General features: G+C 42.4%; 3 protein-coding genes across 4 annotated transcripts; 2 read left to right on the top strand and 1 right to left on the bottom strand.

The window, feature by feature from the left end:
* Positions 1 to 19,432: 19,432 nt before the first annotated feature.
* Positions 19,433 to 84,022, top strand: LOC142034559 (plasminogen-like). Of its 2 annotated transcripts, none has more exons than XM_075036074.1 (19): positions 19,433 to 19,552; positions 61,261 to 61,396; positions 63,454 to 63,560; positions 68,012 to 68,126; positions 68,979 to 69,118; positions 69,713 to 69,833; positions 69,956 to 70,074; positions 70,963 to 71,125; positions 71,712 to 71,842; positions 72,590 to 72,755; positions 73,481 to 73,647; positions 74,557 to 74,705; positions 76,189 to 76,282; positions 77,788 to 77,908; positions 78,653 to 78,727; positions 79,101 to 79,241; positions 80,384 to 80,490; positions 81,367 to 81,512; positions 82,697 to 84,022. In XM_075036074.1, the coding sequence occupies exons 1-19, from the start codon at positions 19,504 to 19,506 to the stop codon at positions 82,856 to 82,858; spliced, it is 2,409 nt and encodes an 802-aa protein (XP_074892175.1). In that variant the 5' UTR covers positions 19,433 to 19,503; the 3' UTR covers positions 82,859 to 84,022. The 2 variants fall into 2 exon arrangements, with proteins under 2 accessions (XP_074892175.1, XP_074892174.1); XM_075036073.1 differs by lacking the exon at positions 19,433 to 19,552 and adding an exon at positions 57,850 to 57,960.
* LOC142034560 (plasminogen-like) lies at positions 31,503 to 48,547 on the top strand. The gene is made up of 14 exons (XM_075036075.1): positions 31,503 to 31,621; positions 31,745 to 31,863; positions 33,341 to 33,503; positions 34,397 to 34,527; positions 35,384 to 35,543; positions 37,044 to 37,234; positions 38,233 to 38,381; positions 39,094 to 39,187; positions 41,113 to 41,230; positions 42,295 to 42,369; positions 42,923 to 43,063; positions 45,224 to 45,330; positions 47,181 to 47,326; positions 48,337 to 48,547. Exons 1-14 carry the CDS (start codon positions 31,509 to 31,511, stop codon positions 48,493 to 48,495), a joined length of 1,866 nt encoding a protein of 621 aa, XP_074892176.1. The 5' UTR covers positions 31,503 to 31,508; the 3' UTR covers positions 48,496 to 48,547.
* A 2,829-nt stretch (positions 84,023 to 86,851) lies between the features above and the next one.
* On the bottom strand, positions 86,852 to 120,564 carry SLC22A3 (solute carrier family 22 member 3). The gene is made up of 11 exons (XM_075036076.1): positions 119,881 to 120,564; positions 108,108 to 108,211; positions 106,000 to 106,154; positions 102,904 to 103,069; positions 101,782 to 101,899; positions 93,739 to 93,836; positions 93,388 to 93,602; positions 90,056 to 90,164; positions 89,699 to 89,811; positions 88,181 to 88,280; positions 86,852 to 87,422 (listed from the first exon to the last, which is right to left on the bottom strand). The coding sequence occupies exons 1-11, from the start codon at positions 120,292 to 120,294 to the stop codon at positions 87,365 to 87,367; spliced, it is 1,650 nt and encodes a 549-aa protein (XP_074892177.1). The 5' UTR covers positions 120,295 to 120,564; the 3' UTR covers positions 86,852 to 87,364.
* Between the last annotated feature and the right edge of the window lie 9,569 nt (positions 120,565 to 130,133).

Below are 130,133 nucleotides of genomic sequence, written 5' to 3'. Positions count from 1 at the left end.
AACATTCCTGTGACTGCTTGCTAAGCTGTCTGATTTTTCTAACTCACTTTTACCTATTTCCTGAAGGCTGCAGTGTTTTTTTATTTTTTAAATTTAAACACATAAATGAAATTAAGGGACTGATTTCTGCTGTTCATTACAGATGCTGTTATGTCAACACAGTCTTCAAGTCCAGAGGCATGCTATCGAGAGAGAGAGGCTTGGATTACCATGGAACAGTTTCTTTTACTGTCATGGGAAAGAAATACCAAGCCTGGAACTTAGTGATGCCACATCATCACAACAGAACAGCAAGGGATTTCCCAAATGTGTATGTTAGTTTTGCACTTTGTGTTATGTTAGCTAGTTGCTCTTGCTTTCCATGCAGTTGCCTTACAGTACTTAAAAGTAGAAGGGAATGTCCTTGACAAAAAAAAATGTGTCCAAACACTATAAATGCCCCTTTAGTAATTTTTTCACAAAACTCAAATTGTGGACTAAATGTAAATGAAGAGCGTCCCTTTAAATGGCCCTTAAAAATTTTAAGAGTTGTCATTACTCTTCAAGAACATATTGAAGAACAGCCATTCAGACATATGGCAAAATAGCTGTCTGCTTTCCAAAACTGTCTCTTTATAAATATTTGAGAGAGCTGCAATAGCCTTTAAAGTGCTTTAGAGAGTAATAGATGGAAAAATTGAAGAGCTTGACATTTATATCAGTGGCCTGGACTGTGTTTTATATGGCAAAGCAATCACAATGGCTAGCAAGCCTACCCTTAGTTGTAAACTGGAATGGAAATGATAAGACTAATACAGTTAATTTAACTGACTCCTGTAATTTTCAGCTTTCTCGTTTGTCATTTTTCCCCAAATCCTTCCAGTGTATCGTTACTTCTTCCCACATAGATCTCTGTTCAAACCTGCCAACAGCTCATCTCTTATTTTCTGTTCCATCCCAAATCACACTTTTTTGATCAACAATTTTTTTATGTGTGAAAGGTTTCTGTCTGTGAAACTGTTGGAGATTTTACCACTCTTCTGATTCAAGATGGAGAAATTAATTGAGATCTTAAAAATTCTCGGGGAGAGGAAGACCATTCCCCTCACTGTCCCATCCATCCTTCACTGTGAAAACACTTATGTGGGCAAGTGCTCACTAAATTCAGTAGAACTATTGCTAGATATGAATCCCTGCTCAAATTCACATGCATATGCGTTCATAGGTCCTTGGACTTAAAAATTATAAGGGACTCATCTGTTGTTTTCTCAATTTCTGACAATGAAAAAGAAAATATTTTTAATTTTATGGTAAGCTCCTACTTATGAAAGATATGGTTCGGTTCAAATGTGAATTTAAAAAAAAAGGATATTTTCTGCAGTTGCATATATGTTCTAATGAATGTCAGTAAAGAGAAATACTACATCATCAGGCATTACTTAGCCCATCAGAACATTTGTACAGCCTGTGGTTAAGACTCTGCAAACATTGCTAGGTTTTATCAAGAATGAAATGGACAGTTACATTTCTTGCTGGGAAAGTCCCTAGACTCTGTCAGCCCCCAAACTATGTCTTGGCACTATGTGAGACCATGTTAGCCAGCATGGGCCAGAATTATGCCAGGGAATGTGCTAAAAGCTTGCACCATCACAGGATAGTGTGTAAGCCCAGGCTCTGGTCATGTTTAGTTTACTCATATAGACATATTTTTTGTCCCTTCTTCAACAGACAAAGGACATTTTGACACTGAAATCATTACCAGGCAGGCTGGAAGGACTAGGAACACTGCAAGAACGTTCCAGCATTGGCATGAGTTGAGGACAAGGAAAAGACCGTATGTATTTACCCAGGGAGTTAGTAGTACATCCAGCTCTGGGCATGGACACAGATTACCCACTGAGATGGGTTGTAGATGTAGTTGCTGAGGTAAAGACAGTCTTTTGTGGGTACTGCTGAATCAGCAAGAGAAAGTATGATCCTGGCACTGTGGCAGGTCACACTAAAGGTCTGGCAAGAGTGGCAGATGACTTAGGATTGGGGAGTGCACTAGGGCAGTGGAGATGTCACAAGGCACAACCACAGCTTAATAAAATGAAAGCAAATTCAGAGACAAACAGAAACCCTTGCCCTTCCTCGAGTTCACAGGAGCAAAACTCTCAATGAAGGGGAAGGGGAAGAGGAAGGTAAAATTCACTGAAAAAGGACAACACGGCTAACAAAACATTCCCTTTGAGTTCTTCAATAGAAAAAAACTCTCAGACTTAGTCTTTGTTATGCACATGTATTTATGTGCATAATTATTTATGATTGTCCACCTAGCCAATACACTGCACTACTGACAAGTAGGAGGGAACACAGACTGTGCTGTGGTCATCGTTGCCCTTTGGAGGATGCATCCCCCTGCCTATCAAATGCACTTATCTTCAGCACTTGTCTCAGACTCTGAAGAAACTTGTAGAAAGTGGATTGGACTGTAGTGTGAGTAGATGGTGAGATAGCAAATGCACAAAAAATAATTTAGGAAAGATTTAGGTCCAATTGCCAGCTAATATAGTGAACTGAGATAAAATTCAAAGTTTCATACATATGTCTAACTTAATACTACCTTTCTAATATAAACAGCGAGTATACTTCCCTCACAATGAACTCCTCTGTCCTTCAGCTCTGTAGTACGAAGTTCTTCATCCTAACCCACGGGCTATGCTTATCTTTTTCTATTCTTATTCCAAGCCTGTAGAAAGTATATTGCTCTTAGAAGTTTATTTTTCTAGTTCTTTGGTCTTGTCAATATATCCAATGATTTCCTGTATTATTGTTTGTATCTGTATTTCAAGTTTCTGCTTGATTCTCTAAGCAAATCAAAATTCTCTGTTAGTCTTTGTAGTTCAGTTCTTCAATTATTACTCAGGTGATATATGCTCCATCATCCATCTAAAATGTAAGAGCTGAAAGGTATGCACCATGCCTTGTCCTTCCTTTTCTAGCACTTGAACTACATGACTGGACACCACATTATGCCATTCTTTTTTCTGTTAACCTATCAGGAAGACAGGCTGTAGAAAAGGACTACCCCATTACAACTGTTGACTCCTAAATGATGTAAAAGATCTGTCCAAAAACTAATTAGCCATTGCTAACCAAAAATAACCCCAGAGAAATGATGAGGACTCAGGAGCCAGCATCCCTTATGCCCCACCAGTGATCCTGCGCAGACCACTTGGATGCATAGAGCTCCAGCACCAAGACATGCTTGTGTGCATGCAGGTGTAGGAGAGTGAGCAAGTGAAGTTTATAGGAGAATGAGTTTGAATGGGTAAAATCAACTCCTTTAGGCATTTTGTAAATGAAAACAGCTTCTCCTTCTGTGAGTTTTGTTACATTGATCTCCTGCAGTGCAGATTACAATGCAGTGCAACAATGGCTGCAGACAAGCTCGTGTCAGCACCTGTGCTGCTGCAGAGGACTCACTAACTCCTGTTGAGCACTGCACTAGTGCTGCTGCACCACCTCAGGAGAGGAGCCAGTATCTTCTCTGGATTTCAGTAAACATGAAATATAATACATGAACATACTATCTCAAGCTCAGGAGTGTCTGTGCCAGATGCTGTTATGGCTAATTGCTTTAGCTGCTGTATCTTGCTGATGTGGCTACCCTGCTTTTTACTCCAGAGCAGGGTTCAAAGCTCTCTTGGGTGAATCGCTTACCTGGCAGAGACAGGCAGAGGGAGGATGTGGACGATTGTAAGTGAAGAAAAGCAGTCTGACTCATTGCATGCTGTTTGCAGAAATAATCCCTCACATTGTTCTATAAAAATATGAAAAGTAATGAAATGAAATGAAATGAAGAATGAAATTACATTAAATAAAAGACCAGTCTTAGCTCCTGGCTGCCTCCAGAACTTTTATGCCTTTATAGCTTACAGATTTATGATAATTATGTAATAGATAGGGAGAAGTCTTCCCTAGCCAAAGTTCAGGTTATGCTATTTACTTGCCCTTGTACAGCTATGTTGATATATTCACTCCACTTCTGTGCCTCCTTTTTGCACATTTCTGATTACTAATGTACTATCACATTTACATTCTTTCTTCTTCAGGGAGACAGTGAAGAGAGAACCTTTAGTTTGCCTTGTCCAAGCCAGTTTTGTCTAATATGGACTCACCTCTTGGGGTCTTGGTTGTGCCCTGCCTAAGAAACTTTCTATCTTTGTCAGAGTTTCTAGTTACACTTCTTGGATTAAGAATACCACAGAAGCCAACTGATCTTGGCAATGGACTGCCCTCTCCTGGAAAGCAGTATGCATATTCAAAATATGAGATTCCAAGTGCTACACTAAAATTTTTATTAAATTTTAAGAATAAAAAATAAGTCTCATCCATTATAAATAACTGTAAACTAACACTGATAATTAGCCAAACTGATGGCTTGTTCCCCTCTTTCAGTTTGCTCTATATTTCAGTGCATTCTACAATAAAAACAGGTGAAGCACCCATTCAAAACATCCCGTTTTCTGTGTAGCTGAATCTCACACCTATTTCTAGCTCTCATAGAGGTTGTATTGATCTGGGTCTTTTGTGTTCTCAGCATTTTCACTGACATCCCACATTATTAATGGCCATACTTTCAGTTTTCTCTCAGGGCCTCCTATAGGTCATGAAGACATCAAGCTGAATTTTGGGAGACAGAGATTCTCCATAGGCAGACTTTGGACTGTAAATGCCTTTCAGACAGCAGTATGTGGCTCTGGTAGTCTCCATGCTCTGGAACTTACCTAACAGCCATCACAGCAATTGCCAAGCATGAGGATTATTTTCTCCTCCAGATGCTATGGAGGCAGAAGAGCCAGCAAAGAACCCTTCTATTTTAGAGGTTTCTCCTACTTGACAATCGGCATGAGGCAGGATTTCTGCCCGTCTGGTTTGGTGGAAATGGAAGAGACTTTTTCTTCGTTTTTGTGTATGGCAAATTCAGAACTGTTACTGAGCCTCAGCACTGGAGTACACATGGTGCAGTAACCTATCAAACAGCCAGCTCAAAAACTTCTCCATTGGACAGGTTGATACAAGTCTCCAGAGCTCTTCAGCATTGTTGTTGACAACCAATTACAGTGCAAAGTAAAAATGACATCAGAACCTTAGTACCCACCTTGTCTCAGTGTGTAAACATCAGAGGTAGGATTTAACTGCCCCAAAAATAGATTGCTAGAGTCATTTAGAAATATTCAGATTCTCGAGACATGTGGATGGAGCTGGCAGGGATGTTACCGAATATGAAGGAGATCCAGCCCTTTCTGAAGTGGCAACTGTAGTCCCCAGAGGATTCTAGGGAGTCTAAAATGGTCTTAGATGTGTTGCTTAAACAAGTCCCAGCCTAGCTGTAATTCTTCTGCCCTATTTGTAAAGAATTTATATCACAGTGAGGCTAATTAAGGTTTTTCCCATTAGTTATTAACAGACATAGATCTGTTTTACTGCTCCATGATAATTTAAGACATGTAACGGAGGAAAAGAAAACAAAAAAGCTGTAATCATTTGAGTCTTTGCCATGCCTTATAACACTAAACTAAAGAACCATCAGATCTCAGTATAGCTATTTTAATTTTGCACTGGCACATTCATCCTTCAGTAGCCCATTCCAACATGGTCATCCCTGCATCCAAACAATACCATTTCTCCCAGAATGTATCAGAAATAACATTGCTTTTATTTCTGACAATATAATGAAGTGCCATCTTTAAGAAAAAGACTGACGAGCTGTCTAGAAATGTCAATACAGCCAAAAAATCATCTGCAGTCATAGCCCCAGGAATAATTTTCACCATGTGTTTAAATAACAAGCACCCTGGACTAGATTCAAATATCCATTGCACAAGACTTTCATCATCCTGCTCTTCTCCTTGGAGAGCAGAGAATAGATAGAAACCATTTTTAAGGACTTCAAACTGTTTGAGCTGTGAATTTTGCTGCCTGTGGTTTGATCATGTTAATTTACTTTTTTTAAAGATGCATGCTTTGTTCATTTCCCTGCAGAGTCAGCACGGATATTAAAGGCCAGCCTGACTCTTATTTTTCCTCTACAGCATCTATTTTGTAAAGTCCAATGGTAAAATCTTTATTGCTTACAATGACACGTATTGCAGGCACAGCACTGTTTCATCCCAGTCCTAAAGCCAGTTTGGCTGTATACTATTATCAGTTAAAATGTTGATGTCTTTTATCCCAAGTCCTCACTTGCTAATTTTGCTGGTTCAGTAGAGCTGAGAAAGCTTTTGAGCAGTACTCCACTTATTTCCCACATTGAATATTCTGTACAGATGGAAAAGAGCAGTTGAATAGCTATTCCCTAAAAATATGTGTAGAAGTTATTAGATTTCTTACAATAAATGCACACTTGTACAGTAGGAGAATAATGGCATAGGACAGGTACTAATACTGAGTAAGTTTTCTAACAAAATAAAACCCTAACAGTCATTACCATGCCCATTATCTTGGCAAGAGCTAAGCAGATGATACGTGTCAGAGAGGACATTACTGCAACAGTTCATTTTCTAACTGAACAACAAAACTTGTAGTTTTTATTGTTAAAGTATCTACTTTATACATATATTTATATGCAATATGCATTACTAGATACACCCAGTAGACTCTGGCTATTTTATTTGATTGGATAATACTGTACTTTCATCACTCATATTATTAGAAGAGTAACAGTAGTCCAGCATGAATTTTGCAAGTGTCTTGACTTCATTGTCTCTTAAAGACCCAAGGCTAAAACATCTCTATTACTTGACTTACAAAGCTTCCAAACCCAATGCATTAAGACATTACAAAATTAATTGTCCATATCACTCCCCTAAAAAGATCACCCCTTTTTCATCTTAATCACTATGCACTTATTGTCTATGGTTTCACTTGTGCTGTGCTTAATAATCTTACATGTACGTAATAGAAATTGATAAAATTTTTAACTAGGTCTTTCAAAAACCTGATTTCTTTCTATGTTGATTCTATCTGCCATTTTTGCTAGAAGACTTAATCTAAATAACAAAGACTAGCAGTGTGTAGATATTGTTCCTTTTTTCTTGTCATATGAAAAACCTATAAAATGTAGAGAGAGAGAAAAAAAAACCCTCAAATAAACAAAAATTACATTGAAAACCAGAAGTATTTGACAAAGGATGATTTACTTACCCAGGCAGTTTTTGGCATCAGTTTACACAGTTCAGTAGAGAACTAGAGTGATTTAAGATTACTAATCTGATTTGGTTTTATGTAAATTTTTTTCATTCTATTTTGCCTTTAGGGACAGTGGACTAAATTATATAATAGCCTACAAATTTCTCTGTTATATACTAGTTTAGAAGGCACAGGCTGCATAACACTATAGTTTTTCATCGTCTGTAGGAGGCAGAAATATTTGACGTCAGGTGTTACATTAAGGATTTTATACCTGCCTCATAACCCCTTTCTCCATGGTAGGGGTAAGGATACTATAGCATCAGTAACTAGTTTTATTAATTATTTCATTGTGTTGCTGTATTGTCAATCTCACCCTTGCCTGCGAACTAAGTTTTCTGGTTTATCTTGGTTTGAAATGTGAAATATGCAAATATTTTGATAAAGATTATTAAAAGTTGCTGGTGGCTTTTAATATAGTTAAACTTAAAAAAACCTCCATTACTGTACTGTTTTCTTTATAGCAGCTATTGTATGTAAGTCACAAAATTGTTGAAAATACTGGTTTGCTTTTAGACGTAAATTTTCTAGCTTTAGCCTCTTTCAACCAGATGTTCTTGTTTAGAAAAGTTTGGATTAAATCCAGTCTGCAGTTTGGTGTTCTGTGTGTGAGATCACTTCCATTAGGAAGAAAAGAATAATCTGTTACAAATTCTGTTTTTCTTAGACAATGAATGAAAAAAAATAATTTAAACCAACATTGAAATACTTCTAGATGATGTGTAATTCCAGGATCACAACAACAGTGTTGGTCTCTGTAGATTTATTATAAAATTGAATTGGTTAGGTAGATCAAATTTTAGTATTCTGAGTAAGCCTATACAAAAAGACTTGCTTCAAAGTAAATAATTGGCTCTCACAGTGTGTGTGAACCAACCCGCTCTATCTCCCCACTGTGTATCTCCTGATTCTCCTGCTACCACCTTTATTGGCCCAGACTACCACATTTATCAGCCCAGCTGGCATGGCTGGAAAAATTAGATGAGCTTTTAGGAAAAAAGAAGAGCTTTTGTGCACAAAAACTTCTCTGATTTTTCCAACTATATTAGTTGATCTAACAGAAATTACTAACTCTACCTATAAATCTTGTCTTGCCCATGTCCTTAGACCACCATCACAGCAATAACAAGCAAACAAAAAGCCTTTTCCACCTTTATGTGCATGGAGTGGAACTCTGTTCCAAAAGATTCTCAGTCCACAAAATTATTTCCATCTCTTCAGAAGATAACTGAACTGATAGACTTTTCCACCTTAATTGTTCTGCTGTAGTTAAACTGACAAAAATACCCAAAAGTAGATGTAGTTATGGAAGAGTTCATACTAATGCAGATTCTGGTTGTGCCCTCCTGCACTTCTATGTATGTTTTTTACTCCTATATCTGTATCTTTATGAGGGGTTTTACTGATGTGGCTTTGCTAGCTAAGCTTTCTTGAGGACATCTAGTCATAGCTTACCTGTGACTTTTTGCTTAAGATGCACATAGATGAATTGCTATTCTGACCACTAAAAGTGGGTCCCCTAAAAGTGGATAAAAAAGCCCAATCTTTGCTCAGTGGGAGGAACAATTTGTTGAACAAGCCACACAGTTGATTTGTTGAATTTTAAATAGTTTTCCAGTCCAGCTGCATGCTCTATTTGCCAAGCATATTATCATAGCAATAACAAATATCCTTGACTATAAACAAAAGCCTGGATACTGCTTTAGTAGTAACCCTCTTTCCTCCTTTCTTTTTAGCAGTAGGTAAGGTCATTGAATGAAAAGATGTTTTTAAAACATAAATAATAGTTTATCTCCCTGTATAAAGAGTAATTAAAGCTAATATGCTTTCTGGAAGGATTCCCACGATAGACAGGTAAATCCATTTCTAGCTCACTAGATCAAGTGAGCTTGTTTTGCTTTGTTAATGTGAAGTTCAGGTGCACAATAGGAATTGCATTTGTACAATGTCTCTGAACATCAAGGTCTCTTTCCCAAGGTACGTAGAATGCATTTAATTCGCAAATGTAGGGCTAAACCTTAAAAAGGCATTTGCAAGCCCCCAAATCTGCAGGTTTTGGAGATGATTAAGGGGCCACACTGTAGAGCTCCTGCTTTCTTTATCGTTGCCTGAGTGCTCTGTCCCTGGGTTTGCTCCCACGCATGGAGCTATAAGCTCTTCAGAAGGGATAGGCGAGGAAGGAGAGGTGGTTGGGTGGCTCTCTATGTTAGGGAGTGTTTTGATTGTACAGGGCTACACAATTGTGATGACAAGGTTGAGTGCTTATGGGTAAGGATGAGAGGGAAGGCCAACAAGGCAGATATTGTGCTGGGAGTCTGTTATAGACCACCCAACCAGGTTGAAGAGACAGACAGGGACTTCGACTTTCCAGACGTCTCCTGGAAATACAACCCGGCAGAGAGCAAGCAGTCTAGGAGGTTCCTGGAGTGTGTGGAAGATAACTTTCTGACACAGCTGGTACGTGAGCTCTTCTGTCAGGTGGCTGGTGATAGGATGAGAGGAAATGGCCTCAAGTTGCGGCAGGGGAGGTTTATATTGGATATTAGGAAAAATATCTTTACTGAAAGGGTTGTCAGGCATTGGAACAGGCTGCTGAGGGAAGTGGTTGAGTCACCACCCCTGGAGGTATTCAAAAAGCGCGTAGACAAGGCACTTCAGGACATGGTTTAGTGGGCATGGTTGATGGCTGGACTCAATGATCTTGAAGGTCTTTTCCAACCTAAATGATTCTATGATTCTATGGAGGCATGATTGTGGGGAGAGAGGAAAGGGACATTTTCTGTAACTGGCCAAAGGGATGTTTTCTGCAACTGTCCTACCTTTAGGTAGACAGGTGTCTCCTCCCTCTCACCCCAGGCAACCAATTTAGATGCTTTTTTATACAAATACCTCCTCCTAGTGTCTCTAGCCAAGAAGCAGCAGAGCTAAAGATTGTATTGTTTCAGTCTCCTCCAGGAAAAAAGCATAACGTCTCAAGAAGGAAATCTGCATAACCTGACAGTCTGAAACTCCAGAAGCAGGAGAAAGGCCAGAGGAGAACCTGGGTGGCAGCTGAACAGAGGACAGAGGATCATGGTGCTGAGAAGCTATTTGCTAACTCACCAGGGAAGAACGTAGCATGACCTCACATCAGAAAAGGGAGGAGAATAAAAATAGTTCATTACAGCATGAGTTGGCCAGTATGTCCTAATATAAAGGCCAGTAGCTTCTGCTTGTAGCAATTCAATGTCAAGTTGTTTCCAAGGAAAATAAAACTGTTATTAAAAGGGACTTTATCCAAAAGCACGCATTATAAAGTGCTTTTAGAGGTGGAACAGTTTCAGCTCTTGTGATTTCCTAAAAACACGTCCTTTACAGGAAAGAGAGTAATAGGTTGGTTTTTTTGGTTTTTTTTTTGTTGTTGGGGGGTTTTTTTGGTTTGTTTTTTTTTGTTGTTAGAAAGCCCAGTTGCCAACAATATGAACTAAGATTTGCTGAAAAGAAGGAACTGAGGATGCCTGAGATCATTTTAGGCTTAATGTTACAACTGGTCAAACGATATATGGTTTTCATTTTACTGGACAAAACTAGCTCCTACCTGTGTTCTGAGCTGACTGCTGACAGTTCATTTAAATTAAATGTATGCAGTCATCAGAATTGTTTGGCATTTATTTAATGCTAGTGAATTTCAGTCACCAACAAGTGACCTGTGACAGGATATGCAGCTGATCACTGCCACGTCTATTGGGGGAAAAGAGAGGTTTGGGTGGGAAATGTTCCCCTCAGATGAGAAGGAACAAGATTCCCCTCAAAGAGAGGCCCAGTTTAGGAGAGAAAAGTAGATTTCAACATAATACCTGAGAAATATGGAAGAAACAAGGTGAATGTAGGGCTAAATAGTCCATACATTGTGCATGTAAGATATTGTCCAGCATTATAACTTGTGGTGTTCTTATGTACAGTTTTGACATTTACTTTAAACTCAGTAAAACATGTACTAATAGATGTCATAGCACATTATTATCTCTTTGCTCAGTGAAATGCCTCCATGAAATGAGTAAGTTCTTTCCGAGGGCTGCAAGAGGCGATTGTGCCGCTGCTCCTTGTGCCAGTCCAGCTCCCAGCCCTGCACCGTGCAGGAAAACTCACAGTGGACATAAGTATGGGAAAAAATCAGGAAAAATGTTCTTATTGCTGCTACATTTGTGCATCTGTGGGTGCAAAGATAAGAGGCAGTCAAGTGTCCTGAAGTTTCAGTTTCTCTGCTGAAAGAAACTGCTTTTGCAGATTTTTCTCTACAGAAATGCCTCTGACCTTGGACTCTTCCTCACAGTGCTGGATGCCAGCTTGGTCTGGAGAGAGCAGGAAGGGGTTTAAGAGACATAAAACTAAACGGGCTTATTCTGTACACATGGCGTTGATAACAAAAGAAACTATGTGTGCAGAGGAGAGGGACTTCTTAGTTATGGCCTAGGTGCAAGACAGGGAAATAAGCTCCTGTTACCTCAGTTCCCTGGCCTGTAGCTGCCAGGGCCCTGATGGCACGGCCAGCCCCGACTGTCCCTGGCCGGCCCCCCGGGGCTCCCCCACGGCCCAGGACCCCACGTCAGCCCCGGGGCCGTCAGCCCCTGCCCCAGCGATGCTGCAGCAGGGCCGGTCTCCGGCTCCCCACAGCCCTGCCCGGCCATGGGCCCCGCCGAGCCGGGCCCACGTTCAGGCCCGGCCTCGGCCTGTCGCCATCCCCACGGAGGTGCCCGATGCCCGGGGCTGGGGCTGCCCCGCTGCCCCTGGCTGTCCTGCTCCCGGCTGGGGGTGGGATGGGCCCTGGCTGCCAGGGCCTGCCCCACCAGACCCATGGGGAGTTTCTTAGGGAGCCAAACGGTTTTCTCCATGGTCCTTGCCATCAGGAAAGGGTCTGCGCCTTCCTGTTTGAGGCCTTGCTCATACCTTGGTTGTCCCCAGGCAGCGATTCCCCCGGTGGGGAGGGTGACGAGTCAGAGCCTGTGCAGGAGCTGGTGCCCAAGAAGTGTCTGTCTCGTTCAGGTGGGGCAGGGGGGGTGACCAGCTCAGCTCTCCGGCAAAGCATCCTCCCGGCCAGCTGAGCAGAGACGCTTCAGGACCTGTCGCACGCTACGTTCAACCCAGCAGTACTTAGCTGTCTCCAGCCCTGCCTGAGCATGTTTCACAGCAGGAGTAGGATAGACCCCCTCATGTGAAGTCATCCTGAGACAGGCTTTTTACTGAACTAAATTTCTGGAAGAGAGCCCTTAGCCTAAGGTTTACCATCTGCCAAGAGGGTATTTATCATCTAACGTGTCAGAGAACCGGCAGGTCTAGCTTTGTCTGCAGCTACGACAAAGGTAATCTAGGACCACTTGTAGGAATAGGAAAAAATATGAACAATGTGGGAAACAGCAGGGACGTAGCCCTTCTTGCACTGGCTGTGTGCAAGCTTTGCTGGGATAAGGAGGAGCCTGGCTGGTACAATTGGAGCGCAACTGGAGGGGTAGAGTCTGGGGCCGCATGGCACAGGGGTAGCTGTAAGACTGCGGCTCAGTAGAGGGCTATGAGACTCAGCTGTTGTCTCAATAATGCCAGCTCAGATATTTGTTCTCAAACAGCTTTTTGAGCCAGTAGTTATATGAATATGAATTAATATGTATTAGTTATACGTGGTTTACTTGAGGTGTTCTGCATGTAGTTTAAACTTAATATTGCATCCAGCTGTCTGAATGCATTTCAAAAAAGCCTGCTGTTATATTTGTTATGTAAACATAATCCATCCACACAGAGAAACTACTAGGAACTATTAGGCTGACTACCCTGGGTTATTTTTTACAACTCTGCTATTCTACTTGATGCCTTGCTAATTTCTCACATACTGTAAGATGTGAAAGAACTATACTACAGCAAAAAGCTTTAAGTTAGACATCAGGAAAGCCTTAACTGTAAGGATAATTGTTAGCTGCTTTCCTGAGGAGGGTGTGGAGTTGCCATCCTGGGAGGTTTTTAATCTGTGATTGTTCAAGCAGAAGTCAGGAAGGACGTGGTAGAGTTGATTCTGTTTGAGGGAAGGGAGATGGACTAGGTGGCTTCTGGGGACCCATTTCCAGCCCTTCAATCGCTGTAGTAAAGGGCACAAATTCACACTTTGGGTATATGCAGTACATTTCAAAATAAAGTTTCAATTGTTTGTATTCACATGCAGGAGGAGAAAATATGGGACCAAACAATTGCAGGAGGAAATGAGCTCTAGGCCTGTGCCTCAAACCTTCCTCAAAGGCAGCAAGCTATAGAGATGTTCAGTTTTGGAAGCAGTTAGGTCTAGGCAACCAACTGTTTTTGACTATTAACAAGGACATAATTCCTCTGAGCATGCTCCATCAGAGTGCTCTGTCCTTCAGGTGAGTCTTGGTCATATACCAACATGTGCAGGTCATACAGACTAAAATGAGTATCAGTCTCTTATTTAGCAAGGTCATTTAGGTCAAGATGTTTTTCTGAAGCATTTTATTATCTGATAATTCATTATCTGGCTATTCCAAATAAAGACTTTCAGCAGTGCTGGGAGCACGCTGGTAACACCCGTGGTGCTGGCACTAGAGAAGCTAGTTGGATGAGAGCCTGAGGTGAGAGAGCAGCCACTGGGTGGGAGCCAGAACCCCAGTTTGGTGGGTGCCAGAAGGACACAAACTCTCCCTCACCAGCTGCGGGAGAACTGGCAGAGGCCAGGATATCAGGCCTAAACAAGTCTGACTTGCATGTATTTCTCGACATAGCTGGGGGGCACTCCAGCTGAAAACAACTGAACTGTCAAGGTGAGGCAACTCCAGAAGTTGCAGTTATGTTGTGAAAAGCAGGGGCAAACCAACTGTGCTCAGTGTGCCCACCTCAGGGGGAGCTGTCACTTGAATGAAATGATGTTGCTTGTAGGTTCATACTGGAGACATTTTGAGAAAGGAGATTTCTGAGTGTTCCCAGGGTGGTTTGGAGAAGAAGACATTTTTCTTCTTTCTCTGAAGAGTTATTCTGCTCAACAAGTCTTTCTGGGGCAAGGATTCAGTGTGCTGTACTCTTCCCAAAGGAAACCAAAATGCTCCAAGAGATGACCTACAGCACTCAACTGCAGCCTACCAACCAAGCAGAGCATGTAGATATAACCAAGGTGGTTAATGGGGAGAGTGGCTGTGGGAATTTGAGTACATAAAGCTGTGGAGTCCTGGAAATGCAACATTTCCTCTTTTCATGTCTATGAGCTGTGAAAGGAGATCAGTGGAGAAGGAAGGCAGAATGTACAAAAGCCATACTGCAGAGGAAAGAGAAGGATTACCGCCAATAGCTTGTGTAGAGTTGCAGTACAGCTGTTTTGACAAATTATTTAGGTGTCACAAATCTAATTCACAGAATTAGAAGAAAAAGACAACAAAAAGGATTGTCTAATTCAACCATCATGGCGTAGGAACATATATAGACTCAAGATGTGTCAGACATTTATCAAACCTCTTCTTGAAACTTCCAGTCATGAAGATCCCACAACCCCCATAGGCAAAATTCCAGTGCTTCACTCACCTTCATGTGAAAGAGATTTTTTTCTAATCTTGATTTTAAATCTCTTTTGTATATTTAAATCCATACTGCTTGCCTTATCCTCCATGTTTATGGTGAACAGACTACTTTTCTTTGCAGTAATCATATATATATGCACACACATACATACATACATTTGTTATAATAGACATATTTATGTATCTATATTTGAAGATTTTTCTTGTGTATTCCTCTAGTAATACAATCTCTAGCCAAAACAACCCACTCTTATTCTGTCTTCTTTCCTCTGACCCACCCCACACAGCTTCCCAGCAAGTTCTGTCTGATTTGCAGTTCTTTAACTTGGGAGGAGTAAGATGTTTCTCTGTCAGTCAGCCTCATTTGATTTTTCAGGTGGATGGATGAGACCTCAAGTCAGTATTATTTATAAGATTTCAATACTTAGCTATAGATTTTGAACCATACCTGCCTCACAGCCTGGTAAAAGGATTATGCTTATCACTTATGCTGTCTTTTCCTTTTGACTCCAAAATAAGTCTGAATTTCCTAACCTCACAGTAGAGAGGCAGTGAAGTATTTGCTGCCTCTGTTTTATAAATAGGAAACTTGCTGCAGTGTTTTGTCCAGGCAACACTGCCAATGTGGCAGGTGTTAACATGCAGGTGCCTCAGAGACAGTCCTGAGCTTCTGGTACAAGTTAAGCAGCTCCAGGTGGGGAAGGCACAAGCTTCTTGCTGCCTTCTCATCTCCTTTCTCACAGACACTCCCTCTGCTAGTAAGAAACACAAGCAATAAGCTGTTGCACGTGAAGCCAAGAGCTCACGTGCACCTATTTCTGAAGTGGGCAGGGCCAATGTGGATTTCTGACCATGCCACTGCCTTGGCCATGCCATTTTATTTTTTCACCCCTTGCCTGCTACCAGAGTAATCTCTTCAGGGTTGAGAAAGTATATCTCTCTTGAGCACCTAGTGCTTGGGCTCTGATTTCAGGTGGAGGCTCTGATATTAATAATAATCATCATCACCATCAGTAGCATCCTCTGGAAAAAAAGTAAGTATTCATGAGAACAAGCAAACTATCAGTAATGGAGCCCCCCAAAAATGAGGTACCAAAATTTATAAAAATGGCTTTCATGTGTTGCTGATGAATGGAGCTAGGTCCTGCTCTGTGCTCAGTGTATCTGAACAGTGCCCTAATAGTCTACCTGATTCAGGTTTGTGTCAATGGACAAAATCCACCATGAAGCAGGAAACCTTTAGAGAGTTAGAGGACACTGTGTTCATTCCTCTTGGAAACCAGCTTGGGGTCGGGAATTCTGTGACTAAGCATGGAAAAGTAGGAAACTGAAAAATAAACAAATTGGCCAACCAGTACAAAATCTGTGCCCTCTGCTCACTATCCACTCCATTACTTCTGGTGGCTAATCTCTCACTTGCTACTCCTGTCAATGTGTCTTTACCAGGAAAGGAAAATTAGGGATTAGAGAAAGTACAAAGTACTTTAAAAACTGGTTCTTCGGAACATATTTGCATCTGATGAGGAAACGATAATTTATATTTCACAGAGCTTGTGATTTACATTATTTGGTTCAGGAAATTATAGAGAGATGGGTTTCAGAGGAATTTTTCTGTTATTATTTACTCGCAGAAGGAACTGTCCTTGATGAGGGATATTTGATTTCTTACTCACTTGTTTGGAGATGTGTTCATTTTCTTTTCTATTCCTAGATTTGTTTTCCTCCCAAGAGTCTTTAAGTTGATTTTAATAATTAAAAATTATACAAGGCCTGTCTAAAAGCCCTCTGAAGTCAGCAGAAATATTTATATTCCATGGACAGAATTTACTGAATCAGTGGCTGGAAGTATGTCCTTGATTAACTGACAAGTCTCCTGTTCATCACTTAAAGAAAATACATACTCCAAGCCAGTGCAGCAGAGCTGTGTGATGTTCCCTAGTGAAGGTGTAGAATGAGCAAGCATGTACAAATCTCTCTTTCTCCAAGCTGAAATGAAAGTTTTTTATAATTTGACAGCTGACATTCAATTTTTTTGTCTTCATTACTGTGCAGCTGTATACCTATGTTTTTCCAAATTAATTTAAGAATATCAGTTTGAGTTCACAACTCCTTTATTTGTTCTATCCATATTCATTTTCCTTTTCAAGGGAGTTGTTTCTTCTCCATCTCATTTTTCTAATTGAGATGAAATCTGCACTATGCTGTCACAAAATTTGGTTTGGGTTTTTTTGTTGTTGTTCCAGATAGGTGCCTCTATTTTCCCCTGTGTCATAACCTTTATTATGTTTTTCAGTATCTTACAGTGATAATGTTACACTTGGCTTTTTTCCCTCACTCTTTCTCATTCTATTTTTTCTCTGTATTTCACGCTGGCATGCTGTCTTTCCTACATGAAATATCACTTTGAGAAAGTAGAGCTTTAGAAATTAACCTAGAAATAGAAGAAATGAAAACAAACCTATTAATATTACATAAATTCAAACCAATCAACTCTAAGCCTCTTGTATTGTGGTGGGAAGGAAAAGGGAGAACTGGAAAGAAAAGCAAAGCATATTTGCATAAGACAAATTTCCTTATAAGCTAGTGCTGTGATATGAACAACAAAATAATACATCCCTCAGAATTTTTTCAAGCTTATGGACAAACATCTCCTGCCAATGTATAATGAGTGCTTACAGACGGCTTTGCTTATGCTGGGCGTTTACTGTCACCTACTTTGTCGAAAAAGTATCATCTGCTGCACCCTTCTGGACATTACAAGGACAGCACATTCTCCAGAAAATCCCACACAAAATCAGGTAGGATTACAGCGTAGTTTTCAGGAGCAAAGATGTGGCTTCCATTGTTTCTAATAGAAAACGGGCATAAAAATCTCTCTGCTATTGCTTGGTCAAAGATTTAAATAAGATCCAAGAGAAAAGACTTTTCCATGCTATTTACTAGCAGATCTAGAGTGGCTTCAGGCTTCTGCACCTATAGTCTATGACATTCGGTATCTGAGGGCACAGCAAGTAATGCTGTCAGTGGCAGAACAGTAGAGGCTTGGCTCCACATAGTTCACATCCCTGTTTATCGTGTCCTCCTGCATCTCTTGGTAACCCCACTTTTCTCCTGTATCAAACTGGAATATCTTCAGGTCCTCCATGCCCTTCTCACTCCCACATGGTCCCCTAATCCTGCTTCTTCCCATTCATGTCCCCATGATCTCTCTGTGAGGTACTCCTGGCTTCCAGTAGGACAGCCTGTCTCTTCCACGTCCATCTGTATGAGGCGGATGTTCTCCGGATTCACCTATGCATGTGCTGACATGCTGGGTGAAGGGTACAGACCTGCTGACTGGCAAAGCAGAAATGCATGGTGTTTGCTTCCACCATAAGTGTCCTTATGGAGAATAAACTTTGTTTTCTTTTCTCTGTCTGATCACTGATTTTCTGAAGCCTTGTAGGAACATTGGAGTTCAATCCCTCTGCCAGGTCTGGTGGAGATTGGATAATATGCTCAAAAAGTGAATGTGGAGATAGGGATGTGGATGAACTGTGGATGTGATGGTACATGGACACAGATGACCACGAAACAGTTACCAAGACCAACCATCTGTCTTCCTACTGGTGTGACTTCTGCCCATCCTGACTGCAGGCTACACACTGGCTCCCTACTGAGAACCCTCTGCAGTGCCTCAGAGCTGAGGCAGAAAGGCCAGTTCCCCACCAGCCTAGGGTGCATTTCCCACCTGTGCACTGGAGCCAACTACATTTTGACCACTGCTTTTACCCCAGGTGACTCATCTAGTCATCAGTGCTCACAGGGATGTGGCTGCTATGCGTGGACTTTCCAGAAACATCATTCTCCCAGCACAGAGGAGAATATGTGGGATTCCCACCTTGCTCCTAACTGTTGTTCTCTGTCCCGCCAACCCCAGCTGAAGGCTCTATGAACTTGCCAGGCAAACCAGCTGAAATTCCTGAGGGCACTGTGGCTAGGAATGCCTAGCTTGCCTTAGCTGAGCCCCATGGGGGTGATGGAGGTGGTGTTGCTGTAATGCTTGGGGCACTCCACATGCACCCTGAGGTCTGGGCAGACCTGAGATATCAGAAACTTTGCCTGGAGGGACAAAGACACATTATACACTGAACTGAGGTGAACACTGCCTCCCAAGTCATGAACAAAAAAAAAACCAACCCAGAAATGGGAAACAGTTGAGGGAAGGAAGGTTCTTTCTCCCAGAAAGGACACTGGAGACTGTTGAAAGAAATTCTGATACAGAGTTAGCATTAACAGGGTCTGGTTTTGGGGACTGGCTTACACAAAAGCATAAATCAGAATCAGTTCCAACATAAGCAGTGCAACTCTGTGACTAAAAACACAGTTAGGACCCAAAGCTGAATATACAGGGCTGTGCAGAATTAGATTGTGCCTGGGTTCCCATACGTTCCACTACCATGATCCCCATCTTTACCTTAGCAAAGTGAGGCCAAGCAATCTGAGAGCAAAACATGCCCCACAAAACAAGAGAGTGCCTTCACATTTCCCAGCATCCAGTGCAAGTGATTGAGTCTGATTTGGTAATCCATCCAATTCAAGGTTGTTTGAGTGGCCACACCACGGCAAAGGGGGTCACAGCATGGGAGAATGATTAACTCAACCTACCTGCCTTGTTTGTTTGATGCCACCTCACTTCAGTGCGAGTCAATAAAACTTTGTGCACCGACACACACAACTTCCAGCACCCGCCAGCTGGGCCAAAATGGGGATTAGCAAAGGCGCCTTTCTCTTTCTTTTCTTGCTCAGCTCAGGTAAGAGTCCTTTGCCTTCCACTTGCCTAGGTGAGATGGGGGCCAAATGCTTGCAAGCTCCGTTTGGTGAAGGGAGGTCCCCAAATCCCTGTGTCGCCACTCACCTGGACGATGACGGATTTGGGGCTTGCTGGCCAACGAGAATTGCTGTTGAACAAAGCAAGAGCTGTGGTTGTTCCAGTGTTGTGTTCGTTAGAGACTCCAGAAAAGCAACAGCCTTGGTGTCTGCGTGGGGAACAAATGGCTCCCTGCAGCCATGCCCCATGGCCAGAAATGGGGGCACCCTTGGAAAGCAGCCCCAAAGCCTGCTACAAAACCCATAGCTGTCAGTGAGAGGGCTATCTCTGGTTTCAGCAGGCTTTCAATCAAATGGTAAAGCTGTTTTTACTGCAAAGCATTGCTATGCAGAGTGATCCTGATTTTCATCCTTTATGATAGAAATTTTAAAGTTTTTAAATGAAATATTTAAAACAAAATTAAAAATGAAAAAGCTCCTTTATATTCCAGCAATTTCACATTTTCTGTTGACAAACACTTACAAGAAAATATTCTCCCTTGTTTTCCTGGGGGCACAAGGTAGAAATTTAATCTTCAGTAACCTGGATCAACATTTCCAGGAATATGTCTAGAAATTTTTTTTTACAACTCCAAAAGAAGATAGGTGTTCCACTGGAGGTAATATATGAACTTCAATCTCGTCTACAAATGCTGTAAATAAATATTCCACATGTAGTATACATTTCAATCAGATTTCAATCAGATACCATATTCTCTAGTACTTTAACATTTCATGGCCCTTAAATGACTTTTAAAAAGTACTGATAAAAACATATCAGTACATTTTGTATGATTTTCTAATAGCTCAAACCTTTAATATGATAGAGTAACAGGGACATATGATTGTTTGATTGTGCTGGGTTATAAAAGACAGGTGATAAAGTTATTTTTATTTGCTCATTGTTATCAGCTCTAACTCACTTGCTCCAAAGTGATGGTCCACAAAACAGCCTTAATACCAATTTTTATGTCCTCTGGATTAGCACTGGTCAAGTCTGGAAAGATACATATGTAAAAGAAGAAATTGGTTTGCTCACATATATTTGAATATTCTGTTCAATTATCATGTGTCATGTCTGGGTTTACAAAGACTTGGACTTTATCCAGAATAATACATTCTCTGCTGAATTGATGGTTGAACTCGATGATCTGGAAGGTCTTTTCCAACCTAAATGATTCTATGATTCAATGATTTTTAAATCTATTGTATTCTTTCTTAAGTTTACACTTTGCAGTGTTTTTCAGGCAACTACCATCACATCTTCTTTTCTGTTATCTAAGCCTCTGCCAATCTGTGCTGCCTTTTAGCTTATGCATGTCATCCAAAATCTCATGTGTTTATTCTTAAACTGACTGAAATAAATCTTTTTTTTTATGATCACTGAAAAAGAATGGTATCCAAAGTAGAGCTCTTTGGACAAACATATAGTTTTAAGATGAGCCAATAAAGTTTGGAAAGTAAAATTTTCCTATTCTTGTCCCCTGCAATTCTGGAAGTGGCCTCAGTTGGCTTAGGAAAAAGGTCAGGAGAGGAAACACTTGTTTGCTGAGTCCATCAGGAGAAATTGGTATGCTGTTGGTGCTCCATATAGTCCTACTGTAACAGTAAGATTAGATATGGGAGGCCTCAGTGTCAGGGATTTCTTAAGACATGCGATTTTATAGCATTGAGCCCACTCTGCAAACAGTCACAGAAGATTGCCCTCAGGCAATTCATCATCTCACTTTCATTAGTGGCGCAAATACCTTTTATTTTATATGAATATGTGTCATGTGGAGGTAGGTGATGAATTACCTATATGTCATGGGAGTTAATTACACTGGAGTGATGTTGCAGTGAATTGAGCCTAATATGGGTGTTTGCATAAAAGAAAGGTTCATAACGTTTATGAATTTTGTGTGTCTGTCAATAGCTTGAAAAGTGAAATAATTAAACCATATCACTCCTGTAACTTTGTAACCTGACACTGGATGTGAAGATAAACTTTTGTAGAAATTAGGAACAGAAACATAGAATCTTTATAGCCATAAAAGGAAAAAATCAATTAGAAGGCAAACTCCATTGTGAGCAACAACATTTTGGAGCTAAGTGTTAAATGTATTAGCAGGTATATCATATACATCCATCCTAGTTATGACTAGGATAGAGTGAATTTTCTTCCTAGTAGCTGGTATAGTGCTGTGTTTTGCATTTAGGATGAGAATAATGTTGATAACACACTGATGTTTTAGTTGTTGCTAAGCAGTGTTTACACTGAATCAAGGACTTCTCAGCTTCTCATACTGCCCTGCCAGCAAGTAGGCTGGGAGGCACAAGAAGCTGGGAGGGGACACAGCCAGGACAGCTGACCCAAACTGGCCAAAGGGATATTCCATATCATATGACATGCTCAGTATATAAACTAGGGGAAAGCTGGCCAGGGGCTGCTGCTCAGAACTGTCTGGCCATCGGTCAGCGGGTGGTGAGCAATTGCATTGTGCATCACTTGTTTTGTATGATCTAATTCTTTTATTATTATTATTATTATTATTATTATTCCGTCCTTTTCTGTCCTATCAAACTGTCTTTACCTCAACCCACAAATTTTACTTTTTTTTTCCGATTCTCTCCCCCATCCTCCTGAGGGGTCAGTGAGTGAATGGCTGTGTGGTGTTTAGCTGCCTGCTGGGTTAAACCATGACACCATCTTATGCACATGTGGCTTTCAGATATAATACCACTAATTGATTTACTCATTTAAAATCTTGGGTTAATTTGTTGCAACAGAGATGTAGCCTCACAGATTTATTAGTAAGTCTGCTAAACCCATTACAACAAAAATAATGGTGGCCATTGTAAAAGATTATATAGTCATTTTATGATTGAGGGGTCTTGCTCCAGGGCAAGACATCTTAGGACACACAATTATTCAGTGACCAGTAAAACTGCAGTGATTGCACCATCCACATGGGAGGTCATAAACTCACATCCTCCTGATTCACGCTTCTCCAAAACTTCAATATTGATAACACTTCCCTTTATCTTTCTCTGACTGGTGTTTGTTTGACACCATTTAGTCCCTCTCTCTGGTCCCTCTCACTCTTGTTTCACATTTCTTGTTCTCAGTTTCAAACCCACACATAAGTCCATTCAGAGCTCCTTCCCTACATCTCTCTTCTGCTGTTTTTTTCCTATGACATGTTCCAGTCATACAGCTGTGATTGTGTCAGGAGACAGAAATTTCCTCAGAGTTTATCATCTTTTTACCCAGAATTACACAAAATAAATGGTGCCTCACCTGTCAATGCTACATGGAAAATGAGACTCAAAGTCACAGATCTTCTTAGCTGCATCATTGTCATTTTTAATGTCTGATTCCTTTCCTTCCCTTGTAGTGAAAGGAGATATTCTGGATGACTATTTAAGAACAGATGGTGTTTGGATACTTACTCGAAATAAACAGTTTTACAAGACAAATAATGAAAAAGAATGTGCAGAGAAATGTGAAGCAGAAAGAAATTTTAATTGCAGGTAATTTCTGTTGAATCTTAAAACCATGTCATTGTGGGTGTCTGCATATCAACGATATTTTCCTGTTGTTGCTCAGAACCAACATCCCCATGCTGCTGCAGCTCTGCCTACAGCAACATCTTCCATGACTGTGCCTTTAGCTTGTGGCTTATCTCCACCCATAAATTACCATAAGGTCAATCCAAAGGGTGGATTTACAATGTATTACTCATTCTGCAGTAAATGCTCAAGTTTACTCTTACCCAATGTTACGTGGAGACCTGCTTATGTCTCTTTAGCTGGATGCTGCCCTGTTTCACAAAAGGAGAGTGAGCTATTTCTAAATCATTGTAGGGAAAGGCGGTAACCTGAGCAGCTAGGATGCTGTTGATAACATTTTGCCAATGCAGTAACAAGCTTCCCACACAGTAACTTATTCATGTAGTTATACATCCTGAAAAAGTCAGCCACTTCAGAGCAGTAGAAAACGTCAGTATCTTACTCAGTGTCTCAGATACTGAGTGCAGTATCTAAAAGATATAAGTGGATACAAGAAAGTGCTAGTAAAGTAATAATTTACAGACAAATAATTACAAGTTGAACAATTTGAATTGAATTAAAAATATTGCTTCCTGTGTCAATATTGCTTCCTTTCAATTTCAACAGGGCCTTCCTATTCACCAGGAAAAAGCTACAGTGTTTAACACTGGCTGAAAATGCCAGAATGACAGTGACGTTCAACAGCACGGATGCAGTTCTTTATGAGAAGAAAAGTATGTATATAGTAAGATGCTACACATTTACATGTTAAGCCTATTTTAACCGCATCCTTGCATTCTCTGCTGCAGTGCTGGAGCAAACCGTTGCAAGTGGTGACAGTTTCAGTGAGGTGGGCCTGCACCCGTTATGAACTGGGCTGAAGCTGCCTGAGAATTTCACATATAGCATCAAGGCTCCTTATATCTGAACTTTTATTTCAGTCTGTTAGTTATGTATTACTGGGACCAGGCAGAATAAGCATACTCCAAAGCAAAAATCATACATTTCTCTGCCCTTTTAAGTAATTGCAGTCCTCTGCTTTGTGGAGCTAGTGGACTCCTTGATCATACAAATTTTCAAGACTACAGGATTATCTACTTCTGTGTAACCACTTCTCTAATTTTCTGTATAATAATTTGGTCAGGAATTATTTGACTGAAATATTGTATTGACTTATAACTTTAAAAAAAATGATAACCAAATGTTCATGTTTTGTAAGCTGTTTTGTTTATGCTTAATTCTTGTTTTATGCCAGGCTTAGATAAGTGGCTTAGTTTTAAGATTATTTGTGGAATTAATTAATTAATGCTTTTCTAAGTTTTGAACAGATGCTATATAGCTGGAAAAATAAATAGATTTTTTTAACTAGGCTATCTTCATAAGTTTTGTGGGAACATACATAAGGCAGTCACAAACACTAACTTCAGTGAGTCTTCCATGAAAAAGAAAGCTCCTATTACTAACTGATGTGTAAGATCAATAGTGAATATATCTTGCTAGAACATTTAAGTTTGTTTGAAAAGACAATTCTTTTCAGTGTCTTTACAATTCTGAAGCATTTGAAAGATATACAGAAAACTGAAACTGCATGAATAATCATGGGGCAGATCCCCTTTGCCATATCAAAGTTTTAAAGAGAAAGCAGTTCACATCCAAATTCCCAGTTAATATAAACTGATACAATTCTGATAAATTCATTAATGTCTGCTGGAGATCTGGCCCAAACATAACAAAAAGCTAGAATGTTAACATTTAAACAGCTGTATCCTAATTCTTCTGCTACTAGACTGGATAATAGGTTGCCAGGTTCAGGGCACCAAGAGCAACTGGGTTTGTAACAGATATCTTCAGTAAGTACTAGCTTAACCTCTAGCTGATTATCAGCCAGTTACATTTTGTTCTTATGGTGCAATATGTGTTCCCTGGTGTCTTCTTTCTATGCTAATCACAAGTGGATTTTCTCACCACTTTTCCTGACCTTGCAGTTTATGTTTAGCTCGGACATATTACTAAAGCCTTAAAAGCTAGAATTTGAAGTGTACTGCTTGATTCTTGAGTGTTATTATGGTCAGATTCCTTCTTGTTTTAAAGGGCAAAACCACTGTTGCAGTTGTTTTGATCAAAAGACTTTAGCTCTACAGTCATGTCCCCCCTTGTCCCAGTAACAGACCTCACAAGACTAAAGCCTATGGAGACTTCTTCTCCACTTTTATTTTTCACATGTTCCTCATAGACCACTGATGTGTGAGTCACCACTACAGAAAAATACTGGAGCAGGTTCAGCCAGATCAATTCTGGCACAAGTGAAATATCTGTAGAAATATGGGTGTAGCCAATGCCTCAACATTTTAAATGTGATTTTTTTTTTACTGAAGTCAAAAGTGATTGGAATTTTCCTTTGAGGTTAGAACAGGATAAAGGAGGACTAAGTGCTCTGTAAATTCCTCTGGATATGTTGAAAGCAAATAGACACATGCACAAGTCATTAACTATTAAGTTGAAATTAGCCCAAGTGAATAAATAATTCTCATTGACCCTAATTATTTGCTGTCATAGAAAACCAGACAATAACTCAGGCTTAAATTGGTACAAATCAAGACAATATCCCTAACTTCATTAGGGCCCTTGTACATTGCTTGCTGTTGCCCAAGTTCTTCCAAACTTCTGAAACATCTGAAGAGACACATCTGATGCTCATGTCAGTAGAAAAAGACTGGATTTTATACCCAGGAGCCTTGGCCTCTCAGGAAAAAGAGAGAGCACTGCTTGGCTTCTCTTCTTTCTTGCCCACCTCCTCCAAAGCTATTGCCTGGAAGACAAGCCTGGTGCCTCCAGCCTCCATGTTCACCTTCCTGACCACATGTAATCTAGAAATTTAGTCAGAGCCTTCAGCTCTGCTGCTTGTGCCCCCACTGAAGCCACCTTTTCCTGCAGAAAAAAAAAGGCCTAGCTTGGCACCCTCTCATGCTTCAGGATGGATTTTTCTTGTTTATTATTTAGCCTTAACAGAAACTGTAGGGTGAGATATGGGTCTGCTCCCCTCTCTTGTAAGCGGAGCTTTTCCTTCCTGGCCATGACCAGGACTGAAGGAAATTGTCACCCCATGAGTCCACTGCAGGAGGAGACACTGTGTCTGGTTCCTCACACCCAGCGACCAGCTCATCGGCCCTGTAGGTGCCTGTCATGGCAGTGGGTCTCCCATGAATGGAGGCACTTGTCCAGGTGTCAGGCCCAGGACAGAGACATGGTTACCTGCTGTCCTTCTGCAGGGTGAAACTCAGTGTCCCACCTAGGCACGGCAGGCAGCCACCTCTCTGGCCTTCGCTGCCATCACCGTGTGGGCTGTCAGAGCAGACGCAGTCATCCGCAGCCCTTCTGCAGAGTTGTCAGTCCTTTGATGTGACTGGGAGACCTTTTCTGATAATTTAAAGTAGAGGCTGTCTCTTCTTAACCCCCACTGCAGACTGAGCAGAAATCAAGTCTCTTTCATATTTGGCATCTATCAATGTCACTGAAAGCTGCACTCAGGCACTGTCACAGTTTGGACAGTAGGTGATGGATGCCAAATCCCCTCACTGGAATCTATTTTCTCTTTCCCTATTTTATCCTTGTGCTAATGTTCGTGGCTCTTCAAAACTACCCAACCCATATACCCGAGCCTTAAGGCAGCTAGACACTAGCAAGGAAAAAACCATCTGCCTCACAGACTCTTCGTTTTCACCTAATGAGTTATCAGGCATCATTTGCGCATCATCCAGCATTCTTACGATCTGCAGCAATTTGGGGACTGCCTGTCTCATCTTCCTCTTTTGCTGCCTTTTGCATTCTGGGAGACCCACCCCTGACACCTGGGACACACACTGACTCCCTTGGCTACACCATTCAGCTCCTATGCTGCCACTATGCAACACACTACCTCTGCCTTCTTGGGGATAGCTCTTCAAGGGAGCCTGCTTCAGCAGGAAGTGCTTTTAGCTCTAATAGCCAGAGAATTGGTTCGTTTGGTTTTTTTCAGGGGACAATTTTTACAGTGCCTGTTTTTTTCAAACAGAGGATGTAGAGTCATCATCCTTGTATTTTTCACTAGCAGGAATACAAGACTATCTCATTTCTTCTGAAACTCACGGCTACCACTGCCAACATCTTTGTCTCTGGATAATCCAAACAGCAGCATTTTGTATTTGTCATGGCCCCGATCCACCTCAAACCAGAGATATTTTTCAAAAGGCTGTTAAAGTGCATTGTAAAAGTAAGACTTGCCTTCCTAGAAGCAACGTAATTATCACAACCAGCGTCTTCCAGCCTGAGTTTGAATTTGCAAATAAAGGCATTTAGTTTCCTTAAGCCTCAGAAAAGTTTTCTGTCCCCACCATGACCCCTCAGCACCAGGAAATAGCTGCTGTAAAAATCCTTTCTGCTGAGATATGATGGAATCTGTTCTGCTTGGAGAAAGCAATCTCCAGGACATTTTGTGACTCTGCAACTCCCTTAGGATCATGGCAACTGTACAATCACACCTATGCCTGACTTAGACCTTGAAGTTCGTAACAGCTACACTGGCATCAGTCTTTGCCAGAGCTTACTTTCCTTGGGAATGGATTCAAAATAACTGTACAAAACATCTACTTTAAAACCAAAAGGTTCATCCCTCTGTGACTATAAAGAGTTTGTCTGGCTGTGCTGGGCCACCCAATGTTATGCACCCACATTTTACACCACCACAGATGCTTTAGGATCTGCATGCAGACCATACTCCGTTGTCCATAGTTACAAAGGCAACTCCATGAACATCTGTCCGGTAGTTATAGTTTTATTTTCCTTATGTTAATGACAAAACCTTGTATGAGGAATCCTCTTCTGATTACATCTTCCTTGTTAATAGTACGAATAATCCACAAGGCACAGATACCTAGCTTTTGTGGGCTATGCTCACTACATTATGTTGAGTCAGAATTCTTCCCACCCACACCTCCAAGAGTGCCTTTTCATTTCGTTCTAATTCACCTCTCAGAGTTTAAGAACCATGGCATTTTTACTAGCTCAGTGGCCATCTGGGACGCTTACGCTTTTGTAGGGGTAATAAAGTTTTGGAACTTAGTCACTGAAACATTTCTTAAGAACTTGGTTAGAGACTTTTCCTTCTTTACAGAGCAGTGTCCTCAGTCAAAACTTAATTTTTTCTTGACATATAGTTTGGCTTTTGATTCTATCCCTTTTCAGAGGAACACAGACTACCAGGTGTTGTAGGCCAGCACAGCAAACTCCTGTACAGGACAGAAAAGTAAAAGAGACTTTGGGGGTCAAACAGAAAGAAGCCATGTTACTAAAAATGCTGTTTAAGAGGGATCAAATACCAAGGCCTAAATCCATGGTGGTCTTCATGTGCCATTTGAACTGGGAAGTTACTTGCTTGTCTTCATTCCTGACCTAGCTATACAGAGCCTCCACCCCCTCTCCCCAGGTGTCAGATGTGTCCGGCTTTTTTATTTAGACAAACTAAAATAATTTAGGAGGAGCCTGGCAACATCAGAAAGTCCATGGGCAAGGCTATTGACCAGAGATGGTCATGATGAGACCTGCTGCTGGGGTATCAGTGTTGCAGCAGCAGTGACAAGACTTTTGGGTGCTCCAGTAGTACCCTGACAACCAGGCAGCAGCTCCCTTTTGGTAAGACACACAGCACAAACGTTTGTAGTCCCTCCCACACACTGTGATGGCAGTAAATATTGCAAGGTGTCCAAACAAGGCTCAGCTTTTCCTATCATGTTGGTCTCCTGTTCTTGCTCTAATATTTCCATTTTATATTTTGGGGTTTAGGGGGATCCTTCTTGTGCAAGCAAATTGCTGGAAGGGGAAATCAGGGTCACTCCCTCCCGTAACTGGAGATTTTTCAGTGTCTGTTGCCAATAAAAGCATCATCAACATGCTTTGCATTCTGTCTGCCTTGGAATCTCACTAGAAAGTACCTGGGAGTCAGAGGCTAAGAGGAATCAAAGATTTTGGTGACCACTTACGTGACAAACATATTTTGATAACTAAAAATTTTCTGGGTTGAAGGAATAGTTGCATGACACCCACACTGCAAATGTGCTTATGAACAATGCATTTTAAAGAATCTCCAGCTGCTGGTGAAAGACCTTCCTTTTTATCCCAGTAGTATGATAGTATAAGCATGTATTTTATACATGTCAAAAACAACTGTAACTTGTTATATCTGTTTTCTTAACTAGGTTTTATTAGCTTCATAAAAATGTTTCAGGAATTATCCTCTGTAGTTGCCAAGTAGTTGGTAACTAATTTGTTTTAAAATACCTTATGGAATCACATATGTGTTTGCATGCACAAGAGGTTCAAAACATGGGTAAAATATAGTTCTTTATGAACTGATGAACTTCAGAGCTGTACCTGCAGATTCTCAGTTTCAAGAGATGCAATATTGTAACACCATTGAATTAATAAAACCAATTCCATTTCAGTTTACCTTCTACAATGTAGAAGAGGGATTGGGAAGGACTACAGAGGAATGGAAGCCAAAACTTGGAGGGGTATTCCATGCCAGAAGTGGGCAGAAAAAACACCCCACAACCCAAAGTATGTCCTTATTTATATTTGTCTTCATGTTGTTCTGAAACTTTTCCAAGCTTCCCCAACTTCCTGTGTATAAACAATTTTATAGTGGATGTTATCAAAGCCAGTTGTCAGGTGACTTCTTAAGACAACTTTATCTTCATGTGTCTTGTTACTTCTGACTCTACTGTCAGAGAACTGCAATGATCTGGATAGGAAAGGGTGCACTGTCAGCTAGAGAAGTTGTGTCTTAATGCTCGGCCTCTTAAGAAGATGAAATGCTCCTTTTATCAACACCTGATGAAAATTTTGCTATTGGTGACAGTAGGGCCACAATTTCTCTCTTCTTTATGAGGTGTGAAAAAAAAAAAGCAGTAATATCTGTCCAGCTCTACGACCCCTTGCCTGCCATCCAGACAGTCAAGAAGAAACATCCAGCAAAGTATCCAAGTGCCAAAGGGACGTGCCCAGGCAGGGATTTCTCAGGGCTGGCTGCCACTGGGCTCACTGAAGCAAGTGTGGAAGCAGAGGTCCTATTTTCTCTGATCTATGTCGGAGTTTTATCTGTTTAAAAAAAATTAATTTTTGTTGTTATTCTAATAAAATTTGGATGCACTTGGTTAGATTTTTTGTTTAAAAGCTATTTAGTCTTCTCTGAGAGGATTACTATAGGAAGAGGCCTATGGTCATTTGCTTCAAAATCTTTGCAAATTAGGATCCAGTTGTGTTTGGTGAATAGTCTCTAGACATGCTCCACTTTTAAAGTAGCTCCATTAAGAAAAATACATGACAGAGCCACAGGTCAGTGAACTGACTAGATCAGATGGATGTAAGTATTAAAGACAATAATTGTCCTTAGAGACTGTCATAGTCTTTGCAGGCTGTAGCTCACTCATCATCGGCAGCTGGGACCTAGGGAGAAAGCTACTAACAATGGCAGTTATGAAATGTTTTTTCAGATTTCATTTACAGGTTACAATGGGGAATCTGTTTCTCCCATTTTTACTGTGAATGAATAGAACCCACAGCTAGCTCAGCAAGTTGGACATTTCCCTTCTGCTCCACTAAATTACTGGAATTAAAATAGAATTTTAATATTATTACAGATATACACCTGAAAAACACCCCAATGCAGGGTTGGATGAAAACTACTGCAGAAATCCTGATGGGGATGAAAGTGGACCCTGGTGTTACACAACAGATCCTGCTACCAGATTTGATTACTGTAACATCCCAGAGTGTGAGGGCCAGGTCATGCACACTGGAGAAGGTATATTTATTTTTCAGAGGAGTGTTCAAGTAGGTAATATTATTCCTGCTATTTGTTTGTGCTTTAATATTGCAGATTGGTTTCAAACATGAATTTAGATCAAGCTGGAACTTAAGAAGTTCTCAACACAAAGGTGTTTTCCTTATTGGCTGTAGTTATCAAAGTAATTTTGTAAATATGGAGGAACTGAGTTTTTTTAAACGTTTGTCCTGGTCTTACCCTTACCAATTTATTTAATTTTAACAGGAGTAAAGATTGACCCAAGTGCTGTGTTATGTACAGAACTCCCCTTGCTATCACTACATACAGATATGTAACAAAGTCCTCCCTCCAAATGACCTCCCTAAAGCTTTATTCATTTGGCTAGGCTTTAATGCATGGTCTTCTGGATTCTTTTCATCATTAGCTGGAGCAAAACCCTCTTTTCCTTTCAGTGTAGTCCTCCATGAGTAGATCAGGATCAGAATTCACAGGCTGGTGTGAACCTTGCTTTATTTTCATTCTGCCTAGGCCAAGACCCTACAGTGGAGTGCATGCAGTGTAATGGTGAAGACTACCATGGAGAAGTTTCCAGAACAGAGTCTGGGCTTGAGTGCCAGCGCTGGGATACCCAAGAGCCTCATATGCATGGATTTACCCTGAAACAGTGAGTCACGCTCAGAGCTGAATTCATTCCCAGAGTACCTGGGAGACCCTGCCTGCAGACAGCCTAATTGCTACAGCAGGCTATAGCTGACTCACAAGGTTCTCTTTCATTTTCAATGTGCAGTTTTCCAGAGAAAGATCTGAAGATGAATTATTGCCGTAATCCTGATGGCGAACTTCGGCCCTGGTGTTTCACTACCAGCCCTACTAAACGTTGGGAATATTGCAACATTCCTCGTTGCAGTGAGTCTGATTTCCTGAGATCACTCCAGAGGGTAGCTCTTCTCATTAAAATGATGCAGGGAGTGGAAAGACAAGAAATCACAGTTCTGAGTAACCTGAGGAAATCCTTCTGAACCAGGGAAAGTGCACATTAATAAGCAGAATCACTCACTAAATTTCTGTTATATAAAATCATGTAATGTTAGTGAGAATGCAGGTGTCGCAAAGTGCAATAATGCCAAAGATGTTACGGAAATCCTGATTTATCTTGAACCACCTTACTTTTCAATTTACCTGAGAGGCAGTCATTTAGGTTAAATCAGGTGGTAGTTTTCAGCTGACCTGCTAACTCATGGAAAACACATAAATAACCATGTGGCCATACTGTGATATTTTACCTGGGTCCAGCCAGCACAGCCAGCACTGCCAGCACAGCAAGGGATGAACCCTGAGAAACAAGTTCAGACCTCAGGAGAAAAACCTGACTTAACAGTGAGCTAGTTTAACCCATTAAGCTGAGCACACTAAATATGGACATTTCCAAAGCACTGAATAACGAGATTAGCACTGCTGTTTGTAGAACCGGACTGCACTTTGAGGAAAAATTTCTGTGTTTTTATCTCTAGAGCTTGCTTTCTGATGCATCTGCACTTGCCAGTGCTCTAAGCAGCAGCTCTAGCATGTGTTTGCTAGATGTAGTTCACCTCAGCATGCTCAATTACAGATGGAAGAATGACTATTTATAGACTTTGGTATGATAAAATGAGTTGTGAAAGTTACCATAGCATCTCCATTTTTGTGCTTAAAACTAAAAGAAAGTTCAAGGAACATACCAATCCTTTAGAGTCATACTTGTCTTCTCAGGAAATTCCATATACAAAGTATATATAGTAGGTATGCACTGTAGATTGATTTTCTCTCTGCCCTCCACAGGTTCTGTGCCTCTGATTGTCACTCTTGCTTTCTTTGCTGTTCCTCATGTGCCAGACCAATTCACTTTCACTCCTCCTTCTGCCCCACTTTCCCAATAAACTGACTCCAGAGGCTCAGCTCAGAAGGCTGTTTTGCTTTCTCTCATAATTGTCTTGGCCTTTATCCTTATCCTTTCTGCCCTTCCACCCTACCCATGTGTATTATATTAATGTGCTCCCTTCATCCTGCTTGTTTTTACAAGACTGTACAGGACTACTTACTGCCTTTCCAGCTCTGCTCTCAGGGGACTGCAGGCACAAAGTCTGACTCGACCCAGCAAAGTTATTTACTAACTGCTGTAAAAGGACAGACACAGGACATCTATCTGGCACGCCTGACTGCTTGTGAAAATGTTTGGTTTTGCCATGGCTTTCAACCAATGTCATCTCTGCTGAAAGAAAAAAATGCATGTTTGACATTACAGAAAACAAAGGGGTTTAAAATAAATTTGAAAGCACTAGTTAGCAGTGTTTCCTTTTCTTTTCTTTCTTTTTTTTTTTTTTATTTTTTTGTAATCCTGTTACAGCTATGCACCCACCAGTCTCTGGCCTGGGCTCCCAGTGTCTTTCAGGGAAAGGAGAAGACTATCGAGGCAGGATAGCCGTTACCAAATCGGGAAATGCCTGTCAACACTGGAACACGCAGTTTCCTCACAGACATGGCTGGATTCCTGACAGATATCCCTGCAAGTATGCTGAGCCTCATCATTTTAACAAATACCACAGAACATAGTTATTCCTTATTAATCCAGATGCAGAGGCAAGAGGAGCACAGGTTTTCCACAGTTACGTTGATAAGCTGTTTTCTCACCTTTTGTTAGCTCTCATTACTTCTGCTCAGGTCTTGCTCTTCATTTTTTTTCTGCATTCCTTTTTTTTTATCAGCTACTTTATCCTCATGTGCTTTTTTCACCTGTCTCCTTCACATCCCACTGCCGTTACAAGTATTTACTACTTTTATGTTAAAAACCCCCTAGCTGTGTTTTGGCATACTTTCAATGCGTTACTCTTCTGAAGAGCAATGCTCCAAGGTCCAAGATCCTTGTGCTCCAAGGTCAGAGGAGCTGGGTTTGCAGAACATTATCAAAGGGTAAGGGTAAGTGGGACTGACCAGGCTTTTAGCTCTGTATTTTGATCTTGTGGGTTGTGAAATGGAGCCTGCAAGTTTTCCTGGGCATGTGAAACCCTGTCCATTATCACAGGGCAGAGAGCAGCATGCACTGGTGCTCACATGCACACGCTTCCAGGATCAGTCTGTGACAACCAGCCTCACCTCGTTCTTACCATAACGGTCAGGTACACCAATGGCTTGTGTTTGGAAGTCAGCTTTTCCTGCCTTATCTTGGCCCCAAAAACAAGAGAAGAAAGTGTAAGCATTGGAAAAGTTCCTCATATATCATCAGCATTTAGCCTGTAAATTTAAAGACTGTTGATTAATCCCAAAATAGTGGTGCATGAAGTAATCTCCAAAAAGAATAAATGTAACCACTGAGCTGAGTTCTGCATGCAGTATTCATTAATAGTCTTGCACACAACTCCTCTGGATTTCTATGAGTAGTTTAAAGCCAGTGTTTCTGTTTCAGGGGCTTAGAGGAAAACTACTGTAGAAACCCTGATGGAGAGAAAAGGCCCTGGTGCTACACCATCAACAGCAGCGTTCGGTGGGAATATTGTGCAATTCCCCACTGTGATGGGACAGAACAAGGAGTTGCTGGTATGAGTAGTTGAGCATACTTGAGACTAAGACTTTAAAACAGTGACAGACTTATTTTTTCTCATTGTAAATGAGTTAAATCTTTTTTAGGTCACTCTGTCACTGTTGTTAATGCTGTTTTTCTGCTTGGCATGTTACAAAACATGCCAAATATTGGACTTTCAATGGTTAAGGAAGTTCAGTGAAGGATGTAAATCACCAGCTGACCCAACAGAAGAATTACAGGATGAAAGAGATTTATTTTTTTTATATTCCTTTTTATTTCCAAAGGTAGGGCATTTTTAGCAAGTTAGTTGAAAAATGAAAAACAGGTTTAAAGAGATGAAACAGTGCTAAACAAAAGGAAGTCCCATTTTTGGAAAGGAGCCACAAAAGAGAGGACAGGAGCTTCCAAAGTAATAAAAATCTCATCTGAAACATCCACTCATTTAAGCATGAAAAATAACAACAAAATCTTAGTGCAATTGAAAGGATAATAGAGAGATTAAAGTTTAACATAATGTCCATTTTAGAAATATAATGGAGCAAAATCTCTAGCATCTAATCTTTGAGGATTTTTTTCTTGGGACCTTTCTGATCTTCAATTCAAACATGTTCACATATACCAAAATGAAACTGAGTAGTGAACCTTCCACTGAATGACATCTGACACATGAGGGTAATCTGTGAAAGTTTTCTAAATATCTTTGGAAATACCTTTCCACTTTTCATGCTGGCCATGATGCTCTCACTGGATGCAGTTTGTATAAACAAGTCATTCATTTTTGTCATCCTGTGCATTTGATGCTTTCTTGTGCCTACTCAGTAAGAACATAAAATCGTGATGCAAAAGACCAGCTTCTGGGTTTTGCTGCAGATGTGCCTATGGAAGTTCCCCTGCCAGAGGAGTGCTACCGAGGCAAAGGCCAGAGTTATCGTGGCACGACTTCCATCACTGCATCGGGAAAAAAATGCCAGGCCTGGAACTCCATGTTCCCACATAGGCATGAAAAAACCCCGGACAGATTCCCAAATGCGTATGTTTATATCACCTTTTCTTGCTTTATCTGACAATGACTGTTGTTGATTGTATTATTTATGCTTTAAAACACTGCCAGGGAATGTATCTATAAAGAAGAATATTTCTAAAGTGCAGAAACATTTTCTGTTAGTCTCATTTTTAAAAACTGTGTTTTCTTGTTATTTAAATTCTGAGTAAAATACAGCTGTGTCCCTCTACTCTTAAATCTGAGCTTCTGTAACCAACACTGGGAGACTTGTATCCAGAGTCTGGGCGTCTGCTGAAATATGCATTTTGTTTAAGAATTTGAGACCTTTGTGGTGGCCTTTCTACTTATTTCATCTGGGGAGAACACAGCATTTATGCTGCAAAACACACAGTCAGATATATTATGATTAGAACTACCATTCAAATGTTCTTTGTAGTTGGAATTGGGCACCCAGAATTGCATACACTGTCATTTTCCCCCTTTATTTGTCTTCTTCAGACTAAAAAACTGGACCAGCGATGACTTAGAGAGCTAATCATAATTACTAATGTGCCAGTTTTTAATAAGGGTAGAAAAGCAACATGGATAATTGCTAGGAAATCCATCATTGCTTAGTGAATTACAAGTATAAGAAGGAAGGTTGATACTTTTCTATTTTTTTGCCTTTTTTATGATGTCACACTAAATTTTTTTTTTTTTTTTTTTTAAATTTTCAGTCATATTTTGGCATCAAAAATACTGATGTATTGAAACTGGAACATCCTCAGAGGGGATACTGTTTTTCACAAACATTTGAAAAATTGAAATCAAGCTGTGAAAATGTGGAATGAATGTGTTCTGGCATATTCAGAAAAAAAGCATTTCATTTTTTTTATTCTGTGACTGTGCTATGATTCACAATGGGGAAATACTGCAACTCTGCAAATTATTGAAGGGAGAAACTCTACTTCCCCCTGCCCCAGCAAGCATAGACATGGGAGTGCTCCCACTGTATTCAGTAGAAGTGTGGGTTGGGGTTTTTTTTTTTTGGGGGGGGGGTGTATTTACATAAGTATTTATTTGCCATTCTTTTGAACATGAGAAAGAACCCTTTGGCATTTAAAAATAAAAATTTTGGAAAAGCATCATTGCCCACCAACAGTATGGATCTTCCTGCATATGTATTACTAATTCACACATTCACACAATTGTGTATGCTTATACATATATACTTAGAAATTAAATTATTGGCAGATTGGGCATTTATTTAGCTACTCAGCACATTGACATATTACAGCCAGAATTTAAGCCAGTAGTTGAATTATGTTTCCTTGTGCATGAATATATTCATGACTCTGATGTACATGTGAAATATAACTCTCCCCTCGTATCACAGCATGTTTTTCTGGTAATAGGATATCTGGCAATAAATAAAAAAGTAATAAATGTATTTATATCTACATAGTACAGATCCACATCTTTTGGGCAAGTTATTCCTATGATTACTTTCAGTCTTATGTAGCATGACTATGGTACTTATTTTGGCAGGGATTTGAGGGACAACTATTGTAGAAACCCAGACGGTGATAACAGCCCATGGTGTTTCACCACTGACCCCAGCGTGACATGGGAGTACTGCAATCTCAAGAGGTGTGATGATCATACACAAGAGCCCGCACCAAATGACCCCCCTGCAACGACGGCACAAAATGTTGGCCTGACTACACCCACCACATCTGGTAACAGCTGGCTATAAGCATCACCTCCTGTAGAGTCTGTGGGTAAAGGAAACAGTAATGTATCAAAATTATTCTTGAGTAGAACTGCAACATGACAGTCACATCCCTCCTCCAGCTTTCACTTGTATACTGTTCAATTTTGCAGCAAGTACTCTTTAGTCAGTTCATAACCTGTAGCCTGTAAAATTTTACAGTGCATTCTGCAGGATAACTTTTTAATTTAGGGGAACAAGAGGGAAATAGACAAAATTTCTGGTGTTTCTGTAGCTGTGTGCTATTGAAATATGATCACAGTGAATGTTGTTCTTATAGGAATTTAGCTTGTGATGTGCTTTATATTTTCAGGAGGTTGACCGTAGCTTGTTGTATTGTTCAAAGGCAACCATGTTTTGCAAAATGTATGCATCAAGAGAAACAAGTTTTTGCTCTATCCTGCTTCATTGCTTCCTTAATTAATAGTCCATGTTGATCAAAATGGTGTGACTTTTCTGAATGTATAGTAGAGCTTTCCACAGATTATTTACTTTGCAAAGGAAGGTGGCAGGGTTAGATAAAAGGTTCCTAAATGGAGCCATGAACTCTTACTCACATGCAGCAGAAGAAAGTACCTGAAACAATGTCCTTGGCAGTAAAAATTGCTCTTTCAGTCTAATGGGCTGCTAAATCTGAAATATGCTTCTCTCATGGAAGGTGCTTACTGATATGAACTCAGCAAGAATACTGGAGTTGTTTCAGATTTTTGCAATATGTTACAGAAAATGTTTAGCCTGCAGTTCCTTGAAATTTCTTCCAATTCATTTACTCTGTACATCCAGGAAGACATCCATCTTGACAAACTAAGTGATCACATCAGAGGGTACATTTTTGTTTGTCTTTCTGCTGTAGACACTAGAGAGTGTGCAGGTCCTAAAGGTACTTAATCTGGTTTGTTTCTGCTTACCACCACCACATACAGATTCAGCAGCTAACAATAATTTCCTTTTCCTCTTTTTTCACAGACTGCATTAACGGTAATGGTAAAGACTATCGTGGCACCATAGCGAAAACTGCAAGGGGCAGGACTTGTCAAGAGTGGAGTTCTCAGAAACCTCATAGCCACAAATATTTCACTCCTGTGACTCATCCAAGAGCAGGCCTGGATAAAAATGTAAACAGCTGCTAATGCCATTGGTGTCATTGAACATTGTCTTCTTCCTCCACAACCCCTCAGTAAACATTTCGTGTTCAGTCTTTATAGACCAGGTTAAGCATATCTGGAAGTAATCACGTTGATAGCCCAGACCTATAATAGTGTTGAAGAGGGAAGAATGCATTTTATATTACCTAGGATGTTGGTACTTCACGCACAGAGGTACACCATGGGGTTGATGCTGGCAGGCAAGCAGCACAAAAGAAATCAGCGCTTCCCTGAGTTCTGCAAACCCCAAAGCGATGCCTGTTGCTGTTTGTCACAAACTAAGCAGGCTTCTGGCAAATTCTCAGAGCTGACCTAACTTGCTGTCATTGACTTTAGGGGAAGAAGGATTAGGCCAACAACAAATGTTTTAGTGCTAAGCACTTAGTCATCCTATGTCAAACTTCTCATGAAGCCTTAAAAAGCACTAGAGCTAGGGAGACTCTTGGTGGATGAAGAAAATGACAGCAATTTTATCATATTTTTCTAATTTCACCTAATAGTTTTGAGATGCAAGAAAGAAAGACTTTTGTGATCAGAGGAAATAGAAAGCATTTAATGTCCAGTGGAAAAGTAGTTGGGGGAAATTAGTCAAAGTTTTAGTCAGCACTTTTTTACTTACAAACTTTGTCATTCTGTGGCTAACATTTAGAGTCTTCTTTCTCTGTTTTTGTAATTATTACAGTATTGCAGGAATCCTGATGGAGATGTAAATGGTGTTTGGTGCTTCACAACAGACCCAGAAAAAAAATGGGAGTACTGTGAAATTCCACGCTGCTGTAATTATCCTTCAAGACTCTTCTGCCCTCCCTTTCTACAACTTGTTATGATAGTTTCAAAATGTTTTCAATCCAACCATAAAAACTACAGTAGGCAGTAGCTTTAGATTTGAATTTAGGTCTGTATGGAAGTTTGACACAATCAGGCACCTGTAACAGTCAGCCAAAGTTTAGATAACCTGGCGCTAAGAATCATCAGTAAGATTTCATAGATAACAATCTGTGTGCTCTTTATTGTCAGTGAAGATAAGCACTCAGAGTTGCTAGCTGAATTTGACATATACAGTGAAGCTGTGAAGAGAGGTATTCCTTCCCTGCTCTCCTCAAACACAGGAGAGGATTTCCTTGATGTTCATGCTAGTCTTTCCATGCACTTTGTGGCAGGACTAATGCTCTGAGCCTGCTCATCCACTTTTCCTGTTAGTTGGGAGCATCAGAGATTACACCCTTTGAAACCCTTTTCATTCTCTGCTGACGTAATTTTTATTCTGATACGGATGTTAAAATAATCTGTCCCTAGATATTTTGCCTTTCTTTTGGGGTAGGGAGTGAATTTGGTCCTGGATATTTGACACAGTTTTCCTTAATTCTTTTTTTCTGTTTTGGGATAGTAGGTACACTGAGCAGGTGTAGTGCTTGCTGAAAAATTCAGCAGCAAGAGATTTTACCTTTTGTGGTACCCTGGCAGGGGACATCAATAACAGCTGTAATGTACTGGGAGCACTGCTTGGCACACCCGGCAGTCATCTCCTTTGCTTTGCTTTTCCCTTCCTTGCCTGCATTTTGACAGATTTTTTTTTTTTTTTTTAATGTATCTGGCAGGGATATGGAAAGTCTATTTCTTCTTCATCTCATGTATTATTTTTACTACAGTAACATGCAGAGGCCAGGTCCCTGCTCTGTTGGACAGTGTATAAATACAAAATAGTGAAGAGTGGTCACTCCCTCAGGAGTATGTGATATTCTTCATGTTGGCCATCTAATGTGTTCCTCTAAACAGCAATACGTTATGATTGCACACATTAATTTTGTCAACCAGACCTAAGAGCTGCACAGGCAAAAAGAATAAGGAATGGCATAAAACCAACAAATACCACAGCTGTAAAAACCTGCTCCCTGGAACTGCTGTGGTGGAGCTTTACTTTGAGATCTGATCTCCTTTCAAAACAGACTTTGAATACTAGATTTTTAAATTAAGGTGTAGAGAAACCTTACAGTCTCCTGCCTGTGATTACTTTATTAATTTTCTCATACTGCAACTAACAAATTTAACATCCATAGCATCATATGCAGCTGTGAAAAGAGTTATTTGGGTCCTTACTGAGCACTCAAGCTCAATCTATTTTAAAAACTGTAGAGAGATTCAGATTAAGAAGAAAGTAGAGTGAGCAGTGTGAGAGCAAAATTGGAATATTTTATGACAAGGAGACACTGAATCAATTTTATTTATAATCTAGGGATTGGTTTGAACTCAACCAAGATGTAGACTGTAATGTTTTAAAGAATTTAGAAATTGTTATTATTGTCTGGGCAATAAACTTTTCCACTTTCTTTAGCTCTCTTTTCCCTTCAACTTCCCTACAGATTTTCTCTTGGGGGTGGGGCTCATGGTTTTACTTATGTTATCTTACTACATCCAAATACTTGACATAGTTAACAATTTTTTTCCAGGTAAATTAATATTTTGTCACATCAAATGTGATATATTAGCCACAGGTTTAAATGCTCAAGGTAATGGTAATATAATGCGGTCTAAAGGTTCTGGTTTTTTCTTTACCCTTAGTTTCTATTAACCAATGTAAAGAGTGAAAGCCTAAGGAAGATTAAAAAAAGTCTTATGCCTTTCTCTTTTTCATCTGATTGTACTGTGGATGGCATTACAGAACTGCTTAAAATTCTCCATTGTAGCTTTTTTTATTCTGTAGCTTCTTCTGAGCATGACTGTGGAAAAGTCCTAATGAGGAGTGAGCGAGCCTGTGAGCAATATAGCATGTGCAGCGCATCTCCAGGGTCTTGGCCTTGGCACGTCAGTCTCAGGATGAGGTACTGGTATTCCAGACTGTATCACCATACGTGAGCACCAGGGTTTCACAGGGAACAGGCGTTAGAAAGAGGCTGACAGGAAACAATGCATATGCTTCTGGAGACTGGCCTTGGTTTCTATATAAAATCCTTTCACATGTAAAATAAACTTTTTTTTTTTTTTTTAATCACGATGTCCACAAGATAGCTACTTATTGGGTCATTAATCCCAAACTCCCCACTTTCTCCTGAATCTGTAGAGGGCAAACTTGAACTGCAGACATTAAGTACACCTTTATTTACTGAAATGGGGAAGGAATAATTCTCACTGAGGATAGTGACAGTTAATTGCATTCTGCATTGGGGGATTTAAGCCCAGGAATATACCCACCAAGCTGCAATGTGTACAAATGGATTGTGGTCATCCCTTTTCACCCAGCATCCAATCTGGTTCAAATGTAAATTGATGCTGTGACCACCCTAGCTGTGTTAGAAGCCATAGGAAGACCATCATCTCTCAGTATAAAAAAAACGATTATGCATAGCATTTCCACAGTCACAGTGAGAGTGGCTGAACAGAAGATGAAGAGGTGCTTACAGAAAGGCTAATGAAACTTTCTATAGAGCCGTTGATAGTCACCATAATAAATATTATCCCAAGAAAACTTAAAAGTCCATAGTAAGGTTTATTTAAAGAACCAGTCCAAAGCAACCCCACAAATCAGAAGGATGTATCCTTTTATTAATTGCTAATCAGGACAAACCCATTACATCACAAGTGAAATTGTTAGGAAATTTAATTATTTTTATTAAATTCCTGAAAGCAAGAGTGCCCTGTTGCAAAAATTTCACCTCGGTGTTAAATTTCTTTTCATGTCTTTCATGTTCTGGAGCAAATAAAGCTTGTCCTTTGAAAATCTGCATTTGATTTCTCTTGCTATTGGCAAAAGACAAACTATGACTGGTAAAAGGTTTGAATAAGGGGCATATTGCTCGTTTGCTAATATTTCCCATTGTGCACAGCATAGATGGTGGAGAATTGACTATGCAGTCTTAAGTGAATGTGATTGTCTTCTCTATTCTAGTACCAACATGCATCATTGTGCTGGCACTCTGATACATCCACAGTGGGTCCTTACTGCTGCTCAGTGCTTGCAAGAGTGAGTATCCGCTAGAACAAGTGACAGGCATTTCCTAAATCTGTGAGAAAATCAACAGAGGAGCAAGATGTACCTAATAAGGCACTTTCTTTACCCCTTATTTCCTGTCTTCCTTGCCAGCAAGCTGATTTTTATCTTCTGCTCCTGTCTCAGTCAAACAGCAGCAGAGCACAACAGAGGTTACTTCTATCATCTGCCTTGTCTCCTACCCCCAAGCATGACAAAAATGGGTGCTAATGATGTGCTGGTGCTAATTGCACTTGGAAAAACTGTGTCTAGCAGCTGACCCTTAGGGCTTTAGAAGTTGTGAACACTGTAAGAAGATGCCACATTATTTACAGCCCATGGGATTTTTCACCATCATAAAAATCAAACTTTTAAAAAAGCCACATCTTCCTTCTCCCTGAGAATAAATGAAGGCATCTACGGTCAGGAGCAGCAGGCTGACCATCTTGTTAACTGCTGTTCTCCAGGGAAATCACTGAATTTTGTAAGAGTGATATTCCTGATTACATGTATGGATGTATAACCTTGCCACTGTCATTTCTTTCAGGTCAACAGAGCCTTCTTCCTACAGGGTGTTTCTTGGGATACAGAATCTCAATGCAGCAGAGTCATCCCTGCAAATCCAAAGTGTTCAGAAAGTATTAAAGGAACCAAGTGGAGCAGACATTGCTTTGCTGAAGTTGAACAGGTACCATCTCAGTCCAAGTTTCCCAACCATAACACCTTTATTCTGAAGGCAGAAGTTGGCTTAGCCTGGAGTTGGCTCTCAGGGGTGGTTGTGAGTGATATGAGAGAGTGTGAGAGTCCCTTTGGGTATTAGCATAGACATCTATTCAAGGGTGAACTCTGAGCATCTCTTCTGCTGAATGACCCCATTGGCAGAACCCTTGAGAGCTTCTTACACAGTTTAGGGAAGGCAAGGACCAGTTAGGATGGGAGGGATGGTCATGGGGAATTCCCATTCGCCACCTGCTAAGAAGCAGCTCCACTGAAGCAGGGAGAGTGGAGGCAAACTGAAGGGGAGTTGTGTCTGGAGGATCTTCTGCTTGGAGGCTTTTCCTGCTCAGCTCTGAGGCCTGTGAGCAAGGAGCAAGCAGAAGGGTCCAGTTTCCCTGGCAGTGCTTCAGGCCAGGCCACATGCATGTTCCATGGCCTGGCATGGCTTCAGGCCAGCAGCTCAGTAAATCTAGATCCTGCTTGTGATATAGCGAAAAATCGTGTGCGTAACTGTAATTGCCTGAAACTCTCTTTAGTGTCTTGCTTAGATGTCTGAGCAGTCTGCTCTGAAATGTGTGCAGCTATTTCAATGTTATTTGTTCCCTTTTGGAATGCTCCTGAAACTTTTCTACTTACTCATTGGTTTCCCTTTTGTTCTTATGTTCACCACACATGGATTAAAGATCATGAAAAGCTCATGTTTGACCTGAGAGGAAATTTCTTTTTAAAAATTCAACATACAGCTTTAATGAACTTAGAACGATTTCACTTAAATGTCAAATCAGGTTCTCTGGTGCTTGATTAATCAAAATCCCACTGACTTCAGGTGAGTAGAAGGAACTCATGCTCCACCAGTTTTACTCTCACTAGTGCTTGGAACTGTCATTTGGTTCCTCTTTCACTGGGTGCCCATGCACATTTGCACTGTAGATACATGCATGCTATAGCACTGTAGGCAGTTTTGCATCAGCAGCACTCACCATCTGAACACAGTCTGCATGTGAGATGCCATAAATAGCAGGTATGGACATCATAACCCTCAGTTTCTGGCTTAGATCAACTTTGCTTGTTTTCAGCTTCATTAAATTCCTTCTTTACATTTCTCTTCAGCTTGCTTTGTGGCCCTTATTATTTCCAAAACTTCACATCACATACTTTGAAAATCATTCTGGGCCTGAAAAGAGATTATGAAGGTTCATTTTAGCCTGACTGAACATCTGGAGTTCATTCAGGTCCTTTTACTCTCTTTCACGATCAGAACTAACCTTCACAGGGAAGGTTCCTGATAGTGGCAGATCTCATTTAACAGCTTGTTCAGACATACTTTCACTGTACCAAAACTGTTTGCACTTGACTGACCCCTAGGGCGATACACCTTCCAGAAGCCACCTCATCTTTTCACATCTACATCTGAAAGTCAGTAAATGATCAGGCAGTCCAAAGCAAAGACCTCCCTATGCAATGTTTTCATCTCCAGGGCCCTATCTGCTCCATATCGAGCTTTATTCCAGTGCTGAAGCCTCCAGGCACTATGTTGTAATGAGGAAGAGTTTTATTTTGGTATTTACTTTATGGAGGTGCTAGACTTAGTAATGTGCAAGATACTGCATGATGTCACCCACAGCTATATCACCCATGTAACCAGAGGAGAAAGGAAATTTCTGCAACTTCAGCTGTCTCCTTATTTACTCATTCATCCATCCATCCATCCATCCTTCCCTCCTCCTGTGAAGTCCCTGAAAATGTCCATGACCTCTGAGGCAGGGACGATCTGAGATAAGTCAGGTTCACACCACCTGCAAGGGTTGCTCGGGGCTGGGCTTGGGCTTGTACATATGTTCCTATGCAGACTGCACACCAGAGATCAGCACTCTGGCACTGTGCTGCAGATACAGTCACACTGTCACTGTGCCCACAAACACATCCCAGAGACTTTCAGTTGCTGTAAGGAACCTCTTTTTTCACTAAGTGACTAGGCACCATCTTACAACCATTTACACAGTTTTAAGGCACCATCAGCTACTCCACCCTTCCCCACGCCATTTCCATGCAGAGCCTTCTGAGTATGAAGACTGAACAAGCTGATAGTAATTTTTCTAAGGATCTTTTAATTATTCTGTTTGTTTTCCAGTCCTGTAACAATTACTGACCGTGTAAAACCAGTTTGTTTGCCTGAAACCAGTCTGATGGTGGAAAGAAATGCAGTATGTTTTCTAACTGCCTGGGGAAAAACAAGAGGTAAGGAGTATTCGGTGCAGTTGAAAACTTAGGAAGGCTTTCAAATCTTATCCCAAAATATATGCACTCATGGGACCTGAAAAACACATTTTACTTAAGATTTAACTAGGTCAGAGGTCACCAAGCAACATTATTATTTTTATTTCTTTCTCTCAGAGCTTGATTTTTCCCCCTCATTGCTCACATAAACTGAATTCATTAAATAAGAGAAAAGAGAGAGGAGAATTAGACTTAAGACTTTACTACCTTTTATCTCTGTTTATTTTGGTCTTTCTTCAGCATAGGCATACACTGTATTTGCACAAATAAAGACAATACTCAAATAATGCCCTTGCCTTTAATTTTCATCTTCAGATATACATTTTTTTAACATCTGAATGAAGCTTGCACTTGCCTTCCTATACTCTAAACATTACTGTCTGCATAGACTTCTGTGGGGACCTACATTCACTCTAGACTGCTAGGATATATGGGCAAGCACCAGCCTTAAGCCCTCGTATCTGAGATAAGATGGCATCCCGGGAACTGTGAAGCCTTTGAGTCAGAGCTTGCTCAGACCCAGCCACCTTTGGGGCATGGGCAAAATGAGTTCAAGCTGGAAGTTTTTAATGCCAGTAAAACCCTTGCCTGAATTTTGTTCACAGTCTAGCATTAAAAACTGACTGTGTGGTCTCCCGCTGCCCAGGTCTCACTCCACCTATGCTGAGGGTTGAGAATACCCAGCCCTCTTTGACCCACTTTTGCTCCAGCGGGAGGCGATTCCTTGTCCCTGCGGCTTCCCGCAGTGATGCTGGTATCTGCCCTCATTCAGTCCCAGCTCCCACGTACGCCTTTTTGGCCTTGCTGAGCTACATGCAAGGGATGCCCTTCCCACCCCATTTGCCAGACAGCACCTTATTAATACTCTACCCGTAAAACGAAGCCAATGGATTCTTCTTTGTGTGCACATCCACAGAATTTAGGGGAAAGAAAAAAAAAAGACTAGAACATGTCCTTGTGTCTGAGTTTCACCATAAAAATCCTCCACATAGACTGCAGTACCTTTTTCCCCTTCTTGTGTCATTTAGATGCGAACCCGATGCTATGAAAATAATGCTTAAGAATAATCACCCTACTATTAGTGTAACTCATCAGCATTATCAAGAAACACTTTTCTCCAGCACAGACAGTATTTACTGGGTTTCCTCGCACCTTTTTCCCTTTCTTACCTTGCATTTTTTTCTTTATTGTTCAGCTTGCCACACGGTGGCAGCTGCTTCCTATGTGCTAGTGATCACAGCCACAAAAAATGGTACAGGCTAGATTTCTTCTGGCAGTGCATTAGGATGGAAAACTCAACAGATCATTGTTGCATTTAGGCAGAGGGAAAGAGGGTCCTGCCATGTCATGCAACTAGTTCATGAAATCAGCAGGGGAGGGAGAGCAAAGCCAGAGCCCCACATCTAAATAAAATGTGTTTTGGGAAAATTCAGCCTTGACTTCAGAAAAATCCTCCTTGAAAGAGTTCAAATTAATGTAAAGTAAATCCAGGCTAACATTTTCCCTCCTGAAACAAGCCATTGCTACTGCGCTGTGATAAAAGCCTACAAACCGACACAACATCTCAGAATACTAAGCATCTGTTTTTATTTATTTAGTAACACTTTGCAAGAAGAATAACCTCTGCTTGTTGAGGGTAGATATGTTCCAAGCACAAAAAAGTTGAAAGATTTAATAAGGTCCTTCAAGGAGCTCAGGGACCATAGTAGAGCTGGGAACGGATCCCAGTCCTTTCATTACTGAGGCTTCACTGGATCACAATGCCCAGGCTACCATTTATAACTGTTATATTTTCTTGGTTGTTCATGAAGGTACCGATACAGACAACAGATTAAAAGAAGTTGAATTCCCCGTGCTTGAAAATAGAATATGTAATCGCCCTGAATTTCTGAATGGAAGTGTCAAAAATCATGAATTTTGTGGTGGATTTACTTTTGGAAGCATAGATAACTGCGAGGTAAGAATAATTTCACTTTGAGTGTAAGCAGGTCAAATGACAATTTGTACTTTCAAGGCTCATAAATAGCTTCAGTGACTCAAGGCTTCTGCATGAAGCATAAGAACTGAGGCATACGTACCACTTTTTCTTCACTCACACAGACAACCAGAATAGCAGGGAAATTGTGTAGGGTAATTTCGCCTTCTTTTCAGAACTGTGTGCTGACATATCCTACTCATAGTAGCCTAGGGTGGTGAATACCCCACCTCACCTGAAATAAAGCCTGTAATACGCTACCTAGACTTCCCTTTGATCCTAGAGACAGAGGGGAAACTAGTGACTGTTTCTGGTGCAGCCTGGAGTTGTACCACATCTTTATTTAATCCCTTGATTAAATAAAGCTGGAAGTGCTTCCAGTTTTCTAATTTTCACAAGTATAAGAAAAGACTTTTAAAATGTAGTTTTCTTAATGTAGGCTATCGTGTTGGGAGCTTTTCAATCAAAAGCTGGTTGCTACTTGGTGACAGACTCAGATAGCAAATACTGGTCTGTTTGAGCAGGTGTTCAAGACTGCCGGTGCAAATGATATCTCTGATAGTGTGGACAGTGCATTCATTGAGAGGCTCACAAGTCATTGGACATAGGTATTCATGCCTGGATTTTAAGGAACAGCATTAGAACAATTAAATTAATTTTTTCCAGGATCAAGTAGGTCAGAGGATGTAGAAAATTAAGAAACGGGTTTTTATGTGTGTGTGTAACTGGGCTCAGTGATCTGGGGATGTTCCCACATCCATGATTGGTAGATCTTCAGACCAGGGGAATGGCCTGGATGCTTAGAAACAACTTTTTCTTTTTTTCCATTTTTTTTACTTCAGCAGGTCTAATAAAACACTCTCCCTATCTCTGCAGCCCTTGCCTTAGTCCTATTTTGAGGCCTTCAGAGCTACCACAATATTATTCCTGCCAGTATTTTGATGTTTGCATGTCTGGTGTCTCCATCACTTATTCTCTCTTCTCCTCCCTAGGCTGAAGTTGGAGGACCTTTGGTCTGCAAAGACAAGGACAGATTTGTCCAATATGGAGTCACCTCCTGGGGACTGGACTGTACCCAGCCATCAAAGCCTATTTTTGTCCGAATTCCTAGTTTTGTTTCTTGGATCAAGAATGCAATGGTTGCCCACTGAATCTGGATGCAGGCTACTTTTTCTGGAAAGCAGTCCCAGTGTCAGAAACAGCATTCCAAGTATGGTTTTAAAATTGTAATAATTCATAAGAATATTAAATAAATATCATTACTGGTTGAGCAGAAGTAGTTACTGCAAAGAAATAGCCAAGCTGACCAATTATTACTGTCTGTCAGTGTGTTTGTGTTGTGCCTGGTTAAGTCAACCACGTTGCATGTGGCACCAGCTGTAAGGTTCCTACTTCACCTCTTTCTTTTGAGACATGCTCGAACTCAAGAAATCAGCTTCCTCTTCATGAAGACACCTGCTTTTCTCCTCTCTACGTGCAAGCAGCTGGCCTATCTCTGTGTACAAGGTCTTCCCTGTGCAAGAAACTTTATCCCAAATTAGGCCTGTCCCTGTACCCATCACTGGCATCTGCTCCAGGAATAAGAAAGTAGCAACCAAACCTAGCCGCTGCCTTGTGTAAGAAAAGGCCAAGCTAGACTGTGCCTGTGCTGCCAGGAGCTGGATGAAGGCCTGGTGGGATTGCTTCTTGTTGGGGCTAATTCCCCCCAGTCGCCACTCAAGCAGCGCTTTGTGCTGCGCTACGCAATCATCTAACTTTCCTAGGTTAGATGCTTGCGTGGAGAAAACAACTATCCACTCCAGAGAGCAGAGCGGTGTGTTAGATGGCATATGGTACAGTTAACATGTTTGTGAGGCACTTGCACAGAAATCTGCTCTCGCTTGTGGTACCAACAGTTCAGCCCTGACATAGAGTTCAGGAATTAAAATAAACTGTTCTTTCTGTTTATTTCCAGAAGAGGCAAGGATGTCTCAGAGGGCTGGACAAGTGAAGCTGGGTGCCGGGATGCCAGTGCTTGCCTTATCAGGCTTGGTAGCTGGTGCTTCTGTGTGCTCTGTGGCAGGGAGGTGGAGAAAGAAAGGGCACCCCAGGTTAGTCAAGTCTCCCAGAGCCACAGAACCTGGCCTGGTTGCCACCCAGAGCAATGGAAAAGGACTGCCACTGAAGCTGTCAGGAAAGGCTGGGTTAGAGAAAGGCTCTTCAAGCAGTACGGCAGTGGCCAAAGGAAATTGTTGAGTGGGACATGTTCCAGCAGCAGGAGAAAACTACAGAAACCCACCTGTCCCATTGACTCTCCGTCAGTTACCAAAGCTATTTCCAGAATTTTCAGCTGTTGTTCCAATCTTCTGCCTATCACTTAAAAACATATCACTTCCAAACAGTATGTGTCTTGACCTAATAGCAGAAGAAATGTATGCCTCCTATGGACCTGTAAACTGAACAAGGATTTCTGTATTTTTTCAGTCTTCCATTTGTAAGCCTGATTTAAAATATATTGTAAATCTAAATCTAGTATTGAGGTACTTTATTATTGCTATAAAGAACTCTACAGAGATCAGGCTCTATAAACTCATTTTTGGATTTTTAAAAAAGCTAGAGTTAAAAAAAAATATATACATTTGTAGACTTTATACTCGCTCCTTGATCTTCTCCATCAATTCTTTATGGTTTCCATTATGACCCACTCATCAATTTCCTTTGCTCATCAGGATACTGGTTGAAGAGCTGTTCTTTAACCCAATCTTTCTTAACAGCATCTTTTTCTTGCATTCCTTCCTGATCCTGAATGTTGTTCCCCTCTCCAAGCTTCTGCTCTCCTTCCATCCAGCCTGTCCTTGGTTGTGTGCCCCCATTGCAGCCATAAGAACAGGCCACCTTTTTAAAGGACGTGGCCCTTAGTGTGGAGTTTCTCACACTATCACAGACCTCTGTGCTCTGACCCAGAGGATCTGGAGATGGTGGTGGGTCTCTTCCGCTTTTTCCTGTGCAAACAGCTAAACATGTAACAGGCTGTTACAGGCAAGCATGTTTCAGCCATCAACCACTTCTGCAGCCTGTTGTTACCTCTCTCCTCACTTCATCAACATGTGAGACAGGGTTGGAGAAAAACCTGAAGTGTGAACCCAGAAACAGCTCCTTTTGCTCTGTCACCAATATGATACACTCTCTAGTTGCACAAGTTTTCTGTTCAAGTATAGTACTCAGTGCGTCTCTCCATAGTTCTCCTGTGGTAATACAGCCCCAAAGGCTTTTCTTGAGCTGTATGCTCAGTAAACTTGGATACTTTCAGAACCTGTTGAGAGCAGTATTTTCTGGAGCACATGAAAGGCTTGCTGCCATCTGGCACTCGCTTTCTATTCCCCATGTACTGTTTTTGTAAGTTCTGCCAGTAGTGTTGTTCCTTCAAAAAACATTGGCACAAGTTCTTGGTAATAACTGGCCAGACCCAGAAATTGTTCCTGTTTCTCTTGGTGCCTGTAAGCCATTCCTTGGTTCTTATAGGCATTGCCTAATGGAAATTTCAGATATTTGATACCATCTTTTGCTAGTTGACACTGAACTGTGCCTGCTGGGGGTCTGCCAGCCTAGGCGATACCGTTGCCTGCAGAGATTTTGTACAGTCTGTCTATAATTCACAGATCACAGTACCAGACGTGTGCAGCTGCATATTCCTCATGGAACCCAACAACCCCACACATTTGTCACTGAAATGCTGCTGCTGTTTTATGTAAACCAAAGGCTATTCTTCTTGATTTCAAGGTTTTAAAAAGGCCATTCTCCCTGGATGCTTCTGCCAGAGTACGTCTCAATACTATTTGGTTAGATTTGGGGTGACCATCAGCGTAGCTCTCCCTGGACATTCTTATAAATACGACAGTTTGCGTGTCACACTGCATCACAGTTGGAAATCGGGTTTCTTTTCCAGAAATCCATGTGATTCATTAGCAGTCCATCCTCTTGCTACAGGATGTTTTCAGGGGCTGAAGACTCTCTTTGGCCTTCACTTTACAATATTCTCTGAATCTTCTTTGACTTGGTTCCACAGTTATTTGAGTCTTTTCTGGGTGTCATTTTATGACTTGTGTTGGGGTTTTTTTTAGCTTTTATGAAATACAGTCTGGAAATCCTGCATTATTTTCACCAGTTGACAAAATGACTGCGGTTTTAGCTCTTCTCTTGCAGCATGGGAATTCTTGATTTACTGTCAGTCATCTGTCCTGGTTTTGCCTCATAGTGAGAAACTACTTCTGGCAAGGTTTCTTGCATTTTCCAGTCTTTTGGTGTGTCTAAATAATAAATCTATTTTTATATTTACAGTGCAACTCATTATTACTAGGACTGTGTCAATACATTGTCATAGAAGTTAGGAACTTGGACCCTGCTTCTGGTAATAACACCAGCACTTTTGTCATTGGATGGCACCTGGCATCCTTGGCACACAGGTACCATCCCCTTCATTTCATCCGTGCTTCTTGGGTCTGCTTTGGAGCACTGTATGTTCTTACTCTGTCACACTTGCAAATGTACCACTGGATTTTTTTTCATTTCCTGTACCTTAAGCCCTAGACAACTGCAGCACTTCAAACCTTTCTCAGTGCTAGGAGTACATTTTCTTCAAGAAGCTATCTTATACGAGATGTTACAAGACTAATGGGCAGTTTGTAATGAGGGAAGGTGTTGCAGACTTTGAAAACAAGTTTGGAAAAAAGCTATGAAGGTAACTCCAGTTGCTCACAGCATCATCTGTTTAAGTTTTCACACCACTTTCATCCACCTTCCACCTCATTGTTTGTGATGAATCTTATGTATCTGCACTTTCTTTGGCAAAAATAGAACATGATATGCTACAGTCTTTTGGACACATGGCATATGTAAATGGCATATCTTTCAGAAATTTACTTTGAGTTAAAATATAATAGGAGCAAATGATAAAGCTGATCAGCAAATTTTCCATGATTTCTAATGCACAATTTCTGGATCTTAGCTCAGGAGTTTACATGAGAGTCAAGGAAAAAAAAACAGAACAACTTTTCCAATGCTGGCTCCAGCAAATGCAAGATGTGGAATCCAATGGCAATGTCTTTTTTGCATAGGGGCATAAAAATGATTAAAAAATAAAGGATTTTTATACATCTATTAAACTGGAACCATCATAAACACTTTTATAAACTGCTTGTAAACAAAGAAGCTGTTACTGTATGTTACACACACACATAAACCACACATAAACATACACACTCAGACAGGCATGTGCATGCACGCGCACACACACAATGTGCCAAAATATTAAACTAAATCTGAAGGTGATATTCTCATCTCGCTGACATATTGTTGAAAATCTCATTGACTGATGTGGTTTGAACTGATCCCATTCTACACAGCCTTGAATGGAATAGAACAACATCATTTGCTGCCTTGCCCTTTTAGCATTTCATTTCAGTAAGACTAAACTGGTTAGAACATCCTTCCTTTATGCAAGTTAATGAGTCAAGAACAACCATGGAAATAAACCTACATAAAAGTGACAAGTAGAAACTGCACTGGCAATTTCAATATATACATTGTGTGGAAAGTGGAGGTTGCTCGTCAATCTTTTCTGAAACTGTCATAGAAGCAATAACACTCACCCTATTTCAGCAACATTTCCAGACAGCCGATTTTATCACTAGCTGGAGCCATCAGTAAACAATACACTGCTGCAGGGATCATTCTATATAACTGTGTAAGTTTGTAGAAAAATACCAGAACAGTACCTTACAAATCACAGGCATTTGCTGGGGTCTTTGGAAGCACTTGGGCAATTGCTGGGTAAAATCAAAATTTCTCCATGGGTTCTCTCCTCTGCTTTTCTAACCAGAAGTGGAATAGTGGTTATGCTTCTTTTCTTCATTTTCTCTTCTACATTCTGCTGCCAAATAGCCCTCAAAATAGCCATCCAAGGACTCCCCAGTAACTCCAAACATTTTGAACAGAGTGGTCAAAGGGTTAAGCTACACCATTATGTGTGAGAGGAAGGACTGATAAGAGTTCAACAACCCTCCATCTGCATGGGCTTAAGAACAGCAGTCACAGTTGAGTCCTCTGATTTAGGGCAGGGGAAACAGGAACTACTTGCCTGCTAAACCCAAAAAAGTATAGCCATGACCTGCCGGGCATTAGTCTTTGAGGAACCCGAGTGCAAAAGATACTGACTTTCTTAGATTCTTCCAAGAAGAAAACAGAATTAAAAAGAAAAATAGACATACAGGTTGAATTTCAGGCCCTATTATATGCTCTTCTCCGTTTCTGTTGTGCAGCCCCACACGTAGCACTCGCAGGCAGGGTGGCGATTGCAGTACACTAGGAGAATAACAAAATCAAGAAAGGAGAAGGTTGTGTGCAGGGCACGGGCTCCCACTAACAGAAACATGGAGTAGCATATCACCACAGTGGTTTTGCCGAATCATTTCCCAAAGCAGTGCTAGTGCTGGGCATTACATGCTGGGACACTCAAGCAGGACTCAAAGCTGCCCACTGGACCTGCTCCACTATATGCCGCCCTTTAGCTTAGCTGCGGTTTCCCCAAAGCTCCCTGTCTAGAAAATGGAGAGTGCTTTTGCCCTCCTACCTAACAGCGTCATGATGAAGTTGTCCCTTGTGTACAAAGAGTTCTAGAGCTCTGCATGCTAAATGCCACGGCTGCTCAACTGGGCTCTATTTCTAAGTATTTACAGCTGAATTCACTCTTCAGCTGCTTACTTTTAAGGTGGGGAAAGGACTGCATTTTCTCTTAATCACCTCCAGTAAAGGCTGCTGTCAGATTCTCTATAGCATAATGCTCTTCACAGCTCTGTTAAAGGCAATTGCAGGGTCTCTGTTTTTTTCCAGATATTTTTTCAGCAGCACAGAAACCCCAGTAATTAATTCTTTAGATCTTTCTACTCTAAAGATGACACTCAGTTTGCTCACTTCCTAACCTCTTTGCTTCTCATATGTCTGTCTGACTTATTCTGCTGGTTTCTTATATTTGGCAGCAGTCAGAACAAATTAACATCTCAAAGACTAGAACTTTTACAACTGGAAAAACATCCTCTCTGTGTTTCCTTACTGTCACCATCACCTTCCTTTCCTTGGATACATTAGCATCTATGGCCAGAAATTGCAGAGATGAGCTTATCCACCAGGTCTTCTGCCCTCTGTGTTCCTTCATGCGTACAGCAAGGACAGAATTTATTTTTAACTTGGCTACCTTTTTCCTTCCTGAACCCCTTCCCACCTTACCCGCAGCAGCCTCTGCCATTAGAAGCCATCCTCATTAACCCTCTGGGGTTGCTGCCCAAAGCACTCTCTGGCTCTGTGAATCAGGGCTATGTAAGTCTCACTTTTGTCACTCGTTCTGCTTGTCTTTGAAAAGAAAGTAAAAATACCTTCCTTATTTCCTAGCTACCCATGGATCTGTGCCATAGCATTACCCTTTGGAGCTCTTACATGATCTCCTTTGGTTCACGCTCACCCCAGTCTTGCAGCTGTGCCCTTCCTTAGAGCTGCCTTTTGAGATTTCCCCTTTCAAGCAACTGAATCTTGCCTTTGGTCCTTTCTCCTCTTAGCAAATAACTGATGTCTAAGTGGCTGTTTTCTGACTTCTTCTGATTCTGAAATTTAGGGAAATTATATTTATGTGAATTTATTCAATAAGATGTGACCTGTGTTCTGACATTGTTTGCAATTTCTTTTGCAGGGTATTTTTCTGAGCTTACAGTAAACGCAATTTCAAGGGTCAACTTCTATTTAAAAAGCCTCCTACTGTTGTTTATATTTTAACCACTGTGCTAACTAATGTACCCTGACTCTGAAATAAGGTCTGATAAACTTCCACCTATGGTAGGCCTCACAGTGGTCAAATAAATGAGAACAAACACCACAAGACCAGAACTGGGGAAAGATTTAGACACTGTGTGGAACTATGAGGGAAAAGAGGAAAGAAGGAAAGGCACAAAAGGAAACAGGTAAATCAACAGTTTACAAGACATCCTTGCAAACACAATGCCTTGAGAGGTCACATCCTTGTCACAAGACAGCAGTGAGGAGTGCCAGTCTGGTAGATGAAAGACACTTCTGTTTTGACATTTTCTTGTGGAGAACTTATAGAATGAGAATTTTTGTACTAGGATCAATTGCTGACAATATCCCCAAGTCCAGTTTTCCAGGATCACATCCATTAAGACAGAGATTAATAATATTTCTCCAAATCTGCATTGTCATCTTTGAAAGAAATGGCAATACAAGTTTTCTTTCCTTTCCTCAGGTATAAATCAGGAGCATTCACACTGATGTAGGTGCATTTTAACCAGGTTCAAGGCAATGAGACTCAGAGAAGAACCAGACCCAAGCCTAGAAGTGACAACTGCTATAGACCTGAAGGAGTATATGTGGACCTTTAACATGAGGAAAGCTTGCAAGAGAGTGCTTGCTTACATGATGCATGCAAATGTTCCCAAACTATCCTCGACACATATTAACACACCTTTGGCTACCACAATTAGCTCCTTTGGTTTTGAAAACCTGTAGGAAAAGCTGATCTGATTAAAATCTCTAAAATGTTGTGCTTATTAGAGTTTTACAAACTCAATTAAAACTCAAAGCTTTTCAAACCTCTCCCATTTAGGAGAAACAGCCACATATAACCCGCATATGCAGCTTTTTTCTTACACTTTAACCACCAGATGTGTACCATAATGCAGTAACCCAGCAAATACCTCAGTGGAAATGGGGGATACAGAATGATGGAGAAGGTGCCAAAGGTGCTGGGGAGGGCAGGGCTGTGCAGAAAACAAATTTTGCATTGAAGGAAGGAAAAAACCACTATCTGATAATATCTAATGGGAAGGAGGCACGGGGATTGGCGAGCAGATGCTGGCTGTGGCTGGGGACATGACAGTGGCCAGGGAGTCAGGGGGTGTGGAGCAGGAGAGAGGGAACCCAGGATCTGGAGTGAGAGTTGAAAATGGGGTTAAGATTGTTAAAAATATGTAGGGCTAAACCAGACTTAAGTAGCTCTCAAAAGCCTGCTTACTAGTGAAGCCTGCCCTGTGTTCTGCTCCTTCATTTTATCCTTCCTTCCCAATGAGTAATTGTTCCTCAAACCTGATAAACCCAATCCCACATATAATTGTGCAGTATCCAACCCCTTCTCTCTGTCACCCTCCAAGTGTCTCCCTGAGCTGAGTCCACCTCCCACCAGCTCCCTTCTTGGGCCCATCTGCTTTATGTTAATGGTCTCCCAAGCCTCTACAGATATCCCACGCTTTGCTGTTGTTCACAAGCTGCATTAAAACGGCTGCAAGCACAGAAGACAACCAGATAACATGGTATTACAGCACCCTACAGGAGAAACATAGCACAGGACTACAAGCAGGGTCAGGTCCAGTTTTTCACATAATCTGTAAAATAACAGCTAATCTGGTTCCCATACTAGTATGCCTCTTTTGCGTATTTATTCCTGCACCCCTAGCTTTATCCCAAGCCTTCAGTACAACGTGATTTCTACTTAAAGTAGGCGGGACAACAAAGAAGTGGATAGGCTCACTAGTTTTTAGAAGGAATTTAAGATTCTATGCACTTTTTGCCTTCAATTGCAGAAGACTGAACTGCATGACCCAGCGCACCCATTCGAGCCTGTTTTTCTTCATCCAGTATTCAGCCCCTTCCTGCCTCTGGTGAGTCACTAGCACATTTGATTCAACAAGTTGTTTTGAAGCAACACCAGTGACCTAACATGCAAGAGAAGCCATGAAATGGTGCTGCAGTGCAACTTTTCCAAGGCAAAGGCCACTTCGGAAATGTAGAGTGAGACGATTTTGAAATCAGGATAACACATGGATGAGCAAAGTCTGACACCCTCACAGGATGAGTTTATGCATGCTGTGTGAGGTTAAATGTCTTCTAAGGAAAACCACTAAATAGCTATCTGTGGGACTTAAACCTAAAGTTATGCTATTGAACTAAAATGAACTCTAAGTCTTACTCCCATACAGAAGAAAAAAAGAAAAGCCTAGGTCAATGAAATAGGAGAGAAGGAATTCTTTAATAAAAAAGTAAAACTAAACTATTTTACAGAGTTAATAGTATCTGGACCTGGTAATTGTGCTTACTCTGACACTAAAGGGAAGTTGGTCCTTATAAATCAATACAGATAAGCATGGCTGAAACTACCGTTGAGACTCTAGTCTCAGGAGAAATTCAAATTCTGCCTGGACACACAATTTCCCATGCTTTTCAGCAACATTATTCCTATCTATTCTCTAGCAAAGAAAGACCTAACCATCTGAGAGCAAAACATGCCCCACAAAACAAGAGAGTGCCTTCACATTTCCCAGCATCCAGTGCAAGTGATTGAGTCTGATTTGGTAATCCATCCAATTCAAGGTTGTTTGAGTGGCCACACCACGGCAAAGGGGGTCACAGCATGGGAGAATGATTAACTCAACCTACCTGCCTTGTTTGTTTGATGCCGCCTCACTTCAGTGCGAGTCAATAAAACTTTGTGCACCGACGCACACAACTTCCAGCACCCGCCAGCTGGGCCAAAATGGGGATTAGCAAAGGCGCCTTTCTCTTTCTTTTCTTGCTCAGCTCAGGTAAGAGTCCTTTGCCTTCCACTTGCCTAGGTGAGATGGGGGCCAAATGCTTGCAAGCTCCGTTTGGTGAAGGGAGGTCCCCAAATCCCTGTGTCGCCACTCACCTGGACGATGATGGATTTGGGGCTTGCTGGCCAGCGAGAGTTGCTGTTGAACAAAGCAAGAGCTGTGGTTGTTCCAGTGTTGTGTTCGTTAGAGACGCCAGAAAAGCAACAGCCTTGGTGTCTGCGTGGGGAACAAATGGCTCCCTGCAGCCATGCCCCATGGCCAGAAATGGAGGCACCCTTGGAAAGCAGCCTATCAAAGTCCTGCTGCAAAGATATGGCTGTCTCTGGTTTCAGCAGCCTTTTTTACTAGGGCTGTTTCTTTTCTCTGCTATTGCCAAGTACCATGATCCTTATTTTGATTGTTTTAACATTGGTAAATGCATCGTGAAAAACAAAATCACAAAGAACAGGAAAAATTGTTCTACACACTAGAGTTTCGGTCTTTTTCATAGCCACAGTCTTAACAGGAAATTTTTCACTCCATGTGATAGGGAGGTCAAAATCTGGTCAGCATTAATTTCTGCAGTATTTTTGGTGCTGCAACATTATTTTTGTAGAAGATAGTATAAAATAATTTGTAACTCACAAGAACTGAGTAAGGCTCTTTAAATACATCTTTTGGGGGTTAGTAGATTGTAACTCATACAGAAATTTTGAATAAATATTCTCTGTCCTGAAAACTTTAAACTTCAATGAACCATGGGATTTAGATGGCACATCTTCTTTCAGGCCTCCTGTATAACTACACAGACTGTTGTGATTGCATTTAAAAATACAGTTATGAGTGTGCCAAGTCATATTAAAACAAACAAACAAACAATAAAATACACCATCATTTTACAATGTAGTTTCAAAATATAAAAAAGGTAACAGAAAAATGTATGGGTAGGTTTTAGCTAGATATATTATAGACATGCGCCAGCATAAAAAATTCTAGATATTATTTAATGTTAATAATTATCATCTAAATTTAAATTCTAGTTTCTAAGCTTTGTTTTGCAGAACAGCCTCATTCAAATGAAACTCACTTCTCAAATAAGTAAGAATTTTATACAGAGGAGGAAAATATAGGATTTGGGGTTTTGTCTGCATTACTCTGCTTTTGTTTGCAAATGCTTTCTCAAATGGCGGTAAATATTTGCATTTCTGAATAAGGCAGTAATATCTTTCTAACACTGAAAAATTCCATAGACATAGGAAAAATGGTAGCAAGAAAATTTACTGCATTTTTATTCAGCTTGCATATACCTTCATTTTTTTTTCTTGAAGTATTATGCCCTGCATGTAATTATAACAGAAAAGGGGAAAAAATATTTTTATGACCCAAATCAGTTATGATCCTGTCAATATTTTTAAAATCAAATGCTGTAATTATAATGACAATTTTATTGCAAAATGTTAAAACAGAACACAATTCGGGTTGCATGGAAGCTGTACCATGATAGGAATTCTTTACTTGTATTTCTTGTCCTTGTGGAGAGCATTGCAGCATCGCTATGATATTGTTTTGACCTAGTTTAATGTTTTCTCTCAAAACTCATTTCTTCTTAACGTCATTTTTGTTTTGAAATAACCAGTGGAATCAATGATTTCTGCGCCTGTCACATGAAATTTTATTGTAATCTTTTTTCACTTATCTTTTTTTTTAGCAGCTATCCTTTTCTTTCATGCACACTGTTAAACAGTTTAACCCTTAGAGACAAACTTTTCCCTAGTCTACATGCAGCAAAAAACCCCTCCAGTAACTTCTCTGGGTTTGCAATGGTTTGAGAGGAAGCATAATTTAGCTTTTGTGCCTATTTTATCAGTTCCGTCTTGTAGGTGCAAAATGAGCTTAAAAAAAATACTCAACTGCAGGCTAAGCTAGCCCTCAGGTGAAGGAATTTAACCCTACCAGGAGGCACATAAGCCTGCTTCACGCTACAAAAGGGTGTTACTCAGGGAGAGGAGGAGTTGCCGTCCTCCGCCTGGAAGACCTTTCACTGAACAGCCCCGTGGCCCCCCGCTCGCAGGCTGTGGGGCTGGGTGGGACGAGGCTGCTTTCTGTCCCTCCTGCTGGCGTTGGGCTACAACTGGAGAAGAGAAGGGTCAGAAAAAGATGAAGAAAGAAGTGCCTCTCTGCAGCGTGGCCGTCACGCATGAGGGGGAAGGCAGGGTGTGGTTCATTCCCCGTGTGCCTTTTATTTAGCAATTGCTTAAAGCCAGGCACAAAACCAGGGCACAGAGCAGGACTAAGATGTGTTGCAAAGACCATGGGCCAGCTGTCCGTTTGGGGTTGAAACCATGCAGAACAGATAACTCCCAGAGCCAAACGGTTGGCAGTAGAGTCACACTCATCTGACAGAGAAACTGTAAAAATCACAGGACTGGTGGAACAACATGACCCTGCAGCTGGAAGTCATGAAAGTCACAGTGCTGTGAACTGTAACTAAGCTTTCAGAGATTGCGTAGGTGTAACAGAAAAAGAAAATACTAACCGGCAAAGTCCTTTACCAGAAGAATTGTACTTGAACATTTCTGGCATTTACTGCTAAACATAGCTATACTTTTTAGTATCCTATATATTTCACATGCAGCTGTAGCCCAGAGGTCGTTACGTGAATTTATTTACCAGATTAATGTCTTGTGTTAATTCACGGCAATGGAGGGCAACATCTGCTACCTTGATTATTAAGTAAGTTCAATACAGAGTTATTACAAAAATGATAAACTGAACATGAGCACAGTGATAACCCCAGTGACTGAGGATGGCTTGTTTCTTGCAAGAGCATTTGAACAGAGGCAGCTGTGGGGTGGCTGATAAAACTGAAGTCGTTCCATCTGGGTAGATATCAGCAAAAGACAATCATCGTTTCATATCCTTCTTGAGTTCCATTTCTCCACTTCCTCCAAAGTATGGGTGCCCAATATTTTCTTTCTGCAATACCCTTTTTTTTTTTCATTCCTTGGGTCATCTTCTTTGTTCCCATCACTTTATACTGTAGGTTTGTGTTACTTGTTATGACTTTCAGAATGATAGAAAGCACTGTTCAGGCCACTTCTCTGTCCTGCCTTACACTGGGTATTCAGTGATGCTACCCTTTACCATGATAGGAAGGGAATATTCAGCCATATTTTGTCACTATTTACCTAATTATTCCAGCAATTAAATGATGATGTTACTCTACTAGGTGACAAAGAATTTAACATGAACGTTTGAAATAAATCATAACAGCATTTACATTTTTACCTCTTTCTCTCTTTTTTCTTTTAGTGCAAGGAAACATACTAGACAGCTATGTGAGAACAGAGGGAGCTTGGCTGCTCAACCCAAAGAAGCAAATTTACAGGACAAACAGTGAAGAAGATTGTGCGGAGCAATGTGAAACTGAAACTAAATTTACTTGCAGGTAATTTCCACTGGTTCCCATATATATCTTTCATTACAGATGATGGAGCAGTCTGTCTTATTTATCAGCAGCCTGAACTTTTGAGGGATTTCTTAGGAATATGTTTGTCTGAGGTTTGCTGGAAAAACAAAAGACATATAGAAACAGAATGCCTGGGACATATGGATGAAGACAGCAGAAATAGAGAAATTAAGAAAATTATGTTGATTTTTTACTGGAAAAAATTATGATATCTTGATGCACAGCTTGGCACACTGAAAACCAACATGTCACTGTTTGATCAAGACTTTTGCACTCCTTTTGCAATAAAGAGTCATAATTAATTGCTTGGAAATTTAGGACGGCAATAATGGCATTGCTTATGTTTGTTGCATTACCTATTATCTTGCAGATATCTCCATTATTCTGAATTTTACTAGAATTTGGACTTATGTAACTTCAAACAAAGTTTTTGTACTTGGCAGACTGACTGTCTGCAGGGCTGTTCCCAGTACTTTGCTCTCCATCAGGCTTTTATTCAAGGCAGGGATACCCTGGTGCTGACTTTTTACATGTATTTATAACTTTGTGTTTTAAATCAAAAGGGAAAATGAGGCTTATTTTAAAGAGTTGTAACCCTGAAGGATGACAGGGGTTTGCTGACTGTGTGCGTGAAGTACCACCCGTTCCCTTTGATTTGACTCCCTTCTTTGAAAACTCCCTTCTCTGGAGAGAAAGGGTAGAGCTTCAGTAGTACTTGGCTCAGGAGGGTAGGAAGGAAGGCAAAGAGGGCAGGTCTCTATATTCAGATTATATAGTTACAGGTTGCAGAGGATTATTGTCCTCTTTTGAGGCATATTCAGACATAGTATCAGTCCTTAGCCTCTGCCTCGGGTCTGAGCCTACCATCACCTGACACTGGAATAACATCAGGGTGTTCTGTCCTTGCCTTCCTAATTAATGATGTGAGATCTATTACAATCAATAAAGAACAGATGCTATCTGGCAGGGAAAGATCTGGCTTAAGAAAGGTAAATGTTAGGCAGAGCTTTAGGACCAGGCCAGCACTGCAGCACCCTCACATTAGTGCTTCAGACCAATGAGTTCACACCAATACTTCAGACTTGTTATCCCACCTTAGCAGTGTGTTGGACCATGCTCATTAGCTACATCCCCACTTACAAATTTAACATTACTGAGAGCTCGGGCAACAGTTCCCCGTGTAGTTTTGACCCAGGACAACCAGCACTCCCCAGACAGCTCATGGACCTGGTTGCCAGCAGTGAGTCTGGATGTGATCCCTCTCCTTTGGGGAGAGGCTGTGTGAATTTACAAGTACGGGCACACTGGGACCATGCGAGTTGGTCACAGGGCTACAGAACGGGCTTTGTCAGTATTTGGTTTCCTGGTATATACCTACACCCTCAATGCCGTGTTGCTATTGCTTTTTTTTTTTTGGTTCAGAAAAGCCAGCTGTAGAAATTACTTAGCCTGTCAGGTGTTTTCCTTAGATGCTATTGTAAAGGTTACACCATCTGCTCCAGTTTTGCAGACTTACAGCCTAGGTGCTTGCTGAAAAGATAAATGGCAGTGTTTTCCAAAGTGCTTACATTGCTTCATGTACGATGACTCAGAACGGTTATCACAAGGTAATTTAAGGTCCTGGCTTGCTGTGTTTTACTTGTTCTGTGGTAACTGCTGAATACTGTAGAGTATCTTGCTTCTCGAATGACCACTAATTTTTTTGAAATAAGGTCAAGGTCCCTTGTTCATGTATCCCCTTCAGCATGTTCGCTGGAGTCTCTGGCACATTATAAACCTTTTTTATCCCTTGTCATAATTTGTTCATGTAGCTCCCTTTCACACTAAGCTTAGTATGAAGACTCAGGAGTCAAAGTCACCACTGAAAATGGGAGCTGCAATACTCAGTGATTTGTGAAACATCATGCAATCCTAAATATCACTGAAGTACAGTGCTTCCTAAAATTAAACCTGAATACTAGAAAAGGTGTTCAGGAAAATAATGCACACATTCAGCTATTGTTTCTTACATTGCTCTCTCCTCTTAATCTCAACAGGGCCTTCTTATTCACCAGTAAAGACCAACAGTGTTTAACATTGGCTGAGAACACCAAAACAGCAGTGATATTCAGAAGAACAAATGCAGTTCTTTATGAAAAAAGAAGTATGTCTATGTCTTTTTTATATTATTTCACTGAGCTATGCTTTCTGGTGGGACTCATATAACCCTATTTTAAATGGGGGCTAAGCCTTCACTGGGTCAGGTGGGGTGGGTAGGTCAGCCCTTACCTAACACCTGGGTTTGCCACATTGCTGGTATAGCAGTGGTACCATTTCTTTTCCCGGGTTAGTGCTCCAACATCTTTCCTGCTCCCTAAATCCTCAGGTCCATAGGCAGAAAAGCCCACTGTTGCTCAGGGAACGCAGAAGGTGCTGGGAGTAACGGAGATGCTTAAGGGTCCCTTCTCTCGTCTCCTTTTAAACCAGCCAACAACCTACAGCTGCATCTTCTCTATCGCTGCTGAGGGTACTAGGAGGAGCTACTTGTACTGGCAATGGTTTCTGAGACAGACCTTTGCTCACAGGAAAACTGATGGAAACTACCAAATAATTTCATTTGTATCACTAAAGAAAATTCACAGTTTACTTGGGTGGGACTCAAATCAACTTTATTTTGGTTGCACACATTGTCAGAAGTATTAGAGTGTTAACTATGCTTCAGATAAAAATGATCTATTTTTATAGTACTTTTATATCATTATATGAGGTTTGTACTCTTCAGTTAATGAATTTGGTGAAACTTTTATCCGAATCTGTATTTTTACAGTATAATTAATGGATGTGGTGAATTTTCGTATTCTCCTTTTGTACATGTTTTATTTCTGAACACTTCTGTCATAGATGAGTATTATTTGACTGAAGTGTATTTGATCTCCTATTTTTTCTGAAAATAGGAAATATCTGTCTGTAAGAAATGGCATTTACCCATTTTTTTAATCATCTCTTAAAAATCTATCACATTATGCTAGATACAGACAAATGATTGGGTTTTAAGACTAATTTTGAATTACATAATCAAGCACAGAGCTCTTGCTATATACAGGGAAGAAGGAATGTGTTTTATTTTTAATATAATGTAAGTTTCATTGTGTTATTCTCTGACTTTAGTAATAAACAAGGGAGAAAAGATCTCCTTACTGATCATTCAGATGTAAGATGATGTGGTAAACTTTGAATAGAATTACTACTGTTCTGTGTTAAATGACTTTGTGAACGTTGTCTTTCACCATTTTCTGATTTGTAACTTTTAAAAAAATATTAATGCATTTGAGAATATTCCAAAATTGGAAACTATAGTATCTACCAACTTGGTCTCCTTCAACAAAGAAAGGTGCATGAAAAGGAAAAATGAACCAGGTTCTCAGTTGCTGCAAGTCATGGAGTGGTTTCAATAGGCCAGTTTCTAACCAAAAGTCAAGAATCACAATAACTAGAGTGTAAATACCAATGAGCTCCAGCAAACTGCGTCCTTACTTCTCTGTTGACCTGCAGAGACTTGTAGGATAAGATAATGCTATGCGTATAGCCCCTGCAAGAAGACTGTATGTAGTAGTTCAATAGCTTCATCTGGATTGCAGCTGAGCATCCAAATGAGATTTTGTTCAGACATTGTGGGCATAAGGAAAATAATTTTTCACAGGAAGGGGGGGTAAGCACTGGACCACATTGCCCAGAGAGGCTGTGGAACCTCCACCCTTGCAGATATTGACTGGACAAAGCTCTGAGCAGCCTCAGCCAGCTCAGAAGCTGGCTGTGCTTTTTATGGGGGTTTGACCGAAGACCACTGAGGGTCCTTTTCAGCCTGATATTTTCTGAAGCCTACAGCCAGCTGCCTTTTTTTGTATATATAACTAATGGGTAATTTAATGTTTTGAACATAAGATATTTTTGTTATATCCAGAAGCTGGTGGGAATTTCCCTGAATCATGATTAAGTAATGCTAAGAAATCTTCTGCAGTTCCTATTGTAGAAGGAAAACTGAATGGATCAATTGGCAAGTAACAAAGCCTAAAGACTGAAAAATAACTTACGTGTAAATAATCCTTACTGATTTTGCTTCAGTACTGTGATTCTGGTTTATTTTTGAGATGTCCCTTAGACTTGCTGAGGTTAGAACCTGGATGAGAGTCCTGCAATATTCAGTGCGGATTTGTTAGTGCATCCTTTTAAGCCTTTTGAAGTCATAGGCATGGATTTTAGTTTCTTGAAAAACAGAACTCCATCAGTAAAGGTGTGAAAATCTGTAGTTTTACGTAACAGAGATGTCCCCAAACTGCACATCTACCTACTGAAAACAAAAGATGTGCCTAGGTATCATGAACATCAAAAACAAAGCCTATTGTGTATGTGTCAGATGGTTTTCTGTTGCTCATCTCTTCATTAGCAAAGAGTCTCGGATAACTATGTGTCCATTCTAATGTTAACATCCATTTAATCTATTGTTACAGAACAGAATGGAAAATGTAGCTTTTGCCTAGGCAGATTACATCACTGACCCCAGCAACTGATGCTGTCCTGATACTTCAAGGAAATTCCTTTCAGATGCCCAGATGCTTTTGCAATACTATTGCTGAAACCAACTTTTTTTTTTCAGTTGAAACAATTACTTGACAAGACCTAATTGCTCTTTATCACTGCATTCAAAGAAAAGGAAGACAATTGGTATAAAATTCCCACGTTTTAAAATTATTTTTTCTATGGTATGTGCTATAAAAGAGAAAGTTAACCTTCCCTGGCTTAATAGAAAAAGTAATAAGAATTAAAGTTAGCATTTTGGAGTTGTTATCCACATATCTGTTTGTAAATAGTTAACCCAAGGGACACGGGTTGAGTTTGGGGATCAAAGTTAGTTATTTATCGTCAGACAGGAAAAAAACCTAAAGGTTATATAAACGGTCAAAAGTTTACGCAAACAAAAAGAGTCAGCACTTGACTGATTCAGTGTTCAGTTATTGAGGTTTTTAATGTTAATTTATTGCAAAATTGTTTGAGGGAACCAAATGGCTTCCAGCTAAAGTTCCTAGAGTAAACTTGCCCATATATATATATACATTGAAATAAAGACGTGCCTAAAGGTACATCTATAAATCCACATCCAAACTATCTATCGGCCCACAGAAGAGCTGGACCTTATTTCAGATTCAAATATTAGTTCTTTTCACTTTTGACAAGACAGATCTGTGTAAAATGGCATTATCTCTCCAGATTTATGTTAAACTTCTGCTTGTATGTCAGCTTTGGTATAACTCTGATGCTGCGAAAAGCTGATGCATAACTGGGTCTCCACAAATACCTGATCTGGACACTACTTAAAGACACTGAGACGAGCCAGGTCACAACCTAAAAGTCAGATTGCTTTATTGCAGCTAGAAAGGAGGAACTGGCTGATGAAATATGCCCTGTACATAGGGAGGTGCTAAAAGAGTTTCTTGCTTGGTTTTCCAAGCCAGAGGACATGCTGCCTGACAGTGACTGTCCCTAAACTGCAGACATAGAAGCTCTGAGGGAACGTGTCAAGATTGGAGTTCCTTCAGCCGTGCCTTGGCAGAGCCACCCCTTGCAAGCCTGCTCTCCCCTTGCAGTCACCAGCTCTTTGCTGGGAAAGGGGATTGTTCAGTCCTCCCAGGAAAACCTTGAAGGGTGCAATGGGGTTATGGTTGCTCCCTCCTCCTGGGGAAAAAAATTACAACACTGGGCTTTCAGTTCTCATTTAATTTAATGATTAAGAATTTAAAATTTTTTAATGTTTTTAAGGCTACTGATACAAACCCCAGGCTTATTCAGCATTAAAATTCCCCTTGGCTTATATGAAGACAGGATTTCATTGCTGATTCTTTCACTCCTTCTTTTTCTTTTTTTTCATGAAGGTACTATTAAGTTCCAAAATCTCAGAGTACAAAAGCGTATATAATATGCACCTTCAATCAACTATCCATTTTAACTTGTACAGCAGAGAGTCCTTGTTTTAGCATATCATGAATTAATTAGATCTCATTCATCACGTGGTGAACTTTAATGAAACAATGTCATCCGCATTTATATGAACTTAAAAAAATTTGCTTATTAAACTGGTAAAATGCTATGTGTATGCATCTGTGATTCTGTCCAGCTGTCTTCTACAGCTGAATTCAGGTGGCTGTATTTTAAGGTTTGATTTTAGTTACTGTGCATAACTATAACATCATAGGAGGCAATGAAAAGAGAATGTGCTTCTATTTTGTTATAATGCATATTTAAATGTTAAAAGCATATTTTATTATTTAAATGTACTATAGCATGTTCTCAAAAGGGCTGGGTTGTATTACACTTATTTCTCTGGAATTCTGGTTTGGAACTTTTGGGCTTTCACATAAGTTTTTCAATGTTAATTAATTCAACTTAGACATCAAATAACTAGTAGGTTTTTACAATGTGAGCTGTCTACTTTTGATGGCGTAAGAAAGTCAAAGTATGACCAAATGTATTTAAATGTATTAGCATAAAAATGGATTTTGTATATGTTAAAAACCAATGGACATGTCATGATACTGATTAATTAAGCACATATCATTTCAGTTTATCTTCTAGAATGCAAGAAGGGAAAAGGGGTGGATTACAGAGGAACAGAAGCCAAAACTCAGAAAGGTGTGCCATGCCAGAAGTGGGTTGATAGTGCCCCCCATAAACCAAAGTAAGGCCTTTTCATACATGTTTATATGTTTTTCTGAAATTTTGCTAAGCCATCTATATGTGCTAAGTAGTCTTATAAGCAATTTGTTTGGTGTTCAAAGTCTTCTTATAAAATATTTTTCTACACTTACCCAGAATAAGATAATTCTCTAATCTGAGTTGTAACTGAGAGAACTGCAATTGGGGCTACATGATCAACAGGGACATTGTCAGTCTTGGCAGTTGCATTTAAATTTTGTGGTCCTTACAAGAGCAAAATACTAGACAGGGAAGCACCTGGTTCTGCTGAAATAAGAATTTTCCATTAATCTCACCAGGGCAAGAACTTCTTCTCCTGGCTAAAGGTATAACATGCGGCAGATGAGATAGAGGTACATCGTTTTATCAGTGAATCCACAGACAATTAACAGTACAGTATTTATTGTATTTAATGAAAAACACCCAACTGGGTTTATTTAGTAACCTCCTATTAAGAAGGCATAGCATTCAGGTTACAGAGAACTCTCACATTTCAGCAAGTATCTTTTCATTGCATCTCCTGGGGAACATGTCCCAGAGCAGACTTTTCTCTACATGCTACATGGTACCTCAGCTGAGCAAAAATTACTGGAAACTGAATAGCTGGAGGAAATGTAAGTATTAAAGTTATGACTGGCCTTAGAGACACCATAGTTCCTGAAGTCTATAGCTATGGCACTTCTAATGCTTCAGCAATGGCACACAGTAGCAATTAGACTTCTAGTGAACAACATCTACAAAATGGTCCTCAGATAAAGATTTCATCTTTAGAGTCCTCAGCTGAACAATTGGGACACCTTCCTTATTCTCTAATCCCATTTAATTTCTGTTCCAGTTACACACCTGAAAAATATCCTGCTGCAGGACTGGAGGAAAACTACTGCAGAAATCCCGATGGCGATGGAAAGGGACCCTGGTGTTACACAACAGATCCTGCTACCAGATTTGATTACTGTAACATCCCAGAGTGTGAAGGTCAGAATACATTCACTGATTTCTTTCCTTTTTTGGAAGATGTGTTAAGAATGTGAAGTTTTTCAGGTATTTTTATTTCTAATCAAGTATTTGTTCCAAACTTGAGTTTAGTTCAACCTGAAATTTCCAAAGACATTTTCAACACCAACAAGAAAGATATCAAAAAAAACCCCAAAAGCTATACAAAGTTGGGGTTTTTTTCTTCTAGATAAAAAAAATGGTATGAGTGTATTTAAATATCATAATACTAGAATTGAACCAAATTACAATTGCTAGTGCCAAAGTCAATAAAACGTGACAGCAGCAAGGCACAGATTTTCAATTATAGCTTAGCAGTTTTAATTTAGGTCTTTCAAAAACTATAGTCTATAATGTTAGGGGGTTTTTAAATTGAATACTATAAATGCAATCAACTAGTTGAAGTCATCTTACCAAGAAAAATAAGCTTTTACTTTGCCAAGAAAAAAGACCGTCCTTCTGCCTTGCGCTCTGATCAGGCTCTTGAACTTCATGTCAGATGAGTCTGAGTGTTTATGGACCAGTTCCTCAGGGACTTTCTGTCTCTCTTGTCCTCATTCTGCCTTGTTCTTACAGTGGAGTGCATGCACTGCAGTGGAGAAAACTACCAGGGAGTAGTTGCAACAACGGTGTCTGGACTTGAGTGCCAGCGTTGGGACTCCCAGCAACCTCACTCTCATGGATACCTCCCAGAAAAGTGAGTCAGACTCTGTGATGGGTTGTTAATCGTCAGTGGTGGCCTGAAGACGACCCTGCCCCAGACAGGATAATTGTTACAGCCATTAGTGACATTTTTTAAAAAATATTTTTCCTGTTCAGTTTTCCAGAGAAGGACCTGAAAATGAATTATTGCCGTAATCCTGATGGTGAACCTCGGCCCTGGTGTTTCACAACCAGCCCGACTAAACGCTGGGAATATTGTGACATTCCTCGTTGCAGTGAGTCCGACTTCTAGACTTCTAGACACAAAGAAGTCTAGGCACAAAGACATCTAGACAGTTTCCATTCACGGTGGTGCAAGGAGCTAGAACAAATAGAAGAGGGCCCAAAGATAAAGGAAAGAATAAAAAACTGCTGACTTTTATCTCAAAGAAAAGAATAAATAACCTTGAAATGAACCTCTGATAGCTCTTTTGAGACTAGACATTTCTGTCATAGGCTTTTCTAATGGTTTTGCGTGGAGCACATCTCTGTTCCTTGATGTGGTTTTCCATGACCAGGCATTTCAGTGGTTCTGATGTTTCTTCTGATGTTCCTTTTTTGATGTCAAACAGTTTCACTCTTCCTGAAAATCTTCTGGCTTTTGTTTTGCTCTTCCAATTCAATTCTTCACCTTTTCAACTTCCTTTTCCCCAAAGTCCTGTCCTTGCCACGACACTTTTCCTTGGGTCTTCTCACCAGACCTCATCATTGCTGCCTCTGACTCTCACCAGTTAGAGTACATCTCTTTTATATCTGCACCTATACCTGTACCTATCACTGATGGGCCTGCCACTTTCACCCCAGTTTTATTCACAGTGTTAACTTGCTCACTTTCCAGCTTTGTTCTGATGGGGCTGCTGTTGTGTTGTATCCTGGCTGCTGTAAATGCAAATGCCATTCTGGCAGTCTGACTGCTTGTGAAGATGTTAAAATGGAAGAAAAAAAAAAGATATTTTTTAGATTCTTTTCTCTACCTTTTGGACTTTCCAAATGTGTTGGTCTTTAAACCTTACCTGCAAAGAAAGCTAAAAAGCCCGCTTAATTAAAAAGCTCACAGTGTTTGGGTTTGGTTTTTACTATGTCTGGAAGGCACTGCTTAATTTCAGTTCCTTTTTCTGTAATAGCAACACCCCCACCAGTTCCTGCACCAGGGCGTCAATGTCTATCAGGAAGAGGAGACGACTACCGAGGCACGATATCTGTTACTGAATCGGGAAATACCTGTCAGCACTGGAGTTCTCAATCTCCTCACAGACACGCTCGCACTCCTGAAAACTATCCCTGCAAGTAAGTGAAAGCTCTTCATTATTCAGTGTCCATGAGAAATACGTCATTTTTCTTCAACCGTACTGCAAAGTTCTTCAGTTACACCAGCAGTCATCACCTGCTGGGTTCCATCTTTTCAATTTTTTTGCACATTTCTTTTTATTCACTTCTTTGTTCTTGGATACTAGTGTCTCCTCTTCTGACTTTCAAGCTCTGCTTGACTGACTTTTTCCCTCTTCAATTCATCCTTTTACTGTATTGTTGGTCAGGTGAAGCGATGTGGAGTAAGAAAGTTACAATTATGATATTTGCTTGGGGCTAGATTCTTTCACCCTGTGTTTCTGCTGTGCTGCTCTTGGCCTTAAAGTACTACATGAAATACAATCTCTTAGTTCATCCATCAATCTATGAGGTGTCTGGTTTAGCACATCCAAAACACCAGTGCATTGCAATTATTCATCTAGTAAATGGCATCAGTAAATTACAGCAGCAGTTACCCACCCGTAAATACAACAGTAAACTGGGCAGCGAGGTATATTCTCCTGTTGTTCATAACCTTTACCAGGTTTCCATGAGAGGCTTTTCTTAGCCAAGTTTTCTGTTTCAGGAGCCTAGAGGAAAACTACTGTAGAAATCCCGATGGTGAGAAGATGCCATGGTGTTACACCACCAACAGAACAGCCCGGTGGGAATATTGCAGCATCCCCTCCTGTGATGGGGCAGAGCCAGAGGCCCCTGGTAAGAACAAGAGGGGACATCTGGAAGTGAAGGGTCATCACGGTTTATTTTGAAAAATCTTGGGTGGCTCTGCTTACTTGTATTATTGCTGTCACTCTCAGTATTGCTATGTATCAGCTGAACGCCTGAGCCTGGTGTGGAGCCCAGGATGGTATGTGCAGTCTGGTGGATAAGTGCAGAAGTTTTAAGTCACCCACTGACCCAGTTCAGGAAAAATTCCAGTAACAGAGGTCTTTTCCTTTTGCTGAGTGGTGGCTCCCTCCACCTCCATGGAAAAGTTAATTAGCTTTATGTGCCAGCTCCTGAAAAACTGAATCCAAAGCAAAACCAAAGATAATTTAAGAGCACTGAACCAAGACTCCATAAAAAGCAATCAAAAGAAAATTCTCCTTACACAAGGCAGGCTTGTTCCACACATGCATCTGTGGCAAAGCCACAGACATTCCCCCACCCTGGAGAAGTTTTGATCCATATGTGAACTGTTTGGATCGTTAGCTGAAATAAATCACCATGCATGACAGTTGAATTGATGTACGAATGCTTTTAATCTAGCATATCATGAAATTTTTACAAACATTTTTCAAAATCTTCTTTTGATCTACAGTCTGGGAAGGATTCTGTTACAGAGAGCATGCTGTGGCGGTCAGTGAAATACTATGGCTTGTTGTTTTCTGTTGGCTTTCTATGCTCATGTATAAATATCAAAGTATGAAGATGCAAGGGACTGGTTTCTGTTATTCACTACAGCTGTTGATGTGCCTGAGCAGGCTCAAATTACTGAGGAGTGCTATCAAGGCAATGGTGTGACTTATCGTGGCACAGCTTCTTTCACTGTCACGGGAAAGAAATGTCAAGCCTGGAGCTCAATGTCACCGCACCGACACAATAAAACGGCAGACCAGTTCCCAAATGCGTATGTGTATTTCCCATTTACGTGTTTCATCGGACAATGACCATTCATGAACTTGTTTTGATTTGGATCATCTTTACACAACAATGATTTTAAAGCTGGGAAGGGAATGTACTTGATAAAAATAATCCCCTTTTTTTTTTTAATGTGGAAACATTTTCTATTAACCTCATCTTGAAACAAACCACAGTTGTCAAAATTATGCTTTAGACTAATTAACTGTGCGTTTCTACATTGCTTCTAAAGGAATCAAGAGTTATCATATATTTTCCCTTATACTGAAATGAACTGTTTCTATACATGAGGTTATTCATGAGTTTAAGTCTTTGCTTCCTAGTCTGCAGTTCATTAGAGCTTTGAGGAAAGGATAATATTCCTAATATTTACTATCTATTTATTCCAAAATGCAAAAAATTATTTCTTCTTAAAAGCTACTAATGTATTTCAAAAAGTAAAAACAATTATATCTTTAATATACATATGTGCATTTACATCTGGATTTGTAAATGGTATTCTACTATAAGCATTAATCAGTGAATAAGTATTTGACATATTTAAATATTCTGCACACGTTTCTTGATTTCTTTATGCTGGAAAAAGGATTTCTGTTACACACTGTACATAATAAATGATCTGTGCTAACTCTGTAGCAGATCTGCTAAAATGTTCTTTCAAGTTCTTCTCAGCGCAGTGGCACGGATGGGAATATATTATGCTTACATTTGTAGGGGCCTGAAGCAGAATTATTGCAGAAACCCAGATGCCGATGGCCGCCCATGGTGCTACACCACTGACCCCAGTGTGAGATGGGAATATTGCAACCTGAAAAAGTGTGAAAACCCTGTACAAGTGACTTTACCAAAACCTCCCCAGACAACACTGGAACCAAATCCTGGTGAGCATACTTTGCACTTTCCCCAGAAATGCTTATAACCAGAAAGCTGTTTTTTAGGGAAACCTCATCAAGAATTTAATGAGGGTGAAATACAGGAAACTCCAGATAATTACAGAATTTAATATAATACTGTATCCACTCTCTTCATTTTCTGAACTTTCTTGTAGAATTTTATAGCAGAGTTTCTGTAATTGATTTTAGATTAATATCACATCTTTTATCTACTACATCTGGTAATATTGGAACCACAAGGAAACAGATGGCTGGTAGTCTCCAGGCTACTGTGGGAGGGCTACTAGCAATGACAGCAGATATAGAGGTGATAGCATTTTGCTGGCAACTGTTCTGCAAAAGTCTTTTCCTGTGCCATGCATTCACATTTCCAGGGTTCCATTTGCCACCAGAGGCTGGCTGGCTTTTTTAATTCAGTTCAGATGCAATTTTGTTATGCAGTAGATGGTTAGAGCACTGCAGCTTTAATTGTTTTGCTATGACATGTTCTTCTCTTTAGAAGGCTATTAATTTTGGCTGAACTTGTATTACTGCTTTTTACCTACTGTAAAATGTGGAATTGGACAGATATTAATGTCCGTAAGGAAAAGACTTTATGAGTGCATGGTCTTTGTGGTCCTGGCTTCTGGAGTCGCAAGGGGTCAACTGAATCTAAGCCTCTTTGATTTATGACTTTCATGATCATGAAGAAAACGTTCAAAATGCAAGGAAATGAAAGTGTGATTGTTAGCCATCACTGACACTAGGTTGTCCTTCTTTCCTTGTATACACATTATGTAGGACATGTGAGTCCCACTAGTATTTCCTCAAATTTAATTCTGCTTCAACACCACCAAGTATGGACGTGGCCCAATAGCTCACAGCTAACAATCATTTCCTTTTCCTGTTTCTTCACAGACTGCATTAACGATAATGGTCGAGACTATCGTGGCACAGTAGCAAAAACTGCAAGGGGCAGGACTTGTCAAGAGTGGAGTTCTCAGAGACCTCATAGCCATGACTATTTCACTCCTAAGACTCATCCAGAAGCAGGCCTGGATAAAAATGTAAGCAGCTGTTCATTTAATACTTGTTGTCATTGAGCTTCACCCGTCTTCTTCATGGTGCCTCAGCAAGCATGTCATGCCAGGACTTTGTAAATTAATTTATTTTCCTCAGTTCAATCCGAGAACCTGATCGTGCTAATAATTGTTGACATGAGCAGACTGTGCTTCTGTGGGACACACAGATCCCCAGAAGCTCTGTTGAATGCTTCTGCAGCATGGCCAAGGGACTTCAGATGGGCACTCGCTTCTCCTCACTACTGAGGATTAACTGGAGTTGGTCTGTGGGCAGCATCTCTGCCTCCTCTGCCAGAAAGAGCACCTGGGGTCATGGGTTTCAGCAGTAACAGTGATGGGTGAGATGGCGATCGATCCAACGTTCAGTGCAAGTTCCTTGAGATATATAGCTGACGGATTGCAGCCCCCATCCTCTACTAATTCCCCCTCTAGCCCTCCAGCTTCTGCCGCAGCCCATCATACAAGGTTATACATGCATCTGACCCCTCCTGTAAGTCATTCTCCGTCTCTAACCTTCATCCCCCTAGTCCTAACACACATACTCATCACTAGTTCTCTAGACTTGTAACATCGCATATACAATACTTGCCTGGTCTGTGAACAAACTCTGTATGTGGTATAAAAAGCCTGTTTGATGTTGACAGCTTGAACTATTTTCATTCCAGGTACATGATTGTAGACCTTGCTTTAGTCAATCCTCTGATGGCATCACATACCCTGTATTGAATTCCAGCTCAGATTGGGGAAACTCCTTCCTAAAAGCTGCCTGACATAAACTTTTGGTTCTTGCATTTGGCAGGGACTCTTGGGGAAGGAAAGCAGACATTTTCTCCTTTTTCCAAAGACATGGAGTATATTTCAGAGTAGGGAAGGGAACTAGAAAGATATCTGGTAGCATGCGGTTGTATGAGGTGCCTGTGCTGAGCAGAGATCAGTCAGTATGGCCAGTGAGACCTAGAGAGTGATTCAGCTAACCAGGCACCCCACATCAGGGCGAACACTGCACCCCTGCCCCTGGGACTCATAGGCATCACCAAGTTGTGCAAGAGCAGCTTACACAACACCCACTTGTCCCGGAGTTGTGCAACCAGAGTGGGTGTGAAAAGACCTCAGGGCTGACCCTACTGCTACTAACTGCAGTGGAAGCAGGAGCAGACAGTTTAGTGCTTTAGAAAATCCCATCCTAGGTCTATATCTCCTATTTTTTTGAGAGCTCAGAGTCCAAGCCTTCACTAGTGAAGCTTACTGGCTGAAGACAGTTGAAAAGGTTTCATTTTTATTGTCTTTTTCTAAACTTAAAGAGCAAATAGAAAAATGAAACAAATTTTGACAAAAGGAATTGGAAATCACTATCAAAAAGGAAGTAAAAAAATATTTCCCAAATTTAGTTTTATTTTATTTTGAATCATGCATTGGTAGGCGTTTTTGTCCCCTGGTTAACAGCTGGTGTCTTTATTGTTTGTTACAGTATTGCAGGAATCCTGATGGAGATGTGAATGGACCTTGGTGCTATACAACAGACCCAAGAAAAGCCTGGGAGTACTGTGACATTCCCAAGTGCCGTAATTATTCCTTTAAAGACTAGCGTCTCCCTTTCCTGTAACCTTTTAAGACAACTGGAGGACATTCAGTGGTTAATCTGAAAGACTGATCTAAGACAGTGCAATAGCTTTAGATTGGAAATTAAGGCTGCGGGGAAGTGATGCTCAAAATCTGTGCCTGAAGTCTTAAGAATGGTGCTTATTCCTTGGAAGCCCCAAACACAGCACAAGATGTACCTGAAGCTCATGGGGGTTTTGCCACGTGTTTCAAAACAGGGCTGTTCCTGCAGAAATTTCCCCTGCTCCTGCCTGGTCACCTGGCATAAATGCATGTGTGTGGCCAGGCTGAACAAGGGATGCTCTTAGCCCAGCAAAATTTTTGCACTCCCTGCTCATGTGGCTCTGTCCTGGGTGTAAACAGATTTTCCCTCCTCTGATACTGTACCATATCAGATGTCTGGGAAGTGCATCTGGCCCTAAATACTTAACCAAATGCCCTTGTCTTTGTTACAAGTAATCAAGCCATTCAGGACTCTGAATGAGGTGATGCAAGTGTACAATGACAACATTTTGGTTTCAAGTCCTTTCATGTCCATCAACAATAAAAGCTATGCCAGGAAGAGAGGTAGTTCCCACTTGAAAGAAGGGTGACTTTCTTGTTGCTCTATCCTCTCAGCTGTGAGTAGCAGAAAATATGCTCTGATCAAAACCCCAAAATGGAGCAAACGAGAAAAAGGAAGATGTTCTATAACATGCATATACTGTAACTAAAAATACTGCTGCATTGAAGTGTTGGGCTGGGACTCTTAGGGAAAAAAAATGGCATTTTCACAGGGTTATTGTATTCATTTTGAAGACCCAATTTCTTTTTAAAATTCATAATTTTTTTGTTCAGTTGTTCAGCTAAAGAACAAAGAAAATGTGCCTTTTTCTTTTAATTTCATAAGTTAGTTCCTTTTGCTGACAACCAATTCTAAATTCTGTGTTGATAAAAGTCAGTTTCCCATGGCTAAATAGGAACTACGCTTTTTTAATAACTCAGAGACATCTGAAGTACCAAAAGATCCTAAATAAGAGTGGACAAAGTTTTGCTGCACAGAGACAGTGATTGAATTTCACATGCTGTACCACCAAGATTAGTTGGAAAACAGCTGCCAGTGCAGCTTTTGCATTGTTGGCATCTGTAAGAGTACATTTAAAGATGTTGGGAGAATTCCTGTTTTCTTTCTCTCTGTTTCCATCTCTTTCCACTTCTGTTTTTTTCTATCTGACTGTAGATCTATTCATGTGTAATTTGCTGACTACTAAGAAGTGTATGTGAAAAAAATTTGCCAGGCATTTTTAAGTGTTCCAGATGAAGGTAACCTAAGAAAATATAGGTGGTGCATGGTATATAATTGCCTGCAGAGAATCAAAATCTGAAGTGACAAATGTAGCAGGTTCACCTTCTAGTTTTCTGAGGACATAATGAATGTATAGCAAACACAGTGAAGTTCCTTATAGTGATTTTTTTTCTTATTCTGTAGCTCCTACTCAGTATGAGTGTGGAAAATCCAAGTTCAGACCAAAGCTGTGTGCTCAAAGGATTGTTGCTGGGTGTATTTCGCATCCACACTCCTGGCCCTGGCAAATCAGTCTCCGGACACGGTATGGCCATTCCCCACTATGTTAGACTTTGCATGCAAGGAAACTTTGCTTCTCATAGGATGTTATAGTATGTGGTTGCAGCATTCTAAACTTGATTTTAATTTAAAAATAGCTCAAGGCTATACATTATGTGTGTTAATCTTAAAGAATGTCATTTAGACAACCAGGAATTCTGTTTTGTGATGAATACCTATAGAATCAATACAACCACTAATTTCAAAAACATTTTCACAAAAAGGCAGAATGACTTTAAATCTGTCACTATATCCTACATTAGAATCAGTATCATATCAGTAGAACCAACAGTTTGAAGTACGGCTGATACAGATCTTGATCGGTCCTTCCATGTAAGCGTTTGGTCCTACTGGCAAAGTTACTAGCAAAACTAGGAATCAAGGCCAGTTGCAGAGCTTTCTGACTGTAATCAGAGCTAGATAAAACCCAGAATCTCTAAAATGGCATACATCACTGCACATAAGGTTTTCCAGTTACAGAAATACCAGTTAAGAACAAAGATCTAGGTGTTTTCATACAAGGCCTTATAAAAATGTCCGCACAACACTACCGCCATTGTAAGAACTATTGTTGAAGGAAAGTAAAATGCTGATTCTTAATGAAAATGTGGAATAATGTCTTTAGTTTGTAAAGGCGTACATGTTAGAAAGATTGCCTGATGAACTGCAGTAAAATTAACGTTGCCACCTTAAACTAATGCCCTTTTCATGCCTTTCTGCTCTATTACAGTTTTGGCTTGCATTTCTGTGGGGGAACTCTGATAGACCCTCAGTGGGTTCTTACTGCCACTCACTGTTTAGAAAAGTAAGTACCTGTTATAGCCTGCAGCAGCATTTTCTTACACTAGATAGAAAATCAGAGAAACAAAATGGACCCAGTAACCAACCTGAGCAGTCTCTAACTCAGCTTGCAAACAGTTGAGAATTGAGCCAAGTCCATTCATCATTCATTAAAGCAGAGTTTTGACTGAGGAAACAAAGAGTGACAGTGATAACTTTCGCCAACTTGATTTCATGTACCATAAGAAGGGATTACGAAATCAAGTTTGTGCCAAAGCTGGCTTTATTTTTCTAGATTTGACAGAGCAAGGTTTCCAATAGCATCATAAGTGGTCTACATCCTGGATGTGTGTTCATCAGCTCACCATGTGCTCACCATGTGCAATCATTTCCAATAGGTCCTCATGGCCATCTGCGTATAAAGTATACCTTGGATTACACAGAGAAAGAGCATTAGAGGCATCAGTGCAAAAACGAGATGTTGCAAAATTGTTCAAGGAGCCACACGGGGCGGACATTGCTCTGCTAAAACTGAGCAGGTATCCTTTCACCTGAAGCGTTCCTTCGTTCTGCTGGGACAAGTTGACTAAATAGTGGTTGCTGGGGTCATGGAAATGTGTGTTTCTGTACACAGTGTGTTCAATCAGTGATTTGAGGCCCTCTCTTTCTTCCCTTTCTGCAGAAGCTCCAGTAGACACCAAGATGATTCAGCTGCAGGGCTTCAGAAAGGGAAAGGGCTGCCTTGGGAGGGGAGGAGGGCGAGGGACAGTGACCTAGGCTGGCAATTCGCTGGGTGCCAGCTGCTGGGAGGTGAGGCAGTGGCCACAGAGTAGGAGGAGGTAATGCCTAGAGCTTTCAGTCTGTGTTTCTACATGCTTCTACCTTGATAAGGTAATGAGGATTGAAAGCTGCAATATTAGCGTGATGTCACCCCATACTCTTCCCGTGCTGTGGTGCGGAGATTTCTTTTTCCAGCAGGTCTGTCCGGCATGCAGGCAAACAGTATGCGCATTTGATGCAATATCTAGTATGGCCCTTCTTGCATCTGTTTCCATTCATCTGAACTCTCACTGGGGCACTGTGCAATCAAAAGGAATACAACCATAAGCTGCAAGCAGATGTGAACATATGGTGCCTGTGCTTTGATTTCCGTGGCTGCAATGCAGGTCCAAAACAGATGCAGGGTCAGCACAATTAATGTGGCTTCTTAATTGAGCCTAGCCTTAGCTGCACCCAAAGGCAAGTCAGACTGACTTGGGTTCTGCTGTGTACTATGTGTACAGTTTGAAAGTGATTTATAGTCAGACTGGATGCAGACAGAGCAAGCTGACACCTATGTGCTAAATGCCACTAACTCATACACCTAAGTAGTTTTGTAATTAGGTTTCGTTGGCTATGCCTAAGTCAAAGCCTTTTCCTGGATTTATGTTAGTAATTTTAGTATCAAAAACTCTAATTGTTCTCCATTTCAGATTTTTTCCTTTTGTGTATCACTTTCTGAGGGATTAGAGCCTAAAACAAAAGCAGTTTTGCACATCAGAAAAGCCCTTTACCTGAAGTTCACGATTTCAAAGAAAAAAGGCTGACCATATATAAAATCTTTTTAGAAACCTGAAGGTGATATCGGGGAGAAATGTGCTTATGATTGTTCCTGTATGAGTCTGTTGTTTGTTTCTTTCAGCCCAGCAATCATCAATAATCATGTTATCCCAGTTTGTTTGCCAAAAGAAAATTCTGTGTTAGGAGGAAGAGAGGAGTGCTATGTCACGGGCTGGGGAGATACAAAAGGTGAGACAGAGTTAACACAACTGAAAGCTCTGTGTCTGGAGATTGGTATGTACTTGTATCTAAAGTTTATATTCTTTTTGTGCCAAAAACATCCCACACAAGCTTGCATGCATACCTATTTCATCAAAATTCATCAGGTATTGCCATTCTTTCCACTGTCTCCCTCTGATTCAGATTCTCCTAAATCACTCAGAGCCATGTAAACTGAAACCCCCTAAACCAATACTAAAAGAGGAGAATCAAACCTAAGGAGCTGCTAACTCTCATCTCTCAGTCCATTCTGCTTTTCCCCAAAGTGGGCTTTTACACAGACAGAAGCAAAGTTTTTCTAGACTTAAGCTATTTCTTAAGCACATGAAGGTGAGTTTGCTCATTGTCCTAAATGATTTTTTCTCCCAACCAGCCTGGTTCAGAAGATCTCACACAAATATAAACATAACTCTCATTTTCAAAACCTCCCACTCTGTCTTGGTTGAGAAGAGCATCAGTACCTTCTCTGCCTCCTTGTTTCTGCCCATCATGCCATTTTCAACTGTTTACTTCCTACCTCCTTTCTTCTACAGAGAAGAAAAATCAGATACAAAGAAATAAAATGGCTTTGGAATGACTCCCACAAATATCAGTGGGTACTGGATCTGTATGGGTGTACTGTGGGAGCAGGAAGGTCAATCAGTGCAGCGTGGATTTTGATGGGTGGTGGAGTGTGATAAGTACCATGATACTGATAATGCATACTGATTTTGGTATCACTTCATATTATGCATGGAAAGTATATGCACAGTGCTTATTTTACTGCTTATTGATATCTTGATGTTTGTTTTGTGAAGATGTTCATTTACCTTTGTCATTTATTGTGTTTTGGTTTTATTTGCAAAGGAACTGGTGGTGATGGCTTCTTAAAGGAAACTGGTTTCCCTGTAATCGAGAATAAAGTATGCAACCGCCCTGAATTTTTGAATGGGAGAGTCAAAAAACACGAGCTCTGTGCTGGGAATATTCATGGTGGCACAGATAGCTGCCAGGTAAGGAAGTCTGTGAGCATCAGAGTTAGTTGTAAGCACATTCAAATCAAATAGTGCTTTGCTTTCCAGCCTTTAGAGGCTCAGAATTAGCCTTAGGATGTTGCCACACCATGTGGCATGTGAGCTGAAAAATGCACATGGATTCTGCTCTTCCCTTGCTCCCTTGTCTGCTGCTAGGAAGCGGGGCAGGTAATTTTTCAGATAAGCCTGAACAACAAAGCACATGGCTGCCCGAGCCACGTGTATGGAAGACAATGGTCTGATTTTTTTTTTTCCCAGACCACTTTGCTTGCCTCAGCTAGACTAGCTCCAATGTCCAAGCTAGCTCAGTTAACAACCTGAGACATCTCCTTTAGCAGTCAAGGAACAATGCAGTAGAGTCTGCCATGCAGGCATACCAAGGGCCAAAGGAACTACTAACTTCCAAGGATCAGTGCCAGTGCCTGTGAAAATCACACTGGGTGAGGCAAAATGCATGCTGGACTTCCCTTTTGCTGAAAAGGAAGAATATGGTTGGCAATAGCTCATCTCACAAGTGTGGTATGAAGGCTTTCTCCAGAAGTCTAGGTTTTGAAATTGAGTTCTTCAGTTTCTTTAAATAGTTGAAAGGGCTCAGAAAAGCTTAACATACCGAATCAAGAGGGAAACTTCCCTCCCTGAAAAGCTAGAGATGACTCTGTAAAGAACTGTGAAAACAGCAGACAGCCTGGCCCAGCCGGCAGGTCAGCACCATTGCCAACCCAGCACAGATACCCTCCGCACAACCACTGTGATGGGCAAGCAGGGCATTGAGGGGTGGGCACTCATGGCTTAGGACACATGGCTTGAACGCATGCACTCACTTGGTCTTGGATCATCTAGTAACAACAGGAACCCATAAAGACCTCAGAGGAGAGCCTGAGGAAGGAAGCGCAGTTTGAGTTACTAAGGGCAATCAGGTTCCTTCTCACCAAATCCCCTTACTTCAAAAATAAACGTACCACTTGGATGATGGGAAGAGATGACTTTACAATAGTGTTCAACAACATGAATAGAGAACTCTTCTCTGGCTAGAGCTCCAGCGTTGTCCTATAACTTGTGTGCTCTTCACATGCGAGAGGTACTTCTTTTTCTGTGCCTCGTGTGAGAAGGCCACTCTTGCACATGGGGCTGTGAAGGAATCATCCTGTTCTTTCTCTGTTTAGGGGGACAGTGGAGGACCTCTAGTCTGTGTGGACCAAGATAAATTTGTCCAGCATGGAGTCACCTCTTGGGGTCTCGGCTGTGCTCAACCCATGAAACCTGGTGTTTACGTTCGAGTTTCCAATTATATTCCTTGGATTAAGAGCATAATGGAAAACAACTGAGCCTGAGTATGGACTGCCCTCTCCTGGAAAGCAGTATGCACGTTAGAAATACAAGATTCCAAGTGCAATATTAAAGCTACAATCATTCATAAAAAAGTAAAATAAATATAATCATCCATTTTAAATTGCTATAAATTAATAGTTATTGCCAAGAAACCCAACTGACAGTGTGTTACCCTCTTTCTATATGTTCTACTGTTTGCTATGTTTGACAATAGACTTACGCACCTCTGAAATACGTGTCAAAAATCCCAACCTCAACTGTAACTGGACATCTGTATTTTAATCTTATGTTAGGCTCTACAATGACTTTTTTTTCTAAGGTTGACTTTCCCAAGATGTTATGCTTCCAACAGATTAAGAAAGCAGAATACTTCTCACTTTCTATGAGTTGTCTCAGCCTCTTACTGATTCAATGATATAAACTAAAGAAGAATCTCACTGTACATATCTTATATGCATGTGAAGTTTTATTAGATATGTCCGATAGCATTAAATACACGGGATGAAAAAAAAAAAAAAAGCAAACACATTTGTTTGTATTTTCATACTTTTTATTGACATGGAAATCTGTGTGTCAGCAAAAGTGCAAATATTGCATCAGAGATATAAAACAGTGAATAAAAAATAGCCTCACCCTAAAGTTAGTCCATAGTGAAGACAGTGAAATAACTGTAAATCATTACAGCAAGTAATGACAATGTGTTTGATGTATTATAAAATTTTGTTGTCCATAGTACCCATCCTGTTTCACTATATAACTTTATCTCACTATACAACCATTACATGTACATTTTTCTTCTCTAAAATAAGACAATGTACACATTCCTGTAGTTATAGGAATGGAAAGCTTAGACCTTTAGAGATGCTTTCCAGGGAAAGCTTGGCTCACACTTGCCAAAATGAAACACTTGCTAACTATGAACCTCCACTCTCATCCTGCACCACTTGCACATGAGCCAGGGAGCACCCACAGGTGCCAGGGGACCCCGGGCTCTGCATGGTCTCCTTCCTGCGTCCCCCAGGTGTGCTGATAGTTCCCCAACTAACACAGCTACTCCCTGGGCTGGGATTTGTCTTGCCCGCTTTCTGCAGCGCAGAGGTCCACTCCCAGGCATGCCAAGCTGCACGTCATTTAATTTGTCTTTTTATTTTTTCCATGCATGTATGTATAAAAGGGATGGGTTGCATCCTAGGATGCAACCTACTTTTTTGTTTCTCCCATAGGCTATAAAGGGAGATAAGAGCTATAAAACAGACTTAGGTGACAGGATGGTTTTTGCAGCTTCTACATCTGGAGTGTGATTCTGGGAGAAGTAACGATCTTGGGGCATTGTCTTCCTGAGAAGGAACAGCTCTGATAAAGCATTCCCCACCCACCTCTCTGGTCAGGGGGGATTCACTGGGCACAAATACCCTCCTGCATATCTTCTGCATCTATTCATTTGGATCATTAAGTCAGCCAAGAAATACGCACAGTAATTCCCTGACAACAGAAATTCTGTGTTGCAGCTTGATCTTGGATTTGTAAAGGTCTTCAAATATGAACTCTTGCAGGCATAGTTAATACCTGGCTTGTAGGCAGACAAGCCTACTCCTGCTGTCCTTGCCAAACGCACCAGAAATGCCTGGACATGCCTGGGACAGAAGCCCCACCTCACAACCTCTTAAATCTTGTAAGTTGTGATCTTTTCCTTCTGCGAGAGTGTCAATGGCAATAAAAATTGCCACTTATCAGTAACCACTTGCACAGACTAGATGAAGTAACAAGGCAAATTTGGTGGTGGTGGCACATTTGGACCAAATAGCACATTCACTTGTTTGTTGGTCTGGGCAATCTCTTTGCAGGCAGGAAGAACACAGCTCCTGGGTTTCTGAGGTCATGTTGAACATGCGTCTTCGGCGGTGATAAGGTGATCCTTTGTCTGCTATGTATATCACATCTCTTACTGAGCTTCTGAACTGTGACACACGCAACACAACTAAAGCTGGCAGCGTTTGGCCCCTCCTGAAGCGGTGCGTCTTGCTGAGGTGGGTCACAACAGCCTTTTTATTGTCAGCCCATGCACTTTAGGACAACACCACTTTGCCACCTGAGATGTTTGTAGGACTTTCCTGTAAGGCTCAATGTATTAAGTGGTTTGAGGCACATGGGAATTTATAATAACTCTTTTTAAACAAGCAGCCTGCCCAGTGGTCTGCACAACCCTGGCTGCTTTCCCCCGGGGTCCTCCCTCACTGAAGGTCTCTCTCTGCTTCCACCACCTCATTTGTCCTCTCTCAGCCAGAACAGTGTAACCCCACAGCCACCAAACCACCGGTTGTACAACAGGTTACAACCCACTCCACAGCCTTGACGAGGCAACCCAAAGTCTCACAGAGATGGGAGGATTTTCCGTCTTACAAAATCCCCGTTAGGGGTAAGAGCACAGGAGCCATTACCAAATACAAACTCTACTTGAAGTTGTTAAGTACTATCATATTAGAAGTCAGGCTTTTTCCTGCTGTCCTTTACATATGAATTTTTAGAAAATAAATACATCCAAACTTCTGACACTGCTCCTAGCCATTTTACATACTGAAATATTTCACTTGTATTCTCTTCTGAGCAACATATGATGCTATGCAAAACAAAGAACAGTCTGAAAGGCCAGAAACAAGCCTTTGAGTCTCTTACTTCTCAACGCATTTTAGTTGCCCACAAACAGCAGCAGCTGGCAAATAATACTGAGATTTCTTTGGCAAGCTGTAGCTTTAAATGATCTCCACGGTCCTTCTCAGACTGCTGCAGCGTTTAAGAAACCGACTGAAAAAATTCAAAATTGACAAAGAAACGTTAAAAGGAAGAGGGAGGCTCAGCTCACACAACATCACACCGGATTGCCTCACCCCAGCTCTCCGAGGGCCGTGCCTGCAGTGCAGGCTGGCCGGGTGTGAGGAAGGCAGGGCTGAGCTCTGTGGCCAAGCTCCCAACCTGCGCTGAGACACAGCACCCAGCCAGAGCAAGCCCACAGCTTCCAGTTCAGGGCTGGTCTCTGCCAGCCAGCCCCAGGGAAGTTTACAACAGAAGACCCTGTTGGTGTAGGAGGGGTTTTCTCCCTGCAGCAGTAGCTCCAGTTTTGGGTTGTCTTCTAGATATTGCCAATTAGCCAGATATATTATGAGAGGCTCGTTTAGTTTCATCTCTTTCAGTCACTACTGACTTTTACTAAGCATCCCATTGACCTTTAACTATGCCTCAGAGGAAGTTAGAAACAGCCTTGAAAGACAGCCCTTTATCACTCACTGCTCAAAGTATGCAAACATTAGACTGAGATTACCAGCAAAGCTCCTGTTTTCCTCTGGCAAGCAGGGTTGGTGGTATGGGCAATTGCTGGGAAAAGGCAGGGAGACCTGGGGACTGTTGAAATGCACAGTGTACTCCCCACCACAGGAACCCCCCCTGTGCAGGCACCTGCCTATATATGCTCTCAAGATGGTGAGACTGGAGCAGTAGTCATTCAGCTTTACTGACTGTGACATTAGCACTACTCATTTGTGCTATGAACCTGCAAAACCCAGTCCTATATTTGCTTATGCCAAATACGTTATTTTCTGAGGTTATAAGGCCCTTTACAAGGCTTTCTAATGTTTATTTAATTCTCTGTTGGTAACAGGATACCTTTTCAACACCACATCTTTTCAAGTCCTTCACTGTAATGAGTGTAGTGTTTACCTGTCAGTGGCCAGGACCCACTGCTTGATGAAGAAGGTCATACAGGTGAAAGGCAAGGCAGGCTGTCCCTGCTATCTGCTTGCAGAGCCACAGATTCAAGCTAGTCTGCTACACATCAGCTTCAAACAACCAGGACCAGCTAACACTTCATAACCACAGGTCTTGCCCCATCCCTGCCCATCTTCCCAAGACAGCTTAACATCCCTGTCAACAAACCAAATATTTTATCCCCAAGACAGAAAGATGACAATAATAATAATAATGGAGAGAAGACAGAAATTGCAGGTCCCGTTGGCAGTGATCAGGGCAAGGGAATTTCGTTTGTAGGGATGGGCAGAGAGCATGTTTTAGAAGGGAAAAAAATGGCATGCTTTTGAAAGAGAGGGTTGGAAAAGCACCCGACAGGGGAGAGCAGGCAGAAGCCCTTCCCTTGCAGAAGGAAACCCTCCCCACCCAAATGTATATGCTAACAATAGAAGTAAACAAATGGCTCAAATATATAAAGAAATAAATAAGAGCTCACTGAGCTGGATAGTGCATCTTTTAAAAGCTGTTCTGTCCTCTGCCAAGAACCATAGAGTGCTCCCTTCCTGCAAACAGCATACTCAGAAAAAAATGAATTTATTCCATATTTATAGAAAAATACACTGCTTGTTTTAAATGTCCTTATGCTTAGAAGAAGAACATGGTGTTTAATCCATATCCTGCAGCAAATTCTGAAGTGGTGGCAGGTGGAGAACAAATTCCCAGTATGGGAACACGGCTCTTTGCTCAGTGCTGTCCTTCAAAGGTCAAATATAAGAGTTGGTGGCCTGGTGTTTCCGTTTCTTGCCACATTTACCAAAATGACTGAAGAAACAGAAGAGGAGAGGGGTATAAGGGTGAAAGAAACAGGAAAATATGTAGTCCAAGTTGTAGTCCAAACTGCAGTACTGAAACATTTACTTTCTGCATAGAAAATTTCCTCTTTCTTTAGTTTGTACATTGAAGCAGGCAAAAGTTGTTGATGTAATATTCAAAGTTACTGCTTGAAACATTAATGTATAGCACTAGCTCCTCAAGAAATTTAGTCAAGGTGTAAATGTTCCCTGCACACCTGCAGTGCAGTGAGGAGTCTGGCTTGCTGTGTGCCAGGAGTGGGAAAGCTGTGCCTACAACGCTTCAGCTATAATAAATTCATCTTGCACGTGACTTTTCAATGACTTCACACATTGTGGAAATGCTCCCATGATCAAGGGCCCTTCTTCACAGGGTGCTTTGATTAAGGTAAAAGGCTGGTTTTCTTGAGCAAAGAGCTGCAGGTTATACTTTGCAGTCTCTCTCTTGCACACTATTACTTTCTGCTTCTAGAGGTGCATAGGACAACTTTTTGTCTCTATGAGAAAAATACAGATTCTATCCCCATACTTTTTTAAACACCTGCCTTACTGGTACTGAAAACTCATGTTTCTATTGAGGAAAATACCACTTGCTCACAACATCAACCTGACTAGGGAATTTACTCTGGTACTTGGAAAACATCAATAATTTATGAAAGCTGATAAAGTTGGAGGAGAATACCCTCAGGAAACCTCACCCAAGTAAAAGTAAGAAAATACAGATCATACCTTGAAAGCTGCTCCACATCCTCCACTGTCTCTGGTAAGGAGATTCCCTTTGTCTCTGGTAAAAGCAATACTAGGAGCCCACAGATAACTGCGAGAATACCTACAATGGACATTGAAGAAATGCAAAAGCAATAAGAAAATTGTTACTTTTCTTATTTTCAGGGTTTATACACTGAGAAAAGTTTATTCAAATTAAGGCTGAAGTGAGATTTTTTTAAGTGCAACTGCTATTTCTGATCACCCTACTCTTATCAAACACCTTTATGCTACATTAATTTAACCTATTACAAAAAAACACTTGAGGGCTAGGGCTGCATTTGCAGCCTGAATTGCCCCAAAAGGGAAATCTTAGAAGTCAAAAACCTGAGATAAGTGTGCATGGGCAAGTTCATACAAATTGCACTGGAACCAGGATGGTATTTCTCACATAAGACAAATCTGCCTTTGTTCAAGGGGCTCTATCACATAGATGCATCTGTGTTTCTTAAGACCATTGAGATTTTCCTGAAATACTCTGTTCATGTATCAATGGCCAAAGTAGATTATTTGATTCAGAATAAAAATTCATCCTTGGGAAAGAGCATTCAGATACAGAGCCAATCTGAAATAGTTCATCAGGAATGGTTCTTTTGGAATAATTTCTTGCATAGATATAATTTAAATAATGTAATAAGTCAAAAACAGAAGGGCTGGAGCAAAAAGTAAAATGTTCCCTGACTGTTGCACAGTCCTCTCTGATCCTCTCTGAATTTGTAGCTGTTTACTCAAGACAGAGGGAATTCATCCATCCTGCAACAGCAGCAGAATTTCAGAATTAGATAATGTGAACACCATACTTCTATATGTCTGTTCTTGGAATAATGGTAATCTTTTAAAATGTCGTTTGTCTTTTCATTTTTGTTTTCAGCTAAAGTTGTCATTAGCATTAATTTTCCTTCTTATTCTATCCTATCCCTTTTGGTTTTTTCCCAGTTGTGTATCTCCTAGAAGCCTGGTTTAGTCACAGACTCCCGTTTCCTTGTTGGAAAAAACTAATTTTTTTTTCCACAGAATTACTCCACAGAGCTCTTTTTTTTCCAAAATACAGCCAGGGGAAAGAGTTTGACAGGAATACAAAGTTATGGTTAATACAACATCCGTAGTCATAACTGTATCTACCAAAAAACCCAAACCGAGTATTTTTTAAAGGACATTAACCTCTACTTTTGGGAGACTAAGCTTACTTCTCTGCTATTACAGAACTCAGCTGTAAGGTTTCTCAGTCTTAAAGCACCTCACATAGTTTCTTTTATGCTCCTTCAGCCAAGTTACCCAAGCAGACCTGACCTCTTCCATAGCGTGCTGTGAAATCACCCACATTTCACCCATTTGCTGTTCAGCCTCTTGCTCTAGGCATGAAAGTTGAGAGGGGCTGGTCTGACAGGGAGATGAGGCCACACACTACACTTTGCCCCGAATGAAAAGCTCTGTTAGGAGGAGGATATTTAAACCAAAAGTACATTTAAAATCAAATCTTACTGAAAATAATTAGAGGTAGCTCCAACCAAATGGCTGCTAATCGGAAAAGCAGGAATGGGGCTATGATTCCACCTAGGTCACACAAACTTGAGCACAGGGAAACACCAAAGTTTCTGCAAAAGAAAAATAGTGCCAGATATTTGAGAGGTGCTACCAACCAGATGAACCAGCAGTTTAAGGAGCAGAATGTAGACTTAGCTTCAAAATTATCTCATCAGTATATGCCATCCGCATTGAGCAGTGGCTATTCAGTTAGGAAACTGGAAAAAAAAACAAATTTTACTAAACAGCAGTGAAATAGGGAATGGGGAAAAGCAGAGGGAAAAGTTGAAAGATACCTGGGAGCTTCCAACGTACCTCAGTGTCGTAGGGTACAATTCACTGTTCACAAGATAGACGATTTCAAAAGCCATTGTGATGCCCAGTCTTCCCAGCGTGGCCACTGTCGTTTTGAGCCATGGGATATCTGTTCATTCAAAAAGAAACTCGGGTGAAGTGTGCTTTGCTGCACTAGCAGAGCATTTCTGAGAGCCCCAAGCACTGTCAGGAGAAGCTACATCACAGAAACCCCAGATCAGTGCAAAACAGACTGAAAGTCCACTGCTGTAGATATCAATCTATACTGGCATTTATTGCTTTCCAGCATCATGCAAAGCTGCTTTGGAGAATCAGAAATCACTTCTAGTCGATTGATTCAAGATGCTCATGGGGCATAACAGCATGGGTGGGAGAATGACATTATAAGCTTCTGTGACCACGTCCAAATTGTCCAAAGGAGCATTTATTTATATAGGGATGTTATGCTGTAGGAAACATTGTTGAGTCACCTGCCAAAGCCCTCTGACCGCAAACAAGCTACCTCTAAAGTTGCATAGAATCATAAAATCATAGAGTCATTTAGGTTGGAAAAGACCTTTAAGATCACCGAGTCCAGCAGCAAACCTAGCACTGCCAAGTCCACCACTAAAACATGTCCCTAAGCACCACATCTACACGTCTTTTAAATACCTCCAGGGATGCTACAGTAAAATAATTCTCTCTAGAGCAGACCAACTATGCTTCATAATTTGTCTATGTCTGAATAAAGCTATTCCTGGCCATCGTCCCCCTTCCATTCCCTGGTGCTTGTCTTTGTACCTGACACGACAGGCCCAGGGGCCTTACGCTGCCCCGGTGGCTCTGCCCAGCTCTCCCGGCACCGCTGGAGCCCTGGTGCACAGCCACTGCCCTGTACACATCATCGGGAAGCCTTTATACATCAGCAGGGGATGCAGGGGTCACATCCGCACCGCAGAGCAGAGCCATCCCGTCTCGCTGTGTGCAACCTCTCAGCAGTCTGAGTGCCCTCTCTGGAGAGCCGGTGGCCTCTGGAGGAGCATCAGAAGGAATGCAATAAGCACTTCTGCAATGCCCTTGGGAGAGGACAGTCTCCTGTATGGTCTAACCACGATACCACGACCGGGTAGAAGGGGAGGCCAGTGAAAAAACAAGCTTGAGCCTGGCATGAAGGGGAGCTCTGCCACTGGAGGCGGCTCTGGCAGTGGTTGTGTTTTCTCAAACCTTCAACAAGAAGAACAAGAAAACATTTCCGTTTGCTCTGAACCAAAAAATGAGACACTTGGGGTTATTTCCCTTCCAAAACAACCAAACAAACCCCCATCAAATTTCATCCCATGTTGTGACACACTGCCTTTGCCCCAAGAAGTTCTGTTTTCAAACACTTGTAAGAAAAGCAAATGCTGGAAAGAACAAAACAAACCCACTTTGTCTCCCTGGCACCCCTTCGGTCCGTCAGACCCCCGAGGTGAGGGTGACGTCCATGTGCCTCCTCCCTCTGCCAAGGGACATGAACTGTGTGAGCAGCCCAGCGTGACAGAGCTCTCACAAGCTGCCGCTGCAGCTTTTCCCATCTGTATAAACAGACTTTTCTTGAAAGCAGGACTTGGACCTCAGGTGTTCCATCTGGGAGTATCTTAATCCCCAGGCTGTCCTCTCCTCACCTGGGCAGGGTCCCCTCAGCGCGTCACCACCACTGAGAGCAGGCTGGTGGCAGCATCCTGCTGGCCCCAGGTCACCGCTTTCTCCCCTCGCTGAGGCCACACCAGCCCCACACGACACTCCTGCTCTAACCCCAGACCCGCTGCACCATGCTCAGCATATGGTGTGGCCCAAAATACACGAGGGTGCTGGAGGCAGGTGTCCTGCAGGAGTAATTCCCCAGTGCTGCTCTTTGTTTTCCCCTCCTGCAACAGCCCTAGGTCCAGGTGATCAACAGTCCCCAGTCCCTGCTGTCCCAGTGGGACCTTTATACTTTTTTAACAGGTGGAAAACGATGCTGGCAAAGCCAGTGGATGAGATGGTGACCAGGCCCTCTGTGCCTGAATTACCAGGCCCTGTATCGGGGGAGCTGCCACAGGGGCACGGGGCAGCTGGCATCCAGTCGCCGTGTGGTGGCTCTACTGAGAGGCACATGGAAACGGGGACCTTGGGAATATCTTGATAGTCAGTCTTGATGGGCTTCAGTGGTCAAACCGATGAATGCAAACAAGTGATGACAACATGATATCCCAAGGCACGATTGCACAGCCACCAGTGCTGGCATCAGGAACAGACTGCTGATCTTTCCTCTCCCTTCCCCATCATTTCTGAGTCTCCTAAAGCAATGAAGCTCCTCAAGCATACAGTATTAATTTTAAGTACTTTTGGAGGAATCCCTTTAAAGGGAACTTAACTGAGACAGAGGTGAACCAACACACCTCTTTGAAAGATTTCGTTTCGCACTCACCACAGACCTGCTTGTTTTCTTGGGCACATCATACTCTTGAAGTGGCTTCTCATGTTTCTTCTCTAGGAAAACGATTGCCCCACGATATAACTTTGGGATCTAAAACCTCTAAGTCTGGCCAGGACTGTACCTTACTTTGACAGGAACATCCCTGAGGAGGAATAAGCCTCTCTAATGTCCATTCAGCTGCCAGTCCCCAGCTACGCTAAGGCAAAGCATGCTGATACAGTAATATTCACTTCAGAGCATCTCCAAATTCTTCCCCAAGGATTAAAAAAAAAAATACACAGGAAGGAAAACAATTTAAAGTAAAGACAGAAGTGCCGGGAAGCCTGTGTGCGATATCAGACTTTTTAGTTGTCCCTGAAACCAGATAAAAATTACTTAATCAAAAGCCATATCTCTCTTCTAACCCCTTAATATTGTCCAAACCCCTGGGAGAGTTAGGGCAGGGCAACAATCTCCATGTTGTCTGCCACAGCCCCTATAGCATGTTGTGGTTTGCACTGTTTTATTTGTCAATGAGAAGACCATGAAGCTGCCTCAGCTAAATCACTGATTTCTGACATCATTAAGTGTCTTCCAAGTCAGGGAATGTATTTTCCCTTTATGTTTGTGTACTCTTGCCTTGCATTTGCCTTCAAAAAGAGTACAGGGCCTTTATACACATTTTTTCTAAGACTACACCCAGCCACTGCTCACCACCCATCAAAGGTATGGCCATTATATGTCCCAGGGCAATCTATAAGCAAATAAGGTATGTTGTTCCATGACTGCGGTGCTCCTTGCATCACCAGACACTTTTTACTTCTGTCTAGATTTTTGTGTGGCCTGCTGTCCTTGCTTAAGGGGTGTCAGAAAGAAGTCATTGACCTAAAGAGCCTGACGCTGGGAAGGGAATTACCTTCTGGCAAGAAGGCAGTAATGAGGCATGCAATTCCTGCCACGATGTTGCTTATTGCAAAGGGAAGGCGCCGGCCAATGCGATCAATTGTCACTAAAATTAGGAAAGCGGCAGGCAGCTCCACAGCTCCTGAGATGAAGAAGTCTAGGTAGAGGTTTCCTCCGACAATTCCTAGGCGCATCACAAGCCCTTGGTAGATAAGGGCACTTGTGAACCTAAACAGCAAAGGGGAAAAATGTTGAGAGACAAACAAATGACTGCAAGCAGCTGGAAAGGCCCTTGAAGTCACAAGGGACTTTTTCTTCAAAACCCGCCATCCTGGTAACAAGCTGGACTGATGTGGGCACTCACCAGGCATACATCAGGATGAGCGTGTTCCTCCTCATCCGGGGAGTCCTCACCAGGTCGAGAAAGGAGGGGTTGCTGACCTCCTCATTGCTAATAGTGATCTGAGGAGAAAAGCGAGCAGTAGAGTCAGCTGTCGAGGGTCAGGCAGGTGCTGGGGCAGAGTTTCTATGTAAACACGGTGCTCAGCAATATTCCAGTCCAGCGAGCAAAGGTGCTGACGAGCCAGCTTGCTGCTTTTAGCACTCCGGAGCAATGCGCAGATATGGGAAACAGCTTATCACTGAACACAGCTGTGGGCTCTCCTTAATGATGATCATGCGAAAATTGGAAAAAAAAATCCCCAATCTTGACTTGAGAGCGGAAAAACGATTTCCTTCTTGTAAACTGAGAGATGTTGACTTGGAATTTCTTGGAAGGCAGTAAGAGGTCGTTGTCACATCAGGGTCACTGGGAGCAGAGCTGCCTTCTGCCAGGGCTGACAGAGAGGAGGAGACCGTGGCAGGAAGGGCAAAGCGATGGGCTGAGGGAAGCAGGGAGAGAGGGGGTGAGCAGCAAGCAATGGGCTTGGGAACATGGCTGGTGGCACAGCTGGGCAGCAGGAAGAAAAGAGGAGCGAGAGAAAGAGCAGACCTGTGAAGGCACTTGGGTGCTACAAAACATGCAATCGGTGAAATTCAGAGGGTCTTAAAATACACAAGCACTGTGCTGAACATGGCTTTTACCCTGGAACAAAAAAATCCTGTGAAGTATGAATTAATGGTCCTCATACTGCCTACAAAGTATAGTAAAACTGTTCACAGCTTCCTCCAATACAGTCACAATGAGGCACTTGATGAAATCATTAGTTAAAAGGTTTAGCAATAACAGAAAAGGGCAGGATTTCAACACATTCAAGTTCATTGCTATAGGATATTGTGGAGCCAGAATATTAGCAGGGCCAAAAAGGGTTTAGGCTCACTGATGGAAGCTTTTTTTAACTGTGGCCAGCAGTTTTTAATGGTGATGTCCAAGCCAGGTAGCAGCCCTTTTGTTTGTGTGTTCATCTGGCAGGTGAGGAAGACGAGGTAAGAGAAGGCAGAGGTGGTTTTAGGCAGGAGCAAAACGTGAGACCGCCCAAGAACTGGCAGCTGCCTCTGGGATTGCTGTCAGCTCTCCAAGCAGCAGTGGGAAACATGGGGTTAAACCTGCTGCACCCTTTTTAGGAGGATTTCAGGCAGCCTGGCTACTTTGACTCTCAAGTATTGCCCCCCTCCTGAGAGAGCAAAGAGAGGAGTCAACCCCTCTCTACCACCACAGCACCCGCTGCCGTGCAGGAGCCCAAGGAAATGATCCCAGCTGATGGGAAGTCATGGGTGAAAGGATGGAGAAGCACATGGGAACATGCAGATCCATGATGAGAACACGGGTAAAGCCAAAGGCATTGTCTGAGAGTCTTGTCGGCTCAGCCAGGGCTATGCCCAAAGCTTTCGCCCTGTGTTTGGTTTTCGTATCAGAAGGTAGCACTGATGTTTTTCAGTGAGATTTGGCTGGATGTGTTTACACTTGGCTTTTTCATACCTGAGTGACACAAAACTTTGTAAGTGGACAGAGAAACCCCACATTTCAGTGAACCCCCTTTATACTCCCACTTGCTTTTCTTCTGTAACCAGAGCCAGAAGTTTTCTTCAAAGCACTGCCACTTCTGCCGCATGCCAGAGCCCTTTGTGGGGCAGGCGGAGGTTGCTGGGTTTCTGCACTGCTCTGGTCTCTCTCATATTATAGTTATAAATTTGCCACGACTGTGTTTATAAAAGCAGGCTGCCAGCCATCAGTTGTGACTTTGTGCTAATATGGTTTTAGTTTTCCAAAGGACTAAAGATAAATTCAGCATGGCTGCTACCATATATTTTTATGTCTTAATAAAGTAATAATAACCCCAAGCATGACTGAGCATTTTTTCATGAATGAAGAAAAAAATCACTGTAGGAAGCCAAGTCTTTGTAGGGAAAAAAATCCTCTTTTTGTTCTTACAAGTCAAGGAGAGCTTTGCTATTCACATCAGTGCAGTCAGGAATTCAATGACAGGGCCTGTGTTTCCAAAGATACACTATCTGAAAACTCTGAAGGAAGTTTTGTAACCAACTTCCCTGATATTTTTACATCCCAGCAAAATTACGTATCAGTTTTTCTGCAATATTTTTTAAAGATTCCTCATAGCACAGACATATGGTTCTGCACACGCTTAATTCTGCACAGGACACTACATCCGTGCATGTTTATAATACATATGTATGTAAGTTAATATATACTAGAAATATATATGTCTAGGTATGTCTATATAGTAGGAAAAAAATATATATATAAAGAGAGAGGGGGTTTTGACCCACAAGTCTCTCAAGAAGCAGCTCTTAGCTGGTTGCAGTCCATTCTGCTTTTGGACAGAGACCAAGAATGAAAAAAATATCTTGAAAAAAACATTCTAGGATAATTATGAGCAACTGGGAAAAAAAATAGTTTATAACTTACAATTAATTTCATGAGTTCTAGATGGACCTGAACCGTATCAGTGTCGTAACTCCCAGAGAAAAACAAAAGAAGCAAATGTTTATCTGTTTTTATTCAAAGGTCATTTGTGGCTTCTGCATGCCAGTAAAAATGCAAGGTTGCTACATCCAGAGCCATGTAAGGGACTTGACCAATGAAATTGTTACAGACATATTGGAAAATCTTAGCCAAAATGCACTGATGGATAATGCCTCTCACTTCTCCCTGTCCTTCCACACCTGCAGCACTTTAACTGAAATTCTGGAATTGCTTCGTGAAAGAGAAGTCTGACGTGAGAAATACACTTGATCCGTGACTAACGCGCTTCCTGGAGATGCTGTCTTTCCTCTGGGCACAGCACCAAGGATGACAGACATTATATATTAAAAAGGTCACAGGAACAGATCCAGCATGAATCTGGATGTGTGGAGGTCAATCTGCTGCAGCTGTGGGTGGCTTAGGGTCATGAGCAGGGACACTTCTGAAAAAAATTAAATGTAACTTAAAACAAAAATCAGAGAAAGACACACATCTCCATTCTGATGTGATGCTTTGAAAATGTTGATGTTTAGAGAGAGAAAGTGGGTGTAGGAACACAGGGCTGAATGTGGAGGGGGAGCTGCAGCAGCACAACCTTCCTGCTACATGTCTCGGGCCACACTTGGCACTGGGTAATGCTGACCAGGACGAGGGAATCTCACTGGCGTATGTGCCCCCCAAGGACAATAAATCATGGAATGGTTTGGGTTAGGAGGGACCTTAAAGATCATCTAGTTCCAACCCCCCCTGCCATGAGCAGGCACACCTTCCACTAGAGGTTGCTCAAAGCCCCATCCAGCCTGGCCTCGAACACTGCCAGGGATGGGGCATCCACAGCTTCTTTGAGCAACCTGTTCCAGTGCCTCACAACCCTCACAGCAAAGACCTTCTTCCTTACATCTAATCTAAATCTACCCTCTTTCAGTTTAAAGCCATTAGCCCTTGTCCTATCACTACATGCCCTCCTAAAATGTCCCTCTCCAGCTTTCTTGTAGGCCCCTTTAGGTACCAGAAGGCTGCTATAAGGTCTTCTCCTCTCTTCTCCAGGCTGAACAACCCCAACTCTCTCAGCCTGTCTTCATAGGAGAGGTGCTCCAGCCCTCTGATCATCTTCGTGGCCCTCTTCCGGACTTGTTCCAACAGGTCTACATCCTTCTTATGTTGGGAACCCCAGAGCTGAACACATTACTCCAGGTGGGGTCTCACAAGAGTGGAGTAGAGGGGGAGAATCACATCTTTCGACATGCTGGTCATGCTTCTTTTGATGTAACCCAGGATACTGTTGACCTTCTGGGCTGCAAACACACATTTCTGGGTCATGTTGAGCTTCTCATCAACCAACATCCCCAAGTCCTTCTCCTCAGGGCTGCTCTCAATCCACTCATCGCCCAGCCTGTATTTGTGCTTAGGATTGCCCTGACCCATGGGCAGGACCTTGCACTTGGCCTTGTTGTACTTCATGAAGTTCGCACAGGCCCATCCCTCTAGCCTGTCAAGGTCCCTCTGGATGGCATCCCTTCCCTCCAGCATGTTGACCACACCACACAGCTTGGTGTCATCAGCAAGCTTGCTGAGGGTGCATTCAATCCCACTGTCCATAACACTGACAAAGATATTAAACAGCACCAGTCCTGATACTGACCCCTGAGGAGCACCACTAGTCACTGGTCTCCACTCGGACTTCATGCTGTTGACTTCAACTCTTTGAGTGCGGCCATCCAGCCAATTCCTTATCCACTGAGTGGTCCACCCATCAAACCCATGTCTCTTCAATTTAGAGACAAGGATGTTGCGCGGGACAATGACAAATGCTTTGCACAAATCCAGGTAGATGACATCCATTGCTCTTCCCTTAGCCACCAACAGTGTAACCCTGTCATAGAAGGCCACTAAATTTGTCAGGCATGATTGCCCTTAGTGAAGCCATTTTGGCTGTCACCAGTCACCACCTTATTTTCCACGTGCCTTAGCATAGTTTCCAGGAGGATCTGCTCCATGGTCTTGCTGGGCTTAGAGATGAGACTGACTGGCCTGTAGTTCCCTGGGTCTTCCTTTTTTCCCTTTTTAAAAATGGGGTTATGTTTCTCCTTTTCCAGTCAGTGGGAACTTGCCCGGACTGCCAGGACTTCTCAAATATGATGGATAGTGGCTTAGCCACTTCATCTGCCATTTCCCTCAGGACCCGTGGATGCATCTCATCAGATCCCATGGACTTGTGCACCCTCAGGTTCCTTAGATGGTCTTGAACCTGATCTTCTCCTGCAGTGGGTGGTTTTTCATTCTCCCAGTGCCTTCCTTTGCCTCCTGTGACTTGGTGGTGTGGCTGGAGCGCTTGCTGATGAAGACTGAGGCAAAAAAGTCGTTGAGTAAGTCAGTTCTCTCCATGTCTCGGGTAAACAGGTCTCCTGTTTCCTTCCAGAAAGGGCCCACATTTTCCCTAGCCTTCCTTTCATCACCAACGTACCTATAGAAGATTTTCTTGTTGCCTTTGATGTCCCTGGTCAGATTTAATTCTATCAGGGCTATAGCTTTCCTAACCTGATCCTTGGCTGCTCGGACAATTTCTCTGCATTCCTCCCAGGCTACCTGTCCTTTCTTTCACCCTCTGTAGGCTTCCTTTTTGTGTTTGAGTTTGTCCAGGAGCAGCTTGTTCACCCATGCAGGCCTCCTGGCGTTTTTGCCTGACTTCTTTTTTGTTGGAATACATCACTCCTGAGCTTGCAGGAGGTGATCCTTCAATATTAACCAGCTTTCTTGGGCCACTCTTCCCTCTGGGGCTTTATTCCATGGTACTCTACCAAGAAGATCCCTGAAGAGGCCAAAGTCTGCTCTCCTGAAGTCCAGGGTAGTGAGCTTGCTGTGCACCCTCCTCACTGCCCCAAGGATCTTGAACTCCACCATTTCATGGTCACTGCAGCCAAGGCTACCCTTGAGCTTCACGTTCCCCACCAGCCCCTCCTTCGGGGTGAGAACAAGGTCCAGCATAGCACCTCTCCTCATTGGCTCCTCTATCACTTGGAGAAGGAAGTTATCATCAACACATTCCAGAAACCTCCTGGATTGCTTATGCCCTGCTGTGTTGTCCCCCCAACAAACATCGGGGTGGCTGAAGTCCCCCATGAGGACCAGGGCTTGTGAATATGAGGCTGCTCCTATCTGTCTATAGAGGGTGTCATCTGCTTGGTCTTCCTGGTTGGGTGACCCCCACTATAAAGTCACCTGTCCCTGCCCTCCCTTTAATCCTGACCCATAAGCTCCCAGTCGGCTCCTCATCCATCCCCAGGCGGAGCTCCATGTACTCCAGCTGGTCATTGACATCAATGGATTTACCCTTTTCTCTCTCCTTAGTCTTTCACTTTGTTTTCCTCCCACCAGTTTCAGTCTGCAGTCCTCCAGCTGCATAAGATGCTACTCCAACGTGACTAGCAAAGCTCATTCTGCGTTGTGGGACAGCTGAGGGCAATTTCCTGACCTTTGCTGGTATCACAGAGATGCCTTGGCTTCCATCGGAAAAATGGTTTACTAATTGCTGGCCTAGCTTGTTATTGCTCATCAAAACTCCTTCTGTCATGTTGCTTCACTAATGTACAACAGTCTCATCTGGTACATCCCATTTCTTGGCCAAGGAAGTTATATACAACTCTTTTCCCCTGACAACCCTCCCTCCCTATCATTAACCTTTGTGTGCTCCCCTGAGCAACATAACATTCACAGAAATGCCATTATAGCAACGTTATGGCACTTGAACAAGTTGCTTATGAATAAAGCAGCTGGCTGTGGAAATGCATGTTTCAGCATACTCATCTCTGCTGATAGATCTAGTTTTGACTTTACAAAATCATTAGTCCAGAGTCATATATCCCAAGAGGCATAGCATAAGGTAGGCCCAGCTTCCCTGTGGAACCTGTTGTGTGAACTTTACCTGGCCAGAACTGGCATTAACATATACTTAATGAAGTGGAAAGATAATGGAATACTGGTATAAAGGAACTGGCCATTTCTATACTTCTTCTGTTGCCACATACCTCTTCCTGTGTGCATTTCATGCAAGGTCTGTATTTATAGCAGGAATACTCCTGAATAAGCAGAGCTGCTTAGGCTGGCTAGGTGATTTATGGAGCCTGTTTCTCACCAGGTAAATAAAATCCTATGGATTTGGGAACAGCTATCTGGTGTTTCAGAAGAGTGCCAATAATTACTGCTTGGGTTTCATCCAGAATTATACTCTAGGATTCTGGTGAAGCAACCCCACTTTTTTGGCTAAGATGGGCTAAATTCTCAGGTTCTCCCTTGCTCAAGAAGAGCAATGAGAAAGACCTAGGTAAGATATCAAGCTGTGAGAATCCAGGTTGCCAACTACCTGTTATGAAGCACACACATCATGATGTTCATTCCTGACAGAATGGGACACATCAGTCTCCTCCAAACACTGCCATCCCAAAGTCTTTGCATTTAGTCTCAGTGAAAATTTAGTTAAAAGTCACACATCATAATTTTGTATATGTATAAAAATGGATATATATGCATATGCATGTATGCAGGCATAAAGGATACTACTGTGTACTGATAGATGGACATTTTATGTAGGTCATTTCTTTTCAATACGAAAATCACAATTTCTTTATGAAATACTTGTAGTGTATTCAGTATGTCACCTCCGGGCTGCTGCGTGCTAACAATTTGCAGCTGTTTTCCTTAGTTCAAATAATGATTTCTAACATGACTATTGCTAGCATTTAAGTTCCAGACCCAGCTTGTTACAGGACAGGAACCTTGTTCACATCTGTTGTCGTCACTGAACCATAAGGCCAATGCCACAGTAAATATGGCCTGAGAGCCAGGCATTGCTACCCAACGCTGAACAAGGCAAATGCTGCAATGACACGACAGTGTCATTTGAAATGCATCAGTCCTTTCAGTTCTGTCAAGACCACTTGTCAAAGGGCTGTAATTCTAACATACATTGTCCTATTTTGTAAACAGTGATCTTAGACAGTGCTTCTCCTATTTTGAATTGTGGGGCATATTTTGCCCCTATTGGGATGGAAGCAAATTTTTACTTAAATTCTGATTTTCTACATCATCTTCTCTTTGAGTTATAAAAGGAAGTTCTAGCAAAGAAGCCAGGAAAGTGGATCCTGCTGTCTTCACTCACTCTGTCAGCTAAAACAGCAGCTGCTGTGATATACCATTGGCCCTCAGGCTAGTTTCTGATGTTTCCCACAAGTTGTTAAAGTAGGAGTGTTGCAAATGAAAGACCTGACTCATTGTTTTGCAAACTTTTTTCCAGCCATGTCTTTCCAGCCAGTTCACTTTTACCCTCTTGCAGTTAACGAAGTAGGTATGGGACTGACAATTTTGTTCGGGTGTGACACTTCAAGAGCGTTGCCCACCACATAAAGAGAATGCATTTTAACACAACTGAACCTGCAGAAGATTAAGAAAGTTTAGAAAAAAAGATTTAGTTCAAAGAGATGACAGTACCTCTGAGTAATGTGGTGAGAGATATTTCCCATTGTGTTTTGCAATGCTGTGCATGATTTTTAAGGCCTTCTCTCCCTTTTTGCGTGTCAGGAGCCAACGTGGAGATTCAGGAACCACCCTGTTAAGAACACAGAAGTGATAAATGGGGAGGTTGCCCTTCAACATCATAAGTAAACCAAAGTGCTTCGCCTTTTGCCTGTGTTAATACACAACACACCAATTTTTCAGTCTTTGGGATACAGAAACTCTTTTGTGGACTGCTTTTCCAGGCAGTCTCCTGTAAAATATCTGATCTTTGTGAGCAAGAAAGAAGAAAATAGACTGTATCAATACTCTATAAAGCTGAAAGAAATCTATTATATTTGTACAATTGATGTCTGAAGTATGATAGGCAACAAGCAAACAAGGTGCCCGTAGAACAGCAAGGAACAATGAAAGTCAATATTAACCACACATTGTACGAAGTACAGGCAGATCAGGAAACTTCTAGCTGTATCATTGTAAGATAGACACACACACTCAAATGTATACATTTTCATAAACTGAACACAAAGCAATACTACCAATGGGTGTTTCAGTTTCTGCTAGCCTAAGGTTAAGGCAATGTTTAAGGAAACGATGTGCAGGAAGAGGGTATGTGGATGAGTTTCTTTGGATCCAGCCCACAGGATGGCTGCACTCCATCGGGACAGATGTTCACCATGGCATAGTGCTCTGCTTTCTCATTAGCTGTACTGCCCAACTCATGGGACCTGTAAGGCAAGTTCAGGCTTGAACTGAGTACATAATTAGAGGTAAAGGTGGGGTGCCATGGCTGATGGGAAAAGCAGACTTTGGTCAAGCTAACCAGATAAGCAGCCCTGGGCTAAGCAGCCGCAGAGCAGGGTTCTGTGGAGGGCCAGCTGTGGCTGAGGAAAGAGGCAAACCTTGGGCAGAAAAAGGAAAGTAATGCATGTCTGCAATTCACAAAAAAGAATTTAAAATGCCAAAATCAACAATATGCAAATATCTTCTTCCTTGCCTACAACATCTTGCACACTGGAGACCTGGGACCACAGCAGGAGTCTCAAGGTACTCGAATAGCGATAGCAATAATGACAAGAGCAACGACTGCAACGTTACCAGTAGTAGAGCAGGAAGAGGAAGTTTGGCAGTGAAATGGCCAGCTGGATGCCCTGCCAGGTGGGAACCAAGTATGCAATTCCAGGGAGAATCATAATTCCCAGGGTGAAGAATATCTGAATCACGATCCCAACAATCCGCTGGTCAGAACCAACAATCTCCGTCACTGAGCAGAGAAAGCCAAAATAAACAACAGAGAAACAAACGTAACTCCAAAGAAAAATATTAGTGGTGGAACATAAGGAAGGAGAGCACTATATCAGGTCACAAGTCTGTCTAGCCCAGCGTCTTGCCTTCAGCAGTGTAAGCATGTCATTGAGACTGCCCAGGGCAAGCACGGGTGACATCTCCTCATCAATTCACCCACTGTTCTTCAGCTAGAGGGGTTCCTGACAGTATGTTTGCTAATGAATTAAATAGGACCAGAACAGGGGTTTGAGACTGCATCATGATCATGCTTAGTAGCAAATTGTTAGCACTCTCCCTGGCACAGTTTTGGCCCATGCCCCAAACAGGAAGATGCTCCAGGCAGGTAATATGGACAAGGCATCTGTGGGCAAGAGTTGAGCCATACCATGCTAGCTGCTCTGAGGGCTAAGGTATGGTCCACAGTTTGTTTTATTTACTAGAACAAACATAGCCTTTGTTGGTTTATTTTTTTAATCCTTTGGTGGATTTTTTAATTTTGTGAATGTGTCTAATGGCTTCTGAAACCCATGTAATCCCAAATTTCAGGCAATATCCCATGGCCATGAGCTCCATGGTTGATATGAGCAGTGAATGAAGAAGTGCCTCTTGTTTGCTTTAAAACTGTCACCACTACCTAGCCTTCAGAGTAAAAGCGGAGGGTTTTACCTTGGTTTATAATACATGGAAAACACTTTTTTTTAATTATTATTTTACTAAAGAAGAAAAAATTTTACAAGTAACAGTGATTCATTTCAGCTGGCAATGCAGAAAAATATGACACCATTAGTATATTTATTGACTATTCATCACATCTGCATGGCTCAGGGGCAACTCTACTGCCTAAAGGTATCTGCTTAGCACCGGCCCAGGAGGAGCTGGGTTGTACGTAACAGCAAAGAGAGGTTCTTGGGGCAGCCTGTTGTGGTTCTGAAGCACAGATCAGTAGCTTGGGAAATGGGCAATCATCATCCTGGTGCAACCAAACCAATGATCTGTACAGGCCTCTTAAAAAATGCTGGGTTGGTAAATACTCTGGGTGATCCTGGGACATAAGAGTAGATCCCTGAAGGAATCTAGATGGAATCACTCTCTCCAAGAATTAAGCACCTTGCTTAGGGCTGTGGTAATACATTGTCCCTCAGGATGCTGTATCTCTGAACCTTTCCCTAAAGTCAGGCAGTCTGATCTGAGCATTGCAAAGCATTCCTTTCTGTTAAAATTTGGCCATTTTAAGGAAGCCATGGGTCTGTCATAAAACATTTTGCTGGTCAGAGCGCTTGCCAAACTTTTAGGATAAGATCTCAGTTTCAAATTAGGCCATGTGCTTGGAAGTGAGGGGAAAAGCAGCTCTGGCCATTTCACTGGTTCTTGGACCTGAGCTGCTCAGCAGTGTAACTTTGCCCAGAAAACTGAGGTGCTTCTGGGCTTTAGATGCTGAGAGGGCTAGACAGGTATCTTTGTGCATACATCACCACAGCGTTCCCAGGTCTCACTGTAACTGTTTACATCTGGTTGCAATTCTGCTCTCACTCATCTAAATTCCACTAGGAATTTTAAAAAATTGTCACAGGCCTCACAGACTACAGTGATGGTACAAGTTTTTGCACTATATAATGATGCTATCACTGTGTTTTGGATTATCACAGTAGATTACTGAATGGTTGATTTTCTTTTTAAGCAAATCTGATGTCTCATCTCTAGTAGGATGCTTTCCTCAATGTATTGCTATTTCATGCCCTAGAGACGAGTTTCCCTTTCTGAACCTGGTAGTCATTCAAGATGCCACAACAATACCCTTTTCTCATGAAAAGTCAGCTTGCTATGCGAGGAGCTTCATCGCTGGGCCATGACTATAGCATATCAAAGAGTCTGGATCCCTGCTGTTTTGATGCTATTTATAAAAAAGCTTCCCTTTGTTTTCCCTTTTCAGGAAATAATAATCCTAATATGGACCCTGGTGTCCAGCCTGGCACTAAGCAAAGTCTCCCAGCTAAAGAATGAAGAGCAGCCATCCAAGTGTCTGTTCTCCCAGTGAGGAAAAGCAGTTAACTCCTCTGAGCATCTGTGGAAGATGTTCAAACTCTGCCAAAATTAACCATGTCCCTCTTTGTGTATCCGGTTTATTCGGGGCTTGCTCTGTAGATTTTGATCACCTTGGTGATCTTCTATGTAATAAGAAAACCTTTATATATACACATTCTAATCGTCCACTTCTTAATTATTTATGTTAATCCCTCCCCATCAGAGTCCATACATTAGACAGCCATAAGAGTTCTCAAATAACATCAACAGAAAGTGTTGGCTTGCTACTGATATTGCCTATGGCCAGCTGCTCACAGGCATATTCAAGTACCACAGTGCTGGGTACAAAAGGAGAGCTTGGACAGTTCTGAAGGAACTGTTAGTCTGCCCTCGTGCATTACTTCTTCCTCACTCTTCTCCATGGGATCCTATGAGGTCAGGCAGGCACATACACTGCTGCTCATTTCCATCCTATATCAGTACTGAATAACAGAAAGAGTTTGCACTTGCTGCCATTCTCAGAGGCCACCTCTGTACCAGTAAATTAACAGACATTGCCAGGTAAGGAAACACTATACTGTTTAGCTGCTAGAAAGGTCCCTAGCATGGTCTGGACAAAGGCCAGTGACTGCTTCCCCAAACATTCAGTTCAGGCATGAGCCCAGACCATGGATGCCAAGTTAAAATTTGCATGCAGGCACCTTGTCTTGGAGGACAAATGCATTAACTAGGATGGACTTGGGTTATTCATTGTCTGCCAACCTCAGGGCCGGTGCTTTATTCCCAAGAAAAAATATTATCAAAAGCAGATGTAGCCAGACTCCTTGTCCTCCAAAAACCCCTCACTTTTCCTAACCAGAAAAGAAAGAAGACAACAGCTCTCACCAATCACGTAGCATGTCATCCAGGTTCCCTTGCCAAACACGCCTTGGAGAAAACGGAAGATCAAAAATACAGTAAAGTTTGGTGCGAATGCCACTATGATACCACATATCCCAACCCCGAGACAGGAGAGCAAATAGATGAGGATTCTGCCATATCTGTTGAAAAAGGAAAAGAAAGTGAAAATCATGAAAAGACACAAAGATTTTTTTTTTTTTTCTGGCATCTCATTTTAATGCTAGATCTGAAAGTGTCTTTTTGAGACTGGCCTTGTTCTGAAGAGAGGCTGCCTGAAACTTTTTAGTGTTGGCCCTTGGGAGATGGGACTCTTTTCCCTGTGGCAGTTATCACTGCCTTTATGTCACTAATTTTAAAACTGGTGATGTCTGCACCAGGCCCCCTTTTATTTTAGAAAACAAGTTGTATCTAAACTGTGGCCTATATGTTAAAGTTCAGATTTTTGATCCAGTTGAAATAAGGACAACTTTGGTTGTGGATTTCTGTTTTCACAAATTAGTTTCCTAATAGTAATTACAGCCAGCTCTGTGAAAGTAAGTAATTTCTTCTTCAATTACTTTATGTGATTTTCCAGTGTTTAGGTTTAGACTATTTGTTTTCAAAGTCTGCCTAACGTATTAATGAGTCTCATTTTCCAGCAAAAACATTATTATTAATAGGTGTCCCTGAGGTAAGCCATAATTCCAAAAAAACTGCCAACAAAACTTCCCTGTGGTTTCATGGCAACTGTGTCCTTGGAACACAACTAGAATTTCCATTTTGATCTCTTCTCCATTGTTATTGTTGCTGTTTTAAGAAGAAGAAACTGTGAGTAGTGATGTAGCTGTTTATCTTACCAAAAAGTATTTGAGAGAATATTTGATTTTTCATTTTGTTCAAAAGGTTTCATGAGAAGAATTTATACAGCACAAAAATCAGGGTATTTTCAACCTGGTCCATTCTTTTGAGTGCTGTCAAGGAGACAAAAATCTAATGGTCTGGCTGCAGCACATCCCCCCAGTGCAACCAATGTACAACATTCATAGTTGTACAGTAGTTACACTATGCTTAAAACATAAGTATTCCTAGACATATTATTTTATTTTAATAATTAGCTGTAATATCTCTACTCTTACACAGTCTTCAGGTGCTAGTAGGCTGCCCAGCCAGACACTGAGCAGAGATATCTTGTTAGCCAGTGCCATGGAATCTTTTCTGCCTTATTTTTTCCCTTATTATTATATCCCTTGGAAAGATGAGGTTTTCCTTGAAAGTACTTTTGTTTGCTAGTTCAAAATTTGTTATCTGAGATGACATTCCAGATAATTCTGTATTTCTGCCTACAAAGAAATCATACTTCAAGTTATTATTACTATTATTACAGATATCAAAGAAAAATAAAACAGGCAGAAAGAAAGAATTTTATGAACTGAAGAAATATGCTCTGCCATTGAAATCGTCAGGGGTGCTCTCAGCCAATGCATAGGTTGACTACTGTTAATTATCAGCACAAAGCACAAACCAGGCTCCCTCCTTTAAGAGCGAGGTAGACCTTACAGGAGCTCCCGGCTCTGGGGCTGCTCAAGCCTGAGTATCACCCGCATCTTTTCCTTGGTATTCATCCAGCTCTAAGAGAGTTGAGGACCAGCTGGAGGGAGCTCTGACCTCGGTGGTAAGTGTATGAGTCCAGCCTGTGAATGGAGAGAGTTACCATACTGAGTCCCTTCCTTCTTTCCTCAAGTAGCTGCTTTCTTCATCAGTGGTGCCTATTAAACATCCCCCAGTAAACACCAGTCCAGAAAACTCCTCTGAATGCTTCCTTTTCATTTCTGTGTACTTCTGCCCTTCCTGGGTCCAGATGTGTACAGAAAACATAGGAAAGCACAACAAAACCTCTTTTCATGACATTGTAAATTCCAAAATAGGATCAGTAAGTATGATCGTGTGAAGTTTCCAGCCCAAAAAGAAATGAAGATTACATTGGCTGGGTTTTGTCAACCCAGGCAGGGGATGTTTATCCGAAGGGAATTAAACCTCCAAAGTGTTGATGCATGCATACTGCATGCATATTTCACCTCTGAACAAAACAAAGGACAGCAGCATTGATACAGTACCTGTCTGCAGCGTAGCCCAGGGTGAAAGCGCCAGCCAGAAACCCCAGATTGAGGATAGCCTGTGAGAGATCCAGCATCCAGGCATTGCCGCACACAAGGTTATACTGCGGGAATAAGGGAGAGGCATAAACACCCCAGGTGGGTCACTCATCATCCTCAGGGCAAAACATTATAGAAACTGCACAGAGCTGGGTGGGAAGGGGAAGGGAAAAGAGAAGAGGAAGGGAAAGGGGAAATTAAAATGTGCTTCTTCAACACCAAGCACCAGTGGGCCAGGGAAGTGCAACCATAGCAAGCACTCTTCAAGCTATCGTGAAGACAGGGGGAGAGCTCCTCCTCGCCAAAAGGATGCTGTGTTTCATACATCAGTTGTCCGGATATGGAAAGCAAATCAGTCTTTTGCAAACCAAATGCAATGCTGTTAAATATGTTGCCAAGGCAAAGCCATGACTTTGTTTAGTGTAGAGTAAGGGTGCACAGCTACAGCCAATGAAAACATCAATTTATAGAAATGGTTTAATTATTTTTCTTAGTGCCTTCTAGATAAAAGCAAAAACATGTAGTCTCTGAGGAAACTGAAAACAGATCTCAGATCAATTTCTGACACACTGAATATGTATTTTCTTGGTGTAGCTTTCCCAGACTTTTCTACTCCTTATACTGCAGTAGCCATAACTCCCTAACACAATGTTACATTGGTGCATATCTGAAGAATTCATTAACAGGGATGGGGATGGGGATGGACAGGGGTGAAGGGAAGAGGGAAGTGGAGGAGAGAAAGGAAGACAAAGAGACTAGGAATTAAAACTAAAATGAAACTAAAAATAGTTATCCAGACAGCATGTCATTGGAAATGACTTTAGAGGTTCTTTGAGCATAAAGAAATACCAACCGCTGCATGCCAAGTTCTGCAAGACCTTATGGGAGTCAGGAGGTTTCGATCCATAGCTGTAAGAAATGTTTTCATTGCTAACAAGGTGCTGGTCGTTGAAGCACCCACAGCTTGTCTCATTTGTGCTCACCAGCATATGTACCACAATACCAGTGCTCAACCACTGTGCTTGGACAAAGTGGCCACGGGGGTGTTTAGAGAGAAGATTAAAAGCCTCTTCTGCCACTCACAATTCTCCAGACTCTGAAATTTAGTGCTGTGAGCCCGAGCTCCGTCTTAGCCTGCTGTAACTCCCAGCAAGTATTACCTGGGGCTGGGATTTCAGGTGTGCTTACACCTGAGACACAGCAGGCACCCAGACTTAAGATTTCACTGAGCTTGAATCTGGACCCTTAAATTTTTATTTATGTACCTACATAAGAAACACTTTCTTTTAATATTCTGAACTCCACACAGTTGCCATTCACACTCATTTCTGCAGGCTATTCTTCAGTTTTTAAAATGAAACTCCCCAGTTTTGGTTCCAAATGTACTATTAGCACGGTTTCTGACAGTAACTACAGCAGAATCATTGTTGTTAGTTATGATGATTTTACCAGAAGTCCAGGGTTTGGGTTTGTTTGTGGCTTTTTTTTTTTTTCTTGAAGCCACAGGTCTGGAAATTTTGTGACTGAGAACTGCAGTTTCCAGCCCTCACAACTGCGAAGAAAAACTTGGCTAGCAACTTCATAGGTCCCCAACCAGATAGATATCCCACCCCCCACTGACTTTAAACAAACTCATGGTTTTGATGTCAACACGGTGACTCTGCGGAGCCAAGCCAGGCCATCAGCACCTGGCTTCCACTTCTGTAAAACTTGAGCAGGAGCTGCAGAAACCTCAGCTTCCTCTGAGAGGAATAAAACCTGCTCTCTGCCGTCATATTCAAGGGCTATAGCAATGCTTTCCTAAAATAGCCTGAACATAGAGCAGCGCTTTCAAACTTCAAACACTGCTTAATCTCTTGCTTCTTGAAACTATGACAACCCTGACAAATAGTATAAAAAGACACAGCTTTAGAAAGCAGAGTTTTTTCATGAGAATGACTATTAAAAGAAGATTTTAGAAGGCAATGCAATTGACCGCACTGATGGCACCGGCTGGGGCTCTCAGAGGAGCATCTGAAGCCACCTGTACAGGGCAACACAGCTTACCAGAGAGCTAAAGACTAGCTATGAGAAAATACTGTCTTCAAAAGTGCACTGCTGAAGCATAACAAAAAGAAATAATCACGTGAAAAGACAGGCAGAGAGGGCAAGCAGGAAAAGCAGCTTCACATGGGCTCAAGGAAACTGCTCGGACCCAGCCAGCGCTGTGCTCAGCTGGACACCTCACAGGACACACGTCTGGTGCGGGTCCCCCGCCAGGGCCTGCGCTGGGCACCCTGGCACGGCCACGTATGCACCAAGGGGACCGTCTGGGCAGCTGCTGGACTTGTTATATTCGCGAAGAGGTGTATACGTTGCCTGGTCGGTGGGTCACCGGCACGGTTCCGCTGGCCGGCTTGGCCTGCATTTCAGGCCCAGGCGTTACATCCAGGAGCCGAATGTCGCAGCTCTCCCGCCACCTCAGAGCACAGCACAGGTCTTGGCCTCTCCTTGCCCGTCTCACCACACAGCCGCACTCTTCCCTGTGGGTTTTTGGTCAGAGCAGTGGCAGCAGGAGAGACCCCACGCTCTGCTGGGGGGGTGACAGCTCTAGGGAGAGCTCAGAGCCCGATGCCACGGGCTGTTTTACAAAATGCTCCGTTATTTCATGCCGTTTCCTACCGGTGGTGCTGGCCGTGGTGCGCTGGCTTTTCCCAGCCATTTACAGTGATGGAGTGTGACAGAGGCCAGCCTCAACCTGCGTCTGTGCTCCAGCTCTGAACGCTGTTTAACACGAACCTTCGCACCCTTCTTTTCTGCTTCCAGCAGACACTTGTGGAGTGACCCTGGGAGCACCATTCCCCAAGAGGAACCCTCGCACCTCCCTCCTAGCAGTCCCCGGGAATAACAGAGAGGTCTGAGCCCACGGTCTGCAGAGTGAGTCAGCTCCCTGTTGAAGGTTAAGGTCACTCAGCACCTCACAAGCAGCTTGGCCCCTTGACAGATCAAAACCTTGGAGAGAAATATCAGGCTGATTGATAGATCAGCAGGGAGGGCTTCATACAGGAGCAGGTTTAAGAGCCCTGCACAGAATTGCCCGTCAGAGAGCAAAACGTCCTCTGACACTTGCGATTGCTCCTGAAGAAGACAGTCATGAGAGAGGACTCCCCCTCATAAGCCAAAACAGCCGAGGAGAGAATGGGGGAGTAAGCACGTTATCGCCTCTCCAGAATCATCAATAAATTAGTGTGAGAACAAAACTAAAAAGTGCATGTAATAACAAAACCTTTAAAGCAATGTCAAAATGAGACGATGCTTACACGGACATAAAATCCATAAGTAAAAACATTGTAGATCACTTAAAATCTACTAGCCCCTGTTTTCAGTTGTCAATTTCAGAGACCAAGGCCTAGATTTCTAACACCTATAAAGTGCATGGGGATTACAGCTCCCCCTGAGGGGAGAAATATTCTGGGAAATAGGAAAACACAGAAAAATTCTAAGAAACTATGAGCTCTTTCTGAAGAGATTAGTGACAATAGGCTAACTGTACTCTCCTAAATTAGTCTTGCGCTTTGTTATTTCCTAAGTATATAAATAACTTCTGGTACAGATAAGCATTCTTAGACCTTTTCTGTTTGCTGGAGTAGCACCTAGCATTTAAGTCATCACCCTGCTAATGTCTTGCTTTTCATTTGCAAACATAACCTTTAGAGGGGAATGTAACCTTTAAAAGAGAATTCCACACCCTGCAGAGATCTTTTTTTGATCCAAGCTGCCTGTCAGACCCACATCACCACTTCAGCCATGACCTGGTCTGATTGTGCCTGATGGTTATCTCCATTTGCATCACTTGGAGGAAGAGCATCTGCATCTGGATTTCAGCCTGTCTGCAGTTAGCCAGTAGTCCTCCTATATGATACTCCTCCAAAACATCTCCCATGTCCCTTACTAGCAGCTTTCACAAAAGGGAGCAGAGTGGTGCCTCCTGTCTCTTTCTGAACGGTCATATGCCTGTCCATGCATGGGCTGATGTATACACTCCTACCACACAGGCTGCTCCTATGCCCAGGCAGATGCAGTCCACATTGCAAGGGGCTCACTGACCAGGAGCACTTCCATGCTAATATCCACTGGCATCAAGAAGCAGAAGAGTTGTCCCTGTTAGTAACCATCTCCCACTATGAGTAATAGGAGATCCCATTCCCTGAAAGTGCACGTTCTTCTCATGACATACCAAAAAAAACCCAGCATATGGTCTTTAAATGTCACAGACTACCCTCCCGTGATCAAACTTGGTTTCCAAAATTGGTAACATGAGAATCAAAACCTCTAGGGCTCTCTATCTGTCTAGACCACAGCTGCCTGACTTTGGGTTTCTTTGTTTTCTTCCTGAATGTTCCAATTTGGCACCTCCAGGGAAGAAGAGCTATAGCTCACACCAATTGCAAATAAACTGCAGAAGAGATGTGAGACCAGTGGCTCATTGCTGAGCATCACACAGCCCTCAGCAAACCGGCACCCAGCTGAGGTTTCCCTCCAGAAGCATCACCTCTACAGCTGCAACAGCACACCCCTGCTCCTTTTGCAAAATTTGGGACACATTCTGGACAAACAGATGCTGGGGTGAGCAGGGCTTACTGCCCAGTCCTCCCTATGCATTTGTAGGTGTGTCTGTCCACAGTGTCCTCATTGTGCATGTTTATGCCGTGAAGGAAACATTTCTGCTTTCACTTGAATAAGCTCACCCAGGATAACAGAGCAGAAAGGGAATGTCACCACGTCCTGTTTTCAGTGCCTTTTCCTCCACAGACTTGAAATTTAATTGCTAAAACATTTACTGCAGTGGGGGGCAGGGCAGGAAGGATGTGGAAAAGGAAAGGCAAGCCTTAGGTTTTTTTACCCCTGATCTTAAGCTTATTGTTGACCTGTATAGCTCTGGCTACACCTAAACCCCGTTAAAGCCTAGCTAGCCAGCTCCTCATTTCAATCAAGCGGGTGAGCTATCTCAGCTAAGGGCAAGTCCTCTTCCTCGGCCTTGCCATGCTCCCTGCTAAGCCCCTCACTGCACAAGTGCATGCACCCAGCTCAACCCCACATCTCGTCTCTGCATCCAGTGCTGCACTCACCTGCACAATTTCTGTCCGCTGTATGACAAAAAGCAATGTGTTTCTGGACACAGCCGCCTTCCATTTAGGGAGTTGGCTAAAAAAAGTTGTACTGCCCAAAGTGAGAAACAATCCACATCCGCGCTCCCTTCCTCTTAGCCTTGCCGATGAGCTGCCATCCTGAGCAGAAGTGAGGTGTTGCCAACAGAGAGAGGCAGCAGGACCCAGCTCCTTCAGGACATCCCCTTCTATAGTGTTCTTAACAAAGCGGGGAAAATCAGTCCCTTCCACCCTGAGGGCCTTGCAGTATGGGCAGGCATAAACTCCTACTTGGAAGTATATCCCTGTGATGACTGTTTTCCCACCCGGTAGAGGCTTGAACATCAACGTGAAATCCCAGTGCGGATTTACAGTAGCAGTGGTGTGGCTGGAAGGAACTATGCCGGTGCATTTTGCTAACCTCTAAAGCAGCAGCAAACCGCCTGAGCGAGATCTCCCTGGGAGAAGGAAGAGGTTTTGCACTGGGCCTCCACTGTAGTTCATTAGTGGATTAATCTCTATAGAAAGAAGTGGGAACTGGCTGAGATGGGAATAGAAGAAATGCTCATACATGACTAATGACTGGGAAACACGGGGGCTGTGGCAACTGCTCATTTCTTCATAGCCTTGGCAGAAGGCAAACATTTTCCATTTTAGTTTGACAAGCAGACTAATCACAAACTTGTAATTCCTGGTACTTGAGGAGCCTTTGTGCACCAAGGAAGTCCCAAAGCACTTCAGTACACCTACCCCTGCAGAAACACATTTCTTTAAATGACAACATGTCATTAAAAGCTCCTCAAAATGCAGCAGCTTTGAGTAGGAGTTTGGAAGCATTTTACTGCCTGTTACAATTAAATTTCAAAATGGTGGATGAGACTTTTTGGTCAATAAAGAGATCTACAGTTATTCCTCAGCCCAATTACAACAGCATATTGAGAGCCCACATACACGTTTTAAGCGGCATTCATACAAGTGGCCAAACAGGGGCTAGTTTACCCTTCCAGTGACAAAGGGTTTAGGGCAATTTTCATTGTTTAGGGAAACCTGGGGAGATGCAGACTGTTGCTGCATGTTCCTCATTTGTTGCTGGGCAGCTCTTCTCCATCTCTCTTATCCTCTGGGCTGTTAAACCGCTATCTTTCACACATACTTTCTGCAACAAAACACCCTGCAAGCGCATGCAGTGGACAGGGAGAAATTACCTTTTTTTTCTCTTTCTGTCAAAGCTTCTGTCAGAGTGCGAAGGGACTAAGCAAGGACACTGTTCTTCTCCATGTCTTGTTTCAAGCTGAGCACTTAACAGGACAAATGGAGTCAGCCTTTAGCCGGCTCCCAGCACACTGTGGCTCAAGGCCAGTGGAACAGCTTAGCTTTGAAAGCTTTGGAGGTTTCTCTCCTGTTCATGGCCCAAGGCCCAGCTGGTACCTTTGCGTCCCTGCCACTCAGATCACCTGGGCTCATTGAGCCTCCTAGGACAGAAGACCTGTTCTGTCCTTCTTTTTTTCTTATGTCTATCCATAGCCAAAGTAAGAGGGAGGCAGAAAAACTTACCATCTCCTAAAGGGGGGAAAACAGCAGCTGTCCTAAAAATAATAAGAAAAACCAAGGCACGAACCCTCAGCCAGTATCAGCTGGCTCGATGGCAGTGACAGAAATGTAGCCCCACTGGCGTAACCCATGCAAGGAACTGCTCCAGCCCCTCTCATATGGGGAAAGCTTAGTTAGAGCTTCATAAAAAATTCAGAAATTGCTGCTCCCTCTGCTCCTCTGTCTGCCCTTTTTCCCTTTCCCTCCACTACTTATTATTAATCCCACCATGATGGTGGAAATAAGACAGGATACTGCCATGCCAATGACAATAATCACACTAGATCAACACTTTGAGGGTGAATTGCGTTGTTTATCGCCTTGCAGGAGGACAGCACAAGGACCAGCTGTGCTTTCTCCATCCTGTGCTTGACTGCCATGTTATCTCCTGCTCTGAGGGACTGTAAAAACTCTGAGACAAACATTATTGCTTTGCTTACAGGTTTCTCTGCAAATGCTGGCTGACTGTTATTTTCTGAGACAGCTGGCAAGCAGAGGAGTAAGAAGATTTATTCCCAGCAGGTGCAATAGGATATGTTCAAATGATCATTTGTCCACCTCAGACCTCACACTTTGGCAACAAATTGTTGCCGGGTCTCAAAGTGACATCATCTACGGCGTGAAGACTCGCTGCAGACAGGGCATATTGGAATCGGTCCCTTCTGCTGAACTCCTGCCAACAAATAAGCCTCAAATATGCCAGCTGTGCAGTAGCTTCTGATGCCCATGTAGACTTCCCTCTTGCTTTCGTCCACCACCACAGGCCATTCAACCTGCAGACGCAATTGTAATTCACGCACATGCCTCTAGGAGTCATCACCGCCAAAAATGTTGGAATAAAATGGCTATTGCTTTGCAAGATATCACCAGCCACCCTTTTGCAGAGTGCTAGACTTTCTCCACTGAGATGAAAGTACAAAGTGCCAAGCCCCAGCAGTATTAAAGGTCAAGTGACTCAGCCTTCAGCACAGTTTCCGGGGGAAATTAGGTTTATTGACTTCTGTATGTCCTGGGTATGTTCGTCCCTTACAAGGCTCACCCGGCAGGGGTTGGCAGGCAGCACGCATCCTACTTCAAGTGTTACAGAGTGCAGGGGGTGACCTGGGCTCTCTTCCAGACCCCCAGGCCAGAGCATGAGGCTGCAGCCCCCCCAGTCCACCACTGTCCCCCGGCACCACTGCTTTTCCTTCTTCTCCATCTCCTGCGCAGAAGGGCTGTCCTTTCCCACCCTCCTCCCCTGTGAAAGGTGCTGCTGTCACCAGCCTTCCCTCCCGAGCAGCGCCAGCCACCTGCTACGACCAGCATCATTTCAGATGGCACCAGCTGGCATGAGCCAGGAATGGATTTAGCTCGATAATTACCCCCGCAGCCTCCCTCTCCAAGCAAAATCTGAGAAGCCACTGGGTTCCCATCCCGCCGCTGACGCACGCAGCTGCGTCTTCCAGTGTCACAGGGTGCTGTGCAAGACCTGCTCAATTAAACGGGAGCAGATTGCACCGGGCCAAGGTCCTCCGCGCAGATCCACCGCCTGCGACACCATTGCGTCGGAGGGGTCGCTGCCAAGTTTTACACATAGCGGAGGACTTTGCTGATATCTCGAAACATTTACATCATCCCAGTTCCAGTTTGCTCAACTCTAACTCAGGCACCACAGTGCTGGGCTGTGTGTGCAGCACCGGTGGACAACTCCTCTGATCTGGATTGCCCTCACAGAAAAGCCTGACCTAAAGCAATGGAGCACAGAGACCCTTAGGCATGTCACTGCAGAAGTAGGGACTTCCTTTCAGAGCCTGCTAGACATCAAAAGGTTTTAAAAGGCAATCTTTAGCAGTGCTTTGTTGCCTGTCACTAGACCAAGCTAAGTGGCTTTGCCACGTGTTGCTCCTGTGATGATTTCTTAATAAATTTTACTGTTCTCAAATGCTGAAAGAGGAAAGCCCTGGTACATTCTCCCAGCATCGCACTGTATCCCAGCACTGAGACTCAGGAGTCCTGCAGCAGCAGGTGATGCAGCAGGCATCCCAGGTACTGCTTACAAAGCAGTGGGTGCTTTTTATCAGTCCACATTCCCCCTTTTCCCTCTGCTTCCTTCTGCTGATGCTACTGTGAACACCTTTACAGAAGATAGGTAGGATGAGAGCGGCCAGTGAGCAATGTGCTCCAGTCATGCACAAATCAGAGCAACAAACTCAGGTACTGCAATAGCTTTCATTTCACAACTCCTCATAAATCAGTTCCTCCAGCCATATGATTTAGCTTCTTTAGGGTGCTCGGAACTGATTGCAATAGCCTGTGGATTGGCTGCCAGACCTGCTCTGTGATACGATACCTTTTTCCAGTGAAGGCTTTACATGCCTGCGTTTGCCCTCTGCCTCCTCTGCCACGCTGCAAATCCACACCAGATCTGTGCTTGCCATAGGCCTGGAAGAAGTCCTTCAGTATCCTGACTTTTTTTTTTCTTTCCCCTTCTCTCTCTTTCTCCCTGAACATATTTCCTTCAGATTGTCATATAACTAATCCTTTTAACTTTGTCTCCCTGGTCACTTCCACTGTTGATTCAGCCAGACATAAAGTGCCAGAAATCTTAAGATAGTTCAAAGAAACAGAAATGTTTCTGCACACATGGACAAAATGAAACATTTACAAGTAGACACATGAGAAAAGACATCTCTGGTGATTAAACAGAGCACAAATCTGCTTAAATTGAGTCATGATTCATTAGAGCCTCAGCTGAGCGAAAGGACACTAAATTAAATCATGGATTTAAATTGTCTTTGCTGGATGTATAACACATTAATAAGATACCAAGCTCCTCTTAATAGCTGAACTCAAAGCAACTGAGCCAGGATGTGATGCTACAAGCTTCCTTTTTAGATGAAGAAACCAAGCCTCATGGGATGTAATTTATCCAGCAAATGTTGCAAAACTTGGAACAGGACGCAAATGCCCCAGGTCACAGCCCAGCACCCTCCGGCCAAGGTGCACCCAGGAGCAAGAGTCCCTCTGGGAGCTGCAATGACAGTGATGATGGGACCTGCTGCCCTGGCACAGGGGACAGAGAGACTCAGCCTGTCGCTCCTTGCAGACTGTTACTGCCTGGTTTTCCTAACGTGCACCTTTGGGAGCACAGGTGGGGAGTGCTTCCCCAAGCATCCCTTCATCCCTCCTCCCTCCCTTGGCCCTGGAGGGTCTCCCCAGGAGAAGAGAGGAAGAAGGTGCAGATGGTAGAGGTGTCTGCCGGAGAACATTGAACCTTTCACTCCCATTTATTGCTGCAACACAAACACTGGTTTCCTTTTCTCCTAGTACCCAGTGGCTCAACACTGCTGGAAAATCACAGCGGCTTTGCTAGATACACAAACTGCTGCCATAAACGGACGCTGAGCACAATCTTACGGACACAACTTCCATGCTTTCACCAACAGCAAGGCTGATGGAAAAGAAAAGGAAAAACAGAAGAAAAGGAATCTCTGTATTTTTATTTTTAAGCTCTGAGGGGAACGGCTAGCACAGACTGCTCAGGTAAAAGACACCATGACCTAACCCCTTGCCATCCCCCAGCAGAGATACCTCGGAGGCAGCAGCATACCCTTCCCTCTATGGCCACCTCCTGCTGTTCGCTCTGGAGCCAGGCTGCAGTTCCCAGGCAGCAATCGTCCTCCTGCCCACCCAGCCCTGGCTGCCACTGCCAGCACAGCCAGAGATACGTCATTCCCAGGGACCAAAGTTTGACACCAGCTCCCTGCACGTCACTTGCGGCTCTCCAAGCAGCCTTGATTTCGGCGGCTGCACATAAAAGCCAGTTCTGAACCTTTGCTCTAGGGCCAGGCAGGCACTCTCATTTATCTTCTCCTGAGCATAGATCCTGGGTAAATCTGATCAGGTCAGAAGTGCTGCTCAGGGCACAAAGCTGCTGCTCTGAAGAGCCTGAAGCCTACAAGCAGATCCAGTGGTCCCAGCCAGATGGGGGAAGGATGGTGGATTGAAAGGTTGGGATAGGTACCACTTTTCAGTTCAGTGTTTGCTCAGGGCTTTGCCCGCTGTGCCCTGCTCCGTGTTTCGGAGGGCACTGCTCCAGTGCAAGCACCCAGTTAAAAGCCACAGCGGGAGGCTCATGAGACAGGCAGAAGCCAGAGCCCATGGCTGTGCTAGTACATTTTGCAGTGCACCTTGATGATTTCCCAGACAACCCCTCTAAGCACACTTCATATTGTTCATCACTGCATCGGTGAAAGTTACTGTCAGGCTGACCTTAAAATGTACACACTCCTAGTGTGCAGAGTGTATGCTGGAGCCAGACCACAGCACATCCATGCCACAATTACAGATTACACAGAGGATCTCCTAGGAAAGCATCTTAAATGGCCTTTCGCAGCCTCATTAAAAAGCCACTACATTTGCCAGCGCTTACCACTAGTAGTAATAGTCTGCAGTTCTCTGATGCTGACATTTCAGGAAAAGCTGAATGATAGCTTTGGGCGAAAATGTTTGTTTGTTTTTTCCTTAGTAAGCACAATCATTTCTGCTGACTCCTGTCAGATCTCAGAAGGGCAGTCTGCCACCAATTTTTTTATTACCTGCAGACTTAAATGCTCACTACTGGAAATACAGAGAACAGATAACATATAGTGATCCAGATCATCAAGTGGTATCAGTCAGCTACACTTGGAGTTTACACCACCAAAGTTGCTGGCCCAAAATTGAGCACCAGAAGCCTCAGCTGCAAGGACTTAACTCTTTATTTTAATCTGACATTCCTCTAGTGACAGAGCAGTCTTTGTGTGGGGTGCTTGGCTGTGGCGAGCCACCCTTCAGATCAGCTCACCTTTCCCTAAAAGCTTGACGCTGACACTTGATCGTACTCATTATCCCAATTTGCTTGTGACTCGGAACAAAACAAATGCAGAAAGGAAACCCAGCCACCAAAGCAACGACCCTTGCAGCAGCAGTCCCATTTTGCTGCTGCAATCCCACACCAGGATGGAAGCTGCTGATTAGAGGACGGGGATTTTCCTTACCTCACTGACGATGGAGGAGTGGGGCTGTTCATACACCCAGTTATCATGGCAGGGGGTGAGCGGCAGGTTGCCCGCGCTGTGATTGCCGTAGGGGACGAGCAGGCTGGCACAGCTGACGGAGGCGTCCCACACGATGTCCAGCCTCTCGCACTCCCCGCCGGAGGACCCGTTCCCCAGGCGCAGGGGCAGTACCGTGAAGTTTCGTTCCTCTTCCAGCGTCCAGCCGCATCGTTCGCTTAATTCAGCTGCCCCAGGGATCCTGCACCAGTAGTTGCCAGGTGCCTGCCCAAGGAAAACCACGCTGGCGAACAGGAAAGAAAAAGTTACGCCCGTCTGGCAAAGGAGGAAGAAGACCCTCTTTTGAAATCTTCCAAACTCCCCGGCTTCCTTCAAAACCTCATCGAAAGATGGCATTATGTGAGGCGGTCTGTCCACTTGCGGCAGTCCAAGAGATGGCAGAGTTTGCTTTCACACTTTGCAACGACTGCTGGCACTTCCTAGAAATGTGACCGTCTCGCCTCCCCTCGCTCCGCTCCTCTCATGTGCGCGCACACGCGCGCACACACGGAGACACGCGGGCGTGCAATGCCGCTGGTAGCATGAGCGGAGCCAGAACCCGGCAAAGCTGCAGGCAGGCACGAAAACGCGCGCCCGAGCACACACGCGGAGGCTCAGGGCATGTCAAGTGGCGTGGGGCTTACACACAGCCGGGGAGGAGTGCGATTTAAAGAGCACGAACATATTGTAGGAGAGGAGGGGCGTGATTTCCTATTCATCCCGAATGTTAAAGTTTATGTAATAAACCCAGTTAACTCCTTCAGGGCAGGCGAGCTGCAAATGCCAGCTCCTACCACAGCTGTGATAAATTAATAGGTGCAAGGATAAAGCAGAGAGTTAAATGGGAGAGAGCGCAGAAGCTGTTGCAAAAAGCAACAGTGAGTGATGCAGCCTCTCTGCTGGATGGCAGGGGCAGGAGGAAAGTTGTTTCAAAGAGAGCTATAAAGTCTTTCCTTCAGCAAATAGAAACGAATACTGCGGCAACATTTAATTACTTCCCCACAGAGCTACTTCTCCATCTGTACAGATTTAATTTGCAAGAGTCTTTGCTTTCTGTAGTATAAATAAAGTGAGGCTCACAAACTGCACTAGTCCAAAACCCAGGATTTTTTTAAAAAGTTGGATCTACCTGTTCAAGATGGCTTTTATATGACCTTGTTAATTTTAATTTCACAAAGTCTTCCAAATATTTAAAAGAGAAATTACCAGGTTTTGTTCCTCAAAAATGAATAGAAAACAAGTTATTTCACTTTTCTGTGAAAAAAAGCTGTTTCTCTGAGTGGAGGGAGAAGGGAAGAGGGAGCCAGGACTGGGGTGCATTTTGTGTGCACATAAGCACATCATGTGCAGAATTCCCTGAATCAAATCAGACATGCAGCAGCAGGTGTTTTGCACTTTGTTCAGGATCATGAGGTCCATGGGCACTCTATTCTCTTGCGAGAAGGAGCACAGGGACAGCACCTATCAAAGATGTCTCCTGCAATCCCTTGTCTCTGGTTACCTACAGCTTTGACCATGGATGCCTATGGTTTTGAAGTGAAGTACGATTTCTAAAACAGATCCAGATGAAGGAAGGCTGTGATTACTATACAGACTATCTGACTTTGTAGCAGACGTGAAGACTGATGCTGTGGCATGAGCTTGGCAAAGATGGGCGTTGCTAGGTATACGCGCTGCTGTGCTTGCATCAGGAGATGCTTTTGAGGGAATTTTTTTGACTCCTGGTTACCCTGTTTTGCAATAATCAAGCTTAGAGGCCATGAACACATCACCTTTGGGTCCAGGTCTGTGTCTGAGGAGATGGAGCACTGTCTGATGGCTGGTTTCAAACAAGAGAAGCTCTTTTATCCCAACAGGGCTAACTGGGGGGGTCAATCATGCTGAGATGTCAAAGGTGAGATGGTTTATCCTGACAGCTTCCAGCCACTGGGGAGGAGATTGTCTCTGTAAGGACCACTGCAAAGACAAATAAATGGGGACAGAGCCTGATAATCAGCCTATGCACTGCTCTCACAGCTCTGCTCAAGGGTGTATTAAACCTCCATTGCTCCTCAAGCCTTAGCCCAATAAAAAATGTTGCTTTTATCCCTGTTGGGTATTAGTTCAATTGTGAATCATAAGGGTTAGTCCCCTGTAAGCCATGCACCAACGTAGCTGTGCTCAGCATTTTACCTGCTTCAGAAACCCATTGGTGCAACTACCACTGCCACCTTTTAGCTAATCAGTGGAGCTAGACCAGATTCAGTTGAGCGAGACATCAGTCCACTATTGCAACATTGCTTCTGGAGCTACTTTCTTTCCCAAAAGAAAGCATGGTCTAGTAGCTGGTTGTCAAAATTTCACATATTTCATCCATTATGCTCTTGTCATGCACAGCATGTGCATCGCAGTCTGCCAGACCTGAAGCCAGAAGACTTAGCAGCTGGGAGAGATGAGTGCTAATGTCACAGCAGCAGACATCTGGGAGTCTTCCTAATATTCCCCTCAGTTGCACTGCTGGGAATACACATGAAGATTCATTCAGTAAAATCAGTTCAACTGTCTGGCATAGGTGATGTCAAAGTGACCTTCGTTCCTCAGCGTTCACCCATGTTTTCATTTCTTTGTCCAAACATGGCTTGTCAATATTTGCCACCCTATCAGTGTGCTGCAAGACTCCAGTTTGTCAAAGAAATCTAAAACATCCCAGTGACAGATGCATGAGAGTGTGCATTAGTGCATGTATTCTACAGCAAGCAGTTAGCAGTTTCCAGCTTCCCTGAGGTTTTCCTGGAACTTCAGTTCTGCATGCTGCGAGAGCTGAACACAGCTAAGGATGGGAAGATAATGGGTTTGTATACAAAGCCTGCAACTGTAACCTCTTGAAAGAATGCCTTTAAATCTTTGAGGAAGCTTTCAGGGTTAAACCAGCATTTTAAACATTTTATCCTATACATACAGTAAAAACTGATGCTCTTTGATACTGGGAAAGAAGGAAGGGAAGAAAGAGCCAGGGGAGATGTGGACTGATGAAGAAGGCAGAAGCAGTAAAAATAGATGCAGAGAAGAAAACAGAAAGAGGGAGGGGGAAGAGTGGGAAGGCAGCAAGCCAGGGAAAGAGCAGAGGCAGAAGTGGTGATGAAAGGGGAGCAGAGGAGAAAGAGATATAGAAGTACAACTACATTACAATCATGAGCATCTTCAGTTGGAGCTCTGTTTAGAAGCCCAAATGTCACAGCTATTTCGGAAACAGAATGAAAACTATTTAGTCTAGAGGGGAAAGCACATACACTCCCCGTACACTCATGGCACTAGACTACCGTTTATACCTGCCTGGGTAACAGCATGAGACATTTGGATCAATAGCTACTCTGAATCCTGGAAAGTTACAACTTTACTGCAACACCTTGGATAAACTTTGCCAGTGCTTCAGACAACCCCTTAAAAACCTCGAAGTCCTTCTTTAGAACACTATAAGCAGTGGGGCAGTGACATCAGCCAGTTTGCAGACACCTGAGGGCACCATCTGACGTAACAGCACTGTTTTCATGATGAATTTATGCAGAAAAGCATGACCTAGGTTTTGATCTCCTACAGACACGTGCCTCTTGCTAAATAAAAGAGGGCCTAGGAGCAAGCTTGTGCAGCAATCACCCACCCTGCCTGTTATCTCACTGCTTGATGCAGCTTCATATTGCACCAAATATTCCTCCCCCAGACAAATCTGCTACAGACTTGATAGCCCTAAGCAACAGGGGTGCAAACCAGTCAGCATCACATCATCCTAGGGCCGGGAGACTGCCTACACCAGTCTTTTCTCCCACCCACTGTGCCAGGAGAAGGGGCAGAGATCTCTACAGCCCTGCATTTGGGGATTATCTGTTCCTCTGCTAACTGGTGACCCCCCAGCAGAGACTGCCGTAAGGAACCAGGCAGTAGTAGCTCAAAGTATGTTGCACAGATCTTAATGGCAAACTTGGTTCTCAGCAGAAGATGGCAAGGCCCTTCATCATTCTTCACTGCTCAGTTCACCTTTCATGCATCTTCCAGCTGCATCCTGTGGGTTTGGCTCTCCTGTGCAAAAACCATTGCTCTTCCATGCTGGAGGGCAGAAGCCTGATGCCAGCCTCAGAAATACTGCATGTTCATAGGGCACATATTGTTACAACATATCTTGTTAAGAAGCCATGCTGAAAAAGATATAGGAGCTCAGTTTTGGAGATTAAATAAATGGTGGATTTTTTGAGATCAGAGCAAGACCTCTTCATGGGGCAATTAGAGATATTTACACTTCCCTCTCCCACACATGATACAATCACATTCCAAGTCAGTACACTAAATTACATACAGCTTTTTTCCTGACAGTTCTTGTGTTTTGGTTTTTATTGCTGTTGTTTTTTTCTCTTCACTTTATTAATCTTTCATCTTCCTCCCACCACCCACTTTCATCTTCTTTTATCTTCCCCTTCTTTTTCTTCTTCTTCTTCCAGATTTCCTCTTTTTCTTCCCAAAAGGTGGCAACTCTACTCAATGGAGTATGTCCTTTCCCAGGCCTCCAGATCAACTTAGTGAGCTGCAGGCTGACTTTGAGACGTGGGAAAAGTCAATTCCAATCAACAGGGTTTCCACCTTTTGGCAATCCATGAAAGCAATGCACAATGTATTATACTCCCCTCCCTCACAATTTCCATGGCCTTTAGGCTATTTTTACCATCTTGGTTCCAAGAACAAATATAAATAAATGTAGTTCTAGGAACTGTAGAGTACAACAACCAGGGGGATCTGTACTCATCACTAGGACAACAGCTGAAACAGCAGAGGAAAATGGGGACACGGGGAGAGAAGGGAAAATCCAAGCGAGGAAAAAAGTGGAGAGTGAAAGGAAAAGCAAAACAGGAACAAAAAGGCTCCTCTTTCTCTCCTCACAGGAGAGGAAAAAAAGACCCAAACCAGACCAGTAGTGACCGCACCAGAGACAGCCCATATCTGTGTCATTTTGAGCACATGTAGGTAAAAAACTTACAGTAGGGGAGGAAGCCATCCTCCACCCACAGCCCATGCTTATTCTCACACCCTCGGCTTTTCCTCCTGCTGTCCCAGTGCAGAGGGTGGGAGGCACACGGGGTTTAGGTTCTCACAGCCCCTGGGGCTCCACCAGGCTCATCCCCACCACAGCCAGCAGCAAGGACTCCTGCCCCGCTGCCCCAAACCTCTCTTTGCCCCCTCTTTCTGGGGGCAAAGCATCCTCTGACGCAAGGCAAATAGGATCCTGGGGGGGTCTGTGTTTTCTTACCCAAACACAGTGCTGTTTCACCACCATGGGGTTTGCACACTATTCCTCTTTGCCTGTTGGAGAAGATCAGGTGCCACACATTTGGGTGCCTGTGGATAGCCTGTGTCTGCCCCCCACTGACTTTAACCCTACTCAGGGAAAGCAGCAGAAACGAGTGGCTCTCCAAGCACATCTGGGAACACCTGCTCGTCAGGATTTCAGCTCAGTACCTGAGAGAGACAGAGGAGTCGGAAGGGCTCACCAGCTTTTCCAAGGCCAGATGAAGGAAGGGCAGCCAGAGGAAAGGGGATTCCTACACACATTTTTATAGTCCGTATGTGGCTTCCCTCATCCTTTTCCTCTTCACCCGGTCACTCTGGAGGCCAGTGGAGGGGCTGCACCAGGCTTTGCCTTCCTGATCAGATAAATATACCATAATCGCACAGCGCATTCGTCAGGACCCTTGCTAATGACTTCGAATAACCAAGCATTTCAGCCATGAGATAAGACAAGACAAGCTCACCAAAGGCTATTTCATACAGTGGAATGAACAATGAATATTTCCAGAGATGGGTGTAAATTCCTGATAAAATAAAAATGTTTGTGCCCCTGCCATGTTACCAGACAGCTGTAAATCGCAAGCTTGCTTTCTCTCTCAGCCACACCTGCCTCAAGTCTGGCCTGGAAAGTCAGGGGGGAAATCACATCAGGTTTTTTGTGATTTCTCAGGATTGCACGTCCCTCCCCTGTGACTCGGTTTCCATCAAGTTTGGAAGCAAACGTCTCTAAATACTAAGAAAAGGGTTTTGCATGAAAGTCTCCAGCCCTGTTTTGTGAGAATAAAGGTGAAACTTTTAAACCATATCAAGAAGGGTGTCAGTGCACTGAAGACTTCTGGGGGTGCCACTCACTAGCTGTCTGCTTCCTTAGATGTTTCTGAAGTGGGACTTTCATTAAAAAAAGTAAAAAAAAAAAAAAAACCCCACCACAAAACCCCTTGCAGAGTTTCTTACGTGAATCTTTTTTATCTGCTTTCATACCATTTCTCAGTTTACTGTTATATCAAATATTCCCAACAAGCCTTTTTTGTGGCCTTCCTATTGCATAATTTTTATTGCTGAGAACTCTCAGGGACTTTGAAGACCACTAAGCTGGTCAGTGTAACAAAAATGTTAGCATTCATACATATGAGAAGAAGGTAATAGAGCAATTCTCCTAGGCCATCACTGTTCATCTTATGGCCAGCTTTGGGTAGAAGCAGTATGACTTGGTATAGAAGATAATTCAGGTTCAAAATACCTCATGAGCCTGAATACCTAGCTGATCAAACTCCACGTGGGGAAATTAATATACATTTCGTATTTATGTGAAAAATTATTTAGTCTCAGCAAATTCCTGTTTCTGGCTTTCCAAGATAATAACAATTTTATTATTTTTTTTTTTACCACCACTGAAAAAGAACCAAGATACAGCTCTGCAGAAAACACAAAAGGCTGTAGGAGCGGGGTAAATTCAGAACAGCAACAGAGACCAAAATCCACCAGCAAAAGTTTGAGTCATCCTGGAAGGATCGATGGGAACGAGTAATTCCTCAGTGCCTTTCTCTAATCTCCTGTAGTTGTTTTTGGAAGCCCTTAGTGGTGACAATCTATTTATAGTTGACTCTGTTTTTGTAGTTTATCTCTGCTATAACATTGTGTCCTTTGTCCTAACTGCATAACACCAGCTCAAAGGAATTCTTTACAGTTGGGTTCTCACCTCTTGCTTGATTAACATGCTTTATTAATAGGAAGAGGGACCAGGACACTTTCATCAGGCCGCTTAGTTGGGTGTACACACTCGCTGTTCACGATCCAGTGCCTAGCACAGTACTTAAAATGGGCATTTTTGGATATGTGGACCTACCACAAGGTACTTCAATCGCTCAGTACTTTCAGTTGTTTTAACCTTTATTTGCTTTTAAATGTCAGTGTATTTATTACACAGGATTTGTTGTATTTTCCCTTCCCTAGTAAATGATCCTAAATGTATTTAAGAAAAAAATACAAAGATGTAAATATCTGATGTCGAGATGCAAAGCAAGAATGGTTCAACAAACATTCAAAAATCAAGGAATTGTTTACATTGGTCTGAGATCCTAAAATTCTGAGCAACTAGATGAGCTGAAACAAAGGCCAGTTCAATCTGAGTGTTTCTGAAAAGGTTGCATCATTCGTATCCATTTCCCTGTGAAACAATCCTGCAGAGACTGCATGGAAAGTCTAACACCTGCATCTTGAGAAGCTGGACCAGACAAAATAATGCAGATGGCAGATGGAGTTCCTGAGGTGGTTGCTGTATTTCTAGGCTGAGCTTTCAGTCGTCAGGGTCTACATACCAAACCCATACCTTAATGGAGGACCTTATGTAAGGGGAATGCAGTGATCAGGAAACTCTGAAAGGTAGACCCTGGCAGTGTCACCACGACGCAAAATATGGCAGCAGGTGGAAAGCCCTGGGCACCAGGAACTGGAAGGCATCATCTGCAAAAGACTGTTCTTCCTACCGTGAGGTTGCTCCCCTTCACAGCCGGTCTCAGCAGAAGGTGTGCAACCCTTGACTCAGCCCTTGTAGCCATGCAGTAGCCAAGAGCTGGGGCTACTGAATGATGAAGGGACATCATCAACCACAGACAAGGGTTGGGACCACAGCTCCCTCCCCAGCTCCATGCTGGCCAGCCGCAGTGGAACAGGGAATTGGGGAGGTCTTGGAACGTCTGGGGCAGTGCCATCCACTGCCATGGTGGGTGGCCTTCCCTGAGGGCAAGCCCACCATCAGTCCTCTGGGGCAGCCAGTACTTCCAGTCCCACCTACCTGCTCCTCCACGCTGAGATGAGGAGATGGGGAATGGACCAGTTTCAGTGAACAAGCAGTTACTGGACTAATTGCCAGCTCCTTGAAACTTAGATTTAGGAGACTAATCCAAAGATGAGCTTTATGAAAAGGTTATTTAGAGGATTAGTTCATATGGTATTTTTAGCAAAATGATAGCTGAAGAAAAGCAAAAGGTATTTACTTTGGGTTTCATTAATAAATGAAAACAGCAGCGTTACCATATCATTTCCATATATGCATCAGCACAGCTGCTGGCACTGTCCTGACCCCTCACATAACTACCCCCTCCAGCGCTGTGTACAACAACAAACCACGCCTGGGCCAGCTGAGCCAAGGAGATGTTTATGCTCCTGCACAGCGAGCAGGCATGAGGATGGACTTCTTCCTCTCCTCATCTTCAGCAGGGCTGCGGGCTTCACCACCTTCCTATGAGGGTGAGGGGGAGCAGAGCCCATCCCAGCCCTGCTGCCCTTCTGGCATAGGTTGGCAGAGCAGGGGTGCAAGGTGATGCATGTGCCAGAGTGGTTTGTGCACCCGAGGAAGGCTATCTCTCACACACTTCATGCTTTGTAGGTCCTGGCTTTCACCCTCCCAGCTCTCATTCCAGCTTGGTAGGGAGTTAATGGCATGTTCATCACCCTCCAACCTCTTCACAATCATTTTCCAAAGGGATGGCTGACACTTTTGTAACACATAGGGTACAACTTGGCACAACTAATATGGGAAAAACTCTCTATCTCTCTCATCCCTTCTTTCAGCAATATGATTAAAATGGCAATTTATTCTAAAACACCAGGAATACCTCTTTCACTTTTTTCCTGGTAACAGCTTTTGCTCAGAGGGTGGCACTAGCTAAGCAACATGTCAGCTTTCAGCAAGGAAGCCACTTGTTTATCTTCTGGAAGTCCATGGTCTTCCCAGCTAATCCTTCACTGATTTTTCTATATTCAGGGAAGTTGCTCCCTTGGTTTTCCCATCACATCATGCTTTATTCTCATTTTGTTCTGTTCCACGTCAATTTTGCCTCCTCTGGGGATGAACCTTTCAGGCAATTCCAGTCTTCTCCTTGACAAATCAAACTTGAAAAACTGTGTACAATATGAGAAATCCTTCCTCCTGTTACACTCCTGTTCCATAAAGCCATCAGTCCAGAGGGGAACACTGGCCTTGTGACCTACATAAGGAGGCCTAGGACCTGGCAGCCACAGTCCCAGCTGTGATCCTTGTTAGTTCATATTGTTTTTTTAGAGATTCATTGACTCAGGCTGTGTCCAGCCTTCTGTGTACAGAAGCTGAAGAATTTTTACCAGGAGAGGAATAAAGCACGTTCTTAAGAAGGATGTTTTAAGAGGCAATGGGCACAAACTGAAACACAGGAGGTTCCCTCTGAACATCAGGAAACACTTTTTTACTGTGAGGGTGACCGAGCACTGGCACAGACTGCGCAAAGAGGTTGTGGAGTCTTCATCCCTGGAGATATTCAAAAGCCATCTGGACATGGTCCTGGGCAACCCAGCTCTAGGTGACCCTGCTTGAGCAGGAAGGTTGGGCAACATGACCATCAGAGATGCTTTCCAACCTCAACCAGTCTGTGATGATTCTGTGTTTCCTTTTCCCTGCAAAACTCCAAGCGACCACAGCCTACCTTACCTGTGCTAAACCATTTCTCCTCACTGTTGCTGGGAAACAAAGTCAAGCTCAATTTGCTTAACTTCAGCTCTGCCTTCTTATGCTTTTGTCAGAACATACCGTGCAAAAAACTACAGTAGTGCCAAATAACAAAATGATTCCTGTCAGTTGCATGCTCTGGTGGTGCCAAGCCAGTTTTGTTCACCAGGCCTTGGGTCTAACCCCACACTGCCCACAGAGATGGTTACGCTAACGATACCTGAGCTAGGCAAACCCACGCTCACTTCCAGGCTGTCACGGCTGTCTTGCTCTCTTGAGGCATGCAGGCAAACAGCCAACCTTGACCTGTACCTACACAAACAAAATAACTGCATGAGAAATTATAAGGTAACAACATGAGAAATGCCAGAAAAGAGAAGCATTAAGTGTATGATGAAAGGGA

The sequence above is a fragment of the Buteo buteo genome, chromosome 9, assembly GCF_964188355.1.
Source record: "Buteo buteo chromosome 9, bButBut1.hap1.1, whole genome shotgun sequence".
Taxonomy (NCBI): domain Eukaryota; kingdom Metazoa; phylum Chordata; class Aves; order Accipitriformes; family Accipitridae; genus Buteo; species Buteo buteo.
Note: the sequence above shows the minus strand (reverse complement) of the source record. Positions and strands in the feature narration are given on the sequence as shown.

Coding starts and splice junctions, on each gene's coding strand:
- LOC142034560 (XM_075036075.1), top strand. CDS start 31,509: ATGCAGTGTAATGGTGAAGACTACCATGGAGAAGTTTCCAGAACAGAG. Junction 31,864..33,340: donor TTGCAACATTCCTCGTTGCA/GTGAGTCTGATT, acceptor ATCCTGTTACAG/CTATGCACCCACCAGTCTCT. Junction 42,370..42,922: donor GCTGCTCAGTGCTTGCAAGA/GTGAGTATCCGC, acceptor CATTTCTTTCAG/GTCAACAGAGCCTTCTTCCT.
- LOC142034559 (XM_075036074.1), top strand. CDS start 19,504: ATGGGGATTAGCAAAGGCGCCTTTCTCTTTCTTTTCTTGCTCAGCTCA. Junction 76,283..77,787: donor CTGTGACATTCCCAAGTGCC/GTAATTATTCCT, acceptor CTTATTCTGTAG/CTCCTACTCAGTATGAGTGT. Junction 81,513..82,696: donor GTGGCACAGATAGCTGCCAG/GTAAGGAAGTCT, acceptor TTCTCTGTTTAG/GGGGACAGTGGAGGACCTCT.
- SLC22A3 (XM_075036076.1), bottom strand. CDS start 120,294: ATGCCATCTTTCGATGAGGTTTTGAAGGAAGCCGGGGAGTTTGGAAGA. Junction 93,603..93,738: donor CTCATCCTGATGTATGCCTG/GTGAGTGCCCAC, acceptor TTTGCTGTTTAG/GTTCACAAGTGCCCTTATCT. Junction 88,281..89,698: donor GCTACCTCTAATTATTTTCA/GTAAGATTTGAT, acceptor TGTCCATTGTAG/GTATTCTCGCAGTTATCTGT.